This window comes from Vigna angularis, chromosome 6 (assembly GCF_016808095.1).
Source record: "Vigna angularis cultivar LongXiaoDou No.4 chromosome 6, ASM1680809v1, whole genome shotgun sequence".
NCBI classification, from domain to species: Eukaryota; Viridiplantae; Streptophyta; class Magnoliopsida; order Fabales; family Fabaceae; genus Vigna; species Vigna angularis.
Window position 1 is genome coordinate 37595670 of NC_068975.1, and position 135677 is coordinate 37731346.

The following is a 135677-nucleotide window of genomic DNA, read 5'->3' on the forward strand; positions in this document are numbered from 1 at the left end:
AATTAATAAAATTGAAAAGTTTACACTACTCTTTTTTTTTCTTATTATGTTTAAAACAAAACATATTAATATTTATTATGTTAAATTAACTATTTACCATTTTCCATATCTAACACCACTTAAAACAAATTTAATAGATGATGATAAACTAACAATGACATAACTCATTGTTCAACCATTAAAAATACAAATATAAAAGAAAAATTAGATTTATTTGATCACTCATTATTTGAGTAAGTGACCTTGAATACATGTATAAATACAATTCATTGGACTATTTTTTTTATCATTATGAAAATATGTTATTTTGAAATTAGAAAAAAAAAATACAAAGAAATTAAAAAATTTACAAAAAAAACTTTTATTTATTTATTTTAGCTTAAGAAGGTAGGAAAGTTTATAGGATAGATTAAGTAAGATTTGAGAAAACTTATTACTCATGTATAAATATGAATATTGAGTTATTGGTATTTTTGAATTCATATATTTTTCTAACCCAAAACTATATAATTTTTTATATATAGTACTTAATTTTTCATATTTAAAATTGTCAATAAATCTATATTTTTAGTTGAATTAATTACATTTTACCGAGAGTTAATATTTAAGAAGTTTAACTGAGAATGAATTCCGCTGAAAGAAAAAATGGGTTTTGGCCACTCTGCAATCCCTTCGCCAATGGCAATTCCGGCTTCCGCCTCGACGGCGGAGCCACCCACCCAAATTCGAAGTCAGCCTCAACCTCACAGAACCACCGTCAAATTCCGAAGCTCCAAATCCTTCCCCTCCTCAAGAAAAGCAGCCACACTTGAAATTCAGCGCTCTTCCGATTTGCCCTCAACTCTTGCGAGGTTTTCTCTTCCATTGCTACGCCGTATTTTCACTCTTTCTTCTCCCTTCAACATTTTCTCACCCTCTGTCTATGACTTTCAGGCTAGGAGAATCTTTGACCGTCAAAGACCTCAATGCCGTTCTTTATCGCTTTAAAAGTTCAAGCAAATTCAACCATATCTCTCAGGTGCTCCCTTTTTCCTCTGCTTATGTATAAACTACAAATAGCTTTTAGAAATTAATATGAATTAAAGTTTACAGATTAACTACAAATATTTTATTTTATTTTACCAATGCATCGTTCCCCGATGATTTTACTATTATTGCAATTGCATTTGCAGCTGTTTAAGTGGATGCAAGAGAACAACAAGATCGATGTTTCGTCTTATTCTCATTACACGAGGTTCATGGCTAGTAATCTTGACGCTGCTGAGATGTTGCAACTGTATCATAACATTCAAGATGAATCAGCCAGGAAAAATATCCTTGTATGCAACTCTGTTCTTGGTTGTTTAATCAAGAAAGGCAAGTTTGATTCTGGTATGAAACTCTTTCAGCAGATGCGGCTAGATGGTCTAGTTCCTGATCTCGTTACCTACAGCACGGTATGCCATTTTATTCTTTATCTTATTTCACGCTTTCCTTACATTTGTGAAAAATGAGTTCTTTTTAATTAATTCAGCATTCTTGAAGTTGTAACTTTAAAATCATTCAACTCTCTGATTCTAACTAACTCCTACTCAAAAGGATCCTCCAGCTAGGCATTATTCTAACAAGATTTTTCACTGGCCGAGTTAACATTCTAGAGCAACTAGGACAGTACTAAAGGCCCACAAAATCTGCTCATTTCTTTGGCTTGATGATGGTTCTTTTTGGCTTGCTGTACCCTTCTGCAATAACAAAGACAGGGCCTTCTCCAGTAGACTCTGTAGTGTTGATTTTTTATGTTTTAGGCATTTACATGGCTCTAACTTTAGGATTTAATACTTTCCTATTTTCTGATTTTGATTGTTCTCATGTTTAGCTTCTTGCAGGTTGCATTAAAATAGAAAATGGCTATCCTAAGGCGTTAGAGTTAATTCAGGAATTGCAACACAATAAACTTCAGATGGATGGTGTAATTTATGGGACAATGCTGGCAGTGTGTGCTTCCAATAGTAAATGGGAAGAAGCAGAAAAATATTTTAACCAGATGAAGGATGAAGGTCACTCACCAAATGTTTATCACTATAGCTCTTTGCTGAATGCTTACTCAACATGTGCAAGCTACAAAAAAGCTGATATGTTGATTCAAGATATGAAATCTGAAGGGTTAGTACCAAACAAGGTTTGTTTTCCCTGCCATTTACTAATTTTAAGATGACAGCTGGTGTGTAGCAATTTATGGCTATTAAATCATGGTCTTTGATAATATTTACTGGCATGACTATTGTTCTCTATGATTTAAAATTAAAATTTGGAAACTTAGATATCTTAACATCATGCCAGATACACAATGCAGAATTGTAGATGGAAAAATTAGGATTTTATCTTCAATAGAAGCAAGTATACTGATTATTTAAAATACAAAAATATTAGTAAAGGATTGATTTCATGTGGATTGGTACAAGTATTAACTACTAAAAAATCAGTATTATTCTAAAGTCAACGGAAAATGTTGAGATTTCCAGACTAATACAGATAAAGGAAACTAAAATGGCAACTGTGACAACTATTATAAAACTTCAACGAGTAAAAAAAGTGATGCATGAATCAATACAAAATATTTGAAGTGGACGTCATGTCCTTGACATTTACACTTTACCGAAATACATAGTTTTTAAAAATTTGAAGTCAAGAAAATAATAAATTGCCTCTGAGAAAACTGGGCGAGGAAAATATATGCAGCTTCCTCAGTCTAACATGTCAATATAATTTACCCTAGAAGTGGAATATTATAACCAGTTTTAACAACAAAGTAAAAAACTGAAGCTGTTTTGTTTCTTTTATCTTTAAGCTTTTGCACATTCATCCATCTCAATGCCATCAATCTTAATAAATCTTATGGCATGATGAGGGCATTCTAGCATTCATAAGATATTTTTATTTGCTTTATAATCACTAATATGGGTTGGACAACAATGTGATAGGTTCTTTTAATCAATAACCTATGAATAGCACTAGAAACACAACACCGAACAGGTACTCTGAATTATACAGCCTTCTTTTATTGAAAAGAATCAACGAGAATGGTGTTACAACGTAACCCGAGAGCTTAACCTCTCTCCAAAGAACTACAAGAGTTCCCGCAAAACAATAATACTCCAAAAAACTCCCCTCCACTTACAACTAATCTCCCTTATATACAAGGTATCCTCAACCAACCCCCTAACCCCTTAACTGCCTAGACAGTTAAGTTATGTAACTGTCTTTCTCCTACTATACACAAGTAGAGGTCTAACAATACCACCCTCCTCCAAAACAACCTTGTCCCCAAGGTTGAAGTCAGGGTATTGTTCCTGAATAGTTGCTACATCTTCCCAAGTAGCTCCCTCTCGACCCCCTTCTTGCCCTCGATCAACACCTGTGGTATTGCCTCTTCCCCACTCTGCCTCTGCCTCCTATCCAACACCTTGTTTTTCTATTTCCTCCTTCAAGAGATATGGGTATCTGTATGGCCTAACATTTATTGAGCTTTCTCCTTTCAGCAGAATTTTGTGCTCCAAACTACGTCGGGAAGGCAGCCCTTTTCTCTCCAGGAAGTGAATGGAACTGCCACACTGCTCTGAATTCCATTTTCTGTTGTGCCGTCAAATCATCTGTCACCTCACCGCTAGACCCTTGCTCCACTACCTCTAGCTCCCATATTAATATCAATGAGTCAGCATCCAGCATCTTCATAAAGGCCTTAGGTTCCACCAGCTGGCGGCATAAAGCTGGTTCCCCTTTTATCTCCACTTTATCACCCCCACTAAATATCTCATGGACATCTCTCTCCAGTTCAACACGACCTCTCCCAATTTGGCCAACCAAGCAATACCCAAGATGACATCTACTCCTTCAAGCTCAAACACGTAAAAATCCTCCTCGACAGTGGTGTTCCCCAAACGTATCCTCACTCTCTCGCAACGCCCACTCGTCGTTCGGCGATGGCCATCACCTAGGCTCATGGTGTATGAAGACGTCTCGGTCACCGGCAGCTTCAATTCCTCCACCACGTTCTGGCTAATGAAATTGTGGCTGGCCCCACTGTCGATCAAGACTACCCCTCTTCTCTCCCCTATCAATCCGGTAAACTTCAGGGTCTTGGAAGGCGTCAGCCCCTCCGCCGAACATGCCGACAGCTCCAGGGTTTTAACGTTTTCCTCCCATTCATCCTCCTCGTCCTCCGCTAGTAACAAGACCCTTAAGTTCTTCTCCGCACATCAATGACCCGGAGCGAATGGTCCACCGCATCGGAAACACCTTCCTTCTTCCTGCCTCTTCAGAAACTCTGGATAAGGTAAGTTTCTGACCATTCTTCCCCTGTTATCGCCTCCCGATGTGGTAACATCCATCTTTCCCTCCTCATCCTTCCTTCTAATGGTAAGGCCGTTCGACCAATGACTAGGAGACCGTTTTGAGTGTAAAACCGTTCGGCCTTTTACTGTAGCTATAAGACCGTTCAGTTCCTCCCGTCCTCTTCCATTCTGTTCTGGCAGTCCCCTTACGTTCGGTTCCGGTCTTCTCACGTTCGGATCCAACAGTCCTCTTCTACCGTTCGGCTCAATTCCCACTATCTTTATACCGTTCGGCTCTCTTCCCACTATATTTATACCGTTCGGCTCTTTATCTATCGAACCATGCAGCTTCATCGCTTTTGGCTGAATAGGGCCACCAGCCGAGAGAGTGGACAACTCCGTCTGCTTCAGGTCTATTTCTATCTCGGACCGCTCGGCAACCTCACCTGGGATATTGCGCTTGACCTCAGACCACTCGACAACCCTCGATCGGCCTGTGTTATAGCGATCGGCCTCGCACTGTGTCCACTGACCGCTCGTTCATCCCTAATACGACTGGTCTTCTATGTCCTCGGACCGCTTGGTAAATCTTGATCAGCTTGAGTTATAGCGATCGGCCTCGGACTGTGTCCACTGACCGCTCGTTCGTCCCTCAGATGACTCGTCTTCTATCCCGCTCCCTTTCCTTACCTTTTCGCTTCCCTGAACATACTCTTCCCCTGTCGCCACCTGTTTCGATGCCGCCAAACGCTCAACAATGGTTCCAAACCTTATCACCAGGGCCTCCTTCAAGCCATCCCAGGAACGGTTCTTGGCTTTCTCCTTCCAGGCTCTGAACCAGTAGCCCGCGCTGCCCAACATGCTTATGTCCGCGAACTGCACTTTCTCCTCCTCCGCTACTCCTTGAAGCTCGAAAACCCTCTCCGCCCTATTGATCCAGTTTAACGGGTCCAACCCTTCGAAAGCGGTTAATTCAACCCTTTTCCGCCATTGATTTTGCACCTCCTGGTGATCGCCACAGTGATTGTGGGTTTGGGTCCCACCGTAATCGCCACCCACTCTCCCTCCAATATCCTCCTCGCACCGTCGCTGGTTCCCTTTGACGTAAGCCTGACTTCCACCTGATTGTTCGTCGTCGTTGTGAGCCCGCGCCCCCATCATCCTCATTATTTCTTGCAAATCTTGGCGTATTGCAGCATAATTTTGGCGTATTGCTGCATAATCTGGTCGTAGCTCCCCTATCTGCGCCTTCATTCTATCAACCGCAATTTCCTTCACCCCCACTCCGATCCAGCAGGTCGGACCAAATGATAGGTTCTTTTAATCAATAACCTATGAATAGCACTAGAAACACAACACCGAACAGGTACTCTGAATTATACAGCCTTCTTTTATTGAAAAGAATCAACAAGAATGGTGTTACAACGTAACTCGAGAGCTTAACCTCTCTCCAAAGAACTACAAGAGTTCTCGCAAAACAATAATACTCCAAAAAACTCCCCTCCACTTACAACTAATCTCCCTTATATACAAGGTATCCTCAACCAACCCCCTAACCCCTTAACTGCCTAGACAGTTAAGTTATGTAACTGTCTTTCTCCTACTATACACAAGTAGAGGTCTAACACAATGCTTATAGTATAATATCATTTGTGACTTTGCCTATCAGTTTAAGACATAGCAAGCTCATTACATAGTAGCTACGTCTCTGTGACAGTCGTCTAGTTTTCAATCCTTACCACTTCTGTTCTTCTAATAAAAATATGAATTTAGGAGCAAGGTAGTTAGGCCTGTATATTCCCCACACTTCAAGCGCAGAATGACCTTGTATAAGGGTCGTGTTAGAGAGAGATATACAATATAAAATCACTTTGTTTGTCTTGTTGAAATGCAAAACCTTTCATATGATTCCTGTATGTCACTTTTTAATATTTGATATAAAGCAAGCCTTCACTATAAAGGACTCACGCTTATTTAAAATAATGTTTTGCAGGTCATCTTGACTACCTTACTGAAGGTATATGTTAAAGGAGGTTTGTTTGACAAGTCTAGAGAATTATTAGCTGAACTGAAAAATTTGGGCTATGCTGAAGATGAGGTAAGAAAAACCTTTGAAATGAACAACAAAAGGTTTTGTGTCTAAAACATTGTGAGATTATTTAATACAAATCATATTATCTATGCTTAACTAATGACCTACTATTTGTTTCATATCATAAATTATATATCCTTATTTAATACAATTTGTTTTTCCATGTCTTCTTTTCCAACTACCACTATTTACTTATCTGAATTTATATGCAGATGCCATACTGTATACTCATGGATGGCCTAGCTAAGGCAGGACAAATACATGAAGCCAAACTAACCTTTGATGAAATGATGAAAAACCATGTCAGATCAGGTAAGTGTATTCAATGAAATGATATGACATGATAAACATCCATATAAATATCTGGTTATTCTAAGCTATTGTTTATTTCCCACATGTGCAGATGGCTATGCTCATAGTATCATGATATCAGCATTATGTCGAGCCAAGCTTTTTCGGGAAGCAAAACAGTTAGCTAAGGATTTTGAAACCACCTCTAATAAATATGATCTAGTTATACTGAATTCAATGCTGTGTGCTTTCTGTAGAGTAGGTGAAATGGAAAGTGTAATGGAAACTCTAAAAAAGATGGATGAACTGGCAATCAGTCCTAGCTACAATACATTTCATATTCTAATAAAATATTTCTGTAGAGAAAAAATGTATCTATTAGCTTATCGAACCATGAAGGACATGCATAGTAAAGGCCATCAACCAGGAGAGGTACGGTGTTTTATCCAAGTACTACTATGGAATCCCCTGTATTATTGAACTTGGTCTTCCTCATTATGTGACTGAAAACTGTCCTTTTAATTTTATTATGTGTACACATCTTTTTGGATCTTTGTGGCGGCAAGGCTGCTACCTTATTACCTAAAGGTCACAGGTTCAAATCCTGGAAGCAGCCTCTCTGCTAGTAGGGTTAAGGTTGTATGCAACTGTTCACTCTAGACCCCATAGACCCCATTAGGTGGATGACTTATGCTCTAGTTTTTATTTTTTTACATAAATTGTTGGACTCAGGTTAGGGATTTCACATCTTTGTTGCCGAGAACCTGGTGTAGATTTCTGCTTTCTACAATTATATATCTCCGTGCATTTTTTTTAAATTTAGGTTTTTTCCTTTCTATTACTAAGATATTGTTATTAAAGTTTTCTAATTTACTAATTAGCCTTACAGTTTTACCTGACGGAAATAGCTGCGTTATTGAAGAAAAAAAATGAAAGACATGTAATTTAATGATTAGAAAAGGGAAAAGAGTCTAATTGTGAAGTTGCACTTACACAACTAAAAAACCGAGATTGTTTCATTTGATGAAGCTAATGCAATCTTATTCTGCTGTTGGTTTAGTTACTAAATAAAAGTTTATAATGTCTTTCTCTCTTTGAAGGAGCTCTGTTCCTCTTTAATATCCCACCTTAGTCAGGTAAATGCTTATTCAGAGGCATTTTCTGTTTACAACATGTTGAGATATGGCAAGAGAACAATGTGCAAGTCACTTCATGAGAAGATTTTGTACATTCTCCTAGCAGGTCATCTTTTGAAAGATGCATATGTAGTAGTCAAGGTATTCTAGGTTTAAAGAATACATAAATCCTAGTGTTTCTCTTGTCATTGCAGTTCATCTGATGATGAATCTTGTCCTGTTCAGGATAATGCAAAATTTATTTCTGGTCCTGCCACCAAAAAATTTGCTATTGCATTCTTGAAGTCAGGTAACATCAACTATATAAATGATGTTCTGAAGACTCTCCATGATAGTGGCTACAAGCTTGATCAGGTAATGGGCTTGGTGGTATTTCAATTTGAATTCGGTTATTAGAATGACATTTGATTCATGATTTTTTTTCCTTGACACAATGACACTAACGCAGAGGATTTCTAAAACCAAAAATCATACTATTGGCACGGCAAAAGTCCTGACTTTGACTTGTTTGCTTTTGACAGTTTGAATAAAGTAGAATAACTGATGGAATTTTTTAACAACTTGGTCCAGATTAAAGGATTTTCAGTGACCCTAGAGCTTGGGTTTGTGTTTTCTCTTTAAATTTTTACTCGAAACTTAATCATATTCGTTCTTGTGCAGGATTTATTTGGGAAGGCTGTGTCACGGTATTTAGATGAGCCTGAAAAGAAGGATTTGCTGCTACACTTACTACAGTGGATGCCAGGGCAAGGTTACGTGGTTGATTCATCAACAAGGAATTTAATCCTCAAGAATTCACACTTATTTGGTCGTCAGCTCATTGCCGAGGTTTTGTCCAAGCAACGGAGTACAATTAAAACACAAAAATCTCACTAGATAAAGCATCATTCTAACTCTACGATTGAGGAGATAGTGCTGGATGGTACATTGTATCACTTCATTTTTTTCAATTGAGTCATATCTACACCTTAGTCTAGTGGTGTGGATTGACGAGTTGTATATGTTTAAAATGGAATATTATCAAAGCACAATTCTTGCTTCAAAGCTTACTTTATTGAATGAAGTAAATTAAAAAAGCAAAAATACCTCGTAATCGTTACTGAACGTGGTTGAACATTACTGAAAGTGGTTAAAACTAAGCATCTATTTTTAGGAGATAATATAAGATTGAGTTAAAAAGTATATACATATAAATAAATATATCCCATCAAATAGTTATATGATTTTTTACACGACTTATTCCTTTAAAGTTATGTAGAGTTGGTATGAGTTTTTTATTTTCATATATATTTTTTAAAATTTAGCTATTTTCATAATTACTGCATGTAGAAATTCGGTATTTTCAAATACTCAAACGACCCACCAGAAATTTATCCATTGTTGGGGGTTTTGGCTGTGCGCATGTGCTGGACCATATGGAAATAAACACTCACGGTGCATTTAGATCAACTTTGGAAATAAATAAAAAAATACTCACGCAAATATGTGTTAAAATATGTTAAAATTAATATATTTTTTTAAAAAATTTCTCTATATATACCTATTAGAGATTTTTTGTTGTAGATTATAATAAACTTATGCTAATGATAATATTACTGTTAATCATTAATCATTCAGTAACGGGTCCAAAACCCTTCATAGGCATTGTGTGTTAAGTTGCGGCTGAGGCAGCAGACATACTATAAAAGTTTACGTTTCCCCTGAAAGTGAGAGAGTGAAGAAAATCAGAACCCTCGACGGAGGCGGAGGGAGAGGCTGAAGCAGCAGAAGGCGCAGAAGAGGAAGAAGAAGAATTCGATGGCGCAATCTCTTGAGCTCTTGCTGATTCAGTTCCTCATGCCCGACAACGACGCCCGCCGCCAAGCAGAAGACCAAATTAAGCGTCTCGCCAAGGACCCTCAGGTCGTTCCCGCTCTAGTCCAGCACATGCGCACTGCCAAAACCCCCAACGTCCGCCAGCTAGCCGCCGTCCTCCTCCGCAAGAAGATCACCGGTCACTGGGCCAAGCTCTCGCCCCAACTCAAACAACTTGTGAAACAGTCTCTCATTGACACCATTACCATGGAGCACAGGTACCTGCCTATTCTACTCCTATTCAAATAAACCCTAATTTCTTCTTTGTTTCATTGCGCAAGCGATCATCTGAATTCGAATAATCTAATTGTCGAATTCTGTGCTGTGCAGTCCTCCTGTCAGGAAAGCGAGTGCCAACGTTGTAAGTATTGTTGCGAAGTACGCAGTTCCCTCCGGGGAGTGGCCCGATTTGCTGCCCTTTCTCTTCCAGTGCAGTCAGAGTGGCCAGGAAGATCATCGAGAAGTAAGTACTTAGGACTATGCTGTTTTAAGGTGTGTTTGGAAGTCCGTTGGAGTGGAAAATGAATGTATTAAAATAATGTGAGGGTTGGATTGGATTGCTTTCGACGTTGGTTCAGTTATTTGAACCTGAATCCAAACACACTTTTATTTGTAGGAAAATAAACATAATCTTGTTCAATTGAATTATCTATTTAGGCGATTTAGTGATGCTAGTGGAGTGGGATTTTAGAGTGGCTTAGAGAAGATGGATGATGTTAACCTTTTTTTATGTTTACTTTTTGTTTCAGTGCTTTGAACTAGATGTTGTTTGCATACTGACAAGCTTAGCATCTAACCAAATTCTGTTTGTTGCTTTTTGGGATGGAAGGTGGCATTAATTCTCTTCAGCTCTTTAACTGAAACAATTGGGAATGCTTTTCGGCCGTATTTTGCAGATCTGCAAGCTCTTCTACTCAAGTGCTTGCAGGACGAGACTAGCAACCGTGTTAGAGTTGCCGCCCTCAAGTTAGTTGATCTCTTTTATCTATCTAATTTTGTCCATATGAAGCAATTACTTTTGTATCCTTTTGTTGTTTGTTGAGAATTATGACTGTTTTGTCAGGGCGGTGGGATCATTCCTGGAATTCACTCATGATGGGGATGAAGTGGTGAGTCACTGCTGTTTCTGTAGTAAAATAAAAGGGAAAAATTATGTTGTTAATGGCTTTTATCTTGAGTGCTAGCAAATTGTTCTAATTTCATTTTTAGTTAGTGAATGATTTTCATATTGACCGTAGTAAGTTCATAGCTCGAATTATACTACGTTTGCTATCAATGAGAATTAATTTACTGCAACCAGCTCCCAGATTATGAATGATGTATGGGATAATCTGCAATTTTTGAAGTGAGTTACTGTATTGGTATAAAGACATGGCCTTAGTGACTGAATGTTCTGCATGGCAGTATTTTGCACTTGCGATCTTTGCAAGAGTAACACATGTTGACTGAAATTAATTTATGTCTGAGCTCTAATACTTGTTCTTTTATGAATTTATTTAAAATTTATGATAGGAAGTAATCATGTCTGTGTGATGTGCGTTACATTAATTTGGTATCTATAAGGAAGCCAATAGCTTATTTTTTGGTTTTGGTAAGCTGCTTCTAAAATTGTTACCATTCAACTAGATCTGCATATTATATATATTGTCCTTTTTTTTTCTCTCTCAACTCATAAATTAGCATCTGTGTATAGATTAAGTTTCGTGAGTTCATTCCAAGCATCTTGAATGTATCACGCCAGTGCCTTGCCTCTGGAGAAGAAGACGTTGCCATACTTGCTTTTGAAATTTTTGATGAGCTGATAGAATCTCCTGCACCTCTTCTTGGAGATTCAGTGAAATCTATAGTGCAGTTCTCCCTTGAGGTCTGCTCAAGCCAAAATTTAGAGTCTAATACACGTCATCAGGTTGGTTAAGATCATAAAGTACATTTCTATGACTTTTTTATACACTTGCTGTTATAGTTGTTTCATTCTCTAGGTTCATGCTATTTACTCCATGTAACAGGCAATTCAAATCATTTCATGGCTGGCAAAGTACAAGTCCAGTACATTGAAAAAACATAAGCTGATCATACCTATTCTTCAAGTTTTATGCCCTTTGCTTGCTGAATCAACTAATGAAAATGAAGATGATGATCTTGCTCCAGATCGGGCTGCTGCAGAAGTTATTGATACTATGGCTTTAAACATCCCAAAGCATGTTTTTCAACCAGTTTTTGAATTTGCTTCTGTAAGCTGTCAAAACGCAAACCCAAAGTTTCGGGAAGCATCTGTTACTGCTTTGGGTGTCATTTCTGAAGGTTGTTTAGAGCTCATGAAAAGCAAGCTGGAACCTGTCCTCCATATTGTCCTGGGAGCTCTGAGGGATCCAGAACAAATGGTCAGAGGGGCAGCTTCCTTTGCTTTGGGTCAATTTGCTGAGCACTTGCAGCCTGAAATTGTATCCCATTATGAAAGTGTTCTTCCCTGCATTTTAAATGCTCTTGAGGATGCATCTGACGAAGTGAAGGTACACATTGGAGAAGAGAATGGCTTATCAATACAGCAGAAAAATTATCTTAGATGCTACTACCAAAACTAAAAGCTAAATAGGTTGTCTGCATGTTGTCTAAGAATTACATTTATATTCATGCAGGAGAAATCATATTATGCATTAGCTGCTTTTTGTGAGAACATGGGTGAAGATATCCTTCCTTTCCTTGATCCTTTGATGGGGAGACTGCTGACAGCTCTCCAAAATAGTTCCCGAGTTTTGCAGGAAACGTGCATGGTATGTGGAAGATTCAGTATGCTTTGTCACAATCACAATGTATCAGCTATTCAATTGTTGTTTTTGTATTTCAATTCATATTATTCACATGACATTCTTGCAGTCTGCCATTGGTTCTATTGCTTCTGCTGCAGAGCAAGCATTCATTCCTTATGCCGAAAGAGTTTTAGAGTTGATGAAAAGCTTCATGGTGTTAACTAATGATGAGGATCTCCGTTCCCGTGCAAGAGCAACTGAACTAGTTGGAATTGTTGCAATGTCTGTAGGGAGAGTGAGAATGGAGCCGATATTACCTCCTTACGTAGAAGCTGCGATTTCTGTAATTGCCTTATCACTGTCACAGTCTGCAGTTTATGCCTTTCTACTAGATTAATCTGAATTTTCTTGTCATTTTTAGGGATTTGGGCTGGACTACAGTGAGCTTCGCGAGTACACCCATGGATTCTTCAGCAATGTTGCTGAGATTTTAGAGGACAGTTTTGCACAGGTCTGCATACATTAACTATTCATTAATCCTATATCCTGCTCACTCTTTACAGTTGAAATTTTGTTTTGGTGAACAGTATCTTCCTCATGTTGTGCCTCTCGCATTTTCTTCGTGCAATCTTGATGATGGCTCTGCAGTTGACATTGATGAGTCTGATGATGAAGTTGCTAATGGGTTTGGTGGAGTTTCATCAGATGATGAAGCTCATGATGAACCAAGAGTTCGAAATATAAGTATTAGAACAGGTGTGTTGGATGAAAAGGCAGCTGCAACCCAAGCCCTTGGCCTCTTTGCACAGCACACAAAGACTTCTTTTGCACCGTATCCTTTGATTGATATTTTTAGTAGTCTAGTTCCGGTTATACTCCTTTCACAACCACAAAATAACCACAATTGTTATGTTTGAATTCTTTAATCATTTTAAGCTACTTGGAGGAGACATTGAGAATATTGGTTAAACACTCTGGCTATTTTCATGAAGACGTTAGACTTCAGGCTATCATTTCTTTAAAAAGTAAGTGGATCTTTTTGTTCAAAGTGTTCTGTTTTTAAGAATGTTTGTTTTGCCTACACTCGTTTTCTTGTTTCTTGGATTTATGCATGGTGTTAGATGTTAAGATGTGTGTTTCTGTTATTTGGGCTTAGTCTATTCTGTATTAAGGGCATTGGCCCATATCTTACAATATAAATAAACTACCCTATGTGTATGCTAAACACACAAGGGATATTTTCTCCCAATCTTCTCTATTTCTCATATGGTATCTAGAGCACAGGAATAGTTCCAGTCAACTCCACGGTCTCCGACACCCATCACTGCCGCTGTCGTTGCAGTCGCCGTCGCTGCCGTCGCCTCCACCGCTGTCGTCGCCGGAGTTCCAGAATCGACCGGCGACCACACCATCGGAATCGTCTTGGCCGGGCGACCACCGTGGTACGAAGATCGCGGCGAATAGACCACCCACGCGCCTCCACGCACCGCCGCAAGAGTCGCCGCTGCCGCCGCGCGTGCCGGCGCGTCGCCGGAGCTTTCCGCCGCCGATCAGCACCGTCGTGATCGCCTCCTCGCCCTCTTTCTGGATCTGTGGTCGTTGCGTCAATCGGAGCACTTTGAATTTTTAGGGTTTCTCCCTCTCCATGGCGTCTTCCTCGTCTACAAACACCTCTATTGGTGGCTCATCTTCTGATCCCTCAATATATACCAATTATGTGAATGTACACTTGTCCATTGACAAGTTAGATGGCACAAATTATGCAACATGGGCGACCGACATCAAACTTTGGTTGAAGAGTCAGGGGTACTTAGATCATCTTACTCAAAATGTGACTACTGCTCCCATAGATGACACTTCCCGCTGGATGAAAATTGATGCTCAGTTATGCATTGTTATAAAGTCCACCATTCACTCCTCACTGAAACAAATGTTTTGATCCTATGAAACATGTTCATAAGTATGGGCACAAGCGAAGTTGTTATACACAAATGACACTCAGCGTCTTTATGGTGTTTGTCAGGACCTATTAACTGTTATTGGTCCGTGCAATCCTGGTCCCATGGCAGAATATTTGGGTAAAATTCATGCCCTTCTTCATGACTTTAATGATATATTACCTCCTGCTTCCACTCCTGCTGAAGAATTGGAACAACGATCAAAGTTCTTCATGTTGTTGGCATTATACGGACTCTCTGATGATGTTTCTCATGTCCGTGATCAGATTTTGGGTTCTCTTGTCATACCCAACTTTACTTCTACTTGTTCTTCTCTTTTGCGTATACCGAGCAAACCCGTCACTGAGACATCCCCTCACACTGATGATTCCTCTGTTATGGCTGCTCAACGTGATGATCGAAGTCGGTCTCGCAAGCCAAGTAAAGGACGTCCAAAATGTGACCATTGTGGCAAGTTAGGCCACAAGATTGATAAATGTTATGCTCTCCATGGACGTCTTCCTCGACCTGTAGCAATGGCAAATTCTGATCCACCTCCCCGATCACCGTCTGCAGACCATCCTACTTCATCTAATATCGTAGACAAACCTGCAATCTTTAACGAATTTCTCAAATGGTATGAGGATCATCAGCACCTCTGGTTCCACTACATCTGCATCTGTTGCACGTACAGGTACACCTTTTGTTGGTCTAACTCACTTCCTCGGACCTTGGGTCCTTGACTCAGGCGCCACCGATCATATCACTGGTAACAAGTCTTTGTTTTCTTCCTTGTCATGTCTGGATAATTTACCCTCGGTAACAATGGCTGATGGGTCTAGAGTCTCATCTCATGGTATTGGTACTGTTAATATTTTTCCATCCATATCCATTGATCATGTACTTTATGTCCCTGGGTCTCCCTTCAACTTATTGTCCATTAGTCGTTTAACTCGTACTCTCAATTGTGTTATTTCATTTACTAAAGATTTTGTTTGGTTGTAGGACCGGAGTTCGAAACACATGATTGACACAGGATGTGAGTTTCATGGCCTTTATCATCTCCGCCCTTCTCCACATGTTGGCTTAGTCATGGAGTCACCATCCCTTCTTCATGCTCAGTTCGGTCATCCTAGTTTTGCCAAACTACAACAACTTGTCCCGAGGTTGTCCACATTATCCAGTTTGTCGTGTGAGTCTTGTCAGTTAGGGAAGCATACTCGTAGTTTCTTTCCTCGTAGTGTCTCACAACGGGCGTCGTCCCCTTTTTCATTGGTTCATTCTGACATTTGGGGACCTAGTCGTGTTAAGTCCATTTTAGGTTTTCAGTATTTTGTTACTTTTATTGATGACTATTCCAGATGTACTTGGTTGTTTTTAATGAAGAATCGTTCTGAGTTGTTTTCTATTTTCCAATCTTTTTTCAATGAAATAAAAACACAGTTTGGGGTGTCTATTCGAAATTTACGTAGTGATAATGGCCGTGAATACCTTTCTCACCCGTTTAAACAGTTTATGGCTTCTCATGGCATTCTTCACCAAACCTCATGTGCTTATACCCCTCAACAAAATGGGGTGGCTGAGCGCAAGAATAGACACCTTATTGAAACAACTCGTACACTTCTGATTCATGGTCAAGTACCCTCACGTTTTTGGGGTGATGCAGTTCTCACAGCATGTTATCTTATCAACCGCATGCCATCTTCCGTCCTAGATAACAAAATCCCTCATTCTATCTTATTTCCTCAAGACCCTCTGCATCCATTACCTCTTCGAGTTTTTGGGTCTACATGTTTTGTTCATGATTTTAGTCCTGGTCTTGATCAGTTATCTCCTAGGTCTCACAAATGTGTCTTCTTAGGATTTCCACGGTCACAAAAGGGCTATAAGTGTTTTTCCCAAACCCTCAATCGTCATTTTATCTCTGCTGATGTCACTTTTGATGAGTCTTCTTTTTACTTTTCACATCTATCTTCTAGTTCTGTACCTCTCCCTGTTACTGTTGATATTCCTCTTATCTGTGATCCTCCTGGTGATGCTCCACTCATTTTGTCTTCTCCTTCTTTAGACTCTCATTCACCACAGGATCATCCTTCACCTCCACCCCTTCAGGTTTATAGTCGCCGTAATTGTCTCCCTCATGACTCACTTCCGGTGTCGCCTCATGTGTCTCCTCCGGCTCCAGCAACTGAGTCTGACTTCTATTGCCCTCCGTAAAGGTATCCGCTCTACCCGTAACCCTTCCCCCCATTATACTGTTCTTAATTATCACAGATTATCTCCATCTTTTTATACTTGTCTCTCATCCATTTCTTCTGTGTCAATTCCCAAATCTGTGGGTGATGCCTTAACTCATCCTGGTTGGCGTCAAGCTATGATGGATGAATTAAGTGCTTTACAAGAAAGTGGAACTTGGGAGCTTGTCCAATTACCATCTGGAAAGTCTGTTGTTGGTTGCAGGTGGGTGTATGCTATCAAGGTTGGTCCTGATGGCACAATTGATTGTCTGAAAGCTCGACTGGTTGCCAAAGGCTACACATAGATTTTTGGTTTGGATTATGGTGATAGTTTTTCTCCAATGGCAAAAATGACCTCTGTTCGCCTATTCATTGCCATGGCCGCTCTTCGACAATGACCTCTTTACCAACTTGATGTCAAAAATGCTTTCCTCAATGGTGATTTGCATGAAGAAATTTATATGGAGCAATTGTCCGGCTTTGTTGCTCAGGGGGAGTCATCTGGATTGGTATGTCGTCTTCGCAAATCCTTATATGGCCTAAAACAGTCTCCTCGGGCCTGGTTTGGTAAATTCAGTTGTGTTGTTCAACAATTTGGTATGTCTCGCAGTGAAGCGGATCATTCAGTGTTCTATCGCCACTCGAGTGCTGGATGTATCTACTTAATAGTGTATGTCGATGATATTGTTCTCACAGGAAGCGACTATCTTGGCATCTCTCAGATGAAACAACACTTTTGTCATCATTTTCAAACCAAAGATCTTGGCAAACTCCGGTACTTTTTGGGTATTGAAGTAGCACAATCCAATGATGGTATTGTCATATCTCAGAGGAAGTATGCGTTAGACATCTTGGAGGAAACATGGTTAATGAACTGTAAATCTGTTGAGACACCTATGGACCCTAACATCAAACTCCTACCAAATCAGGGGGAGCCTTTCTCAGATCCTGAACGGTACAGAAGACTAGTTGGTAAATTAAACTATCTTACTGTTACGCGTCCTGACATTTCCTTTGCAGTTAGTGTGGTGAGTCAATTTCTAAACTCCTCATGTGAAGACCATTGGGATGCAGTTGTTCGCATACTGAAGTATATTAAAAGATCACCTGGAAAAGGTTTGCTATATGGCCTTAACAACGATACAAAAATCGTTTTGCTATTCAGATGCTGATTGGGCTGGTTCCCCTTCTGATAGGAGGTCTACTTCTGGATATTGTGTCTCTATTGGTAGCAACCTGATATCTTGGAAAAGTAAGAAGCAAAGTGTTGTGGCAAGGTCTAGTGCAGAAGCAGAATATAGAGTTATGGCATCAGCTACTTGTGAGCTTGTGTGACTTAAACAATTGCTTAGTAAATTGAAATTTGGAGATGTCACTCACATGATACTTATATGTGATAATCAAGCTGCTCTCCATATTAGCTCTGACCCTGTCTTCCATGAGAGAACCAAACACATTGAAGTTGATTGTCATTTCATTCGAGAAAAAATCATATCCGGAGATATCAAGACTGAGTTTGTTAACTCAAGCAACCAGTTGGCAGACATATTCACTAAGTCTTTACGAGGACATAGAATTGATTATCTTTGTAACAAGCTTGGAACATATGATTTATATGCTCCATGAGGGGGAATGTTAGATGTTAAGATGTGTGTTTCTGTTATTTGGGCTTAGTCTATTCTGTATTAAGGGCATTGGCCCATATCTTACAATATAAATAAACTACCCTATGTGTATGCTAAACACACAAGGGATATTTTCTCCCAATCTTCTCTATTTCTCATACATGGCAAGAATCTTGTATTTCTTAATTAATTTTTTTGGTCTGTTCAGTGCAAAATGCGATTTCCCATTTATAATATTAATCTGAATGACACTGAATTAGGTAGAGTCCCAAGATGATGCACAAACTTGTCAATTTACAAAATTATCAAGGAAAAAAAGGAAAAATATAATTAAATTGAAATAAACTGCCGTTTATTGTTTCTGTGTGCATCATATTTTACATTTTTTTTTCATGCAAATATTTATGAATGTCCTTCTTTTACATTACTTGGGTTATCAAAATTTGCCATCAATTGCTGATGTATATTGGATTTTAACTGCAGATGCGTTAACTGCTGCTCATGCAATCTTTCAAAGTCAACATGTAAGTTTGAAAACCACCTCCTTGTGTTTAATTTTGCATTCTTACTTTTTCAAAGATGAATTTTTTTATTTAATAACTTTGTAGCTTCCCTGTACTATAGTAAAGAAATGTAAAACTAATGACCATTATGGTTTTCAGTTGGAGTAAACCATTATATTCGTCTTTGAAACTTTAACGTCTTTAAAATTAACAAAACTTGAGAGCCCCTAAAATTGTATCCTGTCGGTCAGACTGGGTTTGGAGAAAGTATAATTAATGAAAACAAGAGGAAGGTTGGTATTGGTTGTTCAAGCTTAAGTTTGTGAAAAAGGGGATCATGTATTTGAGTCTTTGACCTATGTTCCTGCGTTCTCTTTATTGTCTTAGTTTTCATTCTTTTTATTCCATAACCTCCGTGCTCAGTTTATGTTTGCTGTAATAACTAACAATTCATAGGATTTAACATTCCTTCACTGTTTGGTTTTCATATGTGATGTTTTTGTTCCAAAAGAAAATCTTAGAAATCTGGGGACTTGCATTGAATTTGGTTTAAAAATCTCGTTTATTCTCCAAATTTGTTATTTAATTTTTTGTAGGAGTATGGACATGCTGGTATGCTACTGCTCAATGCAGTGTCTTGTGTTCTTTTATTGAGGTTACTCAGGTTGTGATTAACATGTTACAGTCTGAGAATGAGGCAATCCAGTCCTTTGCTTCATTTCCATACTAGTACATTGCATTTAGCTGAAGGGTCACAGTGTTAAATAAGTCTCCCAATTTAATGTGGATGGGCACATAGGCATGTGCGTGGCACTGAATGTGTCAAATCAGTACTGTTAACAGTGGTAACTAGTGAGGTGAGATTTTTGGCTAACATGACAAATGGGAGCCAATTTTAGTGCCTTTTTTGAGTTCTGTTAATTCCAGGCTAAGTTAAAGTGTTACAATTCAAAGACCAAAATGATGGTTATCTCTTTCAGTTGTATGGAGATGGCTGCTGCGAGAAAGAAAATCAAGAAAAGTGTCTTCTCAAATTTTGGAATGTTTGTTCTTTAGTTTGAAGCCTTTCTTTCTCAAACACCACAATTGACACTGTCTTTTTTTTTCAGGAAGGGGCTGCTAAAGCAAAAAAACTTCTTGGTGAGAGCATCTACTGCAATAATAAAATATTTTGATTTTGTACGTGTTAATGATAAGCCATTTCATTCTATCTGTATAACCTATCAAGTCTGCTTGATTCTTCAGATAATGTGATGACTATTTACATCAAGTCTATGGTTGAAGATCATGACAAGGAAGTGGTTGCTCAAGCATGCACTAGTGTGGCTGATATCATCAGAGATTATGGTTTTGCAATTCTTGAGCCTTGTAAGCATACAATTACTTGACCAATGTGTTAGAGTCATTTTGCTGGTGAACTGATGCTAATGTTGAGATTTCTATACTTTCAGACTTGGCACAGCTTGTTGATGCAACTTCATTGTTGCTTCGGGAGCAATCTGCTTGTCAACAGATAGAGTCAGACAGTGAAATCGATGATGTTGATAGTGCACATGATGACGTGCTGATGGATGCAGTGTCTGATATTCTTCCGGCATTTGCAAAGTCCATGGGTGTTCAATTTGCTCCCATTTTGGGACAACTGTTTGAACCTCTAATGAAATTTGCAGTGAGTTGGTAGCCAATAACTTTTACTGTTTAGGAGTAAATCATAGATTAATATTTCCACTTTGAAATGCAGAAAGCTTCTCGGCCTCCTCAAGATAGGACCATGGTAGTTGCCTGCCTTGCTGAAGTTGCTCAGAACATGGGTTCTCCTATTGCAAGCTATGTTGATGTAATTTTTGTTTCTCCTTTTTTTAATCTCTTTCTTTTTCCCTTTGTGATCTTATTTTAAAATTATAGTAGGAATTTGGACAATTGTAGTTGATTTGTAATTGATCTCGAATTATCTCTCAGAGGGTGATGCCCTTGGTACTTAAAGAACTAGCATCATCTGAAGCAACTAATAGGAGGAATGCTGCATTTTGTGTTGGAGAGTTGTGCAAAAATGGTCACGAACCAGCTTTGAAGTATCCTTCTTCATTCTACGATCCATTTGATAGTTGCATGATAATCCTTCTGTGTTTTGGGTTAAGTTTACCTAAGAGCTATTTTTATGATGATTCATGTCAATTGGTATAAATGGTATATGCTATTTTAGGTTAAGGTTCTATTCCACAATATTTTACATTTTCTTTAATCCAATACAAGATACTATGACAATATATTACGGGGACTCCATCCCTTGTTTGGTGAGTCTGAGCCTGATGATGCAGTGAGAGATAATGCTGCTGGTGCAGTGGCAAGGATGATCATGGTACACCCTGAATCTATCCCATTAAACCAGGTAATTCATGCTTGATTTGTACGGATCATACTTTCTCAATAAGAACTGTCATGGATTCTTAAATTGGATAGTTCATTATTATAATTTCTTTAAGTTTAATTTTGTTGTGCGAATACTTTATTTCCAAATGTTTGTGTTCATGTCTTTGATGCATTTTACAGGTTCTTCCTGTTTTCTTGAGAGTACTTCCATTAAAAGAAGACCGTGAGGAGTCTATGGCTGTCTATAGTTGTATCTCTACACTCGTACTCTCGTCTAATCCCCAGGTATTGTTTTTTTCGAATCTGTTGAAAGATTCTTTCCTTGTTTTGTTGTTTCCTCTGATAATATTGTACTACCTTATTCTGTTCGTCCTTTTCTAAATGTAACGCAGATCCTCTCCCTAGTACCTGAATTAGTTAATCTCTTTGCTCAAGTTGTGGTGTCACCTGTGGAGACGCCTGAAGTTAAAGCTGTAGTAGGCAGAGCTTTTTCTCATCTAATTTCGTTATATGGGCAACAAATGCAACCTCTTCTGAGCAACCTCCCACCTGCACATGCAAACGCATTATCTTCGTTTGCCCAAAGGAGTTGATTGTGCAAGCGAGCGCAAATTGAAAATTTATGCAATTTTTTACTGGTTCTTATCAACTATGTTTTTGAAGAAATCTCTTGTTAAATAGTTTTAAGTGGAGCTGTTTGGGTCAGGCAGAAGATCAGTGCCTTTACCAGGTATGTTAATTTTGAAAAATCTTACCAATTGGTTAACATGAAATGTCATCGAAATGTATACAAAACCACCTTGGATGGTTCGTTGTCCCTTTTCTCATCTATTAGATATCCTGAATATTGCAGCTACTTCTGAAAACTTACCCTTTGAAAAACTTTGGAAAGTACAACTACTAGTTGTCGTTAATTTAGAATTCCGTTTGTAGGAAAAGATTTGTCAGTTAGAGTTTTCCTTTTTCCTTGCAAGACAAATATTTCCGGTAGTTTGCCTAACAAAATTCTCTGAATTATTTGCCCTTTCATTTTGTTTTCCTTGAATTGAATTCAATCAACTGCTTACTTTTGATTCTTTACTTTCTGCAGGATGCTGCCGTTTCTCAGTGCCTTCTCATTTTTTTAGGGAGACACTTTCTTCCCCATTTTTTAATTAATTATTTCTTGTGCTATTCTTTAGTTTTTAAAATATATCATTTTCTTGTGTTCGAAGTTATGAAATTTTGTTTGGTCTGTTTTCTTCACCGGCTTTGGAGGGTTGAGAGTTGGGTTATTGAGATTTGTGTATCAACAGAGGTTTAAAAGTATTTTTGATATATTATACAGTTCTTGATCAAACCCTGTAACTGATTGAAAATTATTGGATTTCGTAAAAGATATCGTATTTGGAGGCACCTTGCCCAATTTGCGTCTCTCATTTTTTCTGTAATTTAGGAACTATAGCTGTATAAGTCCGACTATTGTTTCTTTTAGAAATTTAAGATTGGAATACTTTTCAGAAATTAAATCCTGGAAGTGATTAAATTAATTTTGATCCGACGAGTTTGCCTAGTCCCTGAATACTACTTGCTTCAAGACCTTTTGGAAAGGAAGGTCTAAAATGTTTTTATAGTTAAAGATTATTAGGTTGGGGAATTCTTCCATTTGGATAAGGGTGGATGAATCAAGTTAATATATTCTAGATTTATTTTTCTACTTGATTACATTCTTGCATAACAATCTTATTATTGGTATTAAATAGACTTAGTTAATTAACTAAAAATATGAGGTTACAGTAATAAAATGGGAAATTTTAGGAAATAACAGAAAAATGAAATATGATTATATCGTTATAATTACTATAATAAAGTATTCATGCATTTTGACTTGTGTCTTTGATTGACAAATCAGTTTTACTTAAATACACAGTTATTTTTTAACTCTCTTATAAGTGATTAATTAATTATTAGTTTGCATTATTCCAAGTACAGCTTGATAATGTGTTTTGTACTTTGAGTCAATCGTTTAAGACTTCAAAATAAATATTTAATGAAGTTAAAAACATTCACTTATTTAGATGGTTTGACGAAAATCCTATATATATATATATATTGGGTGTATGTTTGTACTTTATAATTATTTGTGTTTCTCTTCTCTCATATATTTAGTTTAAAAATAGATAGTTTATCTTTTTAAAGTAATTTTTAAATGTGATTTTATTTATGAAAATTTTTATTTAAGAGATATTTATTTTAAGTTTGATCGATTGAGTCATTATGAGCTAGTCACATAAGTTTAATTTCTTTTACTTTTGAAAAAAAAAAACTTTTCAAACCCAGACATTAGATTTAAATCCGGTTCCACGAGTTTAAGTTGGATTGAGATGAGAAAATTTGAATTTTTTTACTATAGGTTAAACTAAATTTATTTTACTTAATTCACATGTTGAATGAATTGAAATTGGATTGAAAGTAGATTAATCTCTGTAACTCATCCACCACAAATACCTTTATTAATTTTTATAATTTTTTATAATTTCTTTTAATTATAAATTTATAATTTAATTTTTTAAAATTTTTATGTTTAGATATTTCGTTTATTTGTTTATCAAGTTATATAATATTTTAATTTTGGACCGGTGTTTTTATCATAGTAATGAGAGAATTAGATAAAGACTTGGATTCCACCCACAAATATTTTTAACTCATGATAATCAAATTTATGTTCAACCGAATTGACTCACTTTAAAATATAACTTTTATCAATTATTTTAATCTATCATTTTCCACTGTATTTTATTTAATATTTTTAAAAAAATTAACAAAATATAGTATTGTAACACAATACATTTTTTTATTGTAAATACCTACTGTATATTTTAGATATATATATAATATAATTTTGTTATGAAATACTTATTTACTACACATTCAAGTTATATAAATTATAATGCCTGATTATATTTTTATTTTATTATTAGTTTATTTTTGTTTCATTTAAAATCATCAATCAAATTCTTCAATTTAATTTGTCTATAATATACTAATTTAGTATATAGAAATATTACTTTGCGTTGATTAAAAATTCTATTAGACATAAATTAAAATGCTTAGATCAAGATTTTAATATTAATTAGATGAAAAGTGATTAATCATCATGTTTTTTTAAAAAAAATGATAGATGTGATCGAAATTTTTATTAATATTGAAATAAAATAAAAAAGAAATTAAATATAAACAAACTATTGGTTAAGTTATAAATATATCTATAGCTATATATCTTTTTTTCCCTCATTATACAAGGTAAATGGGGAACGACACGAGGCAAATACGGAATAAGTTAATTCCATATCCGATTAGGTATTACTTATTCCCTTCACCAAACACGCCACACCCACGCGACGAGATATGAAAAGAACTTCAATTCATTTTCACTGTTTCTATTCTTCTCTCTGATTGTAATAGTCTAATTCCTCGTGGGAAACGTGAAGATGATGAACATGAAATTCACTCCTTCGATACAGAACCTTTGATTTCCATCATTCTTCCGCCAAAATTTATTCTCTCTATTTTCATTTCTATTGTCCACCGGCGCCATGGATCCGGAGCAGACCTTCATTCGCGTTCAGGAGAGGTTTTCGCAGATGCTCACGCCCAAAGTCAGAGTTGCTCTGGAGTATCTCTACCTATTTATTGCCATAACCTTGTTCTGTATTCTCGTTGTTATGCACGCCAATTACGTTCAGCAGGTTTCTATTTAATTTCAGCTTCTTCTAGGGCTTTTCGATTTTTGCATGTCCTGTCGCTATATTTTATGCTGTTTACGTGTCAGTGTTTTTAAGAGTATTAATTTCTGATCACTTTTGAATGCTTCAATATACCTCAAAATTAATCCTATAGTCGTGAACTCTATTTGAGATAAAGTGTAGCAAGCAGCATTGAAAACAAGACATTGTTTTAGTCAGTTTTGATAATTGGAGCTAGTTTGTGACATCTATGGTAATTGCCAATAATGAGTGGTTCTGTCGAGTGGATTCCTAGTCAGAAATAGGCTTTGGGTTCTTATCTAGTGAATAAGCATACAGTACTTATTAGTAAGTAGGGGTACAATGTTTAGACATGACTTATTCATTTGATTTTTCTCTAGCTATATGACCTTCTGTAGGCCCAGAGAATATGGTGGTTCTTTTGCAATTGATTATGTTAACGGAAATGCTAGATGCACAGGAATTCTTAAATATTTTTTTTGCAAGGGTCTTGGAATTTGCTTATCTACCAGATGAACTTTTCATGATTCCTAGTCTAAATGTTAAAGCTGTAGGTCCAAATGGCATCCCTATTGAAAGTTCGGAAGCGTTTTGGAGAGCCAGGTTTCATTTGGCTCACTAAATTCTAGTTCCTCAATGAGATTTTGAGATCTTAGAAAATGTCAGATGAGTGGATAAAGAACACTCTGATTCCTAATTTAATGACAAAGGAGATATTTAAAACGTGCTAACTGCACATGCTGCAGAGGCATGAAACTAATGGGTTACAGTATGAAATTATGGGAAAATGTGATTGAGGGTAGAATAAGAGATGAAATAAGGATTGCAAATAATCAATTTGGTTTTGTGCTATGGATTACAACAGAGGCCATTTACCTATGAGATTAAAGAAAAGGTACCAAAGTAAAGAAAGAGACTGACATATGGTTTTTAAAATTTATTATCATGGAAAAACTTGTGATCATGTACCAAGAGATGTGTTGTGGAAGATTTTGGAGAAAAAAGGTGTTCGCTTTACTTATAGCTATACAATTCATGTATGAAAAGATAAATTACAAGTGTGAGAACTCCAAGAGGGGGGACTAAGGACTTTCATGCTGGGATAAAATTACATCAAGGCTTAGCCTCAGCCCCTACTTGTTTAATCTAGTTTTGGATGTGCTTATCAAGGACGTAGAATATAATTTCCAAATTTCATGCCTTTTGCGGATGATATAGTTTCGATTGAAGAATTAAGGCAAGTAGTTAGAAATTGAAATCATAGGGTTTTTGCTTAAGAGTAAGGCCTAGGAGTGTTATTAAACTCAGCTTGGTCTTGACTGATTGGACTGGATACCGGCCTTGTTCATCTCTGATTCACATTCACCACTACACTACTCTAGTTAACAAAGCAAAACAGAAATAGCACTGATTGAACCTTGAACCTTCTATTTTGTAAGTGTGCATAGCTTACCACTAAGCCAACTGCATATTTTGTTATGTGTGATGCAACCATAAATATTCACATATGTGTGTGTCTCATTAAATGATAATTTTATAATTTGTATTAATTTGTCTGGTTTGACCAGTGATGCATTAACTCAGTAATCTTATCGAGTCAATAACTGGTGTGGTTCTGATAATACCATGGAAGATTATGTCATTGCAATTTTTGTAATAGATGAAAAGAATATGAATCAAAACTAAAAATGGGTATGCCATAATTGCAATGGATGAAAAGATGTGGCCCAAGAGTAAAAGTAGGAGATTGGTTTCTAAGTTAAAATATTCTGGATCAGTATTAATGCAAAAATTAACGAGGATATCACACTCAAAATACAAGCCAGGTGACTAAAATTGAGAGTGATCTCAGGGTTAGGGTTATTTGTGATCACAAAGTACTATCAGACTAGAGTTAACTTTATTGTATTGATGTATGCTAAATGATATTATGTGGTAGAAAATATTGTGCTTTAAAAGGGAAAACATGAGAGAAAGGTGTGGGTAGCAGAAATGAGAATGTTATGAATGTGTGGCCTCACTAGAAAGGACAAGTTAAATTTGAGAAAAGATTGGCGTAGTACTGATTGAAGAAAACATGACAGAAAACCAGTTAAGGTTGTAAATTGTAGAATTATATTTTACTTTAAATTGTTGAGAAAGTTAAGTTTTGTAAATAAATTTCACTTATCAATATCTAGAGTTCACATTTAATAAAGGTATATTGCAGAATTATAAAATTCTTTTTTATATTTTTTTCCTCATTTAACGAGCAAGTGTACAGGGTTGGGGACCACTGCTTCCAATGCGTGAGTGAAAAAAGAGAGATTGAGAGATATGAGAGTAACTTGGTAATATTTACCTTCCATGACAGTGTTATGAATGAAAAACTTGTAGATTCAACTAAATTTTTTAAGAAAAGAATGTTTAGTTTCTTATATGTTTTTCTTCTCTATGTGAAGCCTGGGTGTTCAAGTGAGCTATCTGGAGTTGTGACATCAGAAGCCCAACTTATTCAGATTAAGGTATATATGGGTTTCCATTCTTTAATGCACATTCTAACTTTGTGCTTTTAAAATTTTTTCTCTTTGAATTGGACTTTGTTTATATATGTTGTCTATTGTGCTAGAAGAAATATAATATTGATATACTGAAAGCATATACTTGTTTTGAAACTTATCTCATCTCATATAAACCCCTGAAATTGCCAGTTTCCTTCATCTTTCATTTTGGTAGCTTCAAATAACATACTTCATGGTTTAACTACTATTTGGGAGGCATTTTTCTTTGTTCATTTGGTTGTTTTGCTGCCTACATGACACACTTGAATTCCTTGTTGTAGATAACTAGTGCCGGCCTGTGGTCTCATAATGATTCTGAATCAAACAGAATAAATCCTCTAGAAACAGAAGTTGTAAAAGATAATGTGGAGTTGTCTGATGCCAGTGGAGATAAATTGACATTTTTGGCTTCCAAGTTTTGGTGGAATTGGATTGGCTTAGGTTCTAGGAGAGGAAAATTGGTATTCAAATTTTGGAAAACTGACGCTGAGTTTATTGAACATCAAGCTGAAACCTCTACAGGTAATCAAAACACGTGGCCTGTGGCTGAAGATACTGTCATCAAAATTGACGAGGAGCCACCAAAAAGTTTCACTTTATCTGCCAAAGAGACATTACAAGCAGCTATTATACATTTTGGTAAAAAGTGGTATAGGCGTATCTCGTTTATTTGGAGGCACACAATGCGGATTATTGGAAGTTTCCAGAAGCTGTGGGTTAGTAGAATTACATTATCTTTTGGAGCTTGATTAGATCATATATGTTATGCTGATGCGGTTTGTTTCTAGCCAGAATTTATAAAATTAAGTTAATATCAATTTTGCTTAAAGCTCTGCTAAGCTTTGAATTTTCAAGTGCAGAATATGGCTGGTGTACACCTACATCTTGATATTCCCAAATGGATGCATATCCTTCATTTGGACAAGCTTAATACTAATGCAGGTAGTTACATTTTTTCCTCTCATGTTTGAAGTATAATTTGTGCCAAGTGGCATTTATAAATAAGAAAATGTGCTTGTTGGGTTTCCTTTCAAAGTTTCAAGAAGCCTCTAAGTGTGCGTGTCGAAAATAGAAAATTGGTTTAGATAATTGTTTCGTTCCTTATAAAGCAGAAGAGTGGGTTTTTGTAGTTTTGATTTGAATTTTATATACTTATCCAAATTACATGAGGCATGAAGAAAAGGAAGAGTCTTGTTACAAACTTATGTTGCTTTTTATTTGATAAAATATTAGCCTCAGAAGTTAATGGTTTTTGCACTGTATTTCTCACTTGGTAAATTTCACATGCTGATAAATGTTGCTACGTAAAAATGGGTTATATATTCTTAGAATTTTAGAATCTATATACTTACGGAAATTCATTACGTTTTACTGTCTTCTAGTAGAAATTTTTGAAGCATAATATTTAAAACAATTAATTTATGACCCTCTGTAATTTGCAATATGAGTTTGTGCCATAGGAATGTGTATATTTTTTATCTGGCTTAACTCTCTTTGTTTCTCACACTATTATATTTGTACTTCTGTTTAATAAGTTTTCTTTCAATTTCAGTGCATTGGCTTAAAAAGAAAGCCAAGTTATTTGAACCTACATATCTATATACTATGGAAAAGGTATGTAATTCTTTTATAAGACTGAAATTTCTAAAAGATAGTACCTAGTACCTACTTGTATTTCTGAAATGTAGTCAGTTTGTTGAAGCTACTTTTGATGTTGCTTCTGTAATTTATCAGAAACTTCTCTTCTCTATAGTTGGCTGTGTTGTCTTATTCTGCAGGGATATTTCTTGTTACCTGAAAGTGCTAAGTCTCATCATAATATACGTACTGTGAATGTTAGCATATCAGCTTGGCACTCCTGCTTCGGAAACAAGTAAGAATAAGTATTAGCATGATTATATTATTTCAATCTGGAAAGTAACAAGTCATCTCCATTGAAAGCCACTTTTAAATAATTTTGATGTTGAGGGGTCTAACTTGAACTAAATTGTTTTGCTGATTGTCATGATTTCGCTTTAATATTTTATTCGGAATTTACCCTATATTTTTCTATTGATTTTTTTTTTAGGTGGCAGCAACTACTCATAAACAGATTTGTTGGATATGATACGATCTTAATCAATAGTTTATTGAGTTCTCCTGGTCAAGGTAACTGCCTGTTTTCTGGATAAACTAATTTATATAGTTGTCCACTAACAGATGTTTTGAACATTATCATCCTCGCACTTCGAACATTCAGGATTTAATTATGTGGCTCAAATTCTTGTGGGACTTAATGGCAGGTTATCTTTATAACTATCAAACAAAGGAATTCTATAACCTTAGTTATGCACAAGAAGTTCCAGAAGGCCCAGCTAGGTTTGGAGGTTTGTTGATTTCTTCTTATATTTGGTTGAGTTGAAGAGATTGTCATCATGGTCTCAATTTCATTGAGTTTCTCCTGTTTTCTCAATAACTCAGTTGGTCTTTTAAGGGATTTGCAGCATAAAGTTCATTGGTTGAATTTAAATTTTTAGATTAGCTTGATCCAACATTCCTCTAAGTACCTTAACTACCAATTTTTTTAAAATAAATCAGTTTACAGATAAAGAGTAGAAATTGATATTATTACATTTTTTAAAATAACCCCATTGCTAGATGTTGATTTTTGAGATGCAATATAGAATTGCTTCAGAAGTTTAACTTTATGGGATGAAGCCTTGGACTCTCAAGGATGATGCTTTCAGGAGTGTCATGCATCTTGATTGCATTACTTTTGAGTGTAGTTTGGAAGTGTGTTAAATTAGGTGGGGGTATTCAGGGTACATGTTATGAAGATATTTGATCAATGATTGAATGAATTAAACAAGAAATGACACACCATTAAACAAAGTAGTTTAAGTTGAGGACAATTGAGCAATGAAATGCAAAAGATTAGAAGAGAAACTAAGCGACAATAACATGTAAGTTGTACAGAAAGATGGGCTGGCTAAATTTTTGAAATAAGGCTGGCTAAATTTGTGAAATAATGCATTGCTGTCCACTGGGTGGCTATATCTTTGGATCTTGGAAAAAATATAGTTTAAAACATGACTCTTCAGCCTCTTTCTATACCAAATGGGCCACCTCTTTTAAATGACCAACATCAGTCGGAGGAATTTTTTCCTTTAGAAAGTTCAAATATATAAATTGTTTCTTTCGTTTTATTTGCTTTTGCAGCTTGCATTATATTGTATTCTGTAATGTAAAATGTAATTCAGAACTTCTATTATTGGCTTGTAACATTTATCCTTTTTCCTGTGCAGACTACCTTGTAACGAAGTGTGGTGTGCTTATGATGTCCTTGTTTGTGTTTTTTACTACCACGATGTCAGTGTCATTTACATTAAGAGAAACACAGACTCGCATGCTGAAATTCACGGGTAGGAATTGTTTGTTCATTATGCGGAGGTTTAATTGTGTGAAAACTGATTTGGTGATTCCTTCTTGTTGAATTGATTCTGTCATTTTGTCCATTACCCCATGTATCAATTGCTTGCTTTTAATTTCACCCTGAACACATTTAGAGGCAATTATTAAGGGCTTGTTTGGTATAGGAGAGGGAGAGGGAGAGAATTAGAGAGAGGAGAAAAGGGGAATTAATTTTAAATAAATGGTGGGACCCTGCTCTTGTTACCATGATAAAATTCAGAGAGAATGATTCATGTATCTGAGAATAAACTGTATTACTGATTCTTTAAATGTTAGTTTCAAGTTATAGAAATCAATGAGAGAAGGTTCTTGGTGCATTAGAAGGCATTGCCATTGAACATGAGTCAACGGAAGTGGGCGTGGATTGAAGTGGATTGGCATATGTAGGGTTAGAAGAAAAATCCAAGCGCAATAGGGTTCAAAAACCTACTCTTGATACAATGATAGACTTCAGACAGAAAATGAATCATGTGACTGAAAATACACTGTTGTATTGATTCTGTAAATGTCAGTTTCAACAGACTGAAATCACCTATTTATATATGACAGACACTGACTATGGGCCAGTTGATGAGCTTGGCCCAGATGTCTAACTAACGCCAATCAGGGAGAGAAAAATAAAACTACAGTGCAATCATTAGAGTTGATCTCCAATGCTATTTTCTAATAGCGATTGGAAGGTTTATTCAAAAGGTCACTCATCCACCAAGTCTAACGGATAAAGTGTGCTAATTATAAAATAGTCATTTGCCAGTATCAAATATGCCAATTCTGTTCATAGTTTTGCCATACTTCACTGCAAATGGAATGAGTTTAGTGTTTCACCTCTTCTAGTCTTTACAGTGCAGCTTCAACACCATGCACGGCATCGCCTTCCAACATTTCAGCTGATCTTTGTACATGTGATTGAATCACTAGTTTTTGTTCCTGTAAGCACTTGTTATAATAGATTTGCTTTTCTCCATAGTTTCTATTTGCATTGCCATGTGTTTGTGCTATTTATTATTCTATTATTTTTGCTGATAAATTGCTTATTATTTCTGCAGATTATGATTGGGATTCTGTTTTTTCTCTTTGAGTTTTATGATGATCAGCTTCTTGCCTTCATGGTCTTGATTCTTGTCTGGTTGTGTGAACTATTTACCCTTATTAGGTATTTCTCTCTCTCTCTCTCTGTGTGTGTGTGGATTGTGTAAGTGATTAAGTATTTTATTAAGATAGCTAGTGTGATGGATATGTGACTCAACAATTATTTTTGGTTCTAAACCAGTTCGGGGTAGGTTGTGTGCTGAATTCAATGAAATTTAATTACAGAAATATTGTGAGCTAGTCATTTATTGAATCATTAGTTTACTAATTTTTTTAGCTTTTGGTCATTGCGCTACTCTTCCCTTCGGAGTGCAAGTCCAGATGTAGCAAAACTAGCTTTCTATTTTTCATCAATAACCAAAATTTATTAATTGATTAATGTGATGATTGTATTTAACTAACACATGATTAATCTGACAACTTACACTGTTAGCACGTGTATCCTTAATCAATAAGGTATACAAAAGAAATAGGGATGGGCTCTATGACTGAAGTGCAGCCTCCTATGCTAGTTAGTTAAGCTTGTAATCTGCTTGAATAGTTAATTTGTTAGGCTATGATAATAAGAGATGAAGGTAGAGGAATGGTGTTGATCAGTTTGCTTTAGGATTCCTGTGGAAGGAAGTTATGTAATCATATGTCTTCCTAACCCAAGTTCCTTGATCCTTGACCTAAGGTGATCACACTAATCAAATTTCTACATTTTTCTTTTTGTTAAAATTATGATTGGACAGCTTTCATAAAGCTTCTTTTTGGGTCTACGTACCTAGAGTAAGAGTTAGGTGCGCTGTGAAGAACATGACTCAACCCCAGTGGTCACTGATCAAAACATTTATCATCTATAACAACTAACTTAAGCATTCTCATTAAGTCCTTGAGAGGGTTTAGAATTCAGTCTATATGTTTCAAGCTTGGTAAATACAATTAATATGATTGAGCTTGATGGAATGTATTAAAATTTTGATTGTTATATTATTATTTTCATAAAACTGCTTTTTGGGTTTATTTACCAAGTCTATGGGTTGAGTAATATAGGATATAACTTTTCCTTGTAATGTACTCGTCCCTCTTTGTATATACAAAAATATACATCAGCTGAGCTTGTTACTCATTGATTTTTCATCACATCCAAATTCAAGTCTGTTGATTCTTAGGAACCAATGCAGTAGTTAACAGAGAAGAAAGCAGAGAGGATGCATATCTGATATAAGACTGAGAATGCTAACGGCTGCACTTTATTATTTTAATGCAACATAATTTAAATGCACTCAAAAATAACAGACTGAGAGATCAGGTTTCATGATTCTAGCTACTGCACTGATAGCTTAGCTGAAAAATAGGAAATAGCTAATCCTCTAACAGCTAATGAAACAGAATAAATTTCACTTATTCAAAACTGAAACAAATCTGAAAGATTCCTAAAAGTAGGCAACATCTAAAGGCTCATTCTCAATAAAGTCTCTTTAATATCTGGACCAATATCTATTATAGATGTTCATGCACATTTGTTGGGTTGTGGTCCCATAATGATGGTTATCTAATGTCTGTGTTCATTCTAACTTGCAGTGTCCGAACACCAATATCAATGAAGTTCTTTCCTCGGTTCTTTTTGCTGTATTTCCTGGTCTTCCACATATATTTCTTCTCTTACGCTTATGGTATGCCATACTGTTGTACCCTTTTTTTGGTTTTGTTGGTTTAAGTTAATTTTATTAGGAAATAATGAATTTTAAAACTTCAGGTTTTTCATATTTGGCGCTCTCTACAACTGCAGCTTTTATGCAACACCTTATCCTGTACTTTTGGAATCGGTTTGAGGTAACCAGCTATGACTATTGTCTTACTACAGATCCTGATAATTTTCTTTCCGTTTGGGATTCTTAGGATTTTTTTATTTGTGGTAGAAATGGGTTAACCCCGGTTTGAAGGAGAGCCTCAAGAATGGGCTAACATCATTGCCCCCATTAGATTTACCCACAGATAGTGGTATTAAACATTTAAATGCGATGCTTATCCTCCAGATTTGTATGAAACTGTGACAATTACCTCTTCTATACTAATATTCACCATATTGTCAACGAAAGTGGAATTGGCCATATGATAAATCGCTTTTAAGGCGCCCCATAAATGCTATTTTAATATGTTGTAGTGTAGATCCACCAATAGCGAAGTTTCATTTGTAGCAATAGAAATGTGTTTTGCTGTCTGGCAATCTGTTCCCGATGAGGATTTTTTTGGTAGAGATTATGAAAACAGAGCTCACAACGGAGGCCGAAAGGAGTGAAATATTATTGGCTTGATGAATATCCTAAAGGACGTTTGATGGTTTCTTGGGTTCAGCTCTCGTTATTACATCTTGGTGGTTTCTTTTTTGTCTTAAGGATACTTGATGAGGGTATAACATGACGTGGGTTCACTGCGAGGTTTGAAACAAACGTGCAAAGGAATACATTCTAGAATTAGGAAAATGAATATGATTTTCAGAGTTTAGTTCTTATCTACCATCAACATGTCTTTTATTATAGTCATCTTTATGTAAAATGATATGATTTGATCTTTTGTAAGTAGGGAAATATGTACCGCTGGTTATTAGGAATATTCTCCATTATTAGGTTTCCTCATATTATACTTTGAATTATTATAATAAGGTTTTACATATGTGATTAAGAGCTACAATTCATAACAATAGAGGAACTCTTTATGGTTATATATAGCTAGGTTTTCCTTTCCCCATTTTTTTCTTCTTTTTCCTCCACGTTGCTCTGTTCATGCACATTGTTCGTTTGATAATATTCACACGGCCATTGCATGCTTTCATTCACCACCGTCAAACCCTCCTTTCTCTGACGAACTGAAACCATCATAGTTGCCATCGCACAACGACCACCCGGTCATTGTTTTTTCGGCACTGAAATTCTACGTAATAAGAGAATGTTTGTCATTGCAATTTCAGTCTTTTCTAAACTTAGGGATTTTTCATCAAATATATGGTGCTCACACGACACAACAAAATGGCGTTGTTGAAGTTAGAAACTGCCATTTGGTGGAATAAGAAACTCAACTCACAACAGAAAAAATCTTTAGTTTCTAAATATTTGCATTATAAATTTTCTCACATTTACTTTACAGAAATTTAACTAATACTTCTTTTCTTACTATTAGGTACCAGCACTGCAAAGGTACATGCAAAATAGACGGTCACAGCCTCAACAACACCCAGATTTCCACATTACCTCTTCCACCTTTCTTGCATCAACGCTACACATCACAAGATTGAACACAAGAAACCCGGGTTCAATTAACACAGATTTGCCTGCTGGATTGAGACCTGGTTTTGATCAATCAGTGCCTCAAAATGGAGCAGGAGTTGGCGACCCTCAAGCCCGGTCAGAAAATAATAGAGACAGGGTTGCGAACCAGGCACAAATTCCTGAGCAAGCTGACATCCGACGAGCAGAAAGGGGTCCCAACCCTGGATCCATGAATTCATTCAGTTCTTTGTTATTATGGATCTTAGGAGGTGCTTCGTCTGAGGGCCTCAACTCGTTTTTTTCCATGTTCAGAGATGTGAGAGAGCAAGGACAAGTTTTCAATGAAACACCCGTTGCTGGGGATGAGAACCGTGATAATCAGGATAATAATGACAGATAGCGGTGAAGGAGAACTTGTTAATATAGGAACAATCAATGTACCTACGTCAGATCATATACTGGACTGCTTTCTGCTCGGTCCAAATGATAAAAAAACCTAAACACGTTTGTATAATATATATATATATATTCTTTTTCTTTATAGCTTTTTCTTTATAAAATGCGGCAAAGTTATGCGTGTTTGTAGAAACAAAAGGGAACATTTGGAAAAGTTTATTTTATCTTGTAAAAGAAATTAATAACTTTTTAAATATATTTCAATCATTTGTACGGATAAACGTGTAAATTAATTATTTTATAAAAACTTGTGGTATGAGTGTATAATACATTTTTTTATGTAAATGCATCCGAATATAAAGTTTCATTTGATAGATAAAGTCATAACATTAAAATTTATCCAAAATACTAAGGAACGGTACAGAAAATTCTAGCATACTCCTAAAATAGTGGTTATGGTACGTGTTAAAGGAAAATTTGGGTCTCAACTCAAGAATTTAATAAGAATTTGTCAAATCCATAAGATATTTAATACCGTCATATATATATATTGCCATCAATTATAGTCTATGATTTTATGTCAATTTGTGATCGAAAGTTGGAAACTTGACTTCTCAGCCTCGTCTATAGAACTCATCAGTTTCTCTTAACGAGGTTATTTGTTCTTTGTTGCTACCCTTCTGCGTGAAACGTTGAGCCTTGCTGGATAGTTCATCTGATTGGTAGTAGTGTTTAGTGGGTGAGGGACTTAATTTGCAGCCCTTGAACCTGAAAGCATATTATTACAGCCTATATTAAAATGTTGCCAGTTGGTATTCAGTTTCCCTTTAATTTTTCCTTCTCTAGTCTTGTTTGGCTGAAAAGAGTACAAATGGACATTTGCTCATTGTATTGTAGCAGAAGCTGAAATAACAAAGGCCTGCTGAAACTCTAGTTGCATTGTTGCCTACCGTTATAGATACATACAAAACTTATATCTTTGGCGACACTTATCTCCTCAGATATGTCCTCTGACTAAGTAACCTATGGCAATAACGTAGAAGTTGCATTCTGTATGAGATTTTTGCCTGGAATGGTGCAAATTGTGCTGGTTGCCAAGTTGACATATCCAATCTAAAAGATTTTGCATTTGGCCACATTAAGAGGCAGGCTACTTAGGAAGGAGATAACTGCTGAAGACAACATCAGTAGAAAATTCTCTTTGTTTTTCAACCCTGACCTCCCTCTTGTGGAAGCTCAACTCAACATCCTCATTCTCTGTGCACGAAATGCATCCATTATTGTGTGCTTGATATTGATGTTGTTGTGTTGGATAGGACTGAATATGCATGCACGATACCAGAAATTTCTTAAACTGATAATAAAATATTCTGTTGTCCTCTATTTTGTAGCAATCATTGGCAACAATCTTGCAAGATACTAGCAACTTCTCTCCGCTGTTCTTCAGTTAAGGTTTTGGGAAAATCAATCAGGAATTTGACACGAAGATCACCTCTTGTCCCATTCTTTTTGGCGTTTGGCATTCCTTGACCTTTAATAACCTTCTCATATCCATGGTGTATTACTGTATTCTCAAATGACAGAGCCATATTTTCCCCTCCCAATAGAGGGATTGGTATGGAGCAGCCTGTAAGTGCGTCCACTAGAGGAATCTCAACACATAATTCCAAATCATCGCCATCTCTGCTATACAAAGGGTGTTTCTTTTCATCAATCAAGAATATTACATCAGCAGGCAGGTATCCAGGTTTCTCATCACCCACTCCTTCAAATGTAATCCTTGTTCCTTTTCTCCATCCTGGCTTTACCTCAATTTTTAAGACTTCCTCCTGTTGGACGATTACCCTGTTGCAAAACTAAGTTAGAAACTCTCTTCTTAGCAGATATCATACAGAACAACATTGAATTTCTACACCCTATCATAAAAGTAGTTTCCTAATTACAGCAATCTTAGAAACACTGTGAAATCATTTGACAGAAACATACCCAGGAGGATATTTGATGACATCTCTGCTAATTCTAATCTTCTTTTTGCATCCAAAACATAAGTCCTCAAGTGTGCAATGTAGCTTTGTCTCAACATCTGGGGGTTTCTTTCTAGATGTTGTCTGTGAAAATACGATAGGTGTTGTGGATCTATGGCTCAGATTGCTTGAAAGAGAGATTCCAGATATATGTTCGGTGCTCCCTTTTGTGCCTGTGTCATATCTTGGAGAGGCGGCATGGCTTGTTAACTCAGGTTCAGAGATGTCCAATGTTTTGTTCCTTGACAAAGAAGCCGAGGAACTCCTTTTGCTCATCATCCTTTTGATAGATGATGCAGCAATTTCTGTAGCACTCTTTCGACTAGAATTTCTTGATAGAGAACTTGGTGTTGTGCATGATCTCCTGCTTCCATTTCTTGACATAGGCCTTGATTTTGGTGTTGGTGTTTTGGATAATCTACTTGCTGCCCTTGACAAAAATTTAGGACTCCAAATATCTTCATCCACTCTCTTATTATCAAATTCCTCGGACCCTGGGGATGTTGTCGGATTCTGCATGCATAAAAAACCATGAGAACAAAACATGATGCATATGAACACTGCTAGAATCTCACATATACAGCAATTAATGTTACATGTTTTGTTTAAGAAAATGAAGTTGAGATTACCCCGGGGCTTTTCTTGTCATGACTCCGTTTGGATATGAGCGATTTGTAAGCCTTGGTGACGTCTTTCAATGGCTTATTTTTTGAAATCTTGAAGATGTTGGTCAAATCCAATGGTTGGGAGCGTGGGCCGTGTCCCATTGGAATGGTTATAGAGAGTTTTGGAGGATCAGAAGGAAAAAAAATGATATGTAAGAGAGGGATGAAGAAAAACACAAGACAACAAAGTTTACACCAAATCAAGAGGAAGAGATGAGCTAAATCAAAACAAACGTCAAGAAACGTTTGAACAGGCAACTTTGGTTTTGTTATCTGTTTTCATGTTACGTCCCTTTTCCTATATTTAGTGCCATCGGACGTAATAATCTCTATTCAAAACATAACTTGTTGTAAACGAACTTCTAATTAGAATTCTTGTTATGGTTGTTATCAACTAACTCATTTTAGTATTATATTCGTTTGGCTGCTTTACATAAATAATAAATAATAATAATAATAATAATAATAATAATAATAATAATAATAATAATAATAATAATAATAATAATAATAATAATAATTGTATCATATAATAGTTCAATTAACCATTGGTTCACCATGAACTCAATGATCAGCCTCAACTATCTATGGATCGGACGGTCAATCTATGCCACGATCCATGAATGAGTTACTTTTAGATAGGAGGATTAGGAAAGTGACTTGATTGGTCACGAGTATCAACAATTAACCTTAATGTTGACGATTTCGGAAACAAATGATGATTACCTATAATTGGACGGTGGTTACTATATCATTAATATCTTAATGATTGAATGTTTGACTTTGTGTCTTCTGCAGATAACTTCTGAACGGTTTACACAAACAGCTTAAACAATCGGTTCAACCTAACACTCAACTTGCAAACAATTTTCGGATTTTAGATGATTCTTCCACACTTACATCATTGACCTCGACTCCTACCTCCGAAATAATAATATATATACGCCAAATAATTTTTTTTTTCAAAAATACAAAAAATGACATAATGTGGAAAAGCTTGCACAACGTTTATGATCAATGTTTTGAAGATATATTGTTTATGCGACAATACCATATTCGGAAGACTATGATGACCATTTGCTTTGATATAATTCTTTGTGACAAAAACAAAATTCTTGAGCCATGCTTGGACCAACACTTCACATTAATCATGTTTTTAATTTAATTTATATGTGAAATTAATTTTTTATTTATTTCTAACTTAATATATTTAAATTTTCAACTTTTAAAAATAATAAATATAGTTATTTCAATGTAAGACTTTTTTTTGTGTGTTAAACCTATCAAACATTTGTCACTTCATTACTTCACATGTATCTAGAATAAAATTATTAGGTTGGAAAGCATTTATTGATTTTACAATTCTGTTAGTTTGTTATCTGTTGAAATCATACAATAAGGTTTGTAGCCTTTCCTGACAATGCAATTAAATAAAATTGTATTAAAAATACATATTATTGTTTGATAATGCATTGTCCTACTATTTCATATCGAATGATATTAAATATAATATTTATTGATATTGTAGAATTGTTTACATAGATAGTACTTTCTTTTTAAAAAAATCATTTAAATTATCAAGAGATTACGAAAGAAAGCAGAAACTTCTAAACATAAACATATACAAATATAATTACGCTAAAATTAAAAAAAAAAATTACAACAGTTCTATCTGATTGAACTTAATTTAATTAAATATTTAAAGTATTTGAATACTGATAATTTTAAATAATTAGAGCTTGTTTTGTTAGGCTTAAAGTGCCAAACTGCTGACTATAATTGACGTTTAAAATACGAAGGGCTTACAATATTTTGCTTATAAAACACAAAGACTATGACTTATGTCGTGCATGTTATTTTCATGCTTTATCTTTATTGGAAAATAAATAAATTATTTTGTTAATTTCTATTTTAGTAAGTAAAATATGAATCAAATTGAAGTATTTAAATCTAAAAAAGTTGAATTCAATGGGTCTAGATAATTTACTACAACACTTTAATTAAGACAGCTACTTTTTTTTATAGATACGGGTCTTCATGGAAATCATTGTATAGTTATTATATATGTTTTTTCTACTTTGTAAATGAATTTTTTATAATGTATGCTTTCATATATAGTATTTAAATGTTCCAGTGCTGGATCCTACCGTAGGTCGATAATAGTATAAGATTCACTTTCCTCGTTGCATGTCACATACCTTTTAAATTAGTGCTTTTCTTTAGTCAACTATTAATTAAAAATAAATATATATGTTAATATAATGTTTTTATAATATTTTGAAACAGAACACGTGTTATTTTCTCACTAAGTTTATAGTACATTAATATAATAACAAGAAAATAATGAATTATTAAGAAAAATGGATTGTTTCAAAACATTATAAAAAATGTCTCAAAATATATTTTTCTTCTTTAGTTGTATTGATTTATGAATAATTTTTTTTTTACAAATATAATAAAGACTAGATAAGCTTTTGGTATTCTCAAATATTATATTTAAATTGGTATTTCTAAATAAAATCAGTGATTGAATCCTAATATTTAGTAAATAGTTTAATTTGGTTGTTAAATCACCATGCTATTTTTAATAAATAATTACATAATAGTTATAATTAAATACTTATAAATATACGGGAGTGTTTAGTGAGGTTGTCTTGTTTATTAATTACGTTCAGATTAAGAACAAGTGAATAATATGTGAGTATTGTTAAGAGTTTTAATAATACAATAAGTTAAATAACAAAATATCATGCTATGTAATGATAAGCAAATGAGATTTTAAAAGTCAAATTGAGATTAAGTTTATACCAAAATAGTTTAATTCCCAAACAAACTAAATTATTCTTATAGAAAGTATTATATATATATATATATATATATATATATATATATATATATATATATATATATATATATATATATATATATATATATATATTAATAGTGAGTGAGATGTAATAATAGAAAGATTTATGTGATAGGATGAGAATAAATAATTTACATAAATACTGATATCTAAGAAAAATTAATTAAAAAATATAATTTTTTTAATTATTTAATAGATAAAAAAATCAATTAAAAATACATAAATAAATATATGAGGAACCTGAAATTTAAGTAGATCTTGTTTTTATCTTATTTAACAAAAAAAAAATCAAAGATTTTAAAATAAAACTCTTAAAAAATTAGTCTCATTTTAAATGATTAATTAAAATAAGCATTAGTTCATTCATAAATGTAAGTTAATATAAAATATATATAAATATAGTTTTATCTAGAAGGTTGATCACTTGACCATGCTTTTAGTAGCTTAAATTTATATGCATTTTTTTTATCTTCTAAATAAAACAACAGTCTTTCAAGTATTAAGAAAAAGGTTTAGTCTTTAAATACTAAATATGGAAAAGTAAAATATTTAAAAAAATACTTGGTATTAGTTAAAATAATACGTATTTTAAATTTGAGATATTAAAATAATTTTTTTAAATTTAAGAAACTAACATCGAGTCTCTTATAAATTTAAGAAATTAAAAATAAATAAATCCGTATAAGATTGCGCTAATAAACCTTTCAAACACGGGCATACCATTTTTGAATTTCAACCAAAACTTTCCAATAAATAATATTTTTTGAAGAATCAGTTATTTAATATTAATGTGATTTCTGCAATAAAAAAAACGAAATGAGAATCAATCACTAATAGAAAAACCAAATCAGATAGTATCAACATTATTACTTAAAACAAAACATTTAATATAAATTATCAGAAAAAAAAAGTCAACTCAATAATCCTCTGTTTTAAAAATCATGCAGTGTAATCTTTCATATTTCAAGTCACATCAAAGTGGCATTTTAAATTTATTTTAATGCAATATCAAACTATATTTACATTAGCAATTTTGTTAGTGCATTATTTCGGTGTGATGTTTTGGATCACAATAAAACACTCATCTCTTTTATTATTTAATGTTATTTTGAGTGTTTTTAGTTAGATCTTTCTATATTCTTAATATATGAATTTTAAATCGTGTGGACAGAATATGTAAAAAATATTCTGACACTCAGATAAGTAATTTAATTTAGTTAATTAGATATTATAATAAAATTTTAAATTTAAAATAAACGAAGCGAGCGATTCAGATTAAAAATGAACAGTTCAGATTATTCAGATAAGCGGTTTATACGTTTCAAATGTCTAGAAATAAGAAAGACACGTGAGAAAAGTTAGTCTTTCAGTCCTACACAAATTCCTACTGAAACACTTAATAAATAAAAATTATGCTAAAAATTACTTAATTAAGGTTTTAGATTCGGTTGATTTTTTGGCCAACCAATTTCTTAGGCTTTGTTTACTTGAATAAATTTGTGAGATAGTAATTGAGGGGATTTGAGAGGATTTGAAGGTAAATTTTATTGTTGTTTATTTGAGTGAATTTGAAAGTAAGTGAGAGTGGATTTGAAAGTAAAATTTATGAGAATTAATGTAAAATTTGATTGATGTGACAAATTAAAAAAATTTATTTCTAAATCCACTCTCACTTATCTCCAAATTCACTCAAATAAATAACAAAAATATTCTCAAATTCTCTGAATCACTTTCTCCGAATCCATTCAAGTGAACAAAACTGTGATAATTACATGTACATAATATTTGTTTGAATTACTGTTCACAACAGAGGTATTCCAAAATATCATTCTCACTTTTGAGATAAAGTGAGTGCTCATAATTTTCTTGTAACATGATTCCTTTCAAACACACTACATTGGAATAAGTTGAAAAAACAAAGACAGTGGCATTGTCGAGAACACATAGGAAAGGTCAAAGAACATGTGTTTTACTGAAAGAAACGAAAAACACAGCAGCTTCATTGAAATCTGACCAATGGTTGGTTCGTTCATGTCGGCAAACAATAGAAAGAGGAGTACAATTCTTCCACCATTGACAATTCTATCCTTCCATAATCACACTCTCTTTCTCACTCATCCATTGACTCCAAGGAACATGCTCACCCCACTCATTCAATCATTACTTTTTCATCCTCTTTTTTCTAATAAATAATTATTAAGTTAAATATATTTTTGTATGGAAAAAACTTTCTTGCTATTGACAGGAAAAATATCAATTGACAAAAAATGACATTCAAGTTATTAAGGCAGATTTTGTATAATTCAGTATATTAATGTTTATGTAAAGAGTGTAACTGAATATTCATCCTAATTATATTTATACTATTAATATGAACAGTTTATCTGAAAAATATAATAATAATAATAAAATAATAAATAACACACAAAATTATCAAAATTTAATTATAGTAGGTAAATATATTTACGTATGGACTATTCCACCATGTAAAAGATCTAAAAAAATCTTATTAAAGAACGTTTTTTAATACGACTATTCAACAGTGAAATAATTTTCATCTCAAAATTTAATATAGCTTATTTTAAATTTTATAAAACAAATAAATATAATTATTTTAACTCAATTATATTAAAAAAATTAATACTTTAAATGATGTTTTAAATTTATGTTTGAGTTATTATATCATATTATTTAACACGTTTTAATTTAGAAATTAGTCTACTATCATCTACCACTTAAAAATGATTTAATGTTCAATGATTTATTTATTTATTTTAAAATATAAATATAAAAATATTAAAATTTAAAACAGACAAAAAAATTGAATTTTATATCTAAAAAATTTAAGAACTACGACCAGCGTACTGGAGTAGTATTTTAGTATGTTATTAGTATTCTTGTATACAATTTTTCTTGGTCTGCATGTGTATGATTAATGTTGGTAAGTATAGTGGAAATCCACGTAGATGCTCTATGCAAAGCAAAGCGGCAAAGTCAGAACACCTTACTTGATTAGTTGCTTTTAATCAAGTAGAAACAAATGCAGCCGCTCCTCCCACCGCCATTCCAAGCGCGTGATTTCCACTCTTCCATTCTTTAATTCGATCAACTTTTTCTTGTTATTGCTTTGGACTCATCCACGCGTGGCGCACACTCTCCTTTCTAGAAGGGTGAGCAGCAGATGCACCTAACGCAGCCACAGGCAAAGACAAGAGATTTAGAGTTTTGACCAGCTTCATATGATGATCATCGTTGTTCATGCATCTCCCTTAACCCCAATTTCACAAAATCGGCTCTTTTTGTCTCGATCATCTCACCCCACCAAACAAATCCAGTCACATATTCATATATAGAAACAAAAAAACATCAAGCTCCGTGTAGCATAGCATATTGTGTTGTGTTGTGTGTGTTGTTTACTGTAATCAATCAACACAACACTGCACAAACATCATAGGATGAAGATGTTGTTGCTACCCTTGATGTTTGCAGTGTTTTCTTGCATGAGTTTGAGTTTGGCAGCGCCTTCTCCATCCCCGACATCGACATGCCCCATGGACTTGAATTATGTTCTGAGAATCCCATGGAACAATTCTGTTTGCCACAACTTCCAAAAGAATTTGGCAGCAAGAAATGGAACAGATGCAAACACTTGTTGCATATCACTGTTGTCCCTCTTTGGCGTAGGACTTGCGCAGCATCTCAAAGAGACTTCTCAGTTCCAACTCCCCAACCTTGCCACCTCAGTTTCATGCATCCAAGACTTCCAATCGAAGATCTCTTCCCTCTCTCTCCCCGACAACCTTGTAGACTCCTGCTTTGACCCTCTTCAGTTTGTGATCTCTCCCAACATCTGTGCTGGGATTCAGACAATCTCTGATTGGACCAAAAAGCTTGGTCAGTCCACAGCACTCAACACTGCTTGCAAACAGGATCTCACCGATCTCCCCCTCTGTGATTTGTGTGTGGGAGCTGGGTTACAGGTCAAGCAGGAGCTTATTTCCATAGATGGTAACACTTCTCACTCCATGGATTGTTTTTACTTTACAATACTCTATGCTGCTGGGATTGTGAACGAGTTTGGACCGGAAAGCAATGGTGCCGTGACTTGTATTTTTAGCATGCCTGTTTATTCAAGGGGGGGTTCTGGGGGAAAGAGTCACCAGGCTCTTGTTTTTGGGTTGACGGGAGCTGGGGTGGCTTTGCTGGTGATGTCTTCTCTGTTGGGGTTTTATGTGTGGTGCGACAGGAAGCACAGGAGGAAAAAGCTTGAGACTTTTCAGTTTGATTTTGACCCTGAGGAACAAGGGTCTAGGCGTAGATTGAGGCCTAATACGGGGTCCATTTGGTTCAAAATTGGGGAGCTTGAGAAAGCAACTGATAATTTTTCATCGAAGAACTTCATTGGCCGTGGTGGGTTTGGGTTGGTTTACAAGGGAACCTTGCCTGATGGGACTGTGGTGGCGGTTAAAAGGATCTTGGAATCTGATTTTCAAGGAGATGTGGAGTTCTGTAATGAGGTGGAGATTATTAGCAACCTGAAGCATCGCAATCTGGTGCCTATGAGAGGCTGTTGTGTGGCTGAGGAGAGTGAGAATTATGATGAAAGGGGAAGCCAAAGGTATCTTGTGTACGATTACATGCCAAATGGGAACCTGGAGGACCATCTGTTTGTGTCATCAGACTCTCCGAAAGCAAAGGGATCGTTGACATGGCCTGAGAGGAAAAGCATAATCTTGGATGTGGCAAAGGGGTTGGCCTATTTGCACTATGGAGTTAAACCTGCAATTTTCCACAGGGATATCAAAGCCACCAATATTCTACTTGATGCGGATATGAGGGCAAGAGTTGCTGATTTTGGTCTTGCCAAACAAAGCCGAGAGGGTCAGTCTCATCTGACAACCAGAGTGGCTGGAACTCATGGATATCTAGCTCCAGAATATGCACTCTATGGTCAGCTCACTGAGAAGAGTGATGTGTATAGTTTTGGTGTAGTTGTTCTGGAGATTATGTGTGGGAGAAAGGCTCTTGACTTGTCATCATCAGGATCACCAAGGGCATTCTTGATCACAGATTGGGCCTGGTCACTGGTAAAGGCTGGGAAGTTAGAAGAGGCTCTAGATAGTTCCCTGGTGAAGGATGAGAACTTTCCTAGCTCAAATCCTAAGAGCATAATGGAGAGGTTTTTGCTGGTGGGGATTCTATGCTCCCATGTCATGGTTGCTTTGAGACCAACAATTTCTGATGCTTTGAAGATGTTGGAAGGTGACATTGAGGTTCCACAAATCCCAGATCGCCCTATGCCTCTTGGCCACCCTGCCTTTTACAATGATGCCAGTACTTTTACCATATCTCCAGCATTAAGTGGCCTCAAGTTGCAAACTGGAGACATGCTCAGGTAATCAAGATGTTCCTTTATATTGCTTAAAATGTAGAAAGAAAAAAGTGGAAGCTGCTTCCATTCTAAGGCGTGCCAAAGGGTCCAGTCAAATCATGTTTGGAACATCACATAATAAACTGATGAGTGTCATCAAGGTACAAATAACACTGCTCTTGAGAAAACTGATGAGTGCCTCGACAAATTCTATGCCAACTATGCAGAAACTTAGCAGTTAGCAGAGCATCGTTATATCAGCTACCAAGGAAGCTAAGGCTTATTTAAATAGCAGAGAATTGGTGTATTGTAGGAACTTAGAACATAGGGAAAATGTCTTATAAAATGAAGTCTGCATTTTCTCTTCTGAATTTTCTTGTGCAACAAAAGTCACAAATGAAAACTCTTGTATATAAAGAAAAATGTTAAGTTGGCAGGATCATAGTTGGTTCTTACAAGATAAAGTGATGTTGGATTGTTTTCTCAATTTCTGTGTTCCTCGGCCAAGTCTCTCTGAGTTAATTTTTCTATGCTACCTTATCTTAGATTTATGTACATAATTATCATTTTCCTCTGTTTAAAACAGGTCCATTAACGAGGGCTAAGTTCTTCAAAAGGATTTGCAAGTCCAGAATCTAGCATTTTTTTTTTTCATATGCAGGCTATTAGACAGAGCAAGAGCATTTTATTTTTGCTCTTCTTCCCCTGTAAAAACAGATTTTGTATATGAACACTTTGGATAACTCTGCGGATCTTGGAAAAATTCTGTACAAAATATATACAAGGTTTTGAATTTTTTTTATGCTCATAAAAACATTGGAATCAAACCAAACCGGGTTTTATATTTTTCATTGTTCCTCTTCCAGATGTGGACAACATTATTTTTTATTTAGTTTACATTTTCACATGATGTTGTGATATAAAACAAATAACAAGTGTCATGGGGCAAACATAAATGTTTTTAAATTAGGTATAAATAAAACAAGGTTTTGATTCTCATTAAATATATCTATCAGTTTAATGTATAGTTGTTCCATTATGTATCTTTCATGGTATTAGTTTAGCTCCTCCATGTTCCCAATAAATAAATAAATACACATGGAAGGATTACTTTAAAGAATGTAAGATTGTATTTTTACAATAAAATATAAAAATGAGATTATCTAAGTTACTAAAAAAAAAGGAAAACAGCTATAGGAAACATGAATGGTGCAATTAAGAATTTAGTTTATTTTAATCTTCTTTTTTTTACTTTGCAACCATCTAGTTTATATTTATCAGAGTACATATATGATTGTATTGTGGATTATGGTATTCTTAGCAAAAAATTTGTGAGAATGAATCTGTGAGAATGAATTTGTGATGAACTAATAACTCAATTATCATTTTAGCAGTGGGGTCAGGGAATTATTCGTTGTTTCCAGAAAGAAAATATTAAGAATTGTTAGTCAGAAATTAGGGAACATAAAAGAACATGAATTAAAATTGTATGATGGGAATTGTAAGTGCATTAGAAGGCAGAAAAAGTTGGAATAGGTAGCTCAAGCGGAGGAACATTTACTTAAAGAACATAGTGTAAGAAAGCAAGATACAAGGAAAAGGGAAGAAAGACATTAAAGAAAGTGATGAAAGACAAAGATGATGGATGATGATGATGAACATTACCTAATATGCCAAAAGTAGCTGCCCAAGGATATGCTGTGATGGTTTTGGATGGATTGATTCATGGTTGGGTATGGAGGTAAGGTGAAGATGATGGGAATCCCTAAGAAGAAATGTGAACTTGTGTGGTTTGTGTGTTGGAAATGCAAGAGAAGGATGATGGAGGTTGGAGTTGATGAAGGCAAAGAGTGAGAGTGAACTTTCAAATAATGAAGATGGAGTTCATGAGGTTCTTAATAATGGTGAAGGTGATGGTTTTGTTGAAGAACAATGACTGAGAATATTGTTAATTTTGTTACATGTTTAATGCTTGTTTATTTAAGTGATGATTTTGTTGAAGAATAATGTCATTTATGAAAATATTGTTAATCTTGTTACATTTTTAATGTTTGTTGTTACAATTATTTAATTAAGTGATGATTTTGTTGAAAAGTAATGGCCATTTATGAAAATATTATTAATCTTGTTACATGTTTAATGTTTATTGTTAGAATTATTTAATTAAATGATGATTTTGTTGAAAAATAATGACCATATATGAAAATGTTGTTAATCTTATTACATGTTTAAAGTTGTTGTTAGAAATATTTAATTAATGTATAAACATATTATTTTAATAAATATTCTTAAATTTATATAATTAATGTGTGAAATGATTTATTTAATATTTTATTCTTATATTTGTCTAGAAATTATATATATATATATATATATATATATATATATATATATATATATTAAGCTTGTTTAATAAATACACCATTCAATATTTTTTTAAACTCATAAATATTATATGTTTGGACTTGTATAATTAATGTATTAAAATATTAAAAAGTTATTAATATTTTGAATAAAAATTATTATTTAATAATAAATATATTAAATAAAAACTTTAATTATAACTAAAATGTATCTCAAAACAAAAATTATAAATAGTTTCTTATTTATTTTAAAAATTAATTAATTTTTAAAATATTTTTTAGGAATACCTATACATGAGTTAGTAAAAATATTTTGAGAGATAACTTTTTTTTATATAACAGGATGATGATTTAAGTTGATTAAAAAAATATTTAATATGAAAGATAATTTTTCACAGTATAAACATTATAAACAATTTATGTTATTACTAAATATATATTGATTTTTAAATAATATTATTTTAAAAAATAAAAATAAAATATATTTTTCTAAATCTAACTTTATTAAATAATCAAATAATTAGAAATCGTAAATAGTTAAAAAATAAATAAAAAAAGTATAGAAAATAATTAATATTAATATAAGTTTCTTTCTAATAATTTATTAAATAAACGTATTTAAAAATTACAAAAAGATAAAATTAAAAATGAAAAAAATATATAAAACAAAGAATTATTATTTTAATTATAAGCTAAATATATGAAAAATACATTATCATATTCAATAACATAAAAATCATTAAATCATTTTTATTTTAAAAAAATGAATTTATAATTATATATATCTTTTAAAGATTATACATACATAAACATATATATATATATATATATATATATATATATATATATATATATATATATATATATATATATATATATATATATATACACAGAGTTGTTTTAATGAAAATTACAATTTCTCTTCGAGACAGGTCATATACAGCGTTTTTCTTTATTATTAAATGCAAAATGGTATGATTTTAATTCGTAATTCAAAATAAGTTAGAAAATTAAATGCAGAAGTAAATTATAAATTTTTACCAAACAGTTATAACAGCGGAGGAACACTATAAAGGGTGAAAAAGAGGAAAAAACCATTGTAATTTGCACGTGTTGTGTGGTATGTTTTGAAAGACGGAGAAGAAGAAGGTCGGAGTGGAAGAAGTGGTTTCTTTGACTGACCGTGTCTTCCACAAAACACGACACAAAGAAAACGTTGTGATCTCATTCGCTTCTTCTCACTGTGTCTTGATGTCCAAACCCTAACGGAGGCTAATGGCTCTCAGATCTGCGTCTTTTCTTCTCATTCCCATTTTCCTTATCGGAATTGTCTCCGCTCACACTTCAACCCCCAAGAATGTTCAAGCTGCTGTTCGCGCTAAGTGGTTTGGCACTCCTCTTCTTCTCGAAGCTGGGTACCTTCTTCTTCCTTCGATTTCGTTTTCAGTTCCATTTCGATTTTCGTTTTCAGTTCCATTTCGATTCTCGCTGTTCTTTTTCTTTAATCTCACCGTACCAATCTTTTTGCGTTCTTTTTTTCATTGGCAGCGAGTTGTTGTCCAAAGAGGAGCCGGGGCTTTTCTGGAACTTCATCCACGCATGGCTCCACGCCGATCACGGCGACTCCCATTCTCATTCCGCCAAAAGTTGTGTCAACAAAATTCTACAACATTCGCGCCCTCTTTTGAGAGAGCCATTGGCGTCCTTGTTTGAGTTCTCTCTTATTCTGAGATCAGCCTCCCCTTCTCTCGTGCTTTACCGCCAGTTAGCTCAGGATTCTCTTTCGTCTCACAGCCACGCTGAAATCACTGAAGTAGACGCCTTGAATCTTGGGGCAAGTCTCCAAAGCCCCGGAGGGAAGTGTTGTTGGGTTGATACTGGTGACACTCTGTTTTTTGATGTTTCTGAATTGCTCACTTGGCTTCAAACCCCTCGGAAACAGTGAGTTCAATGCCACTGCTCATGTTCTCTTTTGTTTTGTTCAGTTCTTGAAGTTGTGTTCTTGGTTAATATCTTGCTCTGAGTTGGGTTCTTTTTTTTATCGTCAGGGTGGGTGGTTCGATTCAGGGACCGCAAGTGTTTGATTTTGATCATGTTCATTTTGATTCGAGTGTTGGGAGTCCGGTTGCTATACTTTATGGCGCACTCGGGACTGTTTGCTTTAAGGAGTTTCATACTGCTCTGGTTGGAGCTGCTAAAGAGGTCGTTTTCTTAGCTTTCAGTTCCTAATGAATATTGTATTACATTATGTAATTACTGTCTCTTTGTATGAAAACATTTTAGCAAAAGGGATGTATAACATAACTGTGCATTTACCGTTATGAAAACATTTTAGCAAAAGGGCTTGACTTTTCTGAATTTTCAGAATACAATCTTGTAATCTTTCTGTTCATTTGTTGTTCCCTTGCAAATTTTGACATGTTGCCCACGTCTTCTCAGGGAAAAGTTAATTATATATTGAGACCAGTGTTGCCGGGTGGATGTGAAACAAATTTTGGCCACTGTGGATCTATTGGTGCTAGCGAGTCAGTAAACTTGGGTGGTTATGGAGTGGAACTTGTTTTTAAGAATATGGAATATAAGGCCATGGACGACAGTACAATTAAAAAAGGTTGGAACTACTTAAGGTTTTGAATTTTGACAGTAGACTCAAGTTTCTTTTAGAATATAGGTGACATTGAGTTTTAGCTGCTTCATTCTCCTTTTCATTTTTGACTTAGGTCATAATTTTAGAAGTGTCATGTTATTACAGACACTAGACAGCATTTCTTCTTTTGATGTCTGTGTATCATTTCAATGTTATCATTTGTAGAGCTTGGTAATTTTTTTAGTTAATCTCCTTATTGGAACTTCTATCTCTTCTAACTCACTTTCCTTTGCATGTAATTTTGGTTCATGTTGTAGGTTAATATGTCCTAATTCTCAACTTCTACCCCTGTTGTTCTGGCTTTGGTCTTTCAAGTTTGATAATCCTGTGAAATTTCATTTTTGATATTTGAAGCAGATAATTGAAAGAAATATTTCCTAATTTTAATTAATTCAAGATCTACAAATTCTTTGGTCTTGATCATGCACTGTTCATCCAAATAAAATGGTGAAGGAATTTTTCTATAATCACAGTAATAGGTTGCTTTTCTAGTTCCCTAATTGATTCTGTTGTGGGTTGCAGGGGTGACTTTGGAGGATCCTCGCACCGATGATCTCAGCCAAGAAGTCAGAGGATTTATATTCTCTAAAATTCTGGTTGGTAAAATGTCACCTATATTTCTTTTTGTAGTTGACTCCCCTAAATTGAGGTGTACTTTAGGGAACTCATAATCCTTAATTTAAGGTTAATAATTGTGATAAAATCAAAGACATATATACTAAATTTTGAAGTTAATTACAATGTCAACAGGTTATGTTGTAATCAATGGCTATTAAAATAATATTTTTAGGCACTATCAATTAATTCTGTTATTTGTATCAAATTAAATTACAAAGAAATGTCTGTAGGTGCCGGATTCTATAGTGCAACATACCTATATGTCCATTCTCCTGTTACATTTAGTTTGACGAAAATTAACCAGACAAAGTGGTTTCTAACCACTATATGCTTCTGTTATTATCATGGGATCTATTTAGTGAACCTCACGTTGTAGCATAAGGCTTTTGTTGTTGTTGTAAGTGTCCAAGGATAACCTTTAGTACATTAGATGTTTACATTGTAGCCTTTGCAGGGTCCAGAAAAAAAATATGAGAGAAAGGAATGAAGAAGTGAAAAAGATAACAACAGAAGCATAACCAGAATATACCGGATGCATGACAACTGCATCACACTGGAGTCTGGAGAATAAATTGGAAAAAGGCCTTGTGCTAGTTTATTTTCATTATGAAACTATGCTGACCACTACTGTTAACCTAATAGTTTAGACTTGGGATGGCTTGTCTAGAATTGATAGTTTGCCCAGACATGCTAATATGCTCTAACCATTCATGTCATGCTAGCTATTTTAATTTTAAGACATTTGTAGCTTCCTCTCAATTATTATGCTTTATTATTCCTGCTTTCTTATTCAGTGTACATAATGTTACTTTGGTTCTACATTTTTTTGATAAGTGATGATGACATTTTCTATTAAATATGTCTAATATCAATGGATTGACGTACAGATTTAAAATTTTGTTGTTTGTGCATATGAATTTAACTGTTTGTATTATGTACAGGAGCGTAAGCCTGAGTTAACGAATGAGATCATGACTTTTAGGGATTATCTATTGTCATCAACTGTATCAGATACACTTGATGTTTGGGAACTGAAAGGTATTGCTGTGACCTTTTCCTTTTGTGAAAATTGAAATTTGTTGATAATATATTTTCATTTTAGTTAGGTTTAATGTACTGTGCAGTAATATATATTTTAATGATAACAGATCTGGGGCATCAAACTGTACAGAGAATAGTCCGTGCCTCTGATCCTCTACAGTCAATGCAGGATATCAATCAAAATTTCCCTAACATAGTTTCTTCTTTGTCTCGCATGAAAGTAAATAACCTTTTCACTTTTGTTGAATGCTTAAACATAGGTCTGTTTCCTCCCAAGTAATTGTTTATTGTTTGTGGAATTGTGATGTGCAACAGCTTGATGATTCTGTTCAAGATGAAATAACGGCAAATCAGCGGATGATCCCACCTGGCAAGTCTTTAATGGCTATCAATGGTGCTTTAGTCAATGTTGAAGATGTTGACCTTTATCTGTAATGTTTTTTTCTCCTGCTGATACCATTCATAATATAAGGCTGAGATATTATTTGTTGTTGGTATTTCATGCTTGCAACTTTGTTGTAGCCCGAGTTTACTGTTTCTCCATAATATATTCATATGAAAAAATTGCTATTGCTTTCTGATGGTTCTTTTGCTTTGAAGAATAAAGCTTGCGAGTTTTAGCTCTAGGTCCATTTATGTTTATTCTGATTGAGCCTATCTAAGGTAGCTTAGTTATCTATTGGAATTCCTCATTTTATATGGCTAGTTATTGAGGCCAAAGGCCATTCTTTTCTGCACTTGTATATTCTTTAATCAACTAATTATTATTTCAGAGTTATTTTTTGGGTTCTAGGCAACTATTTGGTTGTGCTTTTGTGAGCCCTGATTAATAAAAATTGATTTTTCGAAGCTGTTGAGATTGTTGTGAGCTTGTGGTTGTGCCTATTGGATTGTGCATATTTTACATTGCTGAACCCTCCAAATTACTATTTGGCGAGAGTTCTTATCAATGCTTGTCAATTTCTAGAGTCTATATATAAACTCCCATAGACTTGACTCAAACTAGTAAACATTCGCCTAATAGAAAGATAATATTGAAAACACCTCTTAATGATATATATGCATAATACCCTTAACATTAATAATTCTGCATTTCAACTACATAATAAAGTAAAGTAACAAACCACAAAAATAAAATGTGATATTACATCTTTACTAGATTTGATCCAACTACATAAATGACCAGATCATACACAAATTCATTGAACATATAAGTTTCTAAAGTGAGAACATTTTAAAAAAGAATTATTTTCTTCAAATAATTTAAGCCCTAGTACAATGTTAATGACCCCCTACCTGACATCACCATTGTAGTTAGCATGGTGAGGTAGTATTTGAATGTCCCTTATGAGAGCCATTGGGATGATGTCACACTTATTCTTTGGTAAATAAAAAACGCTCCAAAACAAAGACCATTCTATGTAGTTAACGACAATGTCACAATCACTTGTTAATCTAATATTGACTGGGCAAAAGAGAGAGCAGAGAGGAGGAGTTATTGACTACACTGGGAGGAGAAAATCTTCCACAGGAAAAGGAGTTCAAGTTGTTTTCCAATTTGCCATTCTGGTTGGGGGCTCTGCTGCATTCATATTGTTTCTCAATTTTTCCTCTATAATAAATTACAACATAAGATTTTTCTCTGTTTTGAGTCACTTCTCAGTGTCCTTCCTATTTTGTTCTTAATTGATTTTTGGTGCCTGACAATAAAACATTTTTCCAGACAGATTATCCCAGTCATTTGATTGTAAAAGTGGACAAATGACTATTGAGAAGTTTATGCATATAAAACTGCACTAAAATAATACCTACTTGGCATATGGAGTTCATAATTAATCATGTTAATCTTGATATCAACAAACAAGCATAATTGTGGTTTTCTGTAGTTTGTTTCAAACTTACATGATGTCTTAAACTTAGAAGTTAGATAAAAATTTCAAACTTTTGATATTCTATTCATTTATCTTTCTTTAGGTTGATTGACTTGGTTCATCAGGATCTGTTGTTGGCTGATCAGTTCTCAAAATTGAAGGTGCATCACATTAAATCTTTATCTTGGCCACTTTTTAGTATTGGACTGATTTCTAGCTAACTCGTTTACTGACACTGTTATTAATATGGACACATGAAATTTTGTCTGTTGTATTGCTTTCTAATACTTGAACTTTGCTTAGTTTTTTAAATAGTATGAAAAAGAAAATATGATAGGTACCAGAGAAGAGAGAGTGTAAACGACAGACTAGTATATCATATTAACTGATATCAGGGTGTGAGACTGTATACACAAGAGAACATGTGAATAATGTAAATGTCTCTTCTAAGCAATTCAAGAGTGCCTATCCTCTCATAAACCTCAAATAATTCCAGCCTGTATCACCCAATCCCCCTTCCAGGCTTGTACCCTTCCCTTATTCAGACTCATATGTCCCTCCCCTCTGCTTCCAACTAGGTAGTATGTTGCTAAGTGGAGTTCCTTCTTTTGTTTCTCTTGGGCATGATCTGGTGCATAGCATCTCTTGCCCGCCCCCCCTCATACCTACCTTAGTAATTTTGTCTTTATGGGTATCATCAGAAATACAATGTCATTTCATCTATCAACAATTGCCACCAAGGAGTTGGGAAAAAAGTTTGTAACAAGTGAACAAAGTAGTTAATGACAATGCTCTAGTTGATAAAATTGGCTGCCTGATTAATAAAATTTTAACTGTTACATATTTGTGTTCACTATTTATCTTTAAAACTACGTGTATCTTTTGTGAGAAATTGACTTAGATACTTTGCTCTTGATTGATGTTTACCATATATTTAGATTGTAATTATGATCCCAGTAATTGCAGATACCTTCCAGCGTAGTGCGGAAACTGCTGTCAACTTTACCTCCTTCAGAGTCCAGTATGTTTCGTGTTGATTTTCGTACTACTCAAGTACATTATCTCAACAACTTGGAAGAAGATGCCAAGTACAAAAGGTGGAGGAGCAATCTAAATGAGGTTAACTACTTGATTTTTAAAACTGGATAATATTATTAATTTCAGATTAACCCTGCTAAAAATTTTCATTGGAACATAATCTTTTCTTGTTTTTTAGATTTTGATGCCGGTCTTCCCTGGGCAGTTGCGTCACATCCGTAAAAATCTTTTCCATGCTGTTTTTGTTCTTGACCCAGGAACCACTTGTGGTCTTGAGGTAAGTTTATTTTCTAAAGCTTAACACTTTCACACTGTTCTGTTTCCAAGAGAAATCTCTCATTCCGTGTTTTATAATTGGGTACTTTGCAGTCAATTGATATGATCATATCATTGTATGAAAGTGATTTTCCTGTGAGATTTGGGATTGTGCTGTATTCTTCAAAATACATCTTGCAGTTAGAGAACTATTCTGCCAAAGAGGATCGAGATAAATTTGAGGACATATCTGATATGGTAATATGAACCTTTAATTGTTCGTAAATGTACACAACATCACAAAGCTCGTCTTTCAGGAAATTTTACTCTCAAGTTAGTGATGCATTATGTTTGCTGTTCCACTTTTCAGATTATACGTCTCTTCAGCTATATCAAGGGGAATCACAACACTCAATTAGCTTTTGAGTTTTTAAGCAATGTATGATTTTGTCTTCTGTGTTAGTTATCTTATGTTTACTGTTTATTTTCAATTAAATTATTTACATGCCAACATGATTGAAATCCAGAAGAGTACATATGATGAGAAAACTGAAGGATGCAGTTATATGTTGTACATGCATACTAATCCACCAATCTTGCAATTGCCTTTCTAAGTTCAGACTTTTGGATCTCCCAAGTTTCTTCATCTGATCCAAAATTTCGAATTGACACCCTTGTTCTTCACATAATAATTTTTTTTTTCATTTCTGTAGCTGTGTATTTTATTTTTTCTGTATGATTAGTTTGTAATAACTTCAAGGATTTAAAATATAGAGATCATAGGTCTAGTGTCTGGGTATTTCATTTACTCGTAAGTGGTTTCACTCTCTCTCCATCAACATAGAAAACAAGATAATCCTAATTCTTTCATACAATATATACCTATTTTGTCTCTAAGGTTTCAGTTTAACAAACTTTTTGTAAAATGACATGACTGCATCATTTGTATATATGTTTTTTGTCAATACCTTTTTCATATTATTTTGAGTCATCTAGAACTAATATGTTTGCAATTAAACTGAAAGAACATTATCATAAATGTTTGTTTTGTAGGTTAACAAATTACGCACTGAATCAGATGATGGTCATCTTGAGCAGCACCATGTTGAAGGGGCATTTGTTGAAACAATATTGTGAGTTTTGCTGGACTTTTCTATTGATTACTGTACTTCTGATGTTTCTCTAATATGGTGCTTCTACTACTGTTTTTGGTGACATTCCTTGTTTATATCTATGGTATTGTTCCCACTATTCTTTGATAGGCCAAAGGTAAAATCCCCTCCACAAGAGATATTAGTAAAGCTGGAGAAGGAGCCAGAGTTGAAGAAATTGTCACAAGAAAGCTCTATGCTTGCATTTAAGCTTGGTTTGTCTAAAACTGATTGTTCTCTGTTGATGAATGGACTTGTTATTGATCCAACTGAGGTACTTAAATTTTGAGTGTTTTCCTCTATCTCATCTTATTTCGGAACTGTTTTCTTTTTTTCTCTTTGTACAATTGCTCTTTTTTGTTTCCTCTAGTAATGGGGAGATAATTCAATTTTCAATATCTATACTGTTAGTTGTATCAATTCCAGAGCCCCCATCCTATCTTAGTTACAGCCACTTTGTTAGGTTCCTGGGTTTGGAACCTAACAAGAAAACACTCAAAAGATAGAAACAGAAATGAAAGAATGAGTTTTGCTATTATTCACCGTAAACGAATCTCTTTACAAGGACTGGGTTTGGGAGTATAACCTCCCTCTAGAGAGCCTAACCTCCCTTCTCAGGATGACAAACCCTGTTAGACTACAATCAAACAATCGACCCCCCACTACAATTGATTATTTGCTATTTATACAACCAATAACCCCACTCTTCCTAACTGCTAAGGCAGTTAAGGCAGTTGGGCATTTAATGTTTTATTCCTTCACTCGTAAACTCTCCATCCCTAACACACTTTGAGGGTTGCATTAATTGTAGTCAGGGTGATTCATTAGTCTCAAATTGACTTGATATAGCAAAAGTAATATATATATATATATATATATATATATATATATATATATATATATATATATATATATATATATATCAATGTTGATGTGCAAATCTCACTTTAGAGTTAGTTGACCCCAAATTCTAACATTTTATTCTCTCTTCTCTCTGACTCACCACCTATAACAATTCTTTCTATGCTGCCATCATTCTGCATCACTTGCCACTGGAACCTTTCTCTTTGAAAAGGGGGACATAGGTATTTTAGGGTTGGGGTCAGTTCATCTATAGTCAAGCAAGGCAGCTGGGGGATACTTTATATGTAATATGTCCAAATCATCAATCCATCACATTAAGGTATCGAACCTGCCCTGCCATTATGGGGTGAGAGCAGTTCAAACAACATAGTATATGGAGGAATTCTTATAAAAATTTGGATTATTAGAAAAAAAATAAAGGTGACTTTTAATTCTTTGTAACTGATTTTTTTTTTTTTAAATTTTGGTGCTAATAATTAACCACTTCCATATTACTCTATAATTTTAAATATATTTTAGTAGTGTGCCTGATGTCTTATTTAACTTTGCATCTACTTTGGGAGCTCAACATTTGTTTCAAGCACTCACTTTTCATTATTAACTATAATTGATGTCAATGTGTCAATAGAGTGTTAATAAAGTAAGTTTTTCTGCCACTTATATATTTGCAATTTCTTTTACCAGGATGCCTTACTAAATGCCTTGAATGATGAGACTCAGAGAATACAGGAGCAGGTATACTTTGGACAAATAAAAGCTCACACTGATGTGTTAGCCAAGTTTCTGTCAGAAGCTGGTATTCAACGTTATAATCCTCGGGTATAGTATATTGATAATTTGCAACTTATGGCAAACTTGTATAATGATATTTCACTAATCAACATGTATTTGGTGTAGATTATTTCTGATACTAAACCAAGGTTCATATCTCTGTCTGCATTTCTTTTGGGAGAGGAATCTATACTGAATGACATTGAGTACTTGCACTCTCCTGGAAGTAAGTGGTTGATGTGTTAGAAATCAATAGTTTCATTCTTACATTCTTGTTTTTGTCTTAACAAGTGGATTGTTTGTATGCAACCCAGCAATGGATGATTTGAAGCCCGTGACACATCTTCTTGCTGTTGATATCACTTCAGGGATTGGGTTGCATTTACTTCATCAAGGCTTAAGTTATCTGGTTAATATGGATTTGCATTTCTGTTGAACATTCTTACTTTTAGGCCTTGTTTCGTAATGCACCAGCAGTTGGACCTACCCATTTAGTACTTCTAAATCTGAACATTTTTTTTATTTTCTCATTATGCAACAGAGAGAAGGGTCCAAAGATGCTCGTATAGGTCTTCTATTTAGTGGAAATTGGAGTACAAGTTCATTAAGCCTCCTTTTTGTGAAGGTTTTTGAAATCACTTCATCTTCATATAGGTTTGTCTTTTCATTGTAAAATTAGATGGCATTTAATTGGTTGATTTATAAGTATCTTGATTCTGTAGTTTTAGAAATTGTTTTTTGAAGTTGAAGTGTGGTTTTATATATATTGTGTGAATGATTGGGTTTTATGCAGTCATAAGAACAATGTGTTAGACTTCTTGGATCAGTTGTGCTTACTCTATAAGCAAAAGTACTTCCTTGAACCAGCTGTGGAAGTTGAAGGCCCTCAAACATTTATTGATAAGGTCTGTGAGCTTGCTGAGGCCAATGGGTTACCATCTGAGGGTTATAGATCTGCCCTTCTAAAATTTTCTGCTGATGAAGTAAGAAGGCATTTAAACAAGGTATTTCTGGTTGCTTTCCCATTGAAAAAATCACATTTTGGTACTCCGACCCATCCACGCTTCTGTCACATCTTACCTTTACATATATTCATTTGATTGTAGTACCTTTCAGAAATCGTTTTATGCTTCTCTTTCTCCCTTTCATCTGTTTTTCCACTGTTCTAGAGTCCATATCAGCCTTTTGCTGGCTATTTTTCTTTGGTAACCATATAATCCTTTAATGAAATTTCTTGCTGTCAGGTGGGAATTTTCTTGCATAGACTACTTGGGTCTGAATCTGATGTTAATGCAGTCTTTACTAATGGAAGGGTAAGATTGCTTGGTCTCTGATTATTTCATAGAGTACTCAGTTTCTATGGTGTCCGTCCATGATATTTGAGTTTGATTAATTTTTCATCAATGATAAGATCTGTCTGTTATCCTGGGTTAACCTTTAGCATTTGTGTTATAGGTAACTTACCCTGTTGATGAAAGCACATTTTTGAGTGCTGATCTGCTTCTTCTTGAATCAATAGAGTTTAAGCAGAGGACAAAGCACATTTTGGAAATCATTGAAGAAGTAAAGTGGCAGCATGTTGACCCTGACATGTTGACAAGGTTCCTTGATCTTTTCACTATCTATTTTGGATCTGTTTTCTATGGTTATTGCTTCGTGTTGCATTTATCATCCTCCCATCACAAACTTTCATTTTACATTTTGCCTGGTATTGAAGAAAGTGAGTGTTTCTTAGTATATGACTATGTGGATTACATTACACCAGTTATTTTCTCTATATAAATAATCATACCCCAGTTCTGATCACATAAAGGTTATCCGGATCAGCATTCTGAGGGCCTTATGTTTTTTATTGCTCAGAAGGCTATTATATAATAGTAATAATAATGATAGTAATAATAAATAATAATAATAATAATTATAATAGTGGTACCCGAGGTACCTAAAAGTGTTGCTTTCATATCTCCAAAAGAGTAAATAAACAAGGACTATCTAGTTATAGTGTATTTATATGCAATGCAGTGACATATAAATAAACTTTAACCAGACTTCTACATAAAACATCTCTACCACCTATATTCATTGATAAGTACATCTGACTACATATGGGGACCATATGTAAATTTCACTTGTGTGGTCTTCTGAGCTATATGCACGAGTGAGAAACAAACATAATGTGATTCCATCATTAGGAGGGAAATTGTAGTTTAGAACAAGTGCAAGTTTAGCAACACTTTGCTTGACTGTTACCCATTTTTAGTCTGTCTTCTTTGCAGTCCTCAGTTAGATGTTTTATATCTGAAACTATTTGTTCATATACTAAGATTTTGTTCAATTGTTTTGAGAAATCCTTACAGAAGTTCATGAAGCATTTATTATTACTTCGTTTTCTTTTTCAGTCATTGATATAAAGTTTGCAAATATTATTTATCCAATCTTTATCTATGTTCAGAAAATATGACAATTCTTTAATCTTTCCTTGTGTACTTTTGTAGCAAATTCATTAGTGATATTCTCATGGCTGTATCCTCTTCAATGGCTACAAGGGAGCGAAGTTCTGAAAGTGCCCGTTTTGAGATTTTGAATGACAAACATAGGTAATTTTTTTTAGTTACGATATACCAATTTAGATAGAATTATGAGTAGAATATTAAAGGCATGTTGTTCTGCTTGAATTTATTAATCTTTAAATGTTTATTCATGTCTGGATTGCTGACTTAAATTTAGACGGTATAATTATATAATTTTAATAGTTTAATACTGTTGTTTTGTGCAGTGCTATCATTCTACATAATGAAAATTCTAGCATTCACATTGATGCTTGTCTCGATCCTTTAAGTCCAACCAGTCAGAAGTTGTCTGGAATTCTAAGAGTTTTGTGGAAATACATTCAACCCAGCATGAGGATTGTTTTGAATCCATTGGTTTGTTGATATCTCTAGTTCTATATCCACTTTTATTTTTTATACATTTTGGTTTTCTGTTCTGCAGCTTATTCCTTCTTTAATTGTCTTCTTAGGCCTTTTGAATAGAAATAATATAGAAAAAAGGAATTGTAATATTTTGTCTCTTTCTATCATCTGGAATTTGAGCATGCAAAAGCAAGTGTTGTTGGTGTGGTTAGTAAGCTGAGACCCCCTTAAATCTGGTTTTACTAAGGTCCAAGGTCATCTATTATTATGTTTTATGTCTGATCTTTTCGGTTGACCTTTTTTGCATTTCTATTTCTACCCAAACTGGTATTACGATTTTGCTTACTCCTTTATGCATTTATGTCCGTATAAACTTGCAAAAATAGCTATTTATTCTACATTGGAAATTTGTTAGCTCGTAATTGTAATAACCTATTTTATTATATGAAATTTGGAAAACACAATTTGAATTAAGAGTATAATATTTTTCCTTTATTCCAATCATGGAGATAAGACTATATACATATTACCCTTTGAAGACTTCACAGTTGTAGTTGTAGTGTCTTTGAAAGTGAGTTTAGCCTAAACTTAACCTTAAGAAAGTGGTTTGTAAGGGAGGATTGAATGCATTTACATATTATATTTTGGCACTATCTTTATCTAATGTGGAACTTGGGTTTTTCCTAATACTCCCCTCACATTCAACACTATTGGGGCTTTATACGTGTATAATATGGTGAGTTTTAATGGATCTATGTTAGAATGTGCTTTAGGTCTACCTCAAGATGATAAAGGTGAGTCTCCACTTTTATATTGTATGTTGACACTATCTCTAGTTGATGAGAGTTGAGTTTTTTGCAATATGTTTGAAACTTATTTGTCTCATGAAACAATTGATTCCTTTTAAGAGTACAGGTATCATAAACCTCCTGTCATTGCTCTACATTTGGCTTATATTGATCCTTTGACTTAGATTTATAATAAAAAATGTCTCATTTGTACAGTTAGCTATATTTTCTTAGTTTGCTGATCACATAATGCACTGATTTTGAATGCCGTTTTCATTTCATTTCAGAGTTCGCTTGCTGATCTTCCTCTGAAGAACTACTACAGATACGTAGTACCATCAATGGTATATATTGCACTTACGGCTTGTAGTTAATTCCAGATTACATTTGAGGTTTGGGTTCTTAGGTTTTATCACTTTTGCAGGATGATTTTAGCAGTGCTGACTCTTCAATCAATGGCCCAAAAGCATTTTTTGCTAACATGCCATTATCTAAGACACTCACCATGAATCTTGATGTTCCAGAACCTTGGCTTGTTGAGCCTGTTATTGCTGTGTATGTATTTTCTTTAACATCCATTGGATATTAAATCATTCCCGAGCCTCCACCTAACAGCTAAACAATTTAGGAGAGTTGGTCCTATACATTACCCTATAAGATTGAGCTAGTTGGTAGTGGCTCATGAATTACTTCATATGTACATGACTATATGCTAATTTACTGATTTCTTGATTCTCCTTTTTTTCCTATTCATTGTGTGGAAGTAGGGAAAGGTAAAGGACAGATTTGGAGTAAATCACATTCGTCTCCCTCTTTTAAATTTTAATTCACCTTTATTCTCTGCTTTAATGACTTTTATGTTAAACTGCTCTAGACATGTTTGATGGTATACTTTACCTGAAAAGACCCTTATCCTCAATAATATAAGAGCATGTGATTAATTTGAATAAACACTTATCTTCTTTAAAATGCTGTATACTGCAAAGAAGAATAAATTTATGCCACTGCATCTAAAGATTCTAAATTTGACTTGGTTCATAGTTGGCTTAAGCTATGAATGTTTGTTGAAAGGACAAATGACAAAACAGGTCACGTAGGATGGTACCATATTAAGGAGAGAAAAATCGAGAAGGAATATAATGAATTCCGTGTATTGGGTGTACACAAGTATTCTTTTTTATAATAAAGAGATAATAATAGTAATGAATAAAATCAATATCTAATAATGAAAAATATGGTAAGATATTTACCTACCAAATCATATCATGTCTTCCTATTTTATGTAATCAAATCATATCTCTTAACACCACTTTTGTGAAATTTAACTTTCTTTATGGTTTGTCATGCTGTAGTCATGACCTGGATAACATTCTGCTTGAGAACCTTGTTGACACAAGAACATTGCAAGCAGTTTTTGAGCTTGAAGCTCTTGTCCTCACAGGTAAAATTGCATTTTGTTTATTTATATAATCATAATAAAGCATTAATTGTTAAGTAGTACATTCTAAGAATGCATTGTTGTTCTTTTCAATTGTTCATATATTAGGTCATTGCTCTGAGAAAGATCATGATCCTCCTCGAGGTCTTCAGCTTGTTCTTGGAACCAAAACTACACCCCATATATTTGATACCATTGTGATGGCTAATCTTGGATATTGGCAAATGAAAGTCTCTCCTGGGGTTTGGTTCTTGCAGCTTGCTCCTGGTAGAAGTTCTGAGCTGTATGTTTTGAAGGGAGGTGCTGATGGAATTGAGAACAAACAGTCATCGAAACTCATTACTATTAATGATTTACGGGGTAAAGTAGTTCATATGGATGTCGTGAAAAGAAAGGGCAGGGAACATGAGAAGTTACTTGTTTCTGATGATGATGAGGAGGATCTGCAAGAAACGAAGAAAGTGAGTGCTTGCATTTAAAATCTGTTATCTGAAAGTTATTTTTGTGTCAAAGTAAAAGAAAGAAAACGTTATCCTTTAAATGCAAAAGCAAGTTCAAATCCTCACATATTTCTTCATTGTTTTTTTGCAGGGAAGTGGCTGGAATTCTAATTTATTGAAATGGGCCTCTGGTTTCATTAGTAGTAATGAACAACCCAAAATTACTGAAACCAATGATGCTACAGTGAGTTTTTTTACCTATTTCTTCATCCTGTCCCTTTTGAACCGATTGATTTGCTCTTATTTGGTTTCCTTCAAAATATCATTTAGAAATTCTCAAGAACACATCTAACAACAAACCCGGTAATGTGTTATAAAAATTTGATCTGATTTGTGTTGTATTTGTGATTGAATACTTTTCTAGTTGTTATTACAAAAACTTTTTTAAGTCTGAAGTTTGTTCATTTAAATTTTGATAGATCGAATGAAATTAATAGTTAATTTATTTTTATAATTTATTCCTCGATTTCAAAAGTCTTTTTTCTTTAATTTATTCCTATATAGAATAAGAAAATATCGAAATTCTTGATAAATATGTTAATGTTTGTTTATTGAGTCATCCCTTACATGTTTTTTGGATGTCCCCATCCCGTCACTGCTACTAGCCTTGCTAATGTGTCCAATCCATCGCATATATCATCAACATACATGGTAAATTTTGAAGTATTTTTTAACTTTCTGATTGCCTTCCCTTTTGCACTTTCGGCTTCTATTTACTCCATTACTCCCAGAGTTTGACTGACCTTTTTGCATCATAGGACAAAGTAAAGGGTGGACGTCGTGGAAAAACTATTAACATCTTCTCAATTGCTTCTGGACACCTGTAAGTGGTTCTCTTATATTAACTTGATATTATAATTTGCTTTTAATTATGGATGAAAGGCACCTGTTGATTCCGTTTCAGTTTTCTTTGAATTTTGAAAATTAAGAAATGTTTTCATTGATCCAAAACCTCTTAAGGTATATTGATGGAATTGTCACGTGTATCTTGCTTGCCAAAATGTATCATGGCATCAATTTCATGTGATAAAACTTGGCCTGTTTTCTGCTCCTTTATGAATTTTTTCTACCCCATCTCCCTATCTTACAGACATAGGTGGTGGGAGGTTTGTCTGATGGTGTGAAAATAACTTATATCTCCCATACTTTTTGTCCTTCTTTACGTGGATAGAGGCATTTATAACCTAGTGGAACAAGATTACTGTTGTTGATGTAGTTATTTCCTTTGTATCATCACAAATGCAATCTTCACCTTTGTTTTTATGTTCATGTATTTTGCCAGATATGAACGCTTTCTAAAGATTATGATTCTAAGTGTTCTGAAAAATACACATCGCCCAGTAAAATTCTGGTTCATAAAGAACTACCTCTCTCCTCCTTTTAAGGTTATAAATTTACCCATCACTTGCCTCAATGTTTTCATTATTTATATATAGGAGCTTTAAAATGGAACTAATGAGTTTGCTCCTTAAACTATTTGCTTATGTCTTAACAAACAGGATCTGATTCCTCGCATGGCTCAAGAGTATGGATTTGAATGTGAACTAATCACTTACAAATGGCCTACATGGTTGCATAAGCAGAAGGAAAAACAGCGAATAATTTGGGCATATAAAATTTTGTTCTTGGATGTCATTTTCCCCCTTTCCTTAGAGAAGGTATCATGACTTTCTTCTTCAACTTCAAATCTCACGATTTTGTTTTATTGTCTTCTGCAATCTTTATGTCTTGGTGTTACATGCACCACACAATGTCTTTTGCAGGTCATTTTTGTGGATGCTGATCAGGTTGTTAGGACTGACATGGGAGAACTTTATGACATGGATATAAAAGGAAAACCCCTGGCATATACTCCATTTTGTGATAACAATAAGGAAATGGATGGCTATCGGTTTTGGAGACAAGTAAATACCATTGTTGAATTTCAATCGCTTTGATATTATTTGTATTTCTAGTCATCGTACATGAATTCTTGGGTTAGATGCAGCATATGATGCTAACTTCTATGTTGACCTTGTGGTATAGGGTTTCTGGAAGGATCATTTGAGGGGGAAACCATACCATATTAGGTTGGTGTACATCTTGAATCTTTTATGAATAAAGTTGGAGTTATTTCAGTTCTCTGATTGTTGCTTCCATTTTTGTTTGCAGTGCTTTATATGTTGTTGATTTGAAGAAGTTCCGAGAGACTGCAGCTGGGGATAATCTTAGAGTTTTCTATGAAACCCTTAGCAAGGATCCAAATAGTCTTGCCAACTTGGATCAGGTTAGAGTTTTGAGTCAGTACGGTAGCTCTTTTTCATTATTTAGTTGTGGAAAAGTCACTTGAACTTACAAGATGAAGTATGGTTGAATGGTTTGTATAATTCCAACATATAAATGACTCGACATGTGACATCTCAGTTCGTGGTAAATGACTGCTTTTCTATACTGAAAAATATTGATTATGCTTTAAAATGAAACTTTGTAAGATTGACGGCATTGAGGTTCAATCCCTAAACCAATTAGTCGCTAAAGCTCTACTACCACGCAGAAAAAGAAACCTAACCTAAAATTGTTAGCTGTTAAATGAGGGTCTTGGAATAGCAATTTAACTTAAACGTAGATGCTGATGCCTTTTCCAATTATAACTTAATCTTGTTCTTTTTGGAATGTGAGCATGCTGTACCTTTTGTGAATTTTAAGAAAACCGTTATAGCTTCTATGTTTGTCTTCACCTTTAAATAAAGTTGTAGGCCCTTGTTTACTGTGATTAAGTTGTAGGTTTTTCTTTGATGTGGTTTTATGTTCCTTTATTGATATGAACGCGCTTTAATTTACTTCCAATGTGCTGAAATTTGTACTCTTCTGGTTCAGGATCTTCCTAATTATGCTCAGCATGTTGTGCCCATTTTCTCTCTGCCACAAGAATGGCTTTGGTGTGAGTCATGGTGTGGAAATGCTACAAAATCAAGGGCGAAAACAATTGATCTGTGCAACAATCCCATGACAAAAGAACCCAAACTTCAGGTGAAAATACTTTATGTTCTTGTAAATTTGCTGCACAGATCCTTGATTCCATCATTTTTAACTCACCTCTCCACTTTGACTTTTAGGGTGCCAGACGAATAGTATCCGAGTGGCCGGACCTTGACTCGGAGGCGAGTAAATTCACTGCAAAAATCTTAGGTGACGATCTGGAACCGTTTCCATCCCCTGATCAATCAAAGGATTTGATTATTGAAGATGCATTGAAGGAGGATATGGAATCCAAGGCCGAGTTGTGAACATGACCGACAGACATTATGTGCAAGTCAAAGTTCCAAAAAGAATGTGATCGTTGATGCAATTTGGCTCCCAAATGACATATCTTTCGTGCCCGACACAATTAACAGTGGAATGCAATGAAGATTTGCCTTCTCTGTTGACCAGTTTTTAGGATCATAAAGAAAATTTTGATTCGAGAAGTCTTAGTGAATTTTAAATCTGACGTAAACGCATTATTTAAGGCGGACATGATTGGCAATAAATGCCACCGTCTATACCTCGGTAACCAACCCCCTTCTCCCTTTTCTTTTGTTCTCTTCAAGAATAAAGTTTTTCAATGCAGGGGATCCTGGGTTTAGCAATCGATGTAAGACAGTAGTAATAGTATAGGCTTTTACTTCCTGTACCCCATAATTTCTTCTATCCCCTCAAATTTTCAAAATGACTAATTTTATTCTGTAAACTTTTCGAAACAAAATGTTTTTCATTTTTCTGTGAAACCTCGAGCGGAGATGAAATGGCGCTTATTTTGAATCTGTAATTCACTTACAGAGATTGTTGTTAGTTGCTGAACTGTGTAGTGTAAGATTGAAAAGTAGTGTTTGGTTAATTTTTTTTCGCTGTTATCAGATAGAGACAAAAGGAGATTTTTGTTCATTTGAGTGCAATGATGTTAAACTATAACATTCGACCAAATTACAAAGGATTTTCTATGGCAGTTGCATATTTAGTAATGAATGAGGGTTATTGCAAATTGTTTATCTGATAATATTACCATTTTTATCAACATCAATCTTTAGGGTAGATGATATCAAAGCCATGATGATATCGTAAACAGCTTAACTTCAAATATACTAGTTCACCCGGGTTGTTTTATCATGGCTGTTGCTTTTGACGTGATCTTGAGGTGGCCATGTCCAAGGCTATATTTTGGAATTTATGCGGTTCTTCTGAAAGTTGTAGAATGCTTGTTCTTTTGGGGGGACAATATAGATAAAGCATTCTCAGATTTTTATTTAATTTTTGATCTGTGATCATGGGTCTGACAGTTGAAATCCTCCTGGGAACCCCTTAGGCATACATGTTCCACGGAAAGTGATCAAATGAGAGGAAGTGACATGGACCCAACTAAACAATGAGATGAGATGATATGGATCCAACAAACAAAATGAGACCAACTGAAGGATGTTTGTGACTTTGCATTCGAGTTATAGATAATTTCTCAACATTATCACGCTCAGAATGACAAGATAGAAATGTGCTACCCATTGACAATCTGGAGGATTCTAACACATTTTTAAGAGGCCTTTTGATGCTTAGTGATGTAATTAAGAGTGTAATTTTATTTTAGTCATTACAAAATGTTTATTTAGTCTTAAAAAATTGTGACTGCTTCGAATAGGCATGTGCACTAGCAAAATCATTTCCAAGTACATATATTTTCTTGATCCTTTCTATTTTGAACAATTGATTTGATGCTTTTTAATGGAATTAGTCAGCTTTCAAAATTAATAGCTATTAAACTCAACTAGATGGCTGAAAAAATTTCAAATTTCAAAATTTACAAATTCTTGAGGCATTAAAAAATAATCCAAACCTTAGGGAAAAAAATGTATGCATTCTGGAGTAGCGGTGCTCAATTTGGTTTGAGGAAGATAGGCCAGCAACTGAATGTGTAAAGTAGACTTGGAGGTTGGTTGCTGCCATCTTTTCTCACCATAATTTAAATTTAAATCTTGAAGTAAAACAGAAAAGAATGCACCAAAAGAGCTTAATGGACACCTCTCAAATCATGGAAGTGCCTCCTTCTAACATCCATTGGGAAAATTCTTCCTACACACTGGTTCCATGATGTGAGAGGTAGGAAACACAGTGTGCAATAAGAATTAAAGTTAGAGGACAATGCAACACTATGGTTCCTGCACACTAGTTTTTGCCATTATGTTTCCTACCTTCAAATATAAGTTTATTCAAATATTTTTTGAGATTTAAGGTACCCGGTTTACAAGAGCCTATCAGGAAATAGTTTCACTTCTACCTTTGGAATGATGATGCCAAGTAAGAGGGCTTGTTTTAGTGTTGCTTATAGCAAATATGTCAATCTGTGGGAAGATACATGCATGGATTAAAGAACTTGAGGCTGATTAATATTTAAGTACTCAGCATTTAAAATTTATTAGCCAGCTAATATGAAATATTAAATAGTTTGAATTCAAGTACTTAACAAAAAGGCTGATTGATTGAGCAGCCCTTTATTTAATGCATACATACATAAGCATAAAAGTGCACTAGATTGACTTGAGAAAAAGTATGAATGCAGGAAGGTTATCGAGAAACAAAGTAAAAATTGCACCAAGAACAAATATCAAAATAAAAGCAAACATGATTTTAACAATATATACAAAGGTGATTGGATTGGATACGCTCCTTGCAGTACCCGGGACACCTGCAACCTGGGATAAGAAAGTCAAATAAGAGGAAAATAACTTTTGATTTTAAATAATTTGATTAAGGTAAAATAGATGTTTGCTTTTAAATAATTTGATTAAGGTACAATTTTCATTACATTTAGTTAAATAATGTTTAGTATTTTGTTCTCTCCTATTAGTGTATACTGATCTGCACGGTTAGTAGTAGTTCTAACGGTAGCGTTTGTTTTTAGGCATTGGTATTGTAGCAGTGTGGTTGGGAGCCACTCATTCTCTTCCTATATAGACCTCTCCGTATTGCGTTATCATTAATGAAATTTCTCACTCAGTCTTAAACACTAAGTTTCATTTTTTTCAAAATGCTCTATATATGTTGTCAAGAGATTGTTCTCAGCTTTCTCTCTGTCATTGAATAGCTTCTTGCAACATCCATTCATACCCATCCATTCTTGACTCCATATTCGTGTTCACCATACCCCTCAAATTGCACCACAATGCCAAGATCGTTGTTCTAAATACCAGTTGATAAAACTGATATTAGAATAGGAAAGAAAATATACGATCTTGAATTTTGTTGCCCTCCTTAAGTCCAAAATGAGGAGAAATGGAGTCAAGGAATAAGAAGAAAACTGCAGTACACAATACAATCAGAGGTTATTCGAGAGAACCTCACTCTCCAACTATCCTTCTATTTTTCTTCTAGCAAAAAGGTTCTCCTCCCAACTCTCCTGGAAGTATTTAAAATAGTTCAGATACGGCTGTACAAGCTACCTTACCTTTTGCTTCTTTTATACGATATATCAAACCTATCAAAGATCATGCTAGATGACGTCCTCAAAGAAGATGGATTCTACAAGGTTAGATGAAGCCTTCTGGGAGTATCAGACGATACTACAAGGGTAAACAAAAATCGCTAATCGATTACATCTTCTGTACCTTATTGTTCGTAATAATAGAAGCTTGCAGCAGAAAGAAGCAAGAAAAAGATCAAGAAAAACAAGTACGTCATAGTATCTTGGTTTACTTAGATAGTATCATTTTCACAGGGAACTCTCCTTTTTTAATTCAAAAATTGATCACTCAATGAATTTGATCTTCGCCCTAAAAAAACTTGGCCAGCTTGATTACTTTTAGGCATTGAAGTTACTCGACTTTCTGATGGCTCTCTACTACTCACAGTAATATATTCACGATCTTCTTCTACTAAATCCAGTATGACCAATTCTAATAGTATGTCAACTCCATTGATTTGGGGCAAAAAAATTCCAAAATAGAATTGTATTATGTTTCTGATCCTACTTTGCGTCGCTATTGACAGCTACAATATGCAATCAATGAAAGATCAGAAATTGACTAAACCACTAACAGTCTTAAATTTTTTTCTCCAACCCCTAGAATCACACTAAGAAGCAATTAAGAGGGTCCTTAGATATCTCCCAGTTTCAATTTCGCCATTGCTTAACATTTACAGCCAGAATCTACTCACTACTCTCCAAATTCAATGTTACTGAGACACTGACTGGGCTTCCAATTACAATGATCACTGGTCAACCTACAGTGTCATTTTGCTTTGGCCTAATCTAATCTCCTGGTAGCACAAAAAGCAAACGGTTGTGGCCACCTCTACTGCAGTTGAATAGTTTACCCATACTGTAGCTCCCACATAAATCTCGTCAATTGAAACAGTCTCCTAAGCTTCAAGTTTCTGCCACACTAGCTCCTACCAATAAACTGGAATTAGAAGTCAATCTCGGTTTCTGGAATTAAAAAGCAAATTATCTCATCCTACCTGAGCTTGAGAGAGGATTATTAGTGTATACTGGTCTGTATAAAACACCCCAGCTATTGTACAGCAGACGACTGATTGTCAGCTGCTATTGATCAGTTAGTATTAGTTTTAAGTTATAACAATTGCATCTTAGGTTTTGCTATTGTAACAGTGTTCTGATGACCTATATATATTGTTGTCTAAGAATAATGTGTAATATATATATATATGGGCAAAATTTACATAGTACTTCCTTCAGTTTAAAAATAAACTTACTAGCCCCGGTGCCTGCATTCTCATCTGTTGAAATTCTCCATTCCTCACTTCTGAAAACAACAAAACAGAACGTTTAAATAATTATACATTCTTTTTACTACCATACCCATTCATAAAATTAAAACATACTGACATGATAAATTGCTTTCCACATTCCTCGGGTTAAATTTTGTTTTACATGCAAAATCTTTTAATTCGTTCTTATGAAACGACACTACGTCTCTTTTAGTTACAAATACTACTAACCTGCTTTTAGACCCTAACAAGAATAGCTTCACTTAAAAATCAACTTTAACCGAAATCAATTTCATTCAAAATAAATTTTGCTAATGCTCACCCAAATACTCTGTTATAGTTATAGAAATAAGGAATTGGTCCAATATAATTAGAAATATGGTTATAATTATAAAAGTAAGGAGTTGATCTTATATAATCAAGAATATTTAGATTATATGACTTGTTATTCTAATAACACCATATTTAATCTCTTTCCTAACATTGTCAATCTTCTTCCATCACTACCAGATGACTCTGCCATAACTAAAGTGCTTCTTCTGCTACTGGTATAATGTGACTCACAACCTACTGATATTCTAGTACGGGATCCATCTTGATAATGATATAATGGAGGTCATGCCTAATCCTTCCTTGACACCATTTCCCGTACTGAATCCATTCTCATCGGAAAATGATGGACCTATTGTCATTCGTAAAGGTATTATACTTATAACCCTTCTGCCTACTATACAAACCTCAGTCATCATAGGTATTTTGTCCTCGTTATCTTCTATTCCTTTTCCTATGTCTCCAGGTGAAGTTTTATCTCACGTAGAGTGGTGGCAACCAATGATTGATGACATGTGTGCCCTTCAAAGTAGTGGTACTTAGGAGTTGGAATGTTACGAAGTGATGACAGGGTGATGTTGATCATTCTTTGTTCTATTGTTATTCTCTCCAAGGATCTATTTCTCTCATTGTATATGTGGATGACATTGTCATCACAGGTAATGACAAGGAGGGTATTGCATAATTAAAACAATATATTGCTCAAAAGTTCCAAACAAAGATCTTGGACACTTTAGGTATTTTCTTGGTCTAGAAGTAGCACAATTCAAGAATGGTTTGATGATATCTCAATGAAAACATGCTCTAGACATTCCAGAAGAAACAAGAATGATAAATGCTAAGCCTGAAGAACACCAATGGATCCAAATATTAAATTTGTAATTGACTCAGGAGAACCTTTTTCTGATCCTGCAAGGTACAGAATGTTAGTTGATCCTAATTACCTCATTATGACTCATCCTGACATCACTTTGCAAAGTGAGTGTGGTAAGTCAATTTTTAAACTCTCCTTGTCAACATCATTGAGATGTAGTTGTACGGATCCTAAACTGTATTAAGAAGGCTCCTAGAAAATGAATCATTTATGAAAATATGGAAAATACTCATTGTTGGGTATTCTGACACTAACTGAGCATGGTGACCAAGTGGTAGACACCCGAATTCAAGATATTGTGTTCCTGTTGGATGTAATTTAATATTTGGAAAAAAATAAGAAACAAAATGTTGTGGTAAAGTCAAGTGCAAAATGTTGTGAACTCATGTGGCTAAAACAACTCATAAAACTTAAATTTGGAGAAATTTCCGAATGCACCTTGTATGTGACAACATTACATATTGTTTGTAATCCTGTCTTTCATTACAACAACATTACATATCGTATGTAATCCTATCTTTCATGAAAGACCAAACGTATCCACCAAGTCTCCAAGAGAACCACTTAATGGTTATATTTGCAATAAGTTAGATACATAAACTTGAAGGAGAATATTATAATTATAGAAATAATGAAATGATCTTATATAATCACGAGTATTGCTAGATTTTATATATATATATATATATATATATATATATATATATATATATATATATATATATATATATATATATATATATATATATATATATATATATATATATATATATATATATATATATATATATATATTACCATAAAATATGATATTTTTATTACTAGAAAAATCAAATCTTCTTTATTTATTATATTAATATTATTTTTTTAATATAAATAAAGCAGTCATATTTGAGAAACGCTCGATTTTAGGTCAATATTTTTGTTTTTTAGGATGCACGTTAGCGATATCAATAACATCATATACTTGGTATCTTCCTTTTTCATTTTGTTGAGCTTGGAGAACAAATAACTGAATAATTTTCTGAAAATCTACTTAAAACATGTAGGAAAAACTTTTCCGAAAATACTTTAGAAGAGAAAAATAAGAATAAAAAGGTAATTCTCATAAACTAAAATTATCATTGCAACATCAATGTTTGGTAAGCGAGGTCCTAAGAAACAAAGAGCCTACTGTACTTGCCTGAAGAAAGATCAGTGAGGGTTACAGTTTGGAGTTTCCAACCATCACCAAAGTCAGAAAGAAATGATGTGGGGCCAAATGCGATGGGTTCTTCTCCATCCTTCACTGCTTCTATGTGCGACGCAGGCACCACCTTTCCCTTCAACTTCCGATTGATAAGTGCCACCGCAAACCCCGCGTCGGTCCCCATCGCGAACCGCCGTTTCATCCCAGAACTTGCGCAATTAACCTCCACGTACTGCTGCTGTTCCGTTTCCACATATCAGAATCAAATTGAATCACTATGGACGTTAACATAATCAGAGAGAACAAGAGAGTACAGGAGTTGGTGGAGGAGTTCTCCGCCGTGGGGGTGACGGCGACGGTGACGGCGACGGTGACGACTGATTAGCCATTTTTGTTCCGTGTTTCTCACACCCACTTTTGTTATTTGGGAATTAGTTTTGGATCGTAAATGCCTGACATACTCTAACCTCTTTTTTATTTTCTTTTTCTTTTAGGGATTATTTCTGTCTTCCTTGTAAATCTTTTTGTGAAATAGTTATATTTTTCCTTTTTTTTTCTCCATTCATTTTTTGTTTATTCCTCACATTTATATTTGTATTATTAATTCAACAAACTTAAATTTCTTTAAATTTCATATTACCATAAAATTATAAATATTATTAATTCAACCATCTTAAAAAATATGTTCAACACATGTATTACTTATTTCTAAGTTAAAACCTACTTATATTTATTTAAATTCCATCTTAAAATTACTACAAATATTAATTCATAATACAATATATTATAAATAGTTAAAAAAATACGTTATTTAAATTCCATCTTAAAATTACTAAAATTATTAATTCATAATACAATATATTATAAATATTTAAAAAATATATCACACTTGCATTTACGTTAATAATAATAATAATAATAATAATAATAATAATAATAATAATAATAATAATAATAATAATAATAATAATAATAATAATAATAATAATAATAATAATACAAGTTAGAAACCACAAAACCAGACTTATGAATTCTAAAATTAATATAATTTGCAGAAGCGATTAAAAGTATAATGTCGAATTATCAATTTACTATAATTGAATTTCATTCTCTTGACGTCATAAAAAATCTTAAATATAACAAATGAAAGGAGCTCTGAGTGACAATTGAGAAGAAAAACAGAGTATGTGAAATAGCTGTTTTTTATGTCATTACTAAGTTAATAAATATGATATGAAATATATACTAACGATTCAATAATATCATTTAAAACAAGGGTAGGTGTATGCATTAAGTTCAAGGGCCACACTTTTTTTTGTTTTATTTCAACATACTACATAATATTTTACTCTCATAAAAATAAAAATATTTAATAATTTATTTAATGTTTTTACTAGTTCCAACATTCATTGACAGAGTCAACATAACCAAAAATAAATGAGGAACTTTATTTTCATCGAAGAGTTAACATACAATTTATTACATGTTGTCGGCAAAACCAATTATAGCGTGTCTTTGAATCAATGGATCACTCAAATGCTCTTATCCTTTTTTTAGTTAATCAAAATCATTAATACGACCAAAATACGTAAAGATAAGAATAATTTGTTTATCAAGTTTATTATATTTTATATTTAGTTTAGTTCGTCACCTAGTAAAGTAGACGTCTTCAATTCATATAGTTGTTTAATCAGTTTCAATTATATGGTCTAATGAATATATTTTTAGTTACTTATTTTTTTATTATAATTTTCTTATAGAAAAGAAAATGGTTATCTTCAGGTTAAAAAGATGGTATTTTAAGAAATTAGTTGACAACTTCAACAATTTATTATCGAAATATTGATAAAAATTGAGAAGAAAACTATCTGTAAAAAGAACAACGGAAATTTAAACAGTTAAGAATTTAGAAAATATTTATAAATTTTTAGCTCTTAAATAAATTTCTAAACGCATATTTATAAGTTTTTGAGTCCATAAATAGAAATAAAGAAGATAAGATTAATTACCAAGTATTTGAAATTTGTTCTGATAAAAATATAATACACCCTTGTTGTTTAAATATTCAGGTGATAATAGAAATATTTCCGTATTATAATTGTAATTAACTTGTAATTATTTATATTTTATGTAAAAGAGAGTTAATGATGTATAGAAAAATAATTTAACAATGATTTTGTTCAATATATGAAATGATTCTTTTATTATTGTCTTTGTATTATTATTTTATTTAGTGGATGTATCAATTGGACAGTTTTTTTTTTTTGGACATAATTTAATACTTAATACAGAACAAGATCCTTGTTGTCAGATTAAAATTACATGTCCCAAATTTCGTGTTTTATTCTTAACTTAAAAGTACAATAATCTGTTTACATTTCGTGATAAAATATTATTTTAAAAATTACGCAATAGATGAAAATAATATTAATAAAGGAATAAATAAATAGAATATTTATTTCAAAGAAAAGTATACTTGAAAAAAATGAAGAAAATATTATTTTTCATAAGGCGTACCTTATCGTATATTTTGATGTGACATGGTCACAATACAGTTATGTAAAAAGATGAAATAAAATTATGTCTGATAAGACAATAGAAGTTATTATTTTTCTTCTAAATATGTTATTAAACATTAATTTACATATATATAAATATTTTTTTAGTCAAAAGAATAATTTAGTAGATGATGTGAATGTGATAAAAGATATGGTCGGTTAGTTTACGACCTTGGATTGGTGGGTGTGTCACAACATACAATGACTACTACTACTTTCTACATATATTTATGGCACTATAAAATAATTAATTACCTCAAAATTGTCAAAAAGATAAATTAATATATAATTCATCAAAATAATATTGAAATCAAGTTTAAGTATATTAGACTGGTTATTATATTTTTACATAAAATATTAAGAAGAATATTATTTAACTTATTATCATATTTTAAATTATTAGTATAATAATAAAATTATGTTAAATTTTTAATATTCTTTTCATTAATTCTACGATTATATTTGTTAAATAAGTTAGAAGTGAGATAATTAATACTCATTTTCTCTCACAAGTGATATAATATAATTTAAGAAATCTTAAAAATAACTTGAAAGAAACAAAATATTTAAATTATCTTATATTTCGACTCGTAAAACTATTAGATAGAGAAATGATATTGTTATACACATAAAATTTTTATATTTATTTAAAAGTATTTTTTCTTTTTTTAACTTTTCTTTTGAATATAAAAGTTTATTTTGTATAACTATTTAATATTTTTAACTGTGTCAAATGTAAAAATATATTATCTTACCTAGAACTGTCAAAGCGGGTCACCCGGCCTGATCCACCACGAGTTAGTCATTTAGTGAGTCAACTCAATCCGACTCATTTATTAGCGAGTCAGAAAAATTTGAACCTGACCCACCATGGGTTGGTGGGTAAACGGGTTGACTCATTGACTCACTTAATTACAATCTATTTTTAAATATAAAAAATTGTAAACTTTCTATAATTTAAATCTAAACAAATTTCACTTTGAAAATAAGGAACTTAAATAATTTTTTCAAGCAAAAACAAAATAATAAATATTTTTTTATAAAATTAAAATTAAATTTTAATAAAATAAAATTAGGTACGTGGATTGATGGGTCAACCCCCATGAATCGGGTTTAAATCTGACCCACATAGATACAATCTTTTCAAACTCAACTCGACTGGCAGATTGTGACTCATTTTAACATCTCTAATCTTACCATTACTCTATCTATTAAATATAATAAATACAATAAGAATAAAACTAATTAAAAATTCATTTGAAAGAGAATATTGAGGTGAATATGCATAGCTTTAATTTAGAATAAATTTGATTTGTTAATTTAATTTGAAGAAATGTGTTGATGGATGGTTAGTGAAGTTGGAAGAAGGTGCTAAGGAAAGTGGAGAATTTGAATTTTGTGAATTGTGATTGGTCTTCGAATATTGTTTTCTCATCTTATCAAAATAACTGGACCAATATACTTTACGTCGCTAACTTCTCTTCATCTTCATGCAACACATTTCTTCCACAAAATTAAAAAAACATGCTTGTGGAATATTAAACAATCATTCAACAACATCATGCTAAAAAAAATAGTATTTAATCTTAAAAAAAAAAGATAAAATTTCATCATAAAGAAAAAAGCTTTTTTTTTTCTACACTTTAAATGTTAATATGGCTAAAGAATTTTCACATTCTATATTTCTTTTTGGGTAAGTGAAATTTGTCAAAATGAATCCATGTAAAAGTAAAAGTTAAGTCAATTCAAAGTCTCCTATAAGTCCAATTTGTGGACACTAACCCAAAAGTTTGAATGTGTAATAATATATTAAATTTTGTACATTTATTTAATATTATTTTCTTTTAAATATAAAATTTTATTATTTTTATGACTATTTTATTTTTATAATATATATCAAATGAAGGTAAGTAAGTATTAGTTCATCATTTAATAAAAATATTGTTTTATTCATGTAAAAGAAAAATGATAATTTGATATATATAAATTTTTTACATTTGACATATTATTTTTTATAGAGAAATGATAATATGACATAATTTCACATTCATTTTATACATAATACAAGAATAAAATAATCATAAAAATATAAATTTTTGTATTTTTAAAAAAAAAATAATATCAACGGAAAAAATTTATGTATCTCAAATAATATTTTTTTTATAACCGTCCTATTTTTATATTGTATATCAAATAAACGTAAAAGTGTTTCATATAATATTACTATACAGTTAAAACCAAGACACAAACCAGTGAAATTCTTGCACTGCACCTGAAGCATGATAATTTCCTGCTGGTCACAAACTTTGTACGTGTTTTTCTTTGAGTCAATAATATTATTCTTACCTGTCAAACCTTATTTCACATCAGAAAACGATGCTACAATTATATGAGAGAGGAAGAGAGAAGGAAAGTGGAGGTTTCACTGCTCTGTACCACACTTTTCCATTTCGATCTCACAAAATCACCATACAAATCATAAACACATTATCATCAAACTTTTCCTAGACACAGATCTCCAACTTCTGATAAACCACAGATAAACTGAATAAGAATAACTGCAATAAAACCACTTTCCAACTTACAAACACAACATCATTAACCAACAAAATGTGTTGTACCATTACAAGCATTAACCATCAAGACCACATTTTTCTGGCTCACCATTCATCATTAGTGCTTCACTTCCTATTCTCCCACATCCATCCACAATAATATCATCATCATAAATGCTCTTGCTCATTATGTTGAGCTTGCCCTTTCATTCTATCCTCCTCTAACAAACCTTTTCCTTACATTCTACTCTAATCTCTTTCTCTATATCCTTCTCTCCTTCAGAGATACACACTTGCTCTTTCTCAAAATCCACCAATATCTTGTCTTGATTCTGTAAAATGGAGGGGAATTTCAGTTCCCATAATCCTCAACTAGCTTCTATCTTGAAGGAGAGTTACAGTAAGCAGGAGCATGATCATTCAGGGGAGGAGCATCATCTCAAAGAAGAAGATTATATGTCTACATCTTTCAATCTGAGGAATATTTCTAAGCTCATTCTTCCCCCACTTGGTGTTTCAAGCCAGAATCCTGTTAACTCAAAAGGGTGGATCATATCACCAATGGATTCCAGATACAGGTAAAGCCACGATTTTGAAAAACCTTGTGTGTTTTTCGAAGTTGGTTTTGTCAAATGTTTGTTGGACAGTACACGTACGATATATATCAGCTTGTTGAAGTTTTTGACTTTCAAGTTCTTAACTCAGTAAGCCTTTAAATTGTTTGATTCTTCATAGAACTTGGTTTGAAGCACATATGTATTGATTTTGACTATAATTAGCTTCAAGAAGAGAATATTATGTATGATTGGTGTTGACAAATTTAAGGGGATTAAATTCTTCATTTTGGTTTATGCATGTGCAGGTGTTGGGAGAGTTTTATGGTTCTTCTGGTAGCTTATTCTGCATGGGTTTATCCCTTCGAAGTTGCTTTCATGCACAAATCTTCTAACATGAAAATCTATGTAGCGGACACTGTTGTTGATATTTTCTTCGGTATTGACATTGTTTTGACATTCTTCTTGGCTTACATTGATCGAACAACTCATCTACTGGTTCGAGACAAGAAGAAGATTATAGTAAGGTTAGTGAATCACTAATCTTTGTCTCATTCTGTTGCAGAAACCAAGTTTGGCAATTTCTAACTTCTGCTTTATTTCCACATTTTGATGTAAACGCCTAAAATAATGGATGGTTAAACTTTTCCAGCGCATCTATGGTATACAAAAATGGGCGAGAGCAATCATTACTATTTTGTGATTCTAAAGAATTTGAAACTGGGCGTGTGAAGTAAAAGTAGCATCAGTTTATTGTAATAAAAAGTTAAAAAAGTTCATTCACCAAATACTATATAATATCATGTTAAGAGAGAGTAAGAAAGAACTCGATTCGGTATAACATGTAAATATTCTCTCTCCCTAATGGATTCTGAATTTGCTTCCAAATTACAATTCCTTTTTGGAGATAGGCCTAACTTCCACGGAAGTTTGATAACTTTGATTCGTGTTAGACCAACTTTTAAAGGGTTGGCTTTGAATGATCAAATTCAACCAGATAAAGGTCTTTGTTGCAAATTCGATAACGGATGCACCTGGTTCGAAGTATAAAAAATAAATGAGTACATAACAGAAAGTAAAAAACTGGGTCCAGTATTTAAAGCAATGAGAAGTGGTGAATGATTTTTGCATCACTTTAATATTCATAACTTTGGATCATGTAGCTAGCTATAAGGTGTGATTGTTTTGCAAAGTAAAGGAAAATGATGACAGTGTTAGAAATGCTGTGACAGATACTTGTCTACATGGTTCGTGATGGATTTGGCATCAACCATACCATATGAGGCACTTGGGTATTTGTTCACTGGAAAACGCAAAGTGGGTCTTCCATACTTCCTCTTGGGCCTGCTTAGATTTTGGAGAATAAGACGAGTCAAGCAATTCTTCACAAGGTTTTCCCTTTTTCCTTTTCTCATTATCCAATCTGCAACTGGGTTGCGTTCTTTATGTATTGATATTGATCTAGCTGCATTCATTTGCCAGGCTTGAGAAAGACATCAGGTTCAGCTATTTCTGGGTCCGATGTGCTAGGCTTCTTTCAGTATGTATATGTATTTATCTTTGACTAGATGAGATAAACCACAGAATGTTTTTAATGTTGATGCATTTGTGTGAAACTGGTGCAGGTAACCCTTTTTTCAATTCATTGTGCTGGATGTCTGTATTACATGCTAGCTGATCGTTATCCCCACAAAGGGAAGACATGGATTGGAGCTGTGAATCCAAACTTCAGAGAGACAAGCCTTCGGATCAGATACATTTCTGCCATGTACTGGTCCATCACTACCATGACCACTGTAGGTTATGGAGACCTTCATGCCGTCAACACCATGGAGATGATCTTCATTATTTTCTACATGCTCTTTAACCTTGGCCTAACTTCTTACTTGATCGGTAACATGACAAATCTTGTTGTCGAAGGAACTCGTCGAACCATGGAATTTGTAAGTATTGTTCTACATTTGTCGTGTACATGCATTAAAAGAATCGTTTATATGGGTTATGGAGTTGGAGATTTTGTTACCGTGTTTGTGTTAAATGATGATTTTCTGTCAGTTAGTTATTTCTGTTAAAAGTTTCATACTATGTTTTTCTCAGTTAGTTGTTTCTCAAGATATAAAGACTGTGAATCTTGCTTGTAATGGCATAGAATAGTCTTTTCTGCTAAAGTTCTTGATCTCTTACTTTCTACTCCATGTTTTATGCTTTCTTCAGTTCAGATTGTTGACCACTTAAAGAGCACTTATCATGATGATGCTGCAAGAATCATACGTAACTGTGATGTAATAACTTCCATTATCTGTGCAGAGAAATAGCATTGAGGCAGCATCAAACTTTGTGTGCCGAAATCGGTTGCCTCCGAGGTTAAAAGAACAGATCTTGGCGTACATGTGTTTGAGATTTAAGGCAGAGAGTTTGAATCAGCATCAGCTTATTGAGCAGCTACCAAAGTCTATTTGCAAAAGCATCTGCCAGCACTTGTTTTTTGAAACTGTGGAGAAAGTCTATCTTTTCAAAGGCGTATCAAAAGAAATAATTTTGTCCCTGGTATGAAACTAAACATGATTCTAACCGTTGTAATGTAATGTAAGATTTAAGTCTAATCACATAAGAGATTTATATCATTTTGTATTCAAAATCTTAAGATAATGGATTAATGAGTCTTTTACCTTTAAACAATGATCTACTTTTTTATTTATATCTAACGTGGGACTTGGACTCACGTTTGGATTCCCAACACATAAATCAAGCATTGTGCAAGTAAATTGATGGGATGGGATGAATTGTTGATGTGCAGGTTGCAAAAGTGAAGGCAGAGTACATACCACCGAGAGAGGATGTTATCATGCAAAATGAAGCACCAGATGATATTTACATTATTGTGTCTGGAGAAGTGGAGATCATAGATAGTGTGATGGAGAAAGAGAAAACTTTAGGGACTCTGCATACTGGGGACATGTTTGGAGAGGTTGGTGCCCTTTGTTGTAGGCCTCAGAGCTTTACCTACAGAACCAAGACTCTTACACAGCTCCTGAGACTGAAAACCAACACCCTTCTAGAATCAATGCAGATTAAAAGAGAAGACAACATACAAATACTCAAAAATTTTCTTCAGGTGAAGTGCTACTATCTTGGCTTGTGGTTTGTGAGTTACAACTGTTAATGCTTATGGTTGGTTTCAATTCTAAAATATAAGAAACTGTGATGCAAATGCAGCATTTCAAGCAGATTAAGAATCTGAGTATCAGAGATTTGATGGTGGAGAATGTGGAAGAAGAGGATCCTAACATGGCTGTGAACTTGTTAACTGTGGCCAGCACAGGCAATGCTGCTTTTCTTGAGGAGCTTCTGAGAGCAGGTTTGGATCCTGACATTGGAGACTCTGAAGGGAAAACTCCATTGGTATGTTCTTGTCTAATATTGATATTCTTATTCAATCTTTTGTATATTTCTTTCAACAGTTGCTAGAGATTTATTTGTCAAAACTACAACTGTTGTGCAGCATATAGCAGCATCAAATGGGCATGAAGAATGTGTTAAAGTGTTACTAAAGAATACATGCAACATACATATAAAAGGTACAACATACCTAAATTTCCATCTTAATGGTATCTCATTTCCATGTACTAATTTACATTAGCATAAATTTGCAGACATGAATGATAACACTGCAATGTGGGGTGCTATAGCATCAAAACATTACTCCATATTTCGACTTCTATTCCAGTTTGCTGCTCTCTCAGACCAGAACACAGCAGGTGATCTTCTGTGTACAGCCGCCAAAAGAAACGAATTAACAGTGATGGCAGATCTTTTGAAACAAGGATTAAACGTTGACTCTAAAGATCGTCATGATGCAACAGCAATCCAAATTGCTATGAAAGAAAATCATGTGGAAATGGTTAAGTTGCTTGTCCTGAATGGTGCAGATGTATCTGATGTACATAGTCATGAATTTTGTCCATCCACCATGACTGAAATGCTGCATAATTGTGAAGTTGGACATAGAATTAATGTAATTGAGTTTATGCCGGATGAAGTTGCATCAAAAGGGAAACATCAAGAGGAGGAACATATTGGAGAAACAAGATATGATGGACCAAAGATTGCTAGAGTAAGCATATATAGAGGTCATCCTGTAGTGAGAAGAGAAAAAGGTATCATGCAAGCTGGGAAGCTAATAAGGATGCCTAATTCATTAGATGAACTCAAAAAAATTGCAGGTAAAATTCCAGATTTCCATCAAATTAAGAAAATCTCCAGCAATAAAAATTTAAACCCATTTGTTTATTTATTTGATTGTGTATGTATGTTCTTCAACAGGTGAAAAATTTGGGATTGATGCGAAAGATGCAATGGTGACAAATGAAGAAGGAGCAGAAATAGACTCCATTGATGTGATTAGAGATAATGATAAACTTTTTTTTGTTGACTGAGCTGAGATGCAAAGATGTCAAGTGTAAATAAATGATCTTGCACAACAGATTTACATGCAAAGACGCATTGTTCTGTTTTTACCACCTCTTAGGAGTTAAAATCTAAAATTATAATTAGTTAAAATATTTTTATATATAAAAGTCATAAATTTATTATCTATGACTACATACTATAAAAAATATCCACCACTAATCAATATTTTAGTTTAAATATGTTTTACGCACTTATTAATATTGTCATTTTTAATATCTGTAAAATATTTTTGTTACTTTTTTAAATTCATGGTATTTCTTTTTTAGTTCTTATTGTTGACTGTATTTAATTGAGTACTAAAAATAGTAAATGCTAATTTCGGTAATGAATGATTTTTAAATTAAGATAGTCAAACTATTTTGAACTTTATAACTAATTTAAGTAATGTATTTAGTTTCTTTTATGAAAATGATAATTACATATAATTTATCTTCAATTTTTAATGTTATATATATATATATATATATATATATATATATATATATATATATTTTATATCATTTTACAAAAATAATCATTACTTTTTATCACAAAAATATATTTTAATTTTTAAGTAATTGTATATAATTTCAGTTTTATAATTATATATGCGTACCATTTCATATCAAAGAATGAATAATAACAAGATGTTAATCATATTATGAAAAGAGTAGTTTTGAATCGTCTAACACACAAAAATAAAAAGGTAATGGTGATTTATTTTATATTATATAACTTTTAGTATATAATAATGAATAATTCTAAAAAAATTGAAAAGCATTTATTATTTTTGTCTCTATAAATAACTACATTTTTTAATCAATGGTATTTTGTCTGTAAATTATATAAAGAAAATATATAGAAATATATCTTTTATATAGTTCTTGAGAATTTTCTTTACCTAAATAACCAAGAGTCTCACGCAGTTCTTGAGACTGGAGAATAGACTAAAAGGGATACAAATACTCAAAATGAAGTGTGTGCTATCACTAAAAGAAGAATCATTAAATAGTAATTAATTTTAAAAATTAAAATAGTTATTACATAGATTAAGTTAGATAATATTTTATAAACTAAAAATTAAGTATATTAATTTATGAATTAGATATTTTCTAATATTGTTTAGCCACTAAGCGCGAAGACCAATATTCATATTCTTATTCCCTACTTTATATACTTCTTTAAATTAAATAATGAAAATTTGACACATTATAACAAATTAAATTCCACTTGAGTTATCAATTTCTATTTGTAGCCATTGATTTACAATATAATTTAATTTGTAATCCCTCAATTTCTAATTGTCATTATTTTATGACTTCTCAAAATTGAGTTATTTATTTATAAAACTATGGCAGAATAGATCAGGATGATTTGGTTTGTATTCTTTCCCATAAAAAATAAATAAATAAAAAAAGACAGTTACAGTAATCAGAACATAAGCAGAGCTGGAAGTTTTATAGGAAAGAAATTAAAAAGAATAACCTTTCAATGTCTAATAAGCACATAAGTACCTGAAAGTTCTTCATTTGACCATTGCAAAAACACTGTCTCAAACATGCAAATCATTATTATCTGATTTGGAATCCATGAGAATTTTCAAGAGTCTAAGACATGAACAAATCTACACATGAATGTTGCAAGAGATATCATCCTAATAAATAAAAAATTGAATGTTCTTTTATGCCAGAATCAAGGAACTAGTTACTGAAACTATCCATATATTTGCAGATAACAATGACTAAGTGATATATATATATTTAATTTAGATGCCCTTAACAAAGAATATATGATTAACAAGTAGGTGAAATTTTATAATACAAGATCACATTGATTAATATTTCAATACTTGATATGGTATCCTTTAAGGGCTGCATTTACCCTTAAAACCGGGCTAATCAAAAGGAAAGAGAGATTAAAGTGTTGTTCTTTGTAGATATACTTTGATTCTCTATGTTCTTAAATTCTGCAATGATTTGGTGAAATAAACCAAAGAGAAGATGAAGCTTGCATTAATTTAGTGATATGCATGTTTTTGTTCCATTCTAAACTTAGCTCTGAATCTTTCTCTTTCCTTGTTAAACGTCTTTTGAGATGTGAAATGATGATTTTTGTTTCCATTAGCAAACTCATCAGTGAGGATTTTAGGGTGAGTTTGACTTGATTTGCTCCTCCAGATAAAGTGAAGATGATGAGCTTCCAGCTGGCAGATTTTGTTTGCAATAATAATAATAATAATATCAGTAACACAAAACATAAAAGAAATGGTTAGAATTCTAATCACAAGTCTAAGTTTTACATAGAAATAAATGAACGAGAAAGTTGAGTATTATATATAATTTATTAATATATTTTTTTTAAAGTTTTTTTATAAAGAGTAGTCTCAATCACTCGTGTTATTGGATTCAAATTTCATTAATATTATATTTATTAATCTTTTTTATAATTTATTAATACGTTTTCTTTAGGTAGTTTTCTTTAATATTATATTTATTAATCTTTTTTATAATTTATTAATACGTTTTCTTTAGGTTTTTGATAAAGAGTAATTGTTTGGATTCAGATTTCATTAGTATTATATCTATTTAGTGAATCTCCTCCAAAACATATACATTTGAATTCACAAGAATAGTTTGAAAGATGTTTGACATTATATATAATATTTCATGCAAACGAGTGTGGTTTAATTTAATGCTCCATATAGAATGTTGGGTCCTAAAGGAGAAAGAAGAATCTGCATAGTAATGTGTAAAATACTCAGAGCACACACAACCCTATCATTCACTTCTCTTTTCAAAAGAACCAAAATGGAACTATGCACAACTTTCTTTAAGAAAACAAAACCAAAAAGGTGCAGAAAGAGGATAAGGAAGAAGCACTCAATCCAAAAGGGAACCAAATCAAAATGGAAAAATGAGAAGCAGAATCTCAGTCAAAGTAGTCAAACTTTAACCTCCAAGAAACACAATCCAACATATCGTATATGAACAACTCCAAGATTGTTCATATTCCTTTCTACCATAACGAACACCAAGTTATAGTCCTTGAAGGAATAACAAACAAGACACAAAAAAGTTGTCAGGTTAATTCCAAGGAAACTTTATTACCTTATTTTATCTTTCTCTCTCTCTCTCTCTGTCACAAACAAAACAGCAGATTCCCAATCATCCCTTCCACTGTTTGGGAAACAACCATAATTGCACCCAACAGGACCCTTTCACCATAGAAACCTGAGCTCCTAAGCTACGTACCCACACTCGTTTGAAAGGCTTAATCTTGCAATTATATATATCCATCAATCTCCATCAACTTTCCCTCACCTATTGCATGATGGGCACTAACTCTTCTGTCACTGGCTTCTACAACTTGCTCACACAAGGACTCAATGAACTCCACCAATCCTTCCTTTCTCCCACTTTCATGTCCTTTCAATTCCTTTCACAGGTCATCTCTTCTCTCCAGTCCTTCCATTCTCAGCTCACCATTTTGGTCCGGAAGCTTCGCTTGCCTGTTGGAGGCAAATGGTTGGATGAATACATGGACGAAAGCTCGAGGCTTTGGGATTCTTGTCATGTTCTCAAATCAGCCATTTCTGGAATGGAGAGTTATTACTCGGCTGCCTCTAACATAGCTTCTTCTTTGGATGGTTACCATCATTTCACTCCCGAAATTGCACGCCAGGTTGGTATATATACGTATACTTATACTTGCCCACATCACTGATATTACATATGCATGTGTGGTTTGATTCAGAACATAAAGCTTGCTTAACAAGTCTGGAATCTAGCTCAGACAAAATTACCTCGGATGATGTTCTTGTTCTCTTGTATGTGGTGTGCGATACGAAAGAAAAGAAAAAAAGGAAACTTGTTTGATGGGTCTGTTGTTGTCTGTGATGCAGGTTGTTCGGGCAATAAATGTTTGTCAAAGGGAGATTCTAGGATTGGAAGAGGAAAACAAGAGCTTGATGGAAACAAGGATTGAACCGTTGTCTCAATGTTTGATTCAGAACATCTCAATGGAATCGAAGTTGAATGGATTCAGTGGATTCCGAGGGGTTCTGTATGCAATGAGGAGTGTTAGCTCACTGCTTCTGATGATTCTGCTTTGCGGGCTTGCGTATTGTTGGTCCTCCTCTTGCTTTCACCAAGGGTACGAGGAAGACATGGTTTTTGGATCTGGGTTTATGGTTTCAATGGCCATATTGCAGCAGAAAGTGGCAGAGGAGATAGACCAGACAGAAGGGCAGCCAGGGATTCTGCTGTTCGAGTTCCAACAAGCAAAGAGCGCCATGGAAGAACTGAAAGTTGAATTGGAGGGAATAGCAGGTTACGAAGAACATTCTGAGATCCAACAAAAAGTCGACAACGTCAAGAGTTGCTTTGGTTTGTTGAGATGTGGGGTCGACACTATAGCGGGGCAGCTTGATGATTTCTTTGATGAAATAGTAGAAGGAAGGAAGAAGCTTTTGGACATGTGCAGCAATAGGTAGAAAGAAAGAAAGAGAGAAAATGGATAGCAGAAGAGGGAAAATAATTGTTAAAAGACCAAACAGTGTCATCTAATCATCCCCTTTTTTATGCATTAAACTTTGTTCTTTTATTTTATTTTATTTTATTTTATTTTATTTTTGAAATTCCCTTATTGATAGTGTATTGATTGATCATTGATTAGTGAAAGCTAGACTATTTGTTAAGCCTTGAAGAAGTTTGAGATTTGCAAGAATGTGATTCTTGCTTTGAAGAAAAGCAACATTACTACTATTCAGTATTATTCTTCCATAAGAAACCAGAATACTGAGAAGCTGGTGGCTTCATGAGAAAGAAACAGCTTTCTGTGTTTGCACAGATTTAAAGAAAGTGCCAAAAAATTCCAAAGATGGTATTTTGATAAAGGGCTACTTTTTCTTTATTTTATTTTTTTGTTTTATTTTTGGGTTAAATTATGCTTTTTCTTTATCTGCTTGATCAGAAAGCAGATGGCATATCTCAGTTGTTCATTTAAAATATACCTCTGGAGTCAATGAGAATCTTTCTGAGAAGCAAACATCAGTTATATTGTATTCTGTTTCTGTTCATTGTATCACGGTTTTGTATGGTAATGGTTCTGAAAAGTTATTCAAAAGAAAAGAAAATGAAATGATTATTTCACTTAACTAAATTTTTACGTTCATTTGAGACACTGTTCTTAAAATAATATAAAACTATATATTTTTATAATCATCATCTTATCTTCTATGTTAAATGAACGTAAGAATCTATCTTAGTGTCGTTACTTCAAAACAAATCCTTGTTATATTATCGTTATACTATGTGTCAAATGAACACGTATGAATGTAAGAATCTATTTTACTTTCGTTACTTCAAAACAAATCCTTCACATGTTGTGAATTTTGTGTTGGTTGCATAACATTGCTTAACCATTTTGGTTTTAGGTGCTTAATTTTAACATGATTTGGTCTAGAATAGGTAGCAGTGAAAGCAGATTTACACATTGGGTCCAGAATGGAACTTTGAAACATATGACTGAAATGATTACATTGGTATATAGTATTGACTTTTAAAAAGGGGCTTTGTAATTATAACCAAAGGGAAACAAAAATTGTACGGCAAACAAATGTGATGTAGGCTTTCCGCAAATTAAAGTAAAGGTTAACAGTACACAATCCGACATGGTTAAGACAGAGGAAGAGAAAAAGTTTGTCAAAGAAAACAATCACTATGCTGAAATTGCAGAGATAAAGAAAAGTTCAAATTTTTTTACAACAACATTTTAATACACAGTAAACGGATAATTTTTTATTGGATTTAGAATATATTAATAACAAGTAAATAATGAATTAATGAAAAAAATGATGTGTTATATTTGTTAAAATATCTTTATTAAAATGTTTTGTTTTGAAAGAATTAAGAAATAGATTTTAAGTCCGACTCAATCCTATAAAATTAATTTTTAAAGTGAGGTTTTAAGTCTGATTCAATCTTTATTAACGAAACTTTCAACACACATTCCTCACACTCAGATATACATCTCGAGCATAAAACACTTTGATACCTTGTTAAAAAAATGAACTTTAAATTTAACTCAATCTTACAAGCCGATTTTATGAGATTCAGTTAGGTTTAAAGTTCACCTCTTGACAAAAAGAAAAAACTAAAATAATAATAGAATAACACATGTTACAAGGATATAAAATAATAAATTTTTATATCTCTTTTCTGTAAATAAAAAAATCAAATAAATCTAAAAAATTTGTATGTGTAAAAATATATATTTTTAAAAACATTTAGGTTTGGATTAAAGGTGTGAAGTGAGTGCAGTGCATAGGGTTAGGGTAGTTGATATCTGTGGAGCAACAGAAGAGGAGATCTTGGTATGATAAAGTCAAAAGTGATTATTATAACATACAAAACAGGATTATGTTGCCTGCCAACTGGACAAAGAGAGAAACTGAGCTAACAAATCAACTTCTAATGAAACAAAATAATGCAAAAATTCATTCTTGGTTTAAGCAAAATTAATTTTAGACGTAATTGTGATTAAAGAAGTACATAATAAGATGACTAAAAGGAGACTTCTTGTGGCATCCAATTGCAAGCATAAGATTGATTCGTTTGTAAAAAATAGTAAAACACGTTTTTGTCTTTGAGAAGAAAAAGATGACAATAAGCAACACCTTTGTGACTCACTCCATTCAAAAGTGTTTGTTGTATTTCACCTTGGCATAAGCAGAGTGGCAGACACAATCACTTTTCATGACTCATCACACCATCAAGGCTTTTTATTTTACAAAATTTATGATCTCATTCTCACTTATATTTAGAAATACCAAAAAAATATTTACAAATAAAATTTATGATGAATATTTAATATTTGTAAGTATTAATTATTCGTGAGTAATAGATAATAGATATTTTAATATGTTAGAATATTATATTATTTGTATTTATATATAAAAGATAAAAATAAAAATTTAGTTTATATTTTATTAAATTAAAATTAATTTATATTTTATTAGGTTAAATTTAATTAAAATTAAATTTTAATTTATATTATATTATATTTTTTTATAATTTTATTTATATTTTATTTTAAACTTTTATAAAAAAAATTAAATATCCAAATATATCTATAAATATTTACTTATTTTAAAATATTCGTGAATATTTTTTAAGCAAATATATATCTACAAATAACTTTTGTATGTATGCTTTTTATGTAATCGGGAATTAATTGAATAGTGATTCTAATTTCAAAGTCTTATATTGCCTTAAATATGTTTTTCGAATTGTAGTTATATTATATTTTTGTTCCAATATAGTTTCTTTGCTTCACTTTTATTCCTGTAAAAGAAAAAAGTTATGTTGCTTATTATTTTGTTTCAGTTCCTTTAAAAAAATCATTTTGTCTGTATTGCGTAAATCGTTTGCTTTTAGCACAAAGTTACTAATTTAAAATAGATAAAACATTTTAGAAAATAAAAATATAAAAGAACTAACACAAAATAAAAAGGAGATTTATCAAGGATCAAAAGTCAAACAAAAAACCGAAAAGACAAAAAGTAAATTAGAGTTACGTTTTTCAATCCAACACTAATTTTAAGGCTAAGGTGAGTTGGATTGAATTAGGTTTCTGTGTTGAATTTAATTTAACGTTGACAGTTCTTTTTTTCCTTTATAATCAGTTTTGAATTTTATTGACTTGAGTGGACCATTAATTTTTTTTTTCAAACTAGACCTTGTTAAAGTAATTTTTTTTTTAGTAAAAGACTAAATTCTTATCACAATTTTTTTTAATTTTGCAAGTTGGTTACTGTTAGAATCCTGTTTTTTGGAAACAATATTTTTTCTAATTATATAGATTTACATATTTATTTATAATAAATTAATTTATTAGGAAAGTATAATTTTTTTATAAACCATTGTAAATGTAAATTTTAAAACATTTAATTTAATATTTATAAATTAATTAGTAATAAAAAATTTGAAGAGTGATTATTATAATCTTTTATAAGAATTATGTTAAAATATAATAAATTTTATTAGTATTATTGGTCATTTAAGTTAATATAAAAAATTAGTTAATAGTATTTTTATAAAAAAAATAATTTATTATACTTAATAAAAAATTCTCACAGATAAAATTCTCAAAATAAACCGATCAAGCGATGCAAAATTATTAGAAAAAATTAGTTTCCATTATTCATTACCAATTTTATAACTTGGGATAACTTCTCCTATGATAATAGTTGAGGTGTGAAAATATAAAAAACTACATTGATGGAAGTTTAAGAATCAGACATTATCAACAGAAAATCCAATAACAATTAAAAACCAATGCCAAACAAAACATCTATCCCTTGTTATTCACAAACATATCCCTCTTAACTTTTACAATTATTTATGAATAGTGGCCATATAAAACTATTTTACTATCTCCTATTATATCCTTAGTTTAGAAAAACAACACTACCCTCTACCTACAAATCACTGGCAAGTTGGTTGAAATTGATAACCTTGCTAAATTTTACACAAACACAAAGCTTAATTTGAACACAAATTGTAAAAGAGTTTATTTTTCGACACTGAATGTGTTTGAAATAATCTTTTACATTCAAAATAAAGTATCATTTTTCCAAAATAAAATAAAATAAAAACAAATCCGATTTAATATATATATATATATATATATATAATTATGTAAAAATAATTTTAAAAAATTATGTATCAACTATTTAAAAAATAAAAGTTTTTTGTTATTTAATAAATTGATAAATTACTTACATAAAAATAACATTAAAAATCATGTAACTGTTACTTAAAATAAAGTTATTTAAATTTTAAAATAAAAACCAATTATTCAAATTATTTATTTTATTAAATAAAATAATTTTTATTTATTAAAGATAAAATTATCCAATTAAAAATGACAACAAAAATTACATAACTTCAATTGTAATGCAAACATCTTTACAAAATTAGTATTTGCGTTAATTACTATAATTCTAGATTAAAAATAATATTTGCTTGAAGAGTGATTTTAAACCATCCATGTTTTAGTAAGTGGTAGGTGAATTTGAACCAACAAGAAGATTATACCCATTGCAGACTTACATTACCAAGTGAGATAAATGGCCTAATCCCCAAGGTTTGATGGCACGAACCCACACTTAGATGGTTTGAGAAGATATCTGCAAACCACAAAAGCATGAGAAAAAGGGGCGGTTTAATCCCAAACATTTACAGTAGCTAACAAAATAGGAAATACGCAAACCAAAACAAAAATCCAAGTCACAGTGTATTCAACTTCATAAATATAGGACCTTGTACTGTCCCAGTTAAACCCACAACGCTTTAATTCCTTGCGTATGAACTCAGGCGCTTCTGAAATATCTTTCATTACCAACTTATCAGAAAGAATAATTAACCTTTCTTTTCGTCAAAAAAAAAATACATTTTGCAAATACAAAGCAATGAAATATTTACCACGTCACCCTGTGTATTTTAACAAATAACACGGTAAGGTATTGAAGAAAATAAATACAAATATGATCTCAAAAGAGGGAATGAATCTATAGATGGCCAAAAATAGGATTAATAACATTGCTTTAAGCATCAAACAGCAGCGAAAAGAATTCAAGGTGTCTAACCTCTATCAGAGAAATTATTTTCTGTAGATTCACCAGAAGAACTCTGTACTCAGGTTGGTTGATCAAGAACCCCTGTTCCAAACCTATAATAGCTTTAACTTCATGCATTCAGCTGGGATGGTGACACCTCCAAGGTAGGAACAAGATACTTGATCACCAAACAAAACCTCCACAGATGTATGCAGTTCCTTACGTACAGTCTTGCACCAGATTGCAGCTCACTGCAACATGTCAAAACCTTACAACTGCATACAACGCAGAGAGGAGAGGAACTCCACAAAATATATGCACAAGCTGTGCTTTTGTAAAAGCAGGCTCGACGACCCACAATCGTAGCATATATAAATAATCAACAATGGCAATTTACAAGCCACATCATGCTCAAATGTCAAAACCCGGCATAGCAAACTGAATTGCAAACACCTCGACCCGTGCTCGGAGCTCAACAACGTCTCTATTGCTCTCAAGTCCCTTTAAAGCTGTCTTCTGAAGTTTCCCGTGCTCCCTCTGCAGTATGCTTGCAATATGTGCAGCTCTAATGAGAAAATCAGCCATTGTCTCAAAATCTGGTTCCAGACACCCTCTTGACGTCATAGCAGGGGTACCTGAATATTTAATACGGCAGAAAAATCTCCCCCGTGAGAAAGTACAGCCAATTAAATATTCTAAGCACGCAAAGAATAAAAGGTTTCTGCATATTGGACTATTACTCACCAACTCTAACACCTCCAGGAATTATAGTTCCATTGTCCCCAAATATAGCAATTTTATTCAATGTAATATGACATGCTTCACAGACCTTCTCGTAAAATTTACCTACAAGCACCAAAAAGGTTATGCTTCGAGTTATAACTTCTTATCATATAAACAAAAAAATGAAACAAATTACATTAATTGTCAACCTTGGATAATAGGATTTGCATAAAAGGTCGCCATAACTATCAAACTCAAAGCACAAGTCTAGCACAAAACCATAACACCAATGATGTTCTAACAAAAAGGCATGTTTGGTAGTGAAGTTCCTACAGAGGTTCGATATATTTAATAAAGATGGGAATGCTCAAGTAGTTTCGCTAACATTTAAGAAAAGATGTCCGGAAAATGTATCAAAGAGAAATTTTTCTGCACGTAAAAATATAATGTAAATCACGCAAGGTTATTTCAAAATGTGCGAGAAATACGTACACGAAGGTGTTTAATAGAAGTGGATCGAATGGATAGATAATCCAATTAAAAAAGGGTGCAAGAAAGACAAAAGAAAATATTGGAAAATACCAAGGCAAAAAATTGCAATCAATGGTTGAACCCAAAATTTGATCTTGTTTTTCTAGAGCCCAACGGTGTTGACTAATCCATGCAGTAAACCTGCTTTCATGAGATAAGAGTTTGTCATCATAATTGACTTTACATTTCACTAATATTTTCATTGGCCACCTGTCTCAATGAAGCAGCTGAGCTGCTCCAGACTAGTATGCACCTCAGGCTCTTTAGGGCCAGCCCATTCAGGAAACTCCTACTCTTTCTATAAAAATCCATGTCCATATAGAAATGTAAATTTAAAACATAAAACGCCAAAGAATCTAATAAAAAAAAAAACCAGTGCAATACAGCCAACATGCAAACTAGTTGAGTCTAACGAATACAGGCATTAAACACATAAGCAAATTAGAAATATATCATAAGAATACAGCATGCTCATTCAATACCTGTCAATCCCAGGGGCCTTAAATCCCAAAGTATTAAATGGTTGTCTGTACCCCCAGTTACTAAGCGGCATTTCCTTCTCTGTAAAGCACATGCTAAAGCTTGAGCATTCTTCTTCACCTGCTGCATGTAGGCCTTATACTCAGGAGTAGCCACTTGTTTTAAAGCTATAGCAAGTGCAGCAATGTGGTTATTGTGCGGGCCCCCTTGCAATGATGGAAAAACAGCAAAATTTATCTTTTCTTCATAGTCATATTGATCACTTTCATGACCCTGACTTAGAAGAATCCCTCTCTTCCTCGGCTTTGAACCTTTCCGATAAAATATTATACCTCCCCTTGGACCTCGAAGACTCTTGTGAGTTGTCGAAGTAACAATATCACAATAATCAAAAGGATTCACACATTCCTGAAAATACAACATCACAATACTTAGCATTACTTCAAAATTTATACCTAATCAACTATTGGATGTTTTCTAGGAGACAATAATGGACTGAAACCATCCTTATCCATGAATTGCAGAATATGACTTAAAAATTAAGTTCAAAACATATTTAATTCAGAAAGCATGAAGTTTTATTCCAATGCTCGGATGAAATTCAATAAAAATAATAAACACCTTGGGGATATATCCAAATGCCTTATACTTTACTAATCATAAAAAGTTCCGGCTTTAATTCAAATCAACCACACTTAACTACTCTACTCAACATTCCATATTCTTGCATGTGGTATTCATTGATGTGTTGCGCTATAGATCCAACGTACAAACTACTCCATGTGAGACTTAGGCAACTCATGATACCCAAGTCTCTATTATAACACCACTCCTGAGAGACAATGTCCCAAAAACTTACACTCTCTATGTAACACTTCGTTCACTCACCTTCCTCACTGGACCCCCCCCCACACACACACACAATACAGAGACAACAACCACCAGCAGCTCTTATAAAAAATTGGCAAGCATTCGAACAAATGGAAAACGCGCCCTTGCAAGCTAGTTGACCAGGGTGACAATCAAGAACTTAACCAAGTTCACTGAAGTCTTTGTATTGGTGCAACTTAAAAAAATAAATATATGTAAAAATCAAATCAAATCTTATGCAGAATAACATACAAACACACACACACACACACACATATATATATATATAGAGAGAGAGAGAGAGAGTTAGTACGAGAAGTCCAAAACCAGCAAGAACGTGTGACTAGATTTTCACAAGCAACTACGAGCAACACGTATGCATGAAAAAGGGTTTACTTAAGGAGAAGGAATATATTTCACACCTTGGCCGCAATTATGCCACTAATTTGTGCCATGTCACACAACAACACAGCTCCACACTTATCCGCAATGTGTCTAAACCTCGCGTAATCCCACTCTCGGGGATAAGAACTCCCACCACATATAAGTATCTTGGGGCGAAAATCAAGCGCCCTTTCCTCAAGCTTATCATAATCAATATAACCCGTTTGAGGGTTCACCTTGTAAGGCAAGCTCTCAAAGAAAATAGAAGCCCCGGAAACTTTCTTCCCATTGGGAGTATAGTAACCGTGACTAGTATTCCCTCCAGACGGGGTATCCAACCCCATGATACGATCACCGGGTAACAACAGCCCCGTGTAAACAGCGAAATTCGCAGAGGTGCACGAATACGGCTGCACGTTCACCCCCCAGCACTTGGGGTCGAGACCGAACGCGTTCAACGCACGTTCGCAACAGAGCGTTTCGATTTCGTCGATGTACTGATTACCACCGTAATATCGCGCACCGGGCATTCCTTCAGAGTACTTATTCGTCAAGTGGCTTCCCAACGCCTCCATCACAGCCCTGCAAACGAAATTCTCCGACGCTATGAGTTCAATCCCACGAAATTGCCTCTTCTTCTCCTTTTCCATTATCTCGTGGATGTCGGGGTCCGCGATTGAAAGCGGTTGGCATCCCCACGCACGCACGGCAACCTTCCGCGCGTCGAGATCGGGATCCACAGAAACCCTCTTCGTGGAGGAGGAGGACGATGAGTCACAATCCCTTCGCCTCTTCAGGCACATTGAGTGGCCCAGAATTCGAAACTCTTCCACTTCTTTGTCGTCGTCGTCATCATCCGATTCGACATCCAAACTTCCATTCTCCAGCGGCTGCGGCGGTTCAAGCAGCTGCAGCGGCACCGGCGGGTCGGAACGACGAAGCGGCGAAGCGTGAGAGGATGAAAATCCGAGGGACAGGTTGGATTGGGAGTGAGACAGGTCCATCGAAGAAGATAGTAAAACAATGAGATACGTAAATTTAGTAACTAATAATCCCTAAGAACCACAACAACAACAACAACAGAGAAAGCAGAAGCGATGATGGAATAGAGATTGTGAAGAAAGGGAAGAGCAGACGGTCATTGGAAGCCCTAACCCTAATCTGGAATTTGGAATTGAGAATTTAGAATTGAGGATTGAGGACGAAGGGGAATGTATCTGGACGCTGGTTCTTTTGGCGTGAACGTGAATTTATGAATACAAAACCCTCTTTTCCCTTCTCTATCTCTTTAAAAACAAAATAATAATCTTCGGAAATCACAATCATATTCCATAAATTAACAATATTTACAATGATTCTTCTCTCTTTGTTCCAATCAATCCACCAACTTGATTAATAGTAATTATGATTTTTTAATAGCACTAATCTCTCATTAATCTCCACTATTTTTTCTTTGGAATTATAATTTAACTTTGCTATGGGATTATTTATCATCCAATTACAATTTTTCATTCATTCAATTATTTTATCTTGTCCTTTGTGTGAATAAAACTATTTATTAACATTATTAAAAGATGGTTTAATTATTGAAGTAATTTGATTTGAAAAAACCATTGACCTAAATAGTTGGATTAATGTTTACATTTAATAACAACACACAATTCATATGAGGGCTTTTATTAATAAATAAATATGACTTGCTTTATTAATTAATGTGTTTGTTTTGGATTAAAACACACTTTTAAATATGACCTAGCTTATTGGCATAGTTAAGAGACACTATATGAATTAAATCAAGTAATGAAAATAGTGTTGACGAGGAAGGGTCAATTTCTCCAAAAACTTGTAGGGATTGGTTGTATTGTGGCTTTGCTTAATCGCCCACAGGAGAAAAACCAATATTTCTGTATTTTCTAAACACAATTCCCACCATTTATCCACGATCACATATTTCTTTTTAAATATAAAAATATCTAAATTTATTATAAAATATTGTTTTTATGTAATTTTTATCACATCCAATAGGTTAAGGAGGTGACGTTTAATTTCTTCTTTTCTTTCATGTGTTTTTTAATTTTTATTTTTCATGTAGTTATTATTAGATTTCCTGTAGTTGAGGAATCAATATTTAAATATTTTTTTCTCATTTTTTAAATGTTTTTTTAACAATAAAATCGTCTAAAATAGATAATATTTTGAAAGTATATATTTGACTTTAAGTGTCTAGCTCTTCCATTAGGCCTTGTTCTTTTGAGTGGATTTGAGGGAGTGGATTTGAGGGGATTTGAAGATAAATTTTTTTGTCGTTTATTTGAGTGAATTTGGAGGTAAATGAGAGTGAATTTGGAAATAATTTTTTTTAATTTGTCATGTCAATACAATTCTATACTAATTGTCACAAATTTTATTTCCAAATTCACTCTTATTTACTTCCAAATTCACTCAAATAAACGACAACAAAAATTATCTTCAAATTTTCTCAAATCCACTCCCTCAAATCCACTCAAAAGAACAAGACCTTAAGGATGACCGGTCAAAACCATAATAGAATTTCACGTTTCTGACAATACTTTAGATGAAAATAATTAATATAAGATTTTTAGATAAAAATTGAAATATATTTTTTTATTGTGCTAAATCGATGTCCAGTTAATGGAAAGGAACTGTAAATTTGTTGGAAATATATTTAAAATTGGAATACATTTATTTCAAAGATTTTAACTTAAAAAAACAAATCAAAATTTTATAACTAACTACTGCAGTGCAAATATAATAAATTATAAAGAATTCATGACTATTTTCTTGGAATTTTAGTTAAAGTCAAATTAAAGAAATTTAAGCCCTTTTATAAATAATCATGTATTCCAAAAACATAAACTAAAATTAAAATGCACAAGAACGTGTGACGATAAAAAAAATGTTAAAACACATAAAGATGAATGCAATAAAAACACGACAGTGAACAAAAAAGCAGACACATGGGTGCAAAAGACAACATATATGAATAACTATAAATCATGGGTTGAATTGGAGAATCCGAGGCCCATTACATAAGTTAGGCGAGGGCTTACTGTAAGCAAAAATCATTCAACCATGTAACCTAACCTACCACAACAATTTTTTCTAGGAACACACTTAAGATTTCCTCACCAACTACCCCATCCATAAAACCCAGCATTCAAGTGCATTTAGTACTCTCTTACAAAATAATAACCTTCTTTTTTTATTATTAGGTATTTTGAAAAGAGATTTACGCAACAATCGAGAACGGTATAACTCTGACAGATTTAGAATCGAAACAATGATGTTTATCACAGAATTGATAAAGAAACATTTGGTCTTTTAAGTGTTTTCGTTGAAGAATAACTACAATACTTCTGACAAAAATATCTGCTTCCATGAATATCTGTGAATAAAATTCGCGACGATATTTATGAATATTTATTATTCGCGGGTTATAAATATTTTAAAACTCGCTTATAAACGGATATTATACTGTCTGTACCCACGAATATTTCGCTATTCAAAAAAAATAAAAAAAAATTAATTTATATTTTATTAAGTTAAATTTAATTAAAATTAACATTAATTTATATTTTATAAGTTATATTTAATTAAAATTAAAATTTAATTTCTATTATATTTTATATATTTTTTGTAATTTGATTTAAATTTTATTTTAATAATTTATAAAATATATTTTTAAAATATTTGTCTGTATCCAAATGTATTTGCGGATTTTAAAATATCCACGAATATTTTTTAAGTAGGTATCTTTGTGGGTAGTAGGTGAATTTTTTTTTTGTCGAATCGGATTATAAATAGACACTATCCGTTATCCGTGTCAAACCCGATCCATTATCATCTCTACATATTCATTAATTAAAATTATAGTCGAGGTCAAACACAATTAAATATTTGTTTTTCTTTTTTTTTCTGTTATATGTATTTATTGAGAATGCACACAAAAATATTTAACTTTGGTTGATCAATACTTTTAAATGATGTGAAAATATTGAATATGGTAGAAGCAATATTTATTTTTTTATGCAATGTAAGAGTGTTTTTTTTTTATAGAGAGTACTGAATATGTTAATTTGACTCCAATATTCATTCTCTGCCAGCCAAGCACACAATATCCAGTGTTGTTGGTAATTATAAATATTTTGAAATAGAAAACATAGATCATGCATAAAATTTGAGGTCCACCATGAACAACACAAACTAAACTATAAAATATTTAGAACATGTCATACAGTATGTGGACACGTACGAGTCTACATTCGTATTTCTTGCCCTGTATGCCACTAAATTTGTGGGTCCCACACTCAGCGGTTTTTATGGTTCAAATCACATCCTTTCCACAGCATCTCCCGCACGTGTATTTTGTGTCCCTCCGCACGCTTTACCTATAGCACTGTTCCCCTGTGTAGCGCACCACCGTAAGCCATGCATCACATGGTTGAGTGAGTGCCACGCCGTCCAACATCGTGGAAAGTGATAGCGCATTCGCGAAGGGTGAAGAGCAACACGTAAACGCGAAATAGAGGAAGTAGGGTCGATTTCGGTACTCGCGAGAGTGAGATTAGATGAGGTTTGTGATGACGTGGCAAAGTAAGAGGGAAGCGTCACGCTTTTCTTGGATGGCCTCCGGAATGAAGCAATGGAGGGAGTCTTTGAAGGAAGGGGTAGTGGAATTACGGTATTACCCTTAAAAGAAATTGGACTCCCAGATTTACCCTTACTGTTTTTGGGGACCATGCTGTAGTGCATTTTCAAAGATGTGTTGTTTTCAGCTACACCTTTTGGTTCTCTTCCTCCACAAATTGTTGGTATTTTTATTTTTCTACGCCTGTTTGAATAACATTGACTACATTTTTTCTTAAAATAAAAATTATATTATTTTAAAATCATATATAAATATATTTATTTTTCTTTATTGTTTTACTATTTTTTCTTGGACATATTTTAAATGAAGAGAAATCCAAACTTTGTGATGATATTTAACAACTATAATACAATTTTGGAGTTTTTAACATTTCCAAATTACCCATTTTCATTACTTTCTCGCCGTCATTTTAGACTTAATAAACATCACCTAACCAACTTCTACTATACAACTTTTCAATATTAATTATAAAATACTTTTTTATCACATACAAAATGACAATGATTAGTATAATTGTTATAGTATATACTTTAGTTTTTTTTCCAATAATTGTTATCATTTTCCCATAAAATCTCATTGTTTTTATTTTTTCCTTCTTCCTTCTTTTTATTTTTGCTATTTTTATTATTACGAAATTCCTTTATTTATAAAGTATATTTTTTCATAAAAAAATATCTCATGTTTGTATTTAATCCAATTTATAATTAAAAAGCATTGTATTATATAACCGTTTAATAATTCGAAACTCATTCCAAACCTATAAATATAATAATGTGACGGGTTTATTACATTTAATACATAATAATTATTAAAATTATATTTTTTTTTCTGATTTTGACGTTGAAGCACCTGTACAATTAACTTTATGGGACAATCAAAAGACAAACAATAATCACAATAAGTGATAAGACTAACTATAAAATTTTTGAAAGACAAATAACCTTAATTCCACAAATCCAAACAAATATGGTTTAATAAAACCTATTAAATTTTTTTTATATAAACAACTTAAAATATATTTATTAAAACAAAATATATGATATTTTAACATAGTTTAAGATTAATGTTAATTTTATAAATACACTTGATATTTTATGAGAAAAAGTATTTTATAAGATTCGTATTTATTATTATATTTATTAAAAAACATTTTTTTTCACTGAATTAAGTATTTGCATGTCTTCGTTATTTTTTAACCTCAATAACATATGTCAAAAATTTCTAAATCACTAAAATTTTATCATTAATTAAAATTCCACGCTTCAAAATCCTGATAAGAAGAAAAAAAAAGTATTAGGTACTATTTTTATATGTATGGTGATATTCTAAAATTATGTTTGAAAAACTATACATGTGCAGCATAAGAAAAAAGACTGTATTGTTATAATTTGTTATTATCAAATACAAAATAAAACACGTGTTGATGTATCTTTTATTAAAATTATTATCTCAGAACAGTGGCGAGTTCCAATAAATGCACCTGCCTCTAATTGTTTTATAAATGCAGAAGATGGGAAGTGACAGACATACAAGAATTGACATTCATTTACGTATGCAACATTCACACACTATTTTATTTTATTTTTATATCCCATAGAAAATTTATATTCTTTTTTTTTTAATTTGAATCTGTAAATGGAATTATCTTTGAACCAAAGCAAAAAATACGCTACTTCCAAACTAATTAACAGTTTTTCCATGACGCATATAAAATAGCAATCCTATATTTTAACAATTTTTTTACATTATGTGTCACTGTTTAATTGATATGTATATTGAAATGAATCAATCATAAACTATCACATAAACAATTATTAAAAGAAAATTTTCCTAAAAATATATCCATAATAAAACGTGTAATTAAGATCAATAGCTAATAACACTAAAATTTTGAAATCATAATTAACTCTAAAAGGCCTCAACCTTTGTAACATCGTTATATAGGCAACCAACAAAACTAAAATAAAATAAAATAAATATAAAAAAAAATTGAACTTTTAAAAGAGTCATTTAGTTCAATTGAGATAATAACTTGGTGAGACAATCTAATTTGATTTATTTATCAATGAGTCTAACGAATTTGAACTTAATACAGTTAATTATAGATTAATGAATTAAACTGGTTGGTAAACTTAATTATATATTTTTTTTCAATCCAAAAAATTAAAGATTATTTTAATTGAAATCTATGTAAAAATTAATTCAAATACAATCTAAAATAATAATATTAAACTTTGAATATAATATAAAATTACAAAAATACAATATAATTCAAATATATTTTAAAATAAAATAACATTTAAAAATTTTATTTTTAATATAATTTAATATTTAAAATTTATGAATAAATTTGTAAGTTAATTCAACTTGTGAGTTGAATTATTAATTAACATGTTATTTTTTTTATATGTCGAAATTTGTAACCTTCTTTTAATCCAATTCCATTAGAACATACAATAAATCAGGTTAGCTAGGATATTTTAACCCATATTCAGAGCTTAATTTCTCATTATTGGTTTTTCTTTCTTTATTTGTATAAAAGTTGATGATTAATGTAGGGTTACTGGAAAGGCATGGATCATGATTAGTCCCGAACAATCCTATCTCTGTAGAGAGAACGGATTCAATGAGTTTTATCTAAAAAAGCTCACAGTAATTTTAATTAATTTTATTTAACTTTTACTTTGTCTTTTATATATATATTTTTTTAAAATTAAGTTAATTATTCAATGAAAAAGAACGTAATTTATTTTCAAGAAAAAAAATTACCAAAACCGTCCTCTTTGTAAAAGTTTGTTTGAATTATTAGGCGAGATGGTCACATGGGTTGGTGCTGTTAAGTCCATTGCTTTCGATAATGGATATTGATTTGGTCAATTTCTGAGTTGCTAGTTTGCGCAAAGCTAGCCATGAAACTGAAGTTGGATTCAATCATTTGCTTGAATTGAAGCCTTTGTGTCAACTTTATACTAAAACCGTGTCCAACTTTGCCTTCTAGCACACCCAATGTGAAAAGCAAGTATTAGTTTATCTTATTTGAGTTTACTAATTAAAAAAATGTGAAACAAAGAAAAGGAAATACAACTGCCACTTTTAATCAAAAGAAAAATGATAAAATCACACATTTTTACATTTATATACGACTCACAATATAAGATATTATTAAAAACAAGACATAAAAAAGAAAAGACAGAAATAAAAGAGACAAGAATGTAAAATAATTCAGTTTACAAATACTTACATACCCGATTACATTAGAATTTGGTGTATTTTTTAAGCTTTACAGAGATACCTACATATTTAAATAAAAAACAATATCTCACCTTATTAAACGACATGACTCTAAATTAAACTCATTCAAAGCATTCAAAAAGTGTCCGTAGACCGAACGGGTCTCCTGATGATCCTCTTTTATCTAAATTGTAGTTGTTCGGTCCCTCTCCTCTTTGTCTAAGCTGGGTGGGAGGGTATCGATCAAAGACATTCTGACATTCAAGTAAGTGACTTTGTGTAATAATATTTAGACTTAAATGTTTATTTCGTTCTCATGTTAAGATGTGAATTTCTATTTAGTATTTAGTTTTAAAAATGAAGACATTGAGTCCCTATGTTGTGAAAAGTGTATGAATAAGATCCTATCCGTTAAGTTGAAGCAACGACGTTAAGTCCATGCTGATGTGACCGTACTTTTTCTCTTATCTCTTCTGTTGTCCAGCTTTTTATCTCTCTCTTGTCCAGCTTTTTCTTTGATGATTGTTGAACTTGTTCTTTCTTTATGGAGCTTATTCATATACTTTTCATAATACAGGGACCCAATGTCTTTATTTTTAAAACCGAGTACTAAACAGAAATTCACCTCTTAACATGGGAATGAATTAAGCATTTAAGCCTAATATTTAATAGAAAATAAGTACTTACCTTATCTTCCTGCAAACATATATTTATATATATTAAAATGAATTTACTTTAAACCTGACCTGTTATAACAAATAGTTAATATTTTATTATTACCTCAACGACTATCTTAACAAACCAAAAGTTATTAATTATTTGTTTATCCAGTCCATTAATCCGATAGGTAATACAAAATCTCGATAAAATGATCATAAAAGAATAAATTTTTATATTTTAAAAAGAAATCAAATAATTGTAAAATTTTGTATGTGTGTCAAACTATATTTTTTATAATAAAATCAAAAGTTGGAGTAAAAGTAAATGCGATTTTAAGTAAAAAGAAAAAATGAAAAAAAAATGTCAAATCGATAAGGTAATAGATAGAGATGGGGCAGGAGGGGTAATGTGGTCAAAGAAGGTAGGGCCGGGGGCATTAATGTAAAAAGGAAACAGAGAAAGAGAGTGCCGTTGCGATGGGCATGGTGACGTGGCTAATACCCTTCTTAATCCTCTTGGATTAAGTGTTAAACGAGAACACGCCAAATAAACCCATTCCATTATAAACCCAAACACGCGCTTCGCAATGCCATTTCTGAGGAACTCTCTCTCTCTCTCTCTAAAACACACACACTTTATCTCTCTAAGAAACTAAAAGAAATAAAACGAAGCTCACGCAGCTGAGTCCACTCGTTGGGGGCGGTTCTCTTTTGAATCGTTTCGAAATTCACTTTTCCGTTTCCCTTCGTTGATTGTATATACAACCGATCACATCACTGATCATTGATTAGAATTATTTTTGTAATTATTATTAATATTATTGTTTTCGTGGTTGCGATTCTGTTGCGTGCTGCGTGGTTCGTACGGTACGACGTCGTTGAAATTTCATCGCCGTCGCGCTGGTACGGAGAGATTGGTTGCTGCTGCGTTGTGGTGTCGTTGAAGGATGGCGGCCGGAGTGGAGTTGTCGGATGGAAGAAGCGGCGGCGGAATTGCGATGGAAATTCCGGTCGGCGATGAGGAATCGTTCTCGTCGCCGACGACGTTGCCGAAGAGGCTCCGGCGACGGCTTCGTGGCTCGGAGTGTAAGTCTCCGAGCACGGTGGAGGAAATCGAAGCGAAGCTCCGCGATGCTGATCTTCGCAGACAGGTGCCCTTACTATATATTTTTCCCTTCCGAAACAGTGTGTTGGTTTGGTTGGTGAGAAAGCTTAGGGTCTTGAAATTGAATTTAGAAATGGTTTTCACTTTTTTGTTTGATGGTTTATTTTATTTTTTGCTCCTTGCTTATTTTATCCACGTGTAATTAGTTACTAATTATTATTTATTATTTTAATAATTTAATTAGTTTGTAACGTGAGTGAGTAGAGATTAATCTCATTTAAGACTTTTATTTTGGGTTTTTGTATAAACGCTTATTTATTTACTCGATTCATCGATTGTGGAAAGAGTTAAATGGTTGGTTTGTTACTGCTCTGTTGGTTAATTGTTGTAGAAAAAATTTCTTCGTTTTCTTGCTTTATCTTCAAGGTTGTTTCTGTGTTAGGTAGGATACTTGAGGCTTCTTCTTTTCTATTCGAATTTTGATTCGCACTCATTTGATGGTGGTACTTTTTTTTTCAAATTTCAAAAGGGTCTCTTTTTTCTGATAACTTTCGTTTTGGTTAGTACTAGGTATGGGTTGTTAGCTATTAATTCTTGTCATTAGTATGAATTGGAATCCTAATTATGCTTTAGTATATGCAACATATTATGGTATTTTCATTCGTGAGTAATGATCTAGTGCCCATACGTGTTTTATTCACACTTGGGGAAACCAAATATAATTACAGTTTCTTCCCTGACCTCCTATTCTCCTTTTCTTGTTCTCTCCTTATTATTTGTCTAACTGTTCTTATTCTGTTTTTCTTGCCTCTGACCAGAGTTTCAATATTTTTAGTTTAAGATCATTTGTCTTGTGTGTGAGTTTCTCTCTATTTATCGAACTTCTCTTGGTTGTAGAAATACTATGAGAAACTCTCAAGTAAGGCACGTGCAAAGCCAAGAAGCCCCTCAAGATCTTCATCCCAGGAAGATGATCCTGGTCAGAGACTAGAAGCAAAACTGCAGGCTGCTGAACAGAAGAGGTGAGTTTTTCGCAAGTTTGTCTTGTAAACATGTATTTATTATGGGCTCGTGTTATATAAGTGTTTGTTTTTGTTGCCAACGGCCGGGGTGTTTTTGTTGTTTCATGCAGTAAAACCACTTTGCTTAAAAAAAATACCTTCTTGATCATTCATCAGCCATTAAAAGCAACATTGGGAGTGATTCACACTTGTAAATACCTTTTTGTTTTTTATTTTCTCGAAAAACTCATTCATTTATCATAAAAATATTTGATATATATACGAAGACTTGTTTCTGAGAAAATAACCTTAGATAAATGGACCGGATTCCAATCATAAAATGGTAATATTGGTGTCGTGTCCTTGTTGGAATTGCTTTTCTGTTTTTAATAAACTTCACTTATTTGAATAGATTAATTACTTCATTTGTTTATCAAGTCTGTATTATTTGTGTTACATCTTTCTACCGGGGAACTTCATATAATTTATAAATTTGATTATTATGCAGTTAAATTTTGTGATCTTTCATTCTGATATTTTTTCTGTTTCATCTTGATTGGTAATCGCGAATCTAATTAGAAAATATTTCCTTAAGTTCAGAAAAAGTTAAATATTTAGTATAATTTCATCTAACATCCAATTCGTATGCTGTAGTCATTCCATTGATAGCTACAAGTTTATTTCTTAACTCTGAAACTTTGCTTCCACCTTTTACTATTTAACATGATCTTATCAACTGCCCCCTAATGATTTATTTTGAAATTATTTGACATCCTTTATTTTTTGTATATTATTTACTCAGGTTGAGCATCTTGACTAAGGCCCAAATGCGTTTAGCAAGACTGGATGAATTGCGTCAAGCAGCAAAAAATGGAGTTGAAATGCGCTACGAGAATGAACGTGTAAAGCTTGGAACAAAAGTTGAGTCACGTGTTCAGCAGGCAGAGGCTAATCGGATGCTTATCCTCAAGGCTCTTAGGCAAAGAAGGGCTTCTCTTAGAGAAAGGTCATCTCAAACATTGATGAGAAGGATGGCTCGAGAAAGCAAATATAAAGAGTGTGTACGTGCTGCAATTCACCAAAAGCGAGCTGCTGCTGAAATGAAACGACTTGGATTGCTAGAAGCCGAGAAAAAGAGGGCACAGGCCCGAGTCTCGCAGGTGATACATGTGGCAAAGTCTGTATCTCACCAGCGTGAGATTGAGAGGAGGAAAAAGAAGGATGAGTTGGAAGATCGATTGCAAAGGGTACGGTGTTCACTTGAAGCTCCTCTTCTTTTTCTTTTTCTTTTTCTTTTCAGAGTAAGGGGATGGTTGATTTGTTGTGGTCCTCAATGCGCTTGTTATTAAGTCTCTGAAATTATATTGGTTAGGCAAGAAGACAAAGAGCTGAATATCTCAGGCAGAGGGGAAGACTGCGTGGCTATGCCCATGAGAATCGGAATAGAATGTCAAAGCAAGCAGAATATCTTTCCAGAAAACTAGCAAGGTTTATTTGCATTTAAATATTTATATATCTATGTTTGGTCATGTACAAAGCTTTAATAATTTCACTCTCTGACGTGGATATTTGGAATCTTATCACTGTCTACACAGTTATCATTTTGGATTGGAGGAGATTTGAACTAAGCTATAAATTTAATGTAGGATGAATTTAGTGTTTGAAATTTTATTCCTCCATCAGGATGAGGCCGTAAAGGATGTATTTGAGTTACTTTTTGCTAGCTATTGATATAGGGAAAAGGTCTCCTAACTTTATTTTCTTATTTAAGGTGCTGGAGGCGGTTCCTGAGGCAAAAGAGAACAACGTTGACCTTGACAAAAGCATATGATGTGCTGGGCATTAATGAGAAATCTGTTAAGTCAATGCCATTTGAACAGCTTGCTGTTCGGATTGAATCAGCTTCTACCCTTCAGGCTGTGAAAACTTTGCTGGACCGATTTGAGAGCCGTCTCAAAGTGTCTACAGCAGTTGCTCCTGCCAATAATTTGTATAGCTTGGACGACATTGATCACCTTCTTAAACGAGTTGCTTCCCCCAAGAAAAGGGCTACTCCCAGGAGACCTGTTAGAAGCAGAGGGGCAATGAAAGTAGACTCAGGCAGAGAGTCAAACAATAGCTTGGCTAGGTCGTCCAGGTATCCTGTGAGAATTGTTCTTTGTGCTTATATGATATTGGGTCATCCAGATGCAGTTTTCAGTGGAATGGGAGAACGTGAGATTGCTCTAGCCAAAGCTGCAGAAGAGTTTGTCCAAATGTTTGAGTTGTTGATAAGGATTGTATTAGATGGACCAGTACAGAATTCTGACGAAGAGTCTGTCTCAGCAGCTATGAAGCGCTGTACCTTCAGATCTCAGCTTGCTGCTTTTGATAAAGCTTGGTGCTCATACTTGAATTGTTTCGTGGTATGGAAGGTTAAGGATGCTCGATCACTGGAGGAGGATTTGGTAAGAGCAGCTTGCCAGCTTGAAGCTTCTATGATTCAAACTTGCAAGTTAACTCCAGAAGGAACTGTTGCTGATAAGCTTAGTCATGATATGAAAGCTATTCAGCGTCAGGTAATGTTCCACATCAATAGTTTAGTTTCTTTGTGAATTATATATGCTGTTGATGAACATTTTTTTATCGGAACATTAATGATTTTGAAAACCAACTGTTGTATATTGAAGACTGTAAGATAGACAGATAGACATTTTGGTTCTTATTGAGTACAATTTTTCATTTGCTTACCCCTTTTCAAACAATGTTTCCTGATGTTCATTGACTATATTGAAACCATAGTTTTTTATTTCCTTGACTGCTTTCTTATCGTTGCAGCAATGCATGACCTTATCTTTCTTTCTGCAATTAATGCAGGTCTCTGAAGATCAAAAACTTTTGAGAGAAAAGGTGCAGCACCTTAGTGGAGATGCTGGTATTCAGCGAATGGAGTTTGCACTCTCTGAAACAAGATCTAGATACTTTGGAGTGAAGGATGACGGAACTCCTGTGAGGTCTCCAATGATTTCATCTGTGACTGCAAGCCCAACTCCATTAAGTGAAAGAAGTATTCCAGAAGAGGGTAGTAATCATAGAACTGCAAGGCCAACTCCATCAAGTGAAAAAAGTATTCCAGATGAGAGTAGTAATCATAGGACAAGCCGAGTTGTTCGCTCCCTCTTTAATAAGGAGACAAATACTTCTCCTGGAGAGTCTAGCTTCTCTGCTCCCATAACCCGTTCAGATAGTAAGCTGTACCCTCCATCTGAAAAGCTACGGGCAGATAATGAGGTTATCGTAAATGAATTTCTGCACGATCACAAGTATAGTGTTACTGATGGTCTTGATGTCCCTGATCACACTCAAAACAGCATTGAGGTCAGTACATGTTTGTATAAATGTGACCTTTGAATTAATGGCTGATTTTGGATGAAGCTATATTTTGAGGCTCTTCCTAAGGCCTTTGATGTTGATCTGCTCATATTATCCCACCAACTACAGTCTGATTCGCCCATATAATTTTTTCTTTTATCTTCCAGGGGAAAATAAAACAGGCAATGGAGAAGGCCTTTTGGGATGGTATCATGGAATCTGTTAAGGGGGACCAGCCCAATTATGACCGGATAGTGCAACTCATGGGAGAGGTTAGGGATGAAATTTGTGAAATGGCTCCAAAAAGCTGGAAGGAGGATGTTTTTTCTGCCATTGATTTAGAAATTCTTTCTCAGGTATATATTCTCTTTTTGCAGCCTGTGATGGCTATTACATGCATGATTGGCGTATACCTGATAATATTTTCTCCTTTTCTGACATTTTCTGCATACATGAAGGTGCTGAAATCAGGTAACCTGGATGTTGATTATCTTGGGAGAATTCTTGAGTTTTCACTCACGAGTTTGCAGAAGCTCTCAGCTCCAGCCAATGAGGAGATGATGAAAGCTACACACAAGAAACTATTTCATGAATTGGGTGAAATTTGTCAATCAAGGGATGGTTCAAACAACTCATGTGTTGTAGCCTTGGTGAAGGGCTTGCAATTTGTCTTCCAGCAGATTCAGGTCTGTTTGCTTAGCCTTTTATTCGCCCACTTTGCTTAATTTTATAACTGAAATTTACTTGGTCAATATGTAATTTTTTCTTCTGCTCGGTAATTATGAATTATAGATGCTTTTCTGAAAGCATTCAGTACCACTGCTTTGTTAAGTAATTAAATTTTGCTCGATCAATGCATTCATGTTTTTCCTTTTTCTTTATTAATTAGGAATTTTGGATGCTTCTAATGTAATATATTCTCTGAAATCACTTGAATACTGGTTTCAATTGTAGCTGCAATGCATTGAATAGCTTGAGATGGGTTGCAATTTGTTAGCCATAGATAGGCACAATCTTTCTATCAATGTTACTTTGTTTGTGCGTTGTTCTTGATTATTGTGATCTTCTGTTAGCTTGAAACCATATTTTTAGGGTACATTTTTCCTTTGAACACACCGAGTTTGGATCCTGCAGTGTGGAATTTATTTTGAAGATATTCGTAAGACATTTTCTAGCCTGTTAATGTCTTGCGTTGGTTTTATAATTTGTGACATGATTAATTGTTGTGACAGATTCTTAAGAAAGAGATAAGCAAAGCACGAATAAGGTTAATGGAGTCTTCGGTGAAGGGGTCTGCTGGTCTGGACTACCTCAGGAATGCCTTTGCTAACAAATATGGATCTCCTTCTGATGCCAGTACCTCTATTCCTTCCACACTGAGATGGATTTCATCTGTTTGGAATTGCAAAGAACAGGAATGGGAAGAATACGTGAGATCCTCGGCAGCATTGGCCTCTAATTCATCCCAAGAATTGCTTCCTTCAACTACTCTCAGAACTGGGGGGAATATTTTACTCAAAACAACTGGCAGTCCGATGGCCCTTTCACTTGATGGTGCCAATGCTAAAGGTTCTACATTGAAAAACTTTGATTTTCTATTCTTCAATTGGCTTTAAAGATGTATACTTTCTACTTGAAGAAAACACTTATTTTGATACCAACTTGAATGTTATTTGATCAGGTGGTCAACAGCCAGAATGCAAAGGAGAACCTGTCGATCTGGTTGTGAGACTTGGCTTGTTAAAATTAGTAAGTGGAATATCTGGTTTGACTCAAGATGATCTACCAGAAACTTTATCTCTTAACTTCTCAAGGCTGAGGTCTGTTCAGGCTCAAATTCAGAAGATTATTGTGATTTCTACAAGGTAAAACATATTTGTTCTGAGATGTCTTCACACTCTCTTAACTGTAAAATTTATGCTGGTGTTATATTAATCGTTATTCACCTTGTGCATATATTTGACTAATATTATCTATATTTTGGGAATGGCAGCATTCTTATTCGCAGACAGATTGTGGTGAGTGAAAAGACAGTTGCTAGGCATGCAGATATGGAAAACTTAGTGTCTAAGTGTGGTGCAGAACTGTTGGATCTCCTAGACCGCGTTGAAGATGCTGATATAAACGATATAGTAGAAGTAATCTGCAATTTGCCGAAAATTGAGGGTGAAGAAGCAGGTAAAGCTGAGTCGAGAAAATTGGTTGCTGCTAGGATGGTAGGAAAGAGCCTACAAGCTGGGGATGCTGTTTTTGAGAAGGTGTCTAATGCTGTCTACTCAGCTTTGCGTGGAGTTGTGCTTGGGGGAAGTGGGGCACGTGGGAGGAAATTGGCAGAAATGGCTCTCACCAAAGTGGGGTCTGCTTTTCTGACTGACAAGGTAGTGGAAGCTGCTGCTGTTTTGATTGTAGCATCCACTATTTCAGTTGGTGTTCATGGGCCATGGTATAAACATTTGGCCGATAACATGTGATATATTGGGTTAGTACATTCTTATTAATAATAATTACACACGTTTGTACATAGGAGTGTGTAAAGTTGTAAGCTGTGTATCTTATCTTAGGTATGTAGAGAAGTGACATTGTTTGTAGTAGAATTCTTTTCATGTAACAGACAGAAATGTACATATGTGTCTATCTCAATCTTTTAACATTAAATTGCTAATATATGATTGGAATTTCAACTTATTATATATATCTTCTCAGTTACTGTCACTAATTTTAAATATTCCCTGCAAGTAATGCCATCAAAATCTGAATTTTCAGATGCTTACTTTACTAATTTTGCAATTTGACTATGCGAGTTATCTAAAGTAAGTTAGGCGGAATTTAGAATTTTATAGGATGTATCATTCAAAAAGCCTTTACCAATTAAAGATGCCACATTTTCCAAGTAAAAGTGCGGAAGTTATCCATAGATTTCACTAAATTAAATCTGCACCTCTTCACCAGCACAAGTTACTCTAGACAACTATGATGGTGGTTATCGAAATACAAGTAATACAGAGTTTTCCTTGTTGATTTGCGTATAATAGTTATCTTCCACTCGTACGATGGAAACCATAAATTACTGCAAGCTTGATATACATAGTGCGAAGGGACATGACAATAATAATATTGTATATCATTTCAAGATGTTGTCCATTGAGGTAGTACTCTCCCAGAAGCATTTTTACAAGTCACCTGATCTAATGCATCAATTTCTATGAGGTCAAAGTCTAGGTCTTCATCATGGCATCCAGAAAAATAATCTTCCTCTGCAGAATCATATATCACAGCTTTTTTATTTTGTCTCTTTATAGTCCTTTTCTTAGAACGACCTGTACTATTGGTGAGGGCGTCATCGTCCTCAGCATTTGCATATGGATCTCCATTTGACTCTCGTCTCCTTTTAGCAGAATCTGCACTACCTTTGCTGCCGCTACTGGCTTTGTCCAATTTGTAATATTCATTTATGGTATTCTCAATGGTTTCCAGTATCTCATCCCCATACTTGCTTACCTTTGCCCTGTGTTAAACCAAAATTAATTAATGCCTATTCACCAACAAGGAGACCACTATTCTCAGAACAAACTTACTTGCCAATGCCATTGATATCAAGGAGTTCTTCTTTCGTTCTCGGCACTCTCTTGCTCATCTGCTGCAACGTGGCATTACTAAATAGAAACAACAGCTTATCAGATGCCTTTATCACGAGTAGTATATAACACATACGTCATATCATGTAATAAAGCAGAAATGGATTTATTAGGCAAATTTTAATTTTCAATTGCATTCGTTATAATGCTATACCCTATAGAGTAACTGAATCCAAAATGGAGACACTGTTACTTGTATTACAAAAAGAAAATGTCTAATAAATTACCCAAATATGTGGTAAGCAAAAACACTATCTCCAGCTTCTTTAACAAGAGTTGTCCTCAACATACGCAGAGCAGTGTATAACTTGGCTGAAAGATTCTGAAGCAGATTTGTCTTTAAATATAATTCAAGAACAGATAGAAATTGCAACAAACAAACTGAAAGATAACCCATTTCATACCAAATCCACTTCAGTTTGAGGCTGAGGAGCGTTAGTTGGAATAACATTCGGCTTCCCAGATGTCAAAGAACCCTTGGCTGGAGTTGCATCAGATTTCCCTGGTTTTAATGCCTTTACAGACGATGGAAATCTACAGTAGTTGAAAAATTCCATGAGTAGAATATGAACAGAGAAAAACACGCGTGTATTGTGAACTTGAAGCCCTAGAAAGCTTAGACAAAGATTCAAGTCAAATCGATCTCATATTTATCAAAGCCCTCACATACAAAGAAAAAGGAACTTTCACGGAAAGATGTTCAACCACGGTAAGAATTAGCTTTCTAATTCAACAAAATTAAGCAAGAAACAGAATGAGATTGACAAACCTCAATATAATTCTGTGCCCAGCAAACAGATTACAGACCTTGAGCTCATTTACCTGACATTTTTTAATGCTTTAGAAAACTTACAGTCATAGAAGCTAATTATGTAAACTAACATTGGAAGCACAATGAGCAAATGTTAAACTCGGTAAAATTGCAGTATATAACATGAGCACTGATACCTTCAATATTGACGATACCGATCCATAATAATCACTTTTCTTTACTTCTTCCACAAGAATATCCTCAACAACAAGATGATGCAATATTCGGGAAGCCTCACCCTTAGCTAGATGCTTTCCAGCACCATGAAGGCTCACTGTCTCATGGCGATTTTTCTTGACCTTTGTTTGACATTAGAAGTACACTATCAAGAACGATAATATATTGCAAAGAATGAAAAAGAAAACAAATTAAATGCTTATGGCATACCATTTGGCTAAAGGAACCACGATAGACTTCTAATATATGAGATGATGAGAACCTCTGTCCGGTTAGCTTAACAAGTTCAACCTAAGCATAAGACAACAAAAAAGTAACTGAAACTGCGAACGAGAGGACTCAAATATTACACTCTAATAGAACTTCAATAAATGGAGGGATTAAAGAGTATGCTGATAGAAAATGTTTCCGAACCAATTGCTTTGCTATCTCTGTGACATCCTTCTCAATGAAATTTGTGATCTTCAAGCAATTATCACACGTTTTGTGACAAGTTGAAGAATTAAACTTCTCCCCAAAATGAACAAGCTGCAGAAGGCGCCGACAGTCGACATCATTTTCACAATAACTAACCTGAGGCAGTTCAAGACAAATATTTAGTGATATAATAATAATAATAACTATAATTAGAATCTCAATTTTTTTAAATTTACCATTCGCATAAGGTTTTCAGTGTTTGTTTCTAGTATGCTTCCAGGATTTATCATATTTGAACGATTGTATCCAGATGCCATGGGACTTTGCTCTATTGATCCTTGACTTATCATATGCTTGACTCGTATCTGTAAATATGAGATGCAATTATACATAAGCAATAAAGGAAGTTGAGTAAGGAGATGGGATCTCAGTCATCACTCGTTTCATTTGATTTCCACTAATATGAATGCTAACTTAGGTTCAATAAACATATTAAAATACAAGTAAGAGGGTTGAGATCGATACTAACATAATCACTATAATTATAATATAATACACAGGACGAACGTTGACCATCTCTACCAGCTCGGCCACATTCCTGAGAGGAAAATAAGAAGCATGCACGTAAGCCAACAGAAGCAAAACCTATATACCTAACATATTTGATATTCTGCCAGTACCTGATGATAGCCTTCAATAGATTTTGGGAGAGAATGGTGAATTACAAAGCGGACATCGGGTTTATTAATACCTGAAATAACAAGTATAAAATATGATCTCATACAATTAATTAATGCAATAGGCAGTAGCAAGGAAGTAAATATACCCATTCCAAATGCTACTGTAGCACAAATTATATTGATTTCATCTTTGCTCCACTGTTTTTGAACAAAGGCACGTTGAGCAGGATCCATGGTACCATGATAAAATGCACATTTATGTCCAAATTCCTGAACAATGAATATAACTAGATAATGTATTCACAAGCTGAACGAATTGATATTAGCTTCCACATTTATTTATTTTTCAATTAAAAAAATGAATCAGCTTGTTAAAACTGGGCTCTACGTTCAGGAAGGTCACCAGATTGCACTGATGCTTTTCAGATACCCACATTTTCATGCAGAAACAGTGAAACAAAACAAAAAAACATGAACCATGATGAAAAATGAAAGAAAAGCTAGAGCAAGCCAAAAAATCACAGCCAATTCAACATATTACGCTTTTAAGTCCAATATACAAATATGAAATAATAAGAACTAACCTGCAAATTGCTAGCGACCTTTTCACAATCCATTCGTGAAAGACAATAGATAATGCCACATTCATCAAAATGATTCTCTCTAATGAATTTGTCAATGTCTTCCAAACACTTTTTGGTCTTGGGGACAACAGAATACCTGCAATGTTAAAAATGAACATGATTCATCCATTGAAGGTTTAGCAAGAAGTCAATTCTTCATTTAACACACCATAAGTTTGGGCGATTAAAACTTTGCCGAAAAACAATGCAGTTAACAAGACCAAGTGCTTGCACGACATCTTCTTTTACGCTAGCAGTTGCTGTAGCTGTTAAAGCTAAAACTGGAGTATTTGGAAATTTCTGTTTCAATATACCAAGTCCCTGGTGAAATCAAGAGTGACAATTAAAATTTAAACAATACATTATCATAGATTTGCATCAATTTGAAGGGCACAAAAGCTCCAACCTGATAATCTGGTCTAAAATCATGCCCCCATTGGCTCACACAGTGAGCCTCATCAATTACAATCCTTGCAAGCAGCTCACGAAAATGTAAATTCTCTAAGTGTCGCAAAAGATTATCACTTCTGCAGTAAAAGTAAAAACAATAGCATCATGAAAAAAAATGAAGAATATGACTCTTAAGTTAAAATGTTTCATAGAATAGAGCAGCTATCAATGATGGCACTCACTTGACAACCTTTTCAGGTGTCACATATAATAACTTGTATTTACAGTAATCAGAATTAAGTTCTCGGAGGATCTCCTGCTGTTCAGTCCATTCCATATTGGCACTTAAGTAAGCAGCTGGTATATTTGCCTGTAAGCCAAGCCAACAGGAGCAAATAAACATCTATCTATCAATCAGAAAAACACAGGGCAGAAAGAGGAAGCAAGTTACAAAATCAGCAATACCTGCAGTAAGTGCATTATTTGATCCTGAATAAGAGACACAAGGGGAGAAATTACTAATGTTATACCATGACAAACAAGAGCCGGTAACTGCAAGACAAGACATTGTAAGATGACAGTTTTGGTAAAATCTAGACAAATATATCAACAAAACCAATAAAATGAGATAGGGAAAAGGCCATAACTCGAAAAAGGTCTTTAGAAAGATCGTATTACCTGATAAGTCAGACTCTTTCCACCACCAGTGGGCATCAGAACAAAAACATCACATCCACTCATTGTGGCATTAATGACCTCTCTTTGATTGGGGCGAAAGGAATGATTTCCAAATACCTTTTTATTATTAACCTGTAAACAAATAAAAAAGTTATTAAGACGAGTTACATTCACTGGAAACTGACAATAATTCAGTTAAATACCTCTAACTCTTTTGTCCAAGGAAAATCGTGGCTGCTCCAGCGTTTGTCTCCAGAACCTTCAATGTAATTAACTTCAATAATCTTTGGGATGAACTCTTCCCGCTCCACCGGGCCTGATGATGTGCTATAATTGTCTACAGAAAAAGATGGAAGAGACTGGAATGTTGAACCACGTGTCCCATTACCCATATAAGCCTGAGTATCGTATTGCTTGGATCCATTACAGGCACCAGTTTGCTGAGGTGTTTCATACACATATGATGCGGATGGTGCCGTGGATGCAGAAAAATGTGACTTTTTCCTTTCCTCGTTAAGATTACTTGATTGAGTATATTTTTCTAGTTGCTGAATTTGCTTATTCAGCTGTGACCTAGCATTAGTGACAAGTTTTATTTTCAACTCAAATGCTATTCAATTAAAAAAATATGCTGTAATTTTTTTATGCATAATAATTTAGCATAACACAACTATAAATTAAAAAAAAAAAGATGAAAAAATGTTACAAACAATGTAATTCCAAGGGAAATGCACACCTATCATGGCGAAGCTTTGATATCTGTGTAGAATTGAGGGTTTCACAATTGTCGAGCAGTTCATTAGAGATTGCAATTAGATTATCCTTCAATTCCTGCAAATGAATTGCTGCTTCAGGGCAAAGCCCTAGCTGCAACCAATTTTAGGATTAGGCCGATCAATCTGACAAATAAACATGGATAACTTGGGAAAGATCAAAATACCTTGTACCCATGGATGCAATCTAAACACAGGTCTGGTGGCAAAACATCATCCCCCTGTCTAGCAAATCCATCTTTATCTGCATTTGGTGTTACAGGAGGAAACTTGGATATTGACGGCTTAGGAGTGCAGGTCGATTGGTATTTCTCAACAATTTGGTCAACATCAATGTTCTTAAAGGCAACCAGAAGCAGGACGGAAAAAAGAGAGAGAAATCAGCATCTACATGGATCTAAGCAGTTAGGATAAACTTGACTAGGTAACGGTTTATTTTTAAGAAAAGGCAACAAAGCAGCCACACCAACTACGGACAAAAGGACATAATCAGAGAGTGAATAAAATGGCCAAACATCCTCGTCAGTCTCCACTTCACAAAAGAATTGTGCAAACTACCACCTTCAAGTTGGAATAACCAACATACATTCATCGGCAAACTAGTAGTAAAAGACTGAAAGTTAAAATAACTGATACAAAATTATGTATGACTGCAACTAATAACTATGGTAAGCCCTTTGATTTTATATCAGTTCATTCAAAAACAATAAAATCAAGCAAGTTGCAACAAATTGTTGGCAATTCTAACTTACAAGCCTAATGAGACCCAGATGAATTTGACTCGTTTAAATTAATCAATGCATACTAAATTACCTCAAGTATGTTATCATCATCAATATCTCCAGACATGCAGTTAGAAGACTCGTTGATTTGGCCTGTGTACTTATTATGATTGTTCAATGAACCATCCAAACCCCAAGAAGTATTTCTGCTAGCTGGAATGTCAGTGACATCAGGACACATACGGTTGTCATTCTGATAGCCTCCATGGATTGGTGCTGTTCTCGTATTCTCATGACTCTGACAATTAACATTGACAGTTTTTCCAGGTTGTACATAGTTCCTACTAGAATTTTGTAGACTTGAAAGAGCATCCCAAGCCTGTCAGGAATTGTTTCAACAGAAGTTATTGCAAACTGGAGAAGTCTCAAATAAGAACATTTACATTGGCAAACTACTCACTTTCATATAACAGTTATACTACTATACCTTGTCAAATTGTACTCTCTGTGAAACTTGAATATTTTCACTTCGTTGAAAAACAAACCTGAGAGAATTGACGCATTAGAGAGCAAGCTGAAACTGAGCTGAAATCCATATATTAATCTAGCATATCAAGTTCCACAGAAATAGCACAGCCACAGTTGACAAAGGAAACCAACAAATAAAATCCATTCAAAAACGATCTCAGCACTGAACAGCAAAAAAGTGGAGTAAGAAGATATAATCCAAAATGGTAACTTTTAAATTGAAACAAGTTTAAACCAACATCTACCACGTTATACCGAAGTGTTAGCAAAGCAATAATAGTCGATTGAAGTAAACGGAAATTTTTAGACAGAATTAATGTCTTGGCAACCCCTGGGAACGAAATTGATTTCCCTGTATACACACAAAAACTAATGAAGCCCCAATGCCTAGCCATTCCAAGAAAGACCTATAAATCCTATTGTCTAGGAACTCTGGACATGAAACTCTGAACGAACTGGCAATATAACAAAGTACAAGAATGAATGACTGTTGAAGTAAAAGGTGTACCCGGCAGTCTCAGGGTTCGGTTCTTGGTGGCGGGGCTTCTTGGGCGGAACAGAGAACAGAAAATTAGAGCTCAAAAACTTCTCTTGGGAGGAGAAATTCTCATGAGCATTGGCATGCCGCAACCAGTCCCTGTTATTCTCTTTATCAACGCGAACTGAATTGGTTTCACTGTGAACATTCCAAAACCTAATTAGCCACTAACTATAAATGATGAACCACAAAGATGGAAACAAATAGAGCGAACCCAAGCATCATTACCCTGGTCTCATTTGAGTAGCAACCAAACAACACATTCCCTGCAGAATCAGAACTCAATTTGAATTACAGCAACACGGCGCAATAATAATGAAGAAAAAAAACTCGTTGGCGTGTCTCATCAAAACATGGGCATCGGTAAATGGAAGAAAAAATGCAATGGAGATTGCAAGGTTGAGTGGAAGTAGAGCGATTCGAATCAAAACCCTAGAAAAGTGATTGAGGAGAAAAGTTGGCCATTGAAACACAGAGATCCAAATAATCGTACGGAAGAGAAGAGAAAGAGCTTTTCCAAAGCCTTGGCGGGATTTTTCATTTCAACGAATCTACTTCTGCAAAATCTTGATTTTTTTTTTCTTTTTTTATAACCCAATAAAATAAAATATAAAAAATACTGTCCAAATTTTTTTATAATTCAATTAGCGGTACAAGATTTTCAACTCCCGCCAGGAGGATTTACACATTGCTGAGACAATGACATAAACCTAAAATTTTAACTTTTCTTTTTTAAAAAATATTTTTTTGCTTTGTCTTAAATATTATGAAAAGTTAAAATTTCAATATTTTTTAATTAATGATTGATATGACAAGAGAGATAATTAGATTTAAAGTAAATACAGAAGAAACCCATTATTTCATAAAAGTTTAAATTTCTCAAAAATTAAATTTATAATTATATAAAGTTTAGAGAATGATTCATCAATTTCGAAATAAATTTTTATTTATTTATTTTAACTCTTTCACATAAATTTAAGTAATTATAATTAAGTATCTGTTTAAAAGAAATTGAATACTCAAATTTCTTAAAAAAAATTCAAATAAATTTTAACCATTTAATTGTTAGATTGATTAGATAATGAATTTACTTTCTTGACTTATTAAAAAAAGTGACATTTTATGTTTAATATAAAATTATATTGTGATTAATATGAAAAGTAAAAAAAAAATATTACATTGAAAATATATTGCATTTAATTATTTACATGTTATCACCTAAGGTGAGATTTTATATTCACTAACAATATTATTAGGTTGGCTTATGGTTTATCACTTACATTAACCAATAAATTTCTTGTTAGGTAACAAAACCATTATGCTAATGAATTATATATCAACACCTATAATATATTTTATTCAACATCATTTAATAAAAATCATCCACTTCACATTAATAGTAATATTGTTGTAATATTAACTACATGGTATTTTTTTTATCATAGAAAACAAGATTGTTATTTTGAAAGATAACTACGTATCCGACAAAAAATAAACTAAAAATACTATATAAAAATTGGAATACTCAACAAACTAACAAAATTTAATAGAGATTTAGTTGAAAACATTCTAAAACTTAATTTAGTATTTATTTAACAAGTAAAATATTTAATATTTAATTGTATATATTATCTTATTTAAATTGAACCTTTATTTATTTACAAAAGTTTAGATTTTATTAATTTTTTAATTTAAATTTTTGCTTACAATTTTCATCTGAGCATATTTTTTTCAAATAGGATTATATAATACTTATGTTTATCTAAAATTGCAAATACGAAAGTGAATAAATTTTTTTTATCTTTGTAGATTTGTAAAAAAAAAAATGAGTAAACAATGTACAAGAAATATAAGCATATTTCGTTTTTAATATGCTTAAAAAATCACTATCCTAATAAAAAAAGTTTATATCATTAATTTTATTTGAAGTTATTTAATGTTTTGTTTAAAATAATTAAATATTAAAATTCATATTCAATTATATTAAACATCAACTTTGTCTGAATTTAAATAAAATTATTAAATTAAAGTTTTTAAAATAATATTATAATTTTGTTATTATTTTAAAGTAAAATTACTAACTTAATCATGTACCGAATTGAAAATATAAAAAAATAAAAATAATAAGAAAATATATTAATATAAAAAAAAATAAATAATTTATTAGCTAAACAACTTATAAATTACAAATTAAAATTTGTGATACATTTTCATAATATTCAGACTATCCTGTTCTGATCTATATTGTATTAATCTAATTTGAGTGGGGTAACTTTCAGGGAATGAATGGCGAGCAGTGAGTCTCAGCTTCTGCGCCGCCACTTCGATTATGGCGGTGCTCCGGTAAGTCAACCACCGTGCCGTATCCTCTTCGCTTCACTTTTTCATTTTTCTCTTCTTATGAAGAATAAATTCATCAATAAGAGCAGACAACTAATTCAATGATCACAAACCCAAAATCCATTGACATGTTGTTCTGCATGTGTGTGTCTCCTGGCAGGTGGCACCGGTTTTTAGAAGGAGTTTGAGGTTCCCGTTTTGGAATTCAGTGCATGCTAATACCGATCCTAATCCAAAGAATCATCCAAGTCTAAGAGTGAAGATTCAAGCGCAAGCAGATACGATGATGAAGCCCGTTTCTGATAACAAAATCCCACATGTGCTAACTGTTGCTGGGTCTGATTCTGGGGGTGGTGCTGGAATCCAAGCTGATCTCAAGGCTTGTGCTGCACGCCGGGTTTACTGTTCCACTGTCATTACTGCTGTCACTGCACAGAACACTGTTGGGGTTCAGGTTCGATTTGATTTTAATTTCATAATGATAAGAACTCATCTGTTTCGTTTTAGCCGTGATTATTGAACTTGATTTCATGCATGTTGAATTGGCTTATGTTATACTGGAATCAAGTTGGGCTGGTTCGAGGCTTATTCGTATGATGAACTATGGTGTAGTTAACTGAGTTCTGTTAATTTTTTCGACAGTCGATTGAAAGACTGAGTTTTTGATTTTGTGTTGTTCTTTTTTTTACCATTTTTCTAAAATTTGTGGCTTGTAGGGTGTGAACATTGTACCTGAGGATTTTGTGGCAGAGCAGTTGCAGTCTGTGCTTTCTGATATGCATGTTGATGTGGTAAGTGAAAATAGTGACTGCAACGGCTATTAGAAACCGGATTTATAAACTTATCGGGCATGTTGGTCTGTTCAAACTAGCAAGTTCATGGATTGCTAACGTTCCCACCTTCCGGCATGACTTGCTTCTTAAAGTTAACGTTATTTTTTTCCGTAGTCCAGTTTTATTGTTTGTTTTGATTTACTCAGTTATGCGGGTGCTTACTTTCTGTTCTTCTTTATACATCCTGATTTCTAGGTTAATGGTGTTTGCTATTATTTTTTCCATTTGAATTAATTATTCTACGTCTTTAGGTCAAGACAGGCATGCTTCCTTCTCTTAATATAGTTAAGGTTCTCTGTCAGATCCTTAGGAAATTTCCAGTCAAAGGTATTCACTTGTACAAAAAATTCTAATGTATTTGTTCAATTGCAATGGGAGTGACTCTGTACTGACTTCTTTTTTCTGAAGGCAGCTCTCGTGGTTGATCCTGTCATGAAATCTTCCAGTGGGGATGTACTTGCTGGTTCTTCTGTTTTGACTGGATTTCTGTATGTGTTTCTGTGCTTGAACTGTACTGTTTTTGTTTGACATGAAAGTGTTTTTCATATTCTTCTGTCTTCCCTACTTGATCTGGATTTTATTTAAAGTCCTTTGATTATATAATAGCCTTATGCTTAATTTTCTTTGTTATGGGTTTCTGCTTGTTAGTTTTTACAGTTGTTGGTGGATAACATTAAAAAATTATATATTTAAAATTCAGTTTTATTTTCATCCTTGTTACAGTCACTAAAATGATTTCAAAATTCACATTTATTACAAAACCTGTAGGAAATCAGTTCAATTTATTTATTGGATATTGAATGCAGGGAGGAGCTGCTTCCCATGACTGACATTGTAACCCCAAATATAAAAGAGGCATCAGTTTTACTTGGAAATGTGCCGCTGAAATCAGTTTCTGACATGCGTACTGCTGCCAAACTGATACATGATATGGGCCCTAGGTTTGTTTCTTTTAATCTACTTGAGTATTTCGTTCCAATCTAACTAAAAGGTCTTTTTGCCTCTTGCTGTTTACTAATTGTTATTTCTCAAATGTAAGTTTTTTTTTATTCTTTTAGCGAAACTGAGTTGTATGAGTAGTAGACTTCCAACCTTAACCTGCTTGTTCGGCACAGCTTTAGCTTTACAATATGACTCGTGGACCTTTTAAAATTTTATTTCATATTCTCTTACATAGCTCAAACTATGATATCAATAATTAAAAAGGAATACTGAGAAAACAAATCTGTAAGAGTGCTAAATGGCTATATTTTTCTGGAAGGAGAAACATACCTTACTGAAATCATTCTTCCCGGAGGGTACTACTTAGTAAATTTCTTTTACATAAATATTAGAACTTTATAGTGAATTGAGCTTCTAAAATCAGAAAAGACAGTCATAAAAATTGTATGTATGTTATATATACACTTTCAGCCAGTTGAAAATACCTCATATCACATGAAATAGTTACTAGTATAATATTTGCCTTTATTGTAGTAGTATTGCATTGCCTCTGTTTTTTTTTATCTTATTTATCTTCAGACTTTCCCTAGAAACTTGGAAGAAGATGTACATGTGATACTGTTTATATCTAAATGACGGATACAATATCCAGAGCCAGAACATGGACTCAGACTTCTACCAAAAACTTTCCATAAGAATGCACTGTATTTTGTACATGTCTCGTGTAAATCACCTCTAGTGAAGTTTGATTATATGTATTATATGCTTATCATATTGCTGTTAATATTGATTTGCAATAAGTAAATTATTAGATTGTTTCCCTAAATTAACAATTACTTCGCCTGCTTCTATTAGCAGAAAATTGGGATGGTGTTGTATACATAAAAGAGTTACACTTCATGGATAAAGGTCATAATAAAAAAAATATAGAAAAACTTCAACTTCAAAGTATTGTGCATTTACTGATTATTAATTTTTTTTTGTAGGAATGTACTCGTCAAGGGTGGTGACCTCCCTAATTCATTAGATTCTGTTGATGTATTCTTTGATGGTGAGGTTCAAGTCTTTAATTCTGAGACACAATGGACATAAACAAAATCTATCAGACATAGCAACCCTTTGCAATGTATGTCCAAATCATTTTTCAAAATGAACTCCACTTATAGATCTTGAGTTTTGCAGGTGATGAGTTCTACGAGCTTTGTTCACCACGTATAAATACCCGCAATAGTCATGGTACTGGTTGTACCTTGGCGTCATGCATAGCAGCAGAGCTGGCAAAAGGTTCTTCAATGCTTTCTGCAGTTAAGGTTTGTTCAACTATCTCAAATTATTTGATAATGATATTGAAGGATCTCATTGGGCAATGCCCATGATTTACTCCCCTTTTATTCTCTCTCTGTAATTTAGATACAAAAGAAACAAATGGAAATAACAGATATTGAATGATGGAATATTCTATAATTGTGATCATTTTTCTTATTTGGATTCTTGCAGACAGCCAAACATTTTATTGATGCTGCCTTGGATTATAGTAGAGACCTGGCAATTGGAAATGGAGTTCAAGGACCTTTTGACCATTTTTTTGAACTTAAGAATATCAATCACAGTTCTTGGAGGCAGAATATGTTCAACCCAAATGACTTGCTTTTATATGCTGTAACGGATTCAGGTATGAATATGAAGTGGGGCCGTTCTATTGCTGAAGCTGTTAAGGCTGCTGTAGAAGGAGGTGCTACCATTGTTCAATTAAGGTTTGTTTGATCAAATATGCTTTATTTTTTGTACCACCCTATACATCTTACAGAATATCTGAGATTCCTTGTCATCAGTATTTGACAGTAGATAGAATTCACAGTGATTTAATGTGCTAGGCACCCTATTCTAAAGATCTGGAAATTACTATTTTTTTTATCGTGAACAATCTTAACCTTATTCTTGATTTTTTATTTTGTTTATTTCCTTCTCTCTCACCCCTTCTCCGCCCGAATAAAAAAAACATTAAGCATCCAGTATTTATTGGCTGAAGAGTTGAAGTTTAGCTGATTGTTACATCAGGAATATTTTCTATTAGTGTGTCCAGATTTCTCTTTGTTGTATTTGAAGCCTGCTTTATGGTGCTTCTCATCTCTTGTATGTACAATTAATACAGTCCCTTTTCTCTCCTTTCCTCACTCAACACTTAAATCTCCCTAGTTTTAACATGCAGCAATCATTTTAGCCTGGTATGCGTCTGACTTTTCAGGGAAAAGGATGCTGAGACACGGGATTTTCTTGATGCTTCCAAAGTATGCCTTGAAATATGCCGTTCCTATGGAGTACCATTACTGATAAATGATCGTTTAGATGTGGTACTTGCCTGTGATGCTGATGGTGTTCATGTTGGTCAGTCTGACATGCCAGTACGTCTTGCAAGAAGCCTACTTGGTCCTGAAAAGATAATTGGTGTGTCATGCAAGACGCCTGAGCAGGCCCACCAAGCATGGATTGATGGGGCTGATTACATTGGTTGTGGTGGTGTATATCCCACTAATACAAAAGCAAATAACCGTACTATAGGCTTAGAAGGCTTGAAGAAAGTATGTGAGGCCTCTAAACTGCCTGTGGTAGCAATTGGTGGCATTGGTCTGTCAAATGCACGTGCGGTCATGGAAATTGGTGAACCAAATCTGAAAGGGGTTGCTGTTGTGTCTTCTCTGTTTGACAGGGAATGCATCTTGACTGATACAAGAAACTTGCACGCCTTATTAAGTGAGCCAGCATTATTGATACAATGAATATGCCCCCAAATGTGGGAGCAATTTTGTTTAGCTCTCGTAAGGGAGTGATACAACAGTTGGTTTGCTTTTCAGCTAGGATGGAAATATGCGACTGCTGATTCTTTATGCAACATGCTAAACTTAGAAAATTCAAATAAGGGAATTTATGCGATGCTAAACAATCGTGGGTGGCAGGACAACGTTTTTGGAGGTTCATTCATTTGCCTTTATTATATGTTCGGCGTACCTTTTGATTTATAGCTTGAATGATCGCAAGATTTATTGCTCGAAAAAAACTACCCTGCTTTTGTTTTTTGTACTTTTTCTACTGTACAAAAATAATCAGTCTATTTTCATCACCAACGTTTTGCAATGATATAAAGCCTCAGAACTTTTTAATAGAATATTGACTGGTTTTTTACAACAAAGTAAAATAAAATACCCTTCAGCTTAAACCAATGGAAGCTCTGAGGTAACTTCTTTGGCATAATAAATGTGCTTGACATAAAAATATATGAATCGGTCCAATACAATTCCACCGAAGATGGATACTTATTAATATAACGATTATAAAAGTTGGATACTTTGATAAATTATCGTACTAGTGAAACAATTTCTTATGCCAAAAGGTTTGGAAGAACTAAACTATATTTTGCTGTCCAATACTGAGTTACAAAAATTAAAGCTTCTACTACAGTTATCATATAGCTGAGAGACATGAAAAAGGTAAAAGAAAAAGAAAAGGACACAGGGAACACTACACTCAGCATTTTTACCTCCACACAAAAGCATATGGAAAGCCTGTGACCCTAAATCCATTCGCACATAAATAGGGAGGCGAGTGGAATGGGGAGCAGAAAGGACAAGTTAATATTTATAAGATAGTCAATTTAACAACCTTAGAAAAAATGTACATCCGTTTATTCAACTACAAGTCCTATGCGGAAAACTGAATTTTATACATACGAGCAGAACACTCACCTTAGTTGAACTAAACCAGGTGCGAAGGAAACCAAGAATCTATTGCTCTATCTAAAAATCAACACTAACTAACATGAAATTCCCCGCTTGCTTGTGCTTCTTTGACTCTCTTTTCATACTCATCTTCCTCAGCCTCAACCTCTGCTTCTTTTGTTTCATCCTCATCTTCTTCTCCTCCCCAACCAAATCCTCCAACTGACCTGGACGCCGGAGGTGGAATCTTGGCCTCCTCAACAATATTCATGATGTCCTCTATACTCTGAAGTGAAAAGGTTGGATTTTCTTTTCTGTAGTAGGCAGCTTGAGCTACTTCTGTTAATTCTCTAGGCAAGTTCTTTAGAAACCATGGGTGGGACTTGAGTTCCTTAATGGTAATTCTCTGCAGTAAATCAATATCTAGAGTGACAATTTATTTTACCAAACAATGTCCACTTGTTGTGATGGGAGAGAAAGAGGGTAGCTTAAGCATACATGCCCTTATCAGTTCAAATCTGAAACTTAGCAAATGACTGAAAAATATTACCAAACTAACACTATAAAATTGTTGAACAATTATGAGCCAACTTCAAGTAATATCTTTTGCAGGCAGTATGTGCATACCCTAGCTGGATTTGCCACAAAAATGCGAGATAGCATATGTCTGCAGTCTTGAGATATGTGAACATAGTCGGGGATCTTGTATTGAACAGCCATAATTCTCTGTATAAGAATGTTACACAGTCAGAAAGTGCAGGCATTTAATAATTGGTCAACTGAGATGGATGATGGGAAGAAAAGTACATTGATGGTTTTCCTAAAATTTTTGGGATCGTCTTGGTCTTCAAATGGGTATGCTCCCACCAACATTACATAAAGAGTCACTCCACAGGACCATACATCAGCTAGCTGAATAGAAACAAAACACCAAAGAAGAACTAGAAAATGAACATCGTTGATGTTATCATACACAGGAAACTCATCAAGAAAAATTTAATCTATCCGTGGCCACTTCAAATATTTCCTCTGTCACCTTTGTAAAAAAAATTCAGAGCAAATCACACAAATAAGTACAATATGGCTTTATTTTGTAAGAGCATTTTGTACTGTAAACTATCCCATTCGCACATACTATTTTGTCCACATTATTCAGATAATTAAATGTCGACACATCAAGTCATTGCATACAATGCACAATATTACAACACATTTAGACATTTCAAGGCATCCTTACTCTTATACCACAATAGAAACAAAGTTACCTTTCCATCGTATTCTCTGCGTGAAAGAACCTCAGGCGCAATGTAGGCTGGGGTTCCCACAGTTGACTTAGGCCTTGAATGAAGCAGGGATGACTGGGAAAATAAAAGGTTATCAGATGCAAAACTGCTAAAGAAAATGACTTAATAATTCATTTGAAGAAATAAGCGTTGATATCGCTCCCATAATCGAACCTTAGAGTAACCAAAATCACAAATTTTGAGCCGTGGGGCAGGGCTGCCATCCAATAAGGTGTTTTCAAGCTTCAAGTCTCGATGACAGATTTGCTGCAAAAGAAAGAAATTACAAAGAAAATAACCGCAAAGGAAGCCAAAAACTAATTACCATCCGAAACAACTCATTCCCAATATAATTATTCTATTCACCATGGAATGACAGTAGCTAACTCCTGAGATGAGCTGCTGGAAGAAATATCGACCCTGGAAAAGTAGGAGATAACAAGAATGAAAATCAAACAATTGAATTTCCAAGCACTCGGTTGCCAACAATGAAGTGAGGGAAGGGAGATAAGTAGCTTCATGTCAGTGATGAGTAGAGAAGTGAAAAAAGAATTTGTGGACAGATGAAAAGAGAGAAAGTGAACAAACCTCATCTTCACTGAATCTTCCAGCACTGCAAATCCTCTCAAAGAGCTCTCCACCAGCTGCATACTCCATAACAATGCCCAGATGAGTAGGAGTCAAAACCACCTGCGAAGCTGAAATCACATATTAAATAACCTAAACATGACACAAATAGTACTCTCACTAAGATCATATCATCTGTACAGAGTACAAACCTCCTTGAACCGAATAATATTGTGGTGGCGAAGACTTCTATGGTTTATGATTTCCCTGGCAACATTCTCATCAATCTAGGAAACACACATCAATAAACTCAGTCACAGCCAACACGAACATAAAAAATAAAAAACTAAAAGAGATGAAACCGGTGATACATGTTAACTTGAATTGAATCCTTTTTGGGTTATAAAAATTGACAATAACATGAATTTTAAGATAAGAAGTTAAAGTTAAAGTGAAAGTGAAAGGAGTAGAACCTTGTGACCCCTTTCAATGTATTTCATGGCAACAAGCTCCTTGGTTTCTTTGTGCCGCATGAGCCTTGCCACCCCAAAATTCCCAGATCCTATATCCTTGACGAGCTCGTACTTCTCCATCCTGAACCGGAAATTTGAGAGCTTTGAATGCGGTTAGCTCCAGATCGATAGAGTTCCAAATGGGGAATGGAGAGAGAATAAGGTGCAGCTACGCAGAATAAAGGTGGCGAATCCAAAGATACTGGGATTTGGGAGAGTTCTAAAGGAAAGCAAAGAATCGCAATTTGCAGCAAATTAATAATAATCAAATCCGGATTTCAAGACAAAAAAGTTTGAATAATTTGTTGAAGAAATGAACAGAAAAATTGCAACTTGAAGAAAGGGTTTTTCAGCGAAGAAAGAGAGAGTAGAGAATGGGACAAAGGAATTGTTGTGTTATGTGCATAACGTGGCAGTATGGTGTATGTTACTACAGAAAGCGATTGATACAAAAAGAGAATATGAATATCGTATCTATCTATATCGCACCTTCTTCACACATCCTCTTCAAATTAATCTCACTCTAATCTTATCATTATCCTACAAAATTATGCTATTTTAAATTAATATAATATGTTTCTATATTTTGGAAATTCATCTTCTTATATATAATTATAAGAAGTGATTGAGTTCAAGTTTTTGTATTTATATTTTTTTCTAACACAATTTCCATTTCCATGATTATGGAAGGAACCACATTTCAATGCGTGCCATGTTGTCCCATCATTCGCCTTCGTTTTTTGACTTCTTGCCTACTATAATGTTTTTATTTAATATAAAAAAAAAATTAAAATATATATATATATATATATATATATTCCATCAAATTATAGCCATACTATATGGATTTAATTTATAGAAAATTTATCTTCTCCATTAAAAAAATTAATTAATAAATATTTTTTAGAAAAAATAATCTAAACTTTAGTGGGTAGAAAGATTGGGTTGGTCCAATCCAACTGAAGAATTTGTTCAAATTAACTTAGTCCATTGTAAATGAGTTGTAATTTTTTGTTTTTTTGCTTAAGTTGACCCCATGACATAACAATAAATCATTTAGTACACTTTAAAAAAAATTAAACTTAAAGTTAAAACTGAATTTTTGAAATTTTAATAAACTTTTAGTCATAATTATTTATATATAAATAAATATTAGTGTGTGTATGTATATATATAAACCTTAAAAAAATATAACTATTATTTTATAAAATATATTAACTGGTAATAACTTGCTCTGTCTTGGATCGATTTAAGCTAAAATCTAAATGAGTCGAACTAAGAATTACTTGATTTAATCCAAGTTATTTTTTAGAAAAGTTTTTCGGTCACGTTTCTCAATCCACAGTTGTTGACTTGTTATCATTTTGATATTGGGGGACTATTGCTCTTGTTTTGTTCATTGTTACTATTACACCAGTGTAATAATAACTTATAAATAAATGTTTTTTTTATACGTTTAAATATCCTACATTCTTTGATATTATCTGTTTCGACCGGATTCGGAGGGATCCTGTTAAAACACACAAATTTGTCGAAGATCGGGTAGACGATCACGAACAGTAAAGGCTGGCGAACGAACGATGAAGCTGCTATGGACCGGGCGGATGCTTTCTCACCAGCTGAAGCAGATCGAGCGGCTCTGGCGCTTGGGGCACTAGAAGTTGACGAAAACTGAATCCCACGAACTGAAGAAGGTCGGGCCATACGTGTGGCGGACGGTATAGTGACGGACTGACGCTGCTCCACGCTCTAGGTTGGAGGCCAGACGGGTTTCTCCCTATGCACTCCCGGTGGTCGTCCTCCTACTCCAAGTCGGGCGGTCGGGTACCTGTCAAAGGCACTCCAACGCTCAAGTCAGTAATATGACAGAGCGGTATGTGATGCATGTATATATTGCATCGTAAGGAAATCGTCCTGAAATCATACCTGAGACATTTATTTATACTGATTGTAATGGGCTTTTACCTTTTGTGGGCCTGAAAACGGCCCAATCATACCTTATTCTTCACTAAGGGCTTTAACGAGTCATTAGTATTTAATCGCGTAGTCGACATAGTGAATGACGGTCGTGACGGTCGGTTAGCAGGGTGACCGGTCGAGGATGTCAACCTGGGAGGGACGGTCGTGACGGCCGGTCAGCAGGGTGACCGACCAATGATGTCAACCTGGGAGGGACGGTCGTGACGGCCGGTCAGCAGGGTGATCGGTCACGATGGACACTCGGTCGGTCGGCCTGGATGGACGACCTTGGCGGGCCGCTCGTTCTTGATGGTCGACCTGGATGGACGACCTTGGAGGACCGTTCGGTCTATGTCGGCTCGGACAACGTTAGTTTGGACGCTCGGTCATGATTGTGACCTGGGTGGGTGGCATTGGTTTAACCGCTCGCTCGGTCTATGTGTTAGGAGGACCGGTCGGTACATTATTTTTATTTTTTTTTACTTTTTTTTCTTTTTAAAGTAATACAAAAATTTATATTTTTTTAATTATTTTATTCTTATAATTTATGTTAAGTGAACGTAAAATGTGTCATAATATTATTATTTAATAACTTATTACTGTTAACTTGATCTGAGAGCTTTGTTAATACTTTTAGCTTTTATATTATTATTATAATAATTATCTTACCGGTACAGATAAATTGTCTTTTATTGTATTTCAAAAGTTTACTTAAAACAATTTAATTTAATTCGTAGAAGGTAATTTGTTTACTCACTGATCCAATAATACCAGCCAGTTAAAGGTACTATGCTAAGTCAACATAAGTTTAATTAATTGAAATAGTTAATGCTACAGTAAATACATAATAAAAGTCTTAACCATATATTTGACTCATTTATTGTTTTTCCCATGACCGTTTAATTATGTTTAGCCTAATTACAATTTAATTCCCTTTAAATCTAATTATCTATTTATATTAACAAAATATTTAGATTATTATATTCAATAATGATAGGCCTTCTTAATGGCACTATTGACACTATTACCGTATCGAAATGTATAATATATATTATTTTTTAAATAATTAAGTTTTTCTTGTCTCTTACACCTCTCTTTGCATCATGTTTTCAGTTTATCCATGTCTGATAGAGATCTTTACATATCGTTTCTTCCGTTGTTACCGAATGGTAGAAAGTAGGAACATGCCGAGCGGTAAGAGAGATGTAGAGTATCAAACGGTTGTAGATAGTAAGGTTACCAAGCTCTCGAACGGCTGATAATAGAATGATTAAAGGTTACCGAACAGTTATAGGCATGAGGTTGCCAAGCGGCTTTATACTACCGAACTGTTGTAGACAGTAATGTTACCAAGCTCCCGAATGATTGATGGAAGAATGGCTGAAGGCTACTGAACGGTTATAGGCATGAGGTTGCCAAACGACTTTATACTACCGAACGGTGGAAACATGGAAACCGTTCGATTGTAGTGTTATAATATTTTTGAATAGTTTGTTTTTCTATTTTTCCTTTTTCTTTGTATATATAGTTTGCTTCTGTTGTAACCCAAAACACTTTTTACTTAAATTCATTCACATTTTTTCACCTTTATCTGGAGTTCTTGTTTTCTCTCTTTTCTCAAACACTCACAATGTCAGAGTTATACTTATTATCAACAAAGATGTGAGCAGAGACTGAAATTGAGAATTGTTGGAAAGACTTGACGGTGGAAGAAATCATTGATAAACTAAAGTAATAAAGAAGGGTATGAAATTTTGAAATGAAAATGGTCAGTAATTGGGTAAGACTGATTAAGAGTTGAAAATATTCTCTATTTTAACTAAAAATAAGAGAAATTGATAGTATAAATTTCATTTTATAAGTATGTGTTAAATAATGGATCTTAATAAGAGAAATTCACATTACATATAGTGCAAATCTTTTTTTATAAGTA

General features: G+C 33.6%; 15 protein-coding genes across 24 annotated transcripts; 10 read left to right on the forward strand and 5 right to left on the reverse strand.

The window, feature by feature from the left end:
- The first annotated feature begins 616 nt into the window (after positions 1-616).
- On the forward strand, positions 617-8912 carry LOC108343346 (pentatricopeptide repeat-containing protein At1g10910, chloroplastic). The gene is made up of 10 exons (XM_017581570.2): positions 617-851; positions 934-1018; positions 1173-1436; positions 1856-2158; positions 6304-6408; positions 6615-6714; positions 6806-7125; positions 7794-7970; positions 8055-8183; positions 8490-8912. The coding sequence occupies exons 1-10, from the start codon at positions 646-648 to the stop codon at positions 8703-8705; spliced, it is 1905 nt and encodes a 634-aa protein (XP_017437059.1). The 5' UTR covers positions 617-645; the 3' UTR covers positions 8706-8912.
- A 533-nt stretch (positions 8913-9445) lies between these two features.
- On the forward strand, positions 9446-22507 carry LOC108342968 (uncharacterized). Its single transcript, XM_017580922.2, has 21 exons — positions 9446-9901; positions 10014-10146; positions 10513-10649; positions 10747-10792; positions 11377-11589; positions 11690-12193; positions 12320-12454; positions 12558-12773; positions 12852-12941; positions 13018-13262; positions 13367-13455; positions 18713-18753; positions 19842-19872; positions 19978-20100; positions 20184-20401; positions 20474-20569; positions 20692-20804; positions 20986-21121; positions 21283-21387; positions 21495-21832; positions 22193-22507. The coding sequence occupies exons 1-20, from the start codon at positions 9627-9629 to the stop codon at positions 21693-21695; spliced, it is 3147 nt and encodes a 1048-aa protein (XP_017436411.1). The 5' UTR covers positions 9446-9626; the 3' UTR covers positions 21696-21832; positions 22193-22507.
- Positions 14493-15775, forward strand: LOC128197590 (uncharacterized). 2 transcript variants are annotated; one of them, XM_052879751.1, is made up of 2 exons: positions 14493-15136; positions 15373-15775. In XM_052879751.1, the coding sequence occupies exon 1, from the start codon at positions 14493-14495 to the stop codon at positions 15108-15110; it is 618 nt and encodes a 205-aa protein (XP_052735711.1). In that variant the 3' UTR covers positions 15111-15136; positions 15373-15775. The 2 variants fall into 2 exon arrangements, with proteins under 2 accessions (XP_052735711.1, XP_052735712.1); XM_052879752.1 differs by having other exon boundaries at positions 14493-15061.
- Positions 22508-24374: 1867 nt separating the features above from the next.
- LOC108343185 (membralin-like protein At1g60995) lies at positions 24375-35719 on the forward strand. Its single transcript, XM_017581294.2, has 14 exons — positions 24375-24830; positions 27290-27352; positions 27670-28104; positions 28249-28330; positions 28941-29002; positions 29167-29261; positions 29457-29536; positions 29671-29754; positions 30673-30789; positions 31682-31767; positions 31885-31991; positions 33494-33585; positions 33669-33745; positions 35090-35719. Exons 1-14 carry the CDS (start codon positions 24678-24680, stop codon positions 35576-35578), a joined length of 2022 nt encoding a protein of 673 aa, XP_017436783.2. The 5' UTR covers positions 24375-24677; the 3' UTR covers positions 35579-35719.
- Positions 35720-36114: 395 nt separating this feature from the next.
- On the reverse strand, positions 36115-38665 carry LOC108342342 (dnaJ protein homolog). Its single transcript, XM_017580101.2, has 3 exons — positions 38228-38665; positions 37561-38111; positions 36115-37419 (listed from the first exon to the last, which is right to left on the reverse strand). The coding sequence occupies exons 1-3, from the start codon at positions 38363-38365 to the stop codon at positions 36969-36971; spliced, it is 1140 nt and encodes a 379-aa protein (XP_017435590.1). The 5' UTR covers positions 38366-38665; the 3' UTR covers positions 36115-36968.
- A 5688-nt stretch (positions 38666-44353) lies between these two features.
- LOC108342772 (probable receptor-like protein kinase At1g11050) lies at positions 44354-47305 on the forward strand. The gene is made up of 2 exons (XM_017580564.2): positions 44354-46524; positions 47087-47305. Exons 1-2 carry the CDS (start codon positions 44585-44587, stop codon positions 47103-47105), a joined length of 1959 nt encoding a protein of 652 aa, XP_017436053.2. The 5' UTR covers positions 44354-44584; the 3' UTR covers positions 47106-47305.
- Positions 47306-49954: 2649 nt separating this feature from the next.
- On the forward strand, positions 49955-68576 carry LOC108342771 (UDP-glucose:glycoprotein glucosyltransferase). Its single transcript, XM_017580563.2, has 37 exons — positions 49955-50278; positions 50412-50804; positions 50912-51065; positions 51303-51474; positions 52033-52106; positions 53070-53166; positions 53277-53389; positions 53485-53600; positions 55144-55201; positions 56007-56159; positions 56257-56355; positions 56448-56591; positions 56704-56772; positions 57387-57466; positions 57596-57758; positions 59033-59167; positions 59246-59345; positions 59434-59528; positions 59661-59773; positions 59913-60123; positions 60364-60432; positions 60575-60720; positions 61615-61716; positions 61896-62043; positions 63107-63163; positions 63244-63374; positions 64172-64260; positions 64366-64718; positions 64849-64941; positions 65516-65580; positions 66040-66142; positions 66257-66415; positions 66521-66661; positions 66783-66826; positions 66909-67023; positions 67614-67766; positions 67853-68576. Exons 1-37 carry the CDS (start codon positions 50139-50141, stop codon positions 68021-68023), a joined length of 4818 nt encoding a protein of 1605 aa, XP_017436052.1. The 5' UTR covers positions 49955-50138; the 3' UTR covers positions 68024-68576.
- Positions 68577-70168: 1592 nt separating this feature from the next.
- Positions 70169-75367, reverse strand: LOC108341224 (uncharacterized). Of its 2 annotated transcripts, none has more exons than XM_017578909.2 (4): positions 75199-75367; positions 74879-75119; positions 72477-72526; positions 70169-70456 (listed from the first exon to the last, which is right to left on the reverse strand). In XM_017578909.2, the coding sequence occupies exons 1-4, from the start codon at positions 75271-75273 to the stop codon at positions 70292-70294; spliced, it is 531 nt and encodes a 176-aa protein (XP_017434398.1). In that variant the 5' UTR covers positions 75274-75367; the 3' UTR covers positions 70169-70291. The 2 variants fall into 2 exon arrangements, with proteins under 2 accessions (XP_017434398.1, XP_017434397.1); XM_017578908.2 differs by having other exon boundaries at positions 74879-75122; positions 75199-75365.
- A 4614-nt stretch (positions 75368-79981) lies between these two features.
- Positions 79982-85068, forward strand: LOC108341137 (potassium channel AKT2/3). Its single transcript, XM_017578790.2, has 11 exons — positions 79982-80575; positions 80860-81078; positions 81784-81942; positions 82034-82091; positions 82177-82494; positions 82859-83098; positions 83349-83666; positions 83768-83953; positions 84054-84129; positions 84205-84774; positions 84875-85068. Exons 1-11 carry the CDS (start codon positions 80337-80339, stop codon positions 84985-84987), a joined length of 2496 nt encoding a protein of 831 aa, XP_017434279.1. The 5' UTR covers positions 79982-80336; the 3' UTR covers positions 84988-85068.
- A 3178-nt stretch (positions 85069-88246) lies between these two features.
- Positions 88247-89953, forward strand: LOC108342578 (uncharacterized). The gene is made up of 2 exons (XM_017580368.2): positions 88247-88681; positions 88902-89953. The coding sequence occupies exons 1-2, from the start codon at positions 88328-88330 to the stop codon at positions 89490-89492; spliced, it is 945 nt and encodes a 314-aa protein (XP_017435857.1). The 5' UTR covers positions 88247-88327; the 3' UTR covers positions 89493-89953.
- A 4081-nt stretch (positions 89954-94034) lies between these two features.
- LOC108343036 (serine hydroxymethyltransferase 7) lies at positions 94035-98920 on the reverse strand. Of its 5 annotated transcripts, none has more exons than XR_008249882.1 (6): positions 97646-98920; positions 96356-96761; positions 95364-95465; positions 94650-95254; positions 94323-94383; positions 94035-94190 (listed from the first exon to the last, which is right to left on the reverse strand). XR_008249882.1 is itself a non-coding variant. In XM_017581055.2 (4 exons), exons 1-4 carry the CDS (start codon positions 98609-98611, stop codon positions 95031-95033), a joined length of 1698 nt encoding a protein of 565 aa, XP_017436544.1. In that variant the 5' UTR covers positions 98612-98920; the 3' UTR covers positions 94458-95030. The 5 variants fall into 5 exon arrangements, 1 of the variants encoding a protein (XP_017436544.1); XR_008249881.1 differs by having other exon boundaries at positions 94323-94392; XR_001833463.2 differs by lacking the exon at positions 94323-94383.
- Positions 98921-106757: 7837 nt separating this feature from the next.
- LOC108342961 (uncharacterized) lies at positions 106758-114311 on the forward strand. The gene is made up of 11 exons (XM_017580910.2): positions 106758-107317; positions 108169-108293; positions 109075-109519; positions 109645-109760; positions 110044-110830; positions 111129-111629; positions 111791-111979; positions 112082-112309; positions 112856-113192; positions 113305-113488; positions 113617-114311. The coding sequence occupies exons 1-11, from the start codon at positions 107114-107116 to the stop codon at positions 114092-114094; spliced, it is 3594 nt and encodes a 1197-aa protein (XP_017436399.1). The 5' UTR covers positions 106758-107113; the 3' UTR covers positions 114095-114311.
- Positions 114312-114723: 412 nt separating this feature from the next.
- LOC108340910 (ATP-dependent DNA helicase Q-like 4A) lies at positions 114724-122174 on the reverse strand. 2 transcript variants are annotated; one of them, XM_052879663.1, is made up of 26 exons: positions 122027-122173; positions 121824-121861; positions 121566-121733; positions 121017-121074; positions 120621-120908; positions 119975-120145; positions 119771-119901; positions 119238-119607; positions 119035-119166; positions 118822-118908; positions 118599-118726; positions 118373-118493; positions 118136-118287; positions 117928-118063; positions 117490-117613; positions 117344-117414; positions 117193-117261; positions 116900-117028; positions 116661-116819; positions 116457-116537; positions 116207-116368; positions 116028-116080; positions 115663-115792; positions 115486-115580; positions 115199-115276; positions 114724-115128 (listed from the first exon to the last, which is right to left on the reverse strand). In XM_052879663.1, exons 2-26 carry the CDS (start codon positions 121856-121858, stop codon positions 114750-114752), a joined length of 3507 nt encoding a protein of 1168 aa, XP_052735623.1. In that variant the 5' UTR covers positions 121859-121861; positions 122027-122173; the 3' UTR covers positions 114724-114749. The 2 variants fall into 2 exon arrangements, 1 of the variants encoding a protein (XP_052735623.1); XR_008250158.1 differs by lacking the exon at positions 114724-115128 and having other exon boundaries at positions 115198-115276; positions 115486-115570; positions 121824-122174.
- A 1628-nt stretch (positions 122175-123802) lies between these two features.
- Positions 123803-128701, forward strand: LOC108340948 (thiamine biosynthetic bifunctional enzyme TH1, chloroplastic). Its single transcript, XM_017578532.2, has 10 exons — positions 123803-123938; positions 124096-124389; positions 124652-124726; positions 125020-125095; positions 125181-125256; positions 125575-125709; positions 126697-126761; positions 126893-127020; positions 127208-127464; positions 127956-128701. Exons 1-10 carry the CDS (start codon positions 123882-123884, stop codon positions 128485-128487), a joined length of 1695 nt encoding a protein of 564 aa, XP_017434021.1. The 5' UTR covers positions 123803-123881; the 3' UTR covers positions 128488-128701.
- A 635-nt stretch (positions 128702-129336) lies between these two features.
- On the reverse strand, positions 129337-132202 carry LOC108343343 (serine/threonine-protein kinase SAPK6). Of its 3 annotated transcripts, none has more exons than XM_017581563.2 (9): positions 131747-132197; positions 131486-131560; positions 131295-131396; positions 131073-131126; positions 130881-130973; positions 130689-130781; positions 130231-130335; positions 130051-130149; positions 129337-129829 (listed from the first exon to the last, which is right to left on the reverse strand). In XM_017581563.2, exons 1-9 carry the CDS (start codon positions 131864-131866, stop codon positions 129515-129517), a joined length of 1056 nt encoding a protein of 351 aa, XP_017437052.1. In that variant the 5' UTR covers positions 131867-132197; the 3' UTR covers positions 129337-129514. The 3 variants fall into 3 exon arrangements, with proteins under 3 accessions (XP_017437052.1, XP_052734994.1, XP_017437053.1); XM_052879034.1 differs by having other exon boundaries at positions 131295-131404; positions 131747-131813; XM_017581564.2 differs by having other exon boundaries at positions 129698-129829; positions 129974-130149; positions 131747-132202.
- Between the last annotated feature and the right edge of the window lie 3475 nt (positions 132203-135677).

What these genes read in the sequence shown, in the direction of transcription:
- LOC108343346 (XM_017581570.2), top strand. Translation starts at nt 646, where the DNA reads ATGGGTTTTGGCCACTCTGCAATCCCTTCGCCAATGGCAATTCCGGCT. An exon ending in ATCTCGTTACCTACAGCACG is followed by an intron (nt 1,437 to 1,855) that starts GTATGCCATTTT and finishes TCTCATGTTTAG; the next exon opens with CTTCTTGCAGGTTGCATTAA. An exon ending in ATGCATATGTAGTAGTCAAG is followed by an intron (nt 7,971 to 8,054) that starts GTATTCTAGGTT and finishes TGTCCTGTTCAG; the next exon opens with GATAATGCAAAATTTATTTC.
- LOC108342968 (XM_017580922.2), top strand. Translation starts at nt 9,627, where the DNA reads ATGGCGCAATCTCTTGAGCTCTTGCTGATTCAGTTCCTCATGCCCGAC. An exon ending in ACCATTACCATGGAGCACAG is followed by an intron (nt 9,902 to 10,013) that starts GTACCTGCCTAT and finishes TGTGCTGTGCAG; the next exon opens with TCCTCCTGTCAGGAAAGCGA. An exon ending in TACTCTCGTCTAATCCCCAG is followed by an intron (nt 21,388 to 21,494) that starts GTATTGTTTTTT and finishes AATGTAACGCAG; the next exon opens with ATCCTCTCCCTAGTACCTGA.
- LOC128197590 (XM_052879751.1), top strand. Translation starts at nt 14,493, where the DNA reads ATGGCAGAATATTTGGGTAAAATTCATGCCCTTCTTCATGACTTTAAT.
- LOC108343185 (XM_017581294.2), top strand. Translation starts at nt 24,678, where the DNA reads ATGGATCCGGAGCAGACCTTCATTCGCGTTCAGGAGAGGTTTTCGCAG. An exon ending in ACGCCAATTACGTTCAGCAG is followed by an intron (nt 24,831 to 27,289) that starts GTTTCTATTTAA and finishes CTCTATGTGAAG; the next exon opens with CCTGGGTGTTCAAGTGAGCT. An exon ending in ACTTTTGGAATCGGTTTGAG is followed by an intron (nt 33,746 to 35,089) that starts GTAACCAGCTAT and finishes TCTTACTATTAG; the next exon opens with GTACCAGCACTGCAAAGGTA.
- LOC108342342 (XM_017580101.2), bottom strand. Translation starts at nt 38,365, where the DNA reads ATGGGACACGGCCCACGCTCCCAACCATTGGATTTGACCAACATCTTC. An exon ending in ATGACAAGAAAAGCCCCGGG is followed by an intron (nt 38,112 to 38,227) that starts GTAATCTCAACT and finishes TTATGCATGCAG; the next exon opens with AATCCGACAACATCCCCAGG. An exon ending in GTCATCAAATATCCTCCTGG is followed by an intron (nt 37,420 to 37,560) that starts GTATGTTTCTGT and finishes GTTTTGCAACAG; the next exon opens with GGTAATCGTCCAACAGGAGG.
- LOC108342772 (XM_017580564.2), top strand. Translation starts at nt 44,585, where the DNA reads ATGAAGATGTTGTTGCTACCCTTGATGTTTGCAGTGTTTTCTTGCATG.
- LOC108342771 (XM_017580563.2), top strand. Translation starts at nt 50,139, where the DNA reads ATGGCTCTCAGATCTGCGTCTTTTCTTCTCATTCCCATTTTCCTTATC. An exon ending in ATCAAGGCTTAAGTTATCTG is followed by an intron (nt 59,529 to 59,660) that starts GTTAATATGGAT and finishes ATTATGCAACAG; the next exon opens with AGAGAAGGGTCCAAAGATGC. An exon ending in ATCTGCAAGAAACGAAGAAA is followed by an intron (nt 64,719 to 64,848) that starts GTGAGTGCTTGC and finishes GTTTTTTTGCAG; the next exon opens with GGAAGTGGCTGGAATTCTAA.
- LOC108341224 (XM_017578908.2), bottom strand. Translation starts at nt 75,273, where the DNA reads ATGGCTAATCAGTCGTCACCGTCGCCGTCACCGTCGCCGTCACCCCCA. An exon ending in GAACTCCTCCACCAACTCCT is followed by an intron (nt 75,123 to 75,198) that starts GTACTCTCTTGT and finishes GAAACGGAACAG; the next exon opens with CAGCAGTACGTGGAGGTTAA. An exon ending in GAATGCAGGCACCGGGGCTA is followed by an intron (nt 70,457 to 72,476) that starts GTAAGTTTATTT and finishes TTCTTATCCCAG; the next exon opens with GTTGCAGGTGTCCCGGGTAC.
- LOC108341137 (XM_017578790.2), top strand. Translation starts at nt 80,337, where the DNA reads ATGGAGGGGAATTTCAGTTCCCATAATCCTCAACTAGCTTCTATCTTG. An exon ending in GTCAAGCAATTCTTCACAAG is followed by an intron (nt 81,943 to 82,033) that starts GTTTTCCCTTTT and finishes TTCATTTGCCAG; the next exon opens with GCTTGAGAAAGACATCAGGT. An exon ending in CTGAAGGGAAAACTCCATTG is followed by an intron (nt 83,954 to 84,053) that starts GTATGTTCTTGT and finishes ACTGTTGTGCAG; the next exon opens with CATATAGCAGCATCAAATGG.
- LOC108342578 (XM_017580368.2), top strand. Translation starts at nt 88,328, where the DNA reads ATGATGGGCACTAACTCTTCTGTCACTGGCTTCTACAACTTGCTCACA. An exon ending in CTCCCGAAATTGCACGCCAG is followed by an intron (nt 88,682 to 88,901) that starts GTTGGTATATAT and finishes TCTGTGATGCAG; the next exon opens with GTTGTTCGGGCAATAAATGT.
- LOC108343036 (XM_017581055.2), bottom strand. Translation starts at nt 98,611, where the DNA reads ATGGACCTGTCTCACTCCCAATCCAACCTGTCCCTCGGATTTTCATCC. An exon ending in AAGGCCCCTGGGATTGACAG is followed by an intron (nt 95,466 to 96,355) that starts GTATTGAATGAG and finishes TGGTGCTTGTAG; the next exon opens with GTAAATTTTACGAGAAGGTC. An exon ending in TCCTGGAGGTGTTAGAGTTG is followed by an intron (nt 95,255 to 95,363) that starts GTGAGTAATAGT and finishes TTAAATATTCAG; the next exon opens with GTACCCCTGCTATGACGTCA.
- LOC108342961 (XM_017580910.2), top strand. Translation starts at nt 107,114, where the DNA reads ATGGCGGCCGGAGTGGAGTTGTCGGATGGAAGAAGCGGCGGCGGAATT. An exon ending in TGAAAGCTATTCAGCGTCAG is followed by an intron (nt 110,831 to 111,128) that starts GTAATGTTCCAC and finishes CAATTAATGCAG; the next exon opens with GTCTCTGAAGATCAAAAACT. An exon ending in ATTTAGAAATTCTTTCTCAG is followed by an intron (nt 111,980 to 112,081) that starts GTATATATTCTC and finishes GCATACATGAAG; the next exon opens with GTGCTGAAATCAGGTAACCT.
- LOC108340910 (XM_052879663.1), bottom strand. Translation starts at nt 121,858, where the DNA reads ATGTGTTGTTTGGTTGCTACTCAAATGAGACCAGG. An exon ending in TTTAATCGCCCAAACTTATG is followed by an intron (nt 118,064 to 118,135) that starts GTGTGTTAAATG and finishes TTAACATTGCAG; the next exon opens with GTATTCTGTTGTCCCCAAGA. An exon ending in ATTATAATTATAGTGATTAT is followed by an intron (nt 117,029 to 117,192) that starts GTTAGTATCGAT and finishes TCATATTTACAG; the next exon opens with ATACGAGTCAAGCATATGAT.
- LOC108340948 (XM_017578532.2), top strand. Translation starts at nt 123,882, where the DNA reads ATGGCGAGCAGTGAGTCTCAGCTTCTGCGCCGCCACTTCGATTATGGC. An exon ending in AGAACACTGTTGGGGTTCAG is followed by an intron (nt 124,390 to 124,651) that starts GTTCGATTTGAT and finishes TGTGGCTTGTAG; the next exon opens with GGTGTGAACATTGTACCTGA. An exon ending in TGTTGATGTATTCTTTGATG is followed by an intron (nt 126,762 to 126,892) that starts GTGAGGTTCAAG and finishes TGAGTTTTGCAG; the next exon opens with GTGATGAGTTCTACGAGCTT.
- LOC108343343 (XM_017581563.2), bottom strand. Translation starts at nt 131,866, where the DNA reads ATGGAGAAGTACGAGCTCGTCAAGGATATAGGATCTGGGAATTTTGGG. An exon ending in ATATTATTCGGTTCAAGGAG is followed by an intron (nt 131,397 to 131,485) that starts GTTTGTACTCTG and finishes TCAGCTTCGCAG; the next exon opens with GTGGTTTTGACTCCTACTCA. An exon ending in TTGTGGCAAATCCAGCTAGG is followed by an intron (nt 129,830 to 130,050) that starts GTATGCACATAC and finishes GATTTACTGCAG; the next exon opens with AGAATTACCATTAAGGAACT.